Here is a 144,179-nt window from a genome sequence, read left to right as displayed (position 1 = left end):
AAGAACTAGAGCAGGATTGAATGATAAGGTTCATCTCCTACACAAGGCCAACTCTTCAAGACTGGGAGGGATGGCTGCTCCACCTAATGCATAGAAACCAACACAGAGGGTCATGCAAAATGAAGAAACAGAGGAAAATATTCCAAATGAAAGAACAAGATAAAACCTCAGAAAATAGACCTTAATGAAATGAAGATAAATAATTTGCCTGATAAAGAGTTTAAGTAATGATCCTAAAGAAGCTTGCTGAACTCATGAGAAGAATGGATGAACACAGTAAGAACTTCAACAGACAGATAGAAAATAAAATATCAAATAGAAGTCACAGAGCTAAAGAAACACAATAACTGAATTCAAAAAATTACTAGAGGCATTCAACAGCAGACTAGATGAAGTGAAGAAAGGGTTAGTGAACCCGAAGACAGGGCAGAGGACCTCACCCAGTTAGAGCAGGAGAAAGAAAAAAGAATGAAGCGAAGTGAAAATAGCTTAAGGACTTATGGGACAACAACAAGTGGACTAAAATTCACATTACAGGAGTCCCAGAAGGAAAAGAGAGAGAGAAGGGGGAGGAAAACATTACAAAGAAATAACAACTGAAAACTTCCTTAACCTGGAGAAGGAAGTAGACACCCGGATCCAGGAAGCCCAGAGAGTTCCAAATTGAACACATGATATATCCCCACAACTTAGTTCATCTATGATCGTGTTTTTTATTTTAGTAAATGTCACTAAAATCCATTCAACTGAGCAAGCCAGAGGCTTGGGAATTGTCCTTGTCACCCACCACTTAGTCATCCCCTTTATTCAAATTATCACAAAGCGTTGTTCATGTTACCTTCTGAATATATCCCTTTTTGTTGTTGTTGTCTGTGCAGCTTGCAAGATCTTAGTTCCCCAACCAAGAATCAAACTCGTGCCCCCTACAATGAAAGTGCAGAGTCCTAACCACTGGACTGCCAGGGAAATCCCCTGAATATCCCTTGAATCAAACAAATTCCTTTAATCTATCTTTCTACCATAGTCCAGTCTACCCCCAACCCTCACCTGGACCACTATAACAGCCTCTTAACTGGTCACCTCATATCCTCCATCCAATTTTCTATTCTGTTGGCAAACTGATTGTTTAATTTAACCTAAATATGATCATGTCATATTTAAAAGATTCCAGTTGCTCTAAAGATAAAGACCAAAATTCTCACATATATAATGTGACCCCTGCCCCTCACTTCCACTCTCATTTTTCATTATTCTCCCTCATAGGTATGACTGTCAGACCTCTGGTCACTTTGGCCTTCTTCCAGTTCCCAGAAAGTACCATCCTCAGTCCTGCCTCAAGGAATTTACATAGTGTTCTTTCTCCCCAACTTAACCTAGTTAATTCCTACTCCTCCTGCAGATTTCAATTCAAATACCACTTTCTCAGGGAAGCATGCTTAGAACTACCAGCCTAGGTCAGACCATCTTTTAGACATTATTATGGCCTCTTGTCTTTTTTCTTTCACACCACTAACCCTGGTTCAGTATTCAATTCAATATTTGATCAGTCTCTGTCTCCCCAACCAAACTGTAAACTCCATGAAATCAGAAACAGCATCAGTTTTTCCATCACCATTGTAGCCCCAGCACCTAGCACAGCAGTTGGCACAAAGTAGAGGCTGAATAACTAAGTCAGTAATGGTGTTTTACTGTGCAAGGCAGGCAATAAGAGGTAAAGAAAGATATTAATTCTATGCCTCATATAATAAATGTAAAAGGACTCAGAGGAGGACAAAAATCAATATGAATAAAATTTCCAGTGACATATTTATGAACCTTTTAGGAACCAGACCAAAAGGTAGTTGGGAAAGGATAGATAACTCCATGCCATGTCCTCTGCAGTGCTGTCAGCTTTAACCTGAAAAGATAAACCTCCCAATAATAGATTCTGTAAGAAAACTTTTAAAAATGGAATAAGAGAAGAATGCTGTAGTTTCAACTGAATTGCCATTAGAGTTCTCTGTAAAATAGATCTACCCCCCTCCTCTACTACCCAAATACCTAGAAAAAATATATTTAAAAAAATAATGAATCACAGAATAAAAAGCATGTATGATCAAATTGACAGAGTACAAGGTAGAAAAGCATGGTCCATATCATGCACAAGAGAAGATTATTCCAGATATACAAACAATTTTAGCAATACTCTAAGCCAGGGGAATAATTGCAGTTAAGGGCCACGTAGTAAATGTTTTAGGCAGGGTAGGGAATAGAGTGAGGCTGGAGAAGCGGTAAGTAAGCAAAATTTAAGACGCTCCTGCTCAGGGTCAAGCAAGTGCAAGGTCAGCCTTAAAAAGGAGCACCTCCTTAATAATGCACCCAAAGCACCTCTCTTTCCACACCTTAGTCCCAGCCCTGATTTTTAGGTTTTGTGAGTCATGCAGTCTCTGTAACAGCTTCTCAACTCTGCCATTACAGGGTGAAAGCAGCCATGGATATGTGAATAAGTGAACATGGCTGTGTTGCTATAAAACTTTATTGATAAGAACAGATGGCAGGGTGAGTTTGGCCTGAGGGCCATAGTTTGCTGACCCTTGCCCCAAGCTCAGAAGCCACAAATACAAGGAACGCAATTGGGCAAGAAAAAAAAAAGACAACAGTAAATAGAGCTGGACCAGAGGTGACCCTCCCTTTCAGGGTAGTTTTCCCTACTCCATACTGAGCAGTAGGCAGCAGTGGCATTTCCAAAGTCCTGCAGAATTTGTGACATGTTCCAAAATGTCTTTTTTGTTTTCTGTCACATTTGAATGTGGGCACATTTGGCAGACTATAGAGTTTTGGTGTCAAAATAATTTCCCCTCAGAACTAAAGACACTGTCTGTTGTCTTTCAGTATCTTGTATTGATGGAAAATTCATTGATCTTCTGCCTCATATTTTTTTGTCAGTAACCTCTCTTTTTTCCTCTGGGAACTTTTAGGATTTTCTCTTGATCTTCAGAGGGAAGAGAAAAATCCACAAGAAAGAATAGTGAGTGGGAAACATTAAAAAAAAAAAAGTCAGGATAGGATCCAATAATATGAATGAATTAACTTCCTTTCTCAACAAACAGAAAAAAACTATTTTTAAAAAAATCCAGTCATATGCTTTTCATAAAAGCCATATCTAAAATAAGATGACCCCAAACAATTGAAATAATGTTTTCAAAAAAAAGATATCCAGCATAAATGCTAGTAAGAAGGAAGCAAGTATGGTGATGTTAATTTCACATGCAGTAAATTTCAAGATGAAAAATTTTGAATTTGGAAAAAGAGGAATATTTTATATTGATGAAAAGAACAAGCTACAAAAACAGAACAGTCAAAACTTTTACCTGACATAACTTGGAAAGTATAAAATAGAAATATTAATACAAAAAGAATTTGATAAATGCCCAAACACACTGGGAAACTCATATATATCAGAAATTGATAGATCAAGTAAATAGAACTTAAGAAAGAACAAAAAGAATTTGAATAATATAATTAACAAACTTGATCAAAAATATATTTTAACTCCCCTCAAAAAAAAAGAAAGCATGCACATTGTTTTCAATCACCAATGAAATAGCTGCAAAAATTGAACATAAACCCAGTCAAAGAGAAATATCTCAAATTCCAAGAAATTCTTGAAAGCAGAAACCATAATCTTGATTCTCTGATATCAATGAAAAAAGTTAGAGGGCTTCCCTGGTGGCGCAGTGGTTGAGAGTCCGCCTGCCCATGCAGGGGACACGGGTTCGTGTCCTGGTCCGGGAAGATCCCACGTGCCGCGGAGCGCCTGGGCCCGTGAGCCATGGCCGCTGAGCCTGCGCATCCCGAGCCTGTGCTCCGCAACGGGAGAGGCCACAACAGTGAGAGGCCCGCGTACCAAAAAAAAAAAAAAAAAAAAAAAAGTTAGACATTAAAAAGATGACAAAAATGCTTACAATGTTTCTGAAAAACTCTTAAAGACGAAATTAAAACTAAAATTAGAAGGTGCTTCTGAATAAACTAAAAATGAGAAAAATATTATCTAAAACTTAAGTAATATACCCAAAGTAATACTCAGGGGATAATGTATCAACTTAAATAATATATTAAAAATCAAGAACAATTAAAAATAAATTAACTCAAGACACTAGAAAAAGAAAAACAGAATAACTCAAAGAAAATAAAAGCAATTAATAAATTGCTTTTATAATAACTAATATAAAACTTATTTAATAGACAGTACAACTTATTCAGTAAGATTACAAGTTATTTCCTTGAAAGAGCAATGAAATAGATCTTTGGCAAGTGTGATGATGACAAGAGAGAAACACCAAATAAACCACATAAGGAAGGGAGACAGCTGTAGAGATGGAGGAGATTTATTTTAACTTCGGGAGGTTATTGAAGACCAATATCTCTATGAAGTGAATAATCTTATTAGAAAATATACATAACAAAACTTTTAAGGGGAGACAGAGAAGCCACATAGATGAAAAAAACAAAGTTAGAAGGTATCTAAAAATTTTATGCAGAAAGAAATGCTCTGGGGAAAGATGACAGTGGCAGCATAGTTTTGTTTGTTTTCTGTGGGTTGTTTTTGCGATACGCGGGCCTCTCACTGTTGTGGCCTCTCCCGTTGCGGGGCACAGGCTCCGGAAGCGCAGGCTCAGCGGCCACGGCTCACGGGCCCAGCCACTCCGCGGCATGTGGGATCTTCCCGGACCAGGGCACGAACCTGTGTCCCCTGCGTCGGCAGGCGGAGTCTCAACCACTGCACCACCAGAGAAGCCCAGCAACGTAGCTTTAAATCTCCACAAATCCCTCTCAAGAAACAGAGCAACTAGGATAGAGTTGAAATCTGCAGGAGGAGTAAGAATTAACTAGGTAAACTTGGGAAGAAGAAAAAGGCATCTGGGGAAGAGGAATAATTTATGCAAATGCCCTGAGACAGGACAGATCGTGGCGAATTGAAAGAAAGCCAAAATGCCCTGTGTGATCCCCATCTCTTTTTTTTTTTTTTAACATCTTTATTGGAGTATAATTGCTTTATAATGGCGTGTTAGTTTCTGCTTTACAACAAAGTGAATCAGTTATATATATACATATGTTCCCATATCTCCTCCCTCTTGCGTCTCCCTCCCTCCCACCCTCCCTATCCCACCCCTCTAGGTGGTCACAAAGCACTGAGCTGATCTCCCTGTGCCATGCGGCTGCTTCCCAGTAGCTATCCACCTACGTTTGGTAGTGTATATATGCCCATCTCTTGAATATGGGTGGGAACTGGGCTTGCTTCCACCTAATAGAACATGGCAAAGGTAACAAAGATGGGCCTGATTACATGTGCCGGATTTCATTCCATAAAATTGAAACCCATCTTTTTTTTATTTATTTATTTTATCCTTATTTTGGGCTGTGTTGGGTCTTTGTTGCTTTGCACGGGCTTTCTCTAGCTGCAGCTTAAGGAGCTAATTCGGTTCTCAAAACAAATTGGTTTCCCCAAAAGAATTGTATGATTTGTATAACAAGTATACTTGTATACTTGTAATTGTAAAATAACTATAATTGTAATATAACTTGTTAAATTTCTGTTGTTTGACCTAATTTCACCAGTTGTTTACTTAACAACTGATTTTGCGGAATCCATGTGGAAAAAAGATGCTCATTGAATCACTCACATGCAAAAAATTTGTGTAAAGAATTTCTCTATGTAAATAAATAATTTTGATTTTAAAAATTGTCCTAACTGGGAAAAAAAAAAAAAAAGAACTGAAATCCTCAGTTCAACAGCCAGTCCAGGAAAATGGACAGCCGCCAACAGCCACATGAGCTTGAAAATGGATCCTTCCTCACTCGAGACTCCTGTGAGATTGAAACCCTGACCAGTTCCTTGATTAAAGTATCGTGAGACCACGAAGCTGAGGACCTGACTAAGCCATGTCCAGACTTCTAACCCACAGAAACTGTGAGCTAATAGACACGTGTTGTTTTCAGCTGCTCACTTGTGGTAATATCATTATGCAATACATAAATAAGTCATGACCGGAAGGCTAATCACTCTCACGGGGGAGAAGACTGTGGAAGTGAAGGTGTGTGACTGCCAAGGCTAGGTCTTAAAAGGCAATGCAGTTTTTCATCTCACTCACTAAAATACTCTCTCTGGAAACCTGCAGCCACCATGTAGGCAGTCTGGTTGCCTTAAGGTTGACACATTGAGAGTTTTCCAACCTAGTGCATGTAGAGGGACCACATGAAAAGGCCCTGAGATACAGAAAAGGGAGACAGCCCAGCCATCCTCAGCTGTGCCAGCCCTCCACTGATCCAGCTCCAGCCTCCATCTGAGACCCTAAGCCGAGAGCACACAGCTAAGTCCTTCCTGAATTCCTGACCCGCAGAAACTGAGAGAAAGAACATTTTTTTAAAGCTCGAGTGATTTTTTTTTTTTTTATGCAGCAATGGGATAACTAGAGGAGATAATAAAACGTATTGGTCTAAGTTGGAGAATACTAGAAAATCAACTCATTCTTTTGAAAACTAGTTAATAAAAAAGGCAGAATCAAGCATTTATTCTGCTTTTCTTGTATGAACTATATATCCAGGTACCCAAATAGTTTATGATGGGCAGTTTCCCTCTATAGACGTGTTTCTGCTAAGAGCTGAAAAAGAGTGATCAAATGAGTTAAAAGAATGAATGACCCTCAAATGAATTAATAGATGTAAACATTAAGCTTCCATGGCTGTCAACATCACAAAAGGAGTGAACACAAGACTTATGTGCCTCCTGATGGAAGAACGTACCACCTATGATATAGTCTTGCCAAGAGACTCAGTAAAACATTTAAGAATCAAGCCTCTAGATTTAAGGGAACTACCAATTGACAGGAAATACAGAGTCTAGAGGAAGACGGGAACCTACATCACAGGGATGCATTCAGCAAAAGCCAGACCTGTGGTGTCCAGTAAGAGTCACATGTGACACTTTGAGCAATTGAGTCCAAATTAAGAAGTGACATAAATGTAAAATACAACACTGGATTTGTGTCCCAAAAAAGAATGTAAAATATCTCAATAATTTTTATATTGATTACATGTTGAAATGATAATATTTTGGACATACTAGATTAAATAAAATATATTGTTTAAATATATTTTACCTGTCCCTTTTTACATTTCTTATTGTGGCTACTGGAAAATTTAAAGTTACACATGTGGCTCTCATTTCTATTGGATAAAACTAATTCAGACCACAGGAAACTGTATGGCAACCTAATTTCCTCAACAAGTAAGTTGAAAAGAATAAAAGCTATAAAAGCAAAACAAGATTAAAACAGACTTTAAAAATATATCAGACAGGGTTTCCCTGGTAGTGCAGTGGTTAAAAATCCACCTGCCAATGCAGGGGACACAGGTTCGAGCCCTGGTCCGGGAAGATCCCACATGCCGCGGAGCAACGAAACCCCTGTGCCACAACTACTGAGCCCGTGCACCTAGAGCCCATGCTCCACAACAAGAGAACCACCACAGAAGCCCGCATGCCTCAGCAAACAGTAGCCCCCACTCACCGCAACTAGAGAAAGCCCACATGCAACACTGAAAACACAACACAGCCACAAATAAAAATAAATAAAATAAATTTTTAAAAAAGTATCAGACAATTGTAATACATGGACCTTATTTGTTTTTTTAATATTTGTTTTTTAAATTTTATATTGGAGTATAGTTGATTAACAATGTTGTGTTAGTTTCAGGTATATAGCAAAGTGATTCCGTTATATATATACATGTATTCTTTTTCAAATTCTTTTCTCATTTAGGTTATTACAGAATATTGAGCAGAGTTCCCTGTGCTATACAGTAGGTCCTTGTTGGTTATCTATTTTAAATATAGCAGTGTGTATATGTCAATCCCAAACTCCCAATTTATCCCTCCCCACCTCCTTTCTCCTTTGGTAACCATAAATTTGTTTTCTAAGTCTGTGAGTCTGCTTCTGTTCCGTAAATATGTTCATTAGTACCATTTCTTTAGATTCCTCATATATGCGATATCATATGATACGTATCTTTCTCTGACTGACTGACTTAACATGATAATTTCCAGGTCCATCAATGTTGCTGCAATTTCATTCCTTTTAATGGCTGGGTAATATTCCATTGTATATATATACCACATCTTCTTTACCCATTCATCTGTCAGTGGACATTTAGGTTGCTTCCACGTCTTGACTATTGTAAACAGCGCTGCAGTGAACATAGGAGTACGTGTATCCTTTCAAACAATGGTTTTCTCTTGATATGTGCCTAGGAGTGGGATTGCTGGATCATATGGTAGCTCTATTTTTAGGTTTCTAAGGAACATTCATACTGTTCTCCATAGTGGCTGTACCAATTTACATTCCCACTAACAGTGTAGGAGGGTTCCCTGTTCTCCACACCCTCTCCCACATTTATTTTTTTATTTTTTTTGCATTATGCGGGCCTCTCACTGCTGTGGCCTCTCCCCCCGTCGAGCACAGGATCTGGACGCGCAGGCCCAGTGGCCATGGCTCACGGGCCCAGCCGCTCCGCGGCATGTGGGATCCTCCCGAACCGGGGCATGAACCCACGTCCCCTGCGTCGGCAGGCGGACCCTCAACCACTGCGCCACCAGGGAAGCCCACTCCCACATTTATTGTTTGTAGACTTTTTCTTGATGGCCATCTGACTGGTGTGAGGTAATATCTCATTGTAGTTTTGATTTGCATTTCTCTAATAATTAGCAATGTTGAGCATCTTTTCATGTGCCTTTTGGCCATCTTATGTCTTTTTTTGAGAAATGTCTATTTAGGTCTTCTGCCCATTTTTTGATTGGGTCGTTTGTTTTTTGATATTGAGCCGCATGAGCTGTTTATAGATTTTGGAGATTAATCCCTTGTCGGTCACCTCATTTGCATATATTTTCTCCCTTTCTGTGGGTTGTCTTCTCATTTTGTTTTTACTTTCCTTTGCTGTGCAAAAGCTTTTGAGTTTAATTACGTCCCATTTGCTTATTTTTGTTTTTATTTCCATTACTCTAGGAGACAGATCGAAAAAGATATTGCCGTGATTTATGTCAAAGGGTGTTCTTCCTATGTTTTCCTCTAAGGGTTTTATATTATCAGGCCTTACAGTTAGGTCTTTAATCCATTTTGAGTTTATTTTTGTGTATGGTGTTAGAGAATATTCTAATTTCATTCTTTTACAGGTCACTGTCCAGTTTTCCCAGCACCATTTATTGAAGAGACTGTCTTTCTTCCATTGTATAGTCTTACCTCCTTTGTTGTAGATTAATTGACCATAGGTGCATGGGTTTATTTCTGGGCTTTCTATCCTGCTCCATTGATCTATATTTCTGTTTTTGTGCCAGTACTATGCTGTTTTGATGACTGTAGTTTTTTAGTATAGATGTGGACCTTATTTGTGATTCAAACAGACAAATTGTATAATGTCATTTAGGAGACAACTGGAAATTTGAGTACTGATTTGATTATATTAAGAAATATATTCAAACAGTCAAGGAATTATTGTTATTCCAAGGAATAATATTCCTTGGAATATTCAGGGAATATATTCAAGGAATTGATATATTTTGTTTGATAAATGTACTGTGGTATGTTTTCATAAAGAGTTTTTAATCTCTTAGCAATCCATATTGGAATATTTACATGTGAAATCATGTAGCATCTAGAATTTGCTTTGAAATAATATTTAAAATTCAAGCATACCTCATTTTTTGCCCTTTGCTTTATTGCACTTCACAAAACCTTTTAAATATCAAAGGTTCAAGACAACCTTGTGTTGTCAAGTGATAATTAGCATTTTTTAGCAATTAAGTTTTTTTAAATTAAAGTACATACATTGTTTTTGTTAGATATAATGCTAATGCATACTTGAGAAACTACTGGGTAGTGTAAACATAACTTTTATATGTATTGAAAAACCAAAATATTCATGTGACTTGCTTTATTGCAGTTTTTGCTTTATTGCAGTGGTCTGGAATGGAACCTACAGTATCCCTGAGGTATGCCTGTACTAGATTTAACAATTGACTACTGCCGGGGTCCCGGGATCCAGGGACAGCTTCCCCAGGAGAACGCACGGCGCGCCTTGGGCCTGTGCAGCGTCACGTCGGCCTCTGACGTCGCGGACTCGCCCCGCCCCTGTGCCACTCCCTCCCCCCAGCCTGAGTGAGCTGGAGCCCCCGAATCAACTGCTCCTTTAACATCGTCCTGTCTGAGCGAAGGGCAGTCGCCCTCGGACAACCTACACGCAGAGGCGGGACCAAGTCCAAAGCTGAACCCCAGGAGCTGTGCGAACAGAGAGGAGAGGGGGAGATCTCTCCCAACAGCCTCAGAAGCGGCGGATTAAAGCTCCACAATCAACTTGAAGTGCCCTGCATCTGTTGAAAACCTGAATAGACAACGAATCATCCCAAGTTGAGGAGGTGGACTTTGGGACCGTGTGGATTAAAGGTTCTTGGCGCCCCAGCCAGGCACCAGGGCGGTGTCCCTGAGGTGGGAGAACCAACCTCAAGACACTAGTCCACAAGAGACCTCCGAGCTCCACGTAATATCAGACGGCGAAAATCTCCCAGAGACCTCCATCTCAACACCAAGACCCAGCTTCACTCAAGGACCAGCAAAGAACAGTGCTGGACACCCTATCCCCAACAAAGAGCAAGACGGGTCTACAGCCCCATCCATTAGCAGAGAGACTGCCTAAAATCATAATAAGGTTACCAACATCCCCAAACACACCACCAGACGAGGACCTGCCCACCAGAAGGACAAGATCCAGCCTCATCCACCAGAACAGAGGCACTAGTCCCCCCAACCAGGGAATCTACTCAACCCACTGAACCAACCTTAGCCACTGGGGACAGCCACCAAAAACAACAGGAACTACGAACCTGCAGCGTGCAAAAAGGAGACCTCAAACACAGTAAGATAAGCGAAATGAGAAGACAGAAAAACACACAACAGATGAAGGAGCAAGATAAAAACACACCAGACCTAACAGATGAAGAGGTAATAGCCAATCTACCTGAAAGAGAATTTAGAATAATGATGGTGAAGATGATGCAAAATCTTGGAAATAGAATAGACAATTTGCAAGAAACAGTTAACAGGGACCTAGAAGAAATAAAGAGGAAGCAAGCAACGATGAGCAACACAATAAATGAAATTAAAAATACTCTAGATGGGATCAATAGCAGAATAACTGAGGCAGAAGGACGGATAAGTGACCTGGAAGATAAAATAGTGGAAATAACTACTGCAGAGCAGAAGAAAGAAAAAAGAATGAAAAGAACTGAGGACAGTCTCAGAGACCTCTGGGACAACATTAAACGCACCAACATTCGAATTATAGGGGTCCCAGAAGAAGAAGAGAAAAAGAAAGGGACTGAGAAAATATTTGAAGAGATTATAGTTGAAAACTTCCCTAATATAGGAAAGGAAATAGTCAATCAAGTCCAGGAAGCACAGAGAGTCCCATACAGGATAAACCCAAAGAGAAACACGCCACGACACATAATAATCAAACTGTCAAAAATTAAATACAAAGAAAACATATTAAAAGCAGCAAGGGAAAAACAACAAATAACACACAAGGGAATCCCCATAAGATTAACATCTGATCTTTCAGCAGAAACTCTACAAGCCAGAAGGGAGTGGCAGGACATATTTAAAGTGATGAAGGAAAAAAACCTACAACCAAGATTACTCTACCCAGCAAGGATCTCATTCAGATTTGATGGAGAAATTAAAACCTTTACAGACAAGCAAAAACTGAGAGAGTTCAGCACCACCAAACCAGCTCTACAACAAATCCTAAAGGAACTTCTCTAGGCAAGAAACACAAGAGAAGGAAAAGACCTACAAGAACAACCCGAAACAAGTAAATGGTAATAGGAACATACATATCGATAATTACCTTAAATGTAAATGGATTAAATGCTCCCACCAAAAGACACAGACTGGCTGAATGGATACAAAAACAAGACCCATATATATGCTGTCTACAAGAGACCCACTTCAGACCTAGGGACACATACAGACTGAAAGTAAGGGGATGGAAAAAGATATTCCATGCAAATGGAAATCAGAAGAAAGCTGGAGTAGCAATTCTCATATCAGACAAAATAGACTGTAAAATAAAGACTATTACAAGAGACAAAGAAGGACACTACATAATGATCAAGGGATCGATCCATGAAGAAGATATAACAATTGTAAATATTTATGCACCCAACATAGGAGCACCTCAATACATAAGGCAAATACTAACAGCCTTAAAAGGGGAAATCGACAGCAACACAATTATAATGGGGGACTTTAACACCCCACTTTCACCAATGGACAGATCATCCAAAATGAAAATAAATAAGGAAACACAAGCTTTAAATGATACATTACACAAGATGGACTTAATTGATATTTATAGGACATTCCATCCAAAAACAACAGAATACACATTTTTCTCAAGTGCTCATGGAACATTCTCCAGGATTGATCATATATTGGGTCACAAATCTAGCCTTGGCAAGTTTAAGAAAATTGAAATCGTATCAAGTATCTTTTCCGACCACAACGCTATGAGACTAGATATCAATTATAGGAAAAGATCTGTAAAAAATACAAACACATGGAGGCTAAACAATACACTACTTAATAACGAAGTGATCACTGAAGAAATCAAAGAGGAAATCAAAAAATACTTAGAAACAAATGACAATGGAGACACAACGACCGAAAACCTATGGGATACAGCAAAAGCAGTTCTAAGAGGCAAGTTTATAGCAATACAATCATACCTTAAGAAACAGGAAACATCTCGAATAAACAACCTAACTTTGCACTTAAAGCAATTAGAGAAAGAAGAACAAAAAAACCCCAAATTTAGCAGAAGGAAAGAAATCATAAAGATCAGATCAGAAATAAATGAAAAAGAAGTGAAGGAAACAATAGCAAAGATCAATAAAACTAAAAGCTGGTTCTTTGAGAAGATAAATAAAATTGATAAACCATTAGCCAGACTCATCAAGAATAAAAGGGAGAAGACTCAAATCAATAGAATTAGAAATGAAAAAGGAGATATAACAACTGACACTGCAGAAATACAAAAGATTATTAGAGATTACTACAAGCAACTGTATGCCAATAAAATGGACAACCTGGAAGAAATGGACAAATTCTTAGAAATGCACAACCTGCCGAGACTGAACCAGGAAGAAATAGAAAATATGAACAGACCAATCACAAGCACTGAAATTGAAACTGTGATTAAAAATCTTGCAGCAAACAAAAGTCCAGGACCAGATGGCTTCACAGGCGAATTCTATCAAACATTTAGAGAAGAGCTAACACCTATCCTTCTCAAACTCTTCCAACAGATAGCAGAGGGAGGAACACTCCCAAACTCATTCTATGAGGCCAACATCACCCTGATACCAAAACCAGACAAAGACGTCACAAAGAAAGAAAACTACAGGCCAATATCACTGATGAACATAGATGCAAAAATCCTCAACAAAATATTAGCAAACAGAATCCAACAGCACATTAAAAGGATCATACACCATGATCAAGTGGGGTTTATCCCAGGAATGCAAGGATTCTTCAATATACGCAAATCAATCAATGTGATACACCATATCAACAAACTGAAGGAGAAAAACCATATGATCATCTCAATAGATGCAGAGAAAGCTTTTGACAAAATTCAACACTCATTTATGATAAAAACCTTGCAGAAAGTGGGCATAGAGGGAACTTTCCTCAACATAATAAAGGCCATATATGACAAACCCACAGCTAGCATCGTTCTCAATGGTGAAAAACTGAAACCATTTCCACTAAGATCAGGAACAAGACAAGGTTGCCCACTCTCACCACTCTTATTCAACATAGTTTTGGAAGTTCTAGCCACAGCAATCAGAGAAGAAAAAGAAATAAAAGGAATCCAAATAGGAAAAGAAGAAGTAAAGCTGTCACTGTTTGCAGATGACATGATACTATACATAGAGAATCCTAAGGATGCTACCAGAAAACTACTAGAGCTAATCAATGAATTTGGTAAAGTTGCAGGATACAAAATTAATGCACAGAAATCTCTGGCATTCTTATACACTAATGATGAAAAATCTGAGAGTGAAATTAAGAAAACGTTCCCATTTACCATTGCAACAAAAAGAATAAAATATCTAGGAATAAACCTACCTAAGGAGACAAAAGACTTGTATGCAGAAAACTATAAGACACTGATGAAAGAAATTAAAGATGATACAAATAGGTGGAGAAATATACCATGTTCTTGGATTGGAAGAATCAACATTGTGAAAATGACTATACTACCCAAAGCAATCTACCGATTCAATGCAATCCCTATCAAATTACCACTGGCATTTTTTACAGAACTAGAACAAAAAATTTCACAATTTGTATGGAAACACAAAAGACCCCGAATAGCCAAAGCAATCTTGAGAACGAGAAATGGAGCTGGAGGAATTAGGCTCCCTGACTTCAGACTCTACTACAAGGCTACAGTAATCAAGACAATATGGTACTGGCACAAAAACAGAAATATAGATCAATGGAACAGGATAGAGAGCCCAGAGATAAACCCACACACATATGGTCACCTTATCTTTGACAAAGGAGGGAAGGATATACAGTGGAGAAAAGACAGCCTCTTCAATAAGTGGTGCTGGGAAAACTGGACAGCTACATGTAAAAGTATGAAATTAGAACACTCCCTAACACCACACACAAAAATAAACTCAAAATGGGTTAAAGACCTAAATGTAAGGCCAGACACTATCAAACTCTTAGAGGAAAACATAGGCAGAACACTATACGACATAAATCACAGCAAGATCCTTTTTGACCCATCTCCTAGAGAAATGGAAATAAAAACACAAATAAACAAATGGGACCTAATGAAACTTAAAAGCTTTTGCACAGCAAAGGATACCATAAACAAGACCAAAAGACAACCCTCAGAATGGGAGAAAATATTTGCAAATGAAGCAACTGACAAAGGATTAATTTCCAAAATTTATAAGCAACTCATGCAGCTCAATAACAAAAAAACAAACAACCCAATCCAAAAATGGGCAGAAGAACTAAATAGACATTTCTCCAAAGAAGATATACAGATTGCTAACAAACACATGAAAGAATGCTCAACCTCATTAATCATTAGAGAAATGCAAATCAAAACTACAATGAGATATCATCTCACACCGGTCAGATTGGCCATCATCAAAAACTCTAGAAACAATAAATGCTGGAGAGGGTGTGGAGAAAAGGGAACCCTCTTGCACTGCTGGTGGGAATGTAAATTGATACAGCCGTTATGGAGAACAGTATGGAGGTTCCTTAAAAAACTACAAATAGAACTACCATACGACCCAGCAATCCCACTACTGGGAATATACCCTGAGAAAACTATAATTCAGAAAGACTCATGTACCAAAATGTTCATTGCAGCTCTATTTACAATAGCCAGGACATGGAAGCAACCTAAGTGTCCATCAACAGATGAATGGATAAAGAAAATGTGGCACATATATACAATGGAATATTACTCAGCCATAAAAAGAAATGAAACTGAGTTATTTATAATGAGGTGGATGGACCTGGAGTCTGTCATACAGAGTGAAGTAAGTCAGAAGGAGAAAAACAAATACCGTATGCTAACACATATATATGGACTCTAAGGGAAAAAAATGTCATGAAGAGGTTAGTGGTAGGACGGGAATAAAACACAGACTTACTCGAGCACGGACTTGAGGATATGGGGAGGGGGAGGGGTGGGCTGTGACGAAGTGGGGGAGTGGCAGGGACATATATACACTATCAAATGTAAATTAGATAGCTGGTGGGAAGCTGCTGCATAGCACAGGGAGATCACCTCTGTGCTTTGTGACCGCCTGGGGGGGTGGGATAGGGAGGGTGGGAGAGAGGGTGATGCAAGAGGGAGGAGATGTGGGAGCATGTGTGTATGTATAACTGATTTAGTTTGTTGTAGAGGGAAAACTAACACACTATTGTAAAACAATTATACTCCAATAAAGATGTTTAAAAAAAAAAAAAAAAAAAAAAAAAAAAAACAATTGACTGTCAGTTGACAATTGTTGAAGCTGGGTGATGGCAGCATCAATTTGCACTATGTCATCCTCTCAATTTTTGTATATGTTTGAATTTCTCAATAATATAAAAGTTATTATCAAAGAAAAAAACAAGGAAAATGCGCCAGGCCAAGTCCTTTCACAGAAGAATTCTAACCAGAAATTATTATGTTGTATGAATTTTCTAGAGCATTGGAAAAGATGCAAAGCTTCTGAACTCATTATTGGAGATTAGTATAACTATAATATTTAAAGCAGACAATATTAAAAGCAGGATATAGTATTAAAAAAGAAAAGAAAACTCTAGGCTGATATCATTCCTGAACATACCTGTGAAAGTCCCACATATAAGAATAACAAATTGAATATGGCAGTATATTAAAGAATAATACAACATGAGCAAGGTAAGGTTTATTCTAGGTAAACAAGGTCAGTCCACTATTGGGTAATCACTCTGTGTAATTTACGGCACTGAAAGATTAAAGGAGAAAATAGTATTTTAGAAAAGTCAATGCTCATTCATGTTTAAAAAACAGATTTATATCGATAGCAATCTAGAACATAAAAATCAACTTATACTTTTTACCCTAGTTACTTGTGAATTCTATAAATGTTCTAGATAACTTATTCAATACTTGTTCAATACTTGTTTAATTTTAAAAAGTTTAAATCATGGCTTCCCTGGTGGCGCAGTGGTTAAGAGTCCGCCTGCCGTTGCAGGGGACACGGGTTCGTGCCCAGGTCCGGGAAGATCCCACATGCCGCAGAGCGGCTGGGCCCGTGAGCCATGGCCACTGAGCCTGCACGTCCGGAGCCTGTGCTCCGCAACGGGAGAGGCTACAACAGTGAGAGGCCCACATACCGCAAAAAAAAAAAAAAAAAATAGTCATGTACAAAAGTTATATGATCAAATTTATGGCATAATTTTCCAGCTCTCCACTTTTATATTTCTAGCAGCACAGCCTTTGTTGCGAGATCAAAAATAATATAAACTTCTTCTAAGTGGGTAAAAACAAATAGGATAAGTAAGTGTGATCTGTATAAATTTATTTCCTCTTTGATTTTGAACACATATCCATATACTAATTGGAATTCAAGGCACCCATGGGGTATTTATTCCCTCCCAAATTATGTAAGTCATCACATTTCAGTAGATTCACACACATCATTAATTAGTTTGAATAATTTCATTGAGAAGAGCCTTGTGAATTCCTAGTAAATGTAATGATTCTGGCACACATCTTTAAAGTCATTCTTTTTTTTTAAAATTAATTAATTTTTGGCTACGTTGCATCTTCACTGCTTGCGCGCGGGTTTTTTCTAGTTGCAGCGAGCGGGGGTTATCCTTTGTTGTGGTGCACAGATTCTAGACACGTGGGCTTCAGTAGCTGTGGCATGCGGGCTCCGTAGTTGTGGCTCATGGGCTTTAGAGCACAGGCTCAATTGTTGTGGCTCATGGGCTTAGTTGCTCCGTGCATGTGGGATCTTCCCGGACCAGGGCTCGAACCCGTGTCCCCTGCATTGGCAGGCAGATTCTTAACTACTGCGCCACCAGGGAAGTCCCTAAAGTCATTCTTAGAACTTGAATGTTGTTGGCACATGAAGGACTACACTAGAATATCCAGAATGTGGGTATAGAATAAGGAAAAAGTCATCATCTGAAAGTGAAAACAGAATGTAATCATAATACCAGTAGCTGAAGAGACAACTTACAGATGTGTTGTTGGTAGAGTTGGAAAATGACCAATCCCTGTGTCAAGAAGACATGGCTCAAATGCCACTAATGTAAAATGAAACTGTTCCTTCTTTCCAACTGCACTGTAGCCTGCCTGGCACGTTGAAATGGTACCTGTGGAATTTGTCACTGTTTTTCAATACTCTCCAAGAGGAGGCTGCTTTGATTCTAGAAGACCAAGAGCTCTAATCTGGATAAAAGTATCCCCAGAATAAAGAAAGCTAATTTCCCAGACTTAGATGACTTAATGGAGATATCTTTTGAGAGCATCTAACACTGTATGTCCTATTCTGTATCTGTCAAGCAAATTATTAACAAGTAAACTGGTTTTAGAGGGAACCTGCTGTACAGATAACAGGATCCCATTGTTAAATCAGGTTTATTTCACATGGCAGTTTATTAAATTTTCTCTTGAGGAGACCAGTCTATTGTTTGTCGGTTTAGTTACTGTTTCACCATCCTCTGTAGGTTGATCAGCTTTCAGCAACCTAATGGAACTACTTTTGGACCAGCTCTAGTACCATGGAGATACCCTTAAGCTATTTTTTTTTTTTAACATGAAGAACATAGTAGCTTCTCTTTTGCCTTTCTCTTCATTTGCAATAGACATTTATTCTCAAAATAAGAAAATATCAGTAGTAAATATCCAACTTACTAATATTTATTTAGTGTTTGGACATTTTCTAAAAATCCATTTTATTTCTTTGTGTATCCCAATAAATGAACAATAGCAAAAGAAGAAAATTATAGACGATGAAATTTTGCAAGAATTGGAAAGAAATTGTTTCTTTTCAAAAAAATGATTTGTCTATTCCCAACAGCTTGATTTGTGTAGTCTTGGTCTCAAGTTACCCTGTGACTATAGAAACACAGGATCATAACTCACTCTGGGAACCGGAAACCAGCACCAGGCAGAATGAAGCTGGGGAAACTGAGATCTACAAAGACTGGTCTGAAACAAATGGCCAGGAAACCCCAGAAACAAAACTGAAGAATGGATAGCGACACAGTTTTTTCTGATTATGGAAGCATTGGGGGACCAGGTATCCATGTAGGCATCAGGACACAGGAAGGAGAAATCCGGATTGCAGTCAAAATTCAGTAGGCAAACAGGTCGTCTCATAATTGTCTAATAGAAATCTCAAGCTTTAACTGCCTAAATGGAACTCTTATTCATTTGATTCCCCTAAAATTTTTTCTGAAGTTGTCCACAACTCATTTAATGGATCCACCCAGCAGTTAAAGCCAAAGCCTGAGAATCATCATCAATTCCACTCTTCACACAGCCCTCAACAGTCTCCTCCTCTCTTGCACACACATCTTATGTCTCAACAAGGCCTGTTAACTCTACTTCCAAATATCTCAGATCTGTCCATTTCTTTCTCTTTCCACTCCTGCGATCTTAGTCCAAGCCACTTCCATTTCCCATGTAGACTACAGTGGTCATTTAGCTGGATTCCTCACTCTCTCTCTTACCCCTTACAGTCTGTTCTGCATACAGCAGCCATGCAATGCAAAGTTGATGAGCAGAGCTGAAATAGCCAATTCAGACCATGAGATCAAAGCCTCGTGTTGAGGATGACAAAACAAGACGACAGAGCGTGGATTCCTGGACCATTCTATCATGTCTGCACTGCTTATTCTCCGAGAAAGAAGTAAACTTAAATATTATTTAGGCCATTGTGGTTTTCTGTTTGTTTGTTTCTGTTACAGCCGACTAAGTCTAACTGCATCCTAATACAGATTTTATGTGGAATGATGTGCTCGACAAGGGACACGGATTTAAAAGAGGTAACGTCTGTCCAGTGTTTCTCTGCCTTCCTTGGAGGACCCTGTAGACAGGGTACCATCAGCCCACAGGGAGCTGCAGCCTGTGTATCCTGGGTCCTAAGAACAGCAGGTAAGCAGTGGTTCTGGGTGGGATGTCAGCAGAGCAAGGCTAAAGTATGATTTCTGAAGCGATGTGAAATGACCTTCGGAAGGAGGGAAAAGTAGTTCTTGGGTTTCCCCATAAGATTGTTTGCCCCTAGAAGGCAGAGATTCTATCATATCATTCTCTGTTAGCCCACGATGATCTTGAGTATAGTAAGTACTCAGGAAATTGAATAAAGGCCTTTCTAAGATGCAGCCATCCCTTTGAGCCCAGTCTGAGCCTGGTCTCACTCTTTATCAGTGAAAATTATGAATATTTATATTAACTAAATCAATTACAATTCCTATGTTTACTATTCAACCTCTAGGCAAAACGTATTGCCTTCTTTTGTTTATATACTAGCTAGAATAGTACCACATGGAATGAAATGCTTAATAAATGCTTTGGAATGATAGTGATAACAATTTAGTGAACAGAAGCTCTTCTTAATTTTTTAAAGTCTAAGCATTAATACATTTAAAAGCATCCAGATGGTACCTGAAAACTATTATGGACAATATAAGAGCCAATACTGTATTAGATTCAGTATAATGATACAATGAGCACATAATGTAAGATTATAAAGTAATGAGAGTAGTTGAATAATTATATATGAGAGTAGGTCATTGTTTAGTGATTACTCCTTAGAAATACTCATGATCACTCTGGAAAAAAGTATAAACATTTTTGCTAGCCAACACACATTTTTCTGAGCCTGCATAGGGAATAAATGTGGCTTTGCTTGCTTTAAAGTAGCAAAACTGGGGAGGGTGGGGGAAGAATGGGAGGATGGGTAGTAGAAACAGGACTTTAACCTACATATCCTGCTTGGGTTGCTTCTGAGTACCAGGAAGGCCACTAGGAGTTCCACTTACAGTAAGATTGCCTCAGGCTGTTGGAAGAAATTATGACGAGAACTTTAGGTATGATGGAACTACCTGGAATGGTGAGATTATTATCCTCTAATAAGGAAGGAGACAGAAGAGGCAGAGTCTAGGTACAGATTCCTTCATGTAGAGAGAGAATGAATTCACTCTGAGACAGGAGACCCCTGAGGCACCTGGACTTCTAGCAGTTAGTGATAAGGAGATTATTGTCATTACCCACAAAACAGTCATTTTAAAAAAAATTTTATAGGAGTATAGTTGATTTACAATATTGGGTTGGTTTCAGTTGTACAGCAGAGTGATTCAGTTATACATATAATACATATATCCACTCTTTTTGAGATTCTTTTCCCATATAGGTCATTACAGAGTATTGAGTAGAGTTCCCTGTGCTATACAGTAGGTCCTTGTTGGTTTTCTGTATTATATATAGTAGTGTGTGTATGTTAATCCCAAGCTCCTGATTTATCCCTCCCCACCTCTACGTTTCCCCTTTGGTAACCGTAAGTTTGTTTTCAATATCTATAAGTCTGTTTCTGTTTTGTAAATAAGGTCATTGTGACCTCACTGTTGTGGCCTCTCCCATTGTGGAGCACAGGCTCTGGACATGCAGGCTCAGTGGCCATGGCTCACGGGCCCAGCCGCTCCACTGCATGTGGGATCCTCCCGGACCGGGGCATGAACCCGAGTCCCCTGCATTGGCAGATGGACTCTCAACCACTGTGCCACCAGGGAAGCCCTATTTGTATCATTTTTTAAATTAGATTCCACATATGAATGATGTCATATTTGTCTTTCTCTGTCTGACTTACTTCACTTAGTATGATAATCTGTAAGTCCATCCATGTTGCTGGAAATGGCATTATTTTGTTCTTTTTTATGGCTGAGTAATATTCCGTTGTCTATATGTAATGCATCTTCTTTATCTACTCCTCTGTTGATGGACATTTAGGTTGTTTCCATGTCTTGGCTATTGTAAATAGTGCTGCTATGAACATTGGGGTGCATGTGTCTTTTCAAATTATGGTTTTCTCTGGATATATGCCCAGGAGTGTGATTGCTGGATCATATGGTACTGACAGTTCCATTTCTAACCCCCTTCTTCTTTAATGGTGGAGCTTTCCTCCTATTCGAGAAACTGAATATGCCAACATTCTCACCTTTGCATTCTCCCTTGCATCTAGGGCATGGGCATACATCCAACTCTGGGCAGTAGGGCCCAAGGGAAGTCTGCTGGGGGCTTCTGGGAAAGATTTTTCCGTCTAATAAAAAGAGAGACGTGCACATGAAACAAAACCCCACTTTCTTTTCTTGCTTCTGCATGTTTTTGTGTGAAGTCATGATACCTGGAGCTGTGGCAGCCATCTTGTGACTTGTGTGACAAAGACACTTCTTTTTTTTTTTTTTTTTTTTTTTTTTTTTGTGGTACACAGGCCTCTCACTGTTGTGGCCTCTCCCGTTGCGGAGCACAGGCTCCGGACGCGCAGGCTCAGCGGCCATGGCTCATGGGCCCAGCCACTCCGCAGCATGTGGGATCTTCCTGGACTGGGGCACGAACCCATGTTCCCTGCATCAGCAGGCGGACTCTCAACCACTGTGCCACCAGGGAAGCCCAAGACACTTCTTTAATAACATTGAGGATAACAGGGGGAAAAAAGAAAGAGCCAGGAATCTCGATATTTTTGAGTTACTGAGCCCACCCTCGAAAAACCTACCCCAAGACTTCCTGTTGTAGATGAAATTAAGCCCCTATTCCTTAAGCCACCTTTAATAGCAATAGTGTCACTCCTGCCACCGAAAGTATCCTATCTGAGAAAAGTGAGGGGAGGTCTGTTTATTGAAACATGGTGGTACCATCCCAGCACCCTCTAGGTAAGCCCTTGGAAAGTTGTCCCAAGTATCTGAGATGAGAGGACAGTGAAGGCCAGAATTCTTTTTAAAGGTGTATTACGAGCTCTAATCACTAGTGGGCCAAGAGCCTTACCCAGCACTACCATTTACAGAAGTACAAAGCCACTGCATGAGCACAGCTGCAGGGCATGTGGCTGCAGAAGGATGACAAGCAGGCTGGAAGAGGCCACCATGCATCAGAGCAAAGAGCAGAGAGACTGACCCCCAATCCAAGAGCGGTCAATGCATTGAAATGAGTGTCTTAGACACCTTGGGAAGGGAGGAGCTGTAATAATTTGGCAGGGGAAGAGAAGACTGTAAATACTAAACCATTTTGTTTGTTTCCCACGTTCTTGATTATACCACAAGGTTGGTGTGACTTGGAGAAACAAAGGGAAATCTAGAACAATGACTTCTTATATGAGTGTCTAATGTATCATAGGTGTGGCTCAGCAGAACAGAACATTTAAAAAGCCTTGGCAAGAGCCGTGGGCTTTAATTACATCGGATTATTTTAACGAAATACTATATAGAGACATGCTGCTCAGTGTTCAGGGTAGCGCCCCTGTTCATTCTTACTGAGTCTGGATGAATTTATAGGCAACTTAGAGTGTGAAATAGCTCTGGGGAATTCAGCCCATGTGCCCAACCCCAGAATTCTAAATTTTACAGCAGGCCACAATGAAAAATGGGGACAAGTTCTCTGGGACTGATAGGTGGCCCCAGGATTAACAGCCCTGGACAAAGATGGGATCCAAAGTGTTCCCTAGCCTCTGATTAACAGGTGCTATAGGTGAATGGTAAATTCACCATTGGGAAAGAAAGAGGTAACTAGCCTAGGCTCAGATAAATTTTAAAGTAGATAACAGGTGGTTTCTTCCTGTTCTATGGCAGATGGAACTGTGGAATAATAGGTTCAGACTTCCTTTGGAGAAAACACTCTCACTCTTATGTCACAGGCAGAAACAAGAGGGATAATGGTTAAATGAAGAAAAGAGATTACTTCTGTTTTTACTGGTGTTACTAGCCAACATCTGTGAAATAAAACCATTGGGTCTTCCAGCTTATCTGGCCCAAGTGTCAGTGCCACACAGACTGAGGCAACAAAGTAGAGATGGGAGGTGCAGACCTCTTTTTCTGGAAAAGGAGAGAGAAACTGTGATATCTGGAAAAGGAAATTGGTCTCTCGGTTTTGTTTTAAGATGGGAGAGACTGAATTACGTTTGTACACCAGGAAGAAGTCAGCAGAAAGGGGGCATTTGAAGGTTCAGAAGAGAGAAGGGGCGATGGCGGGGGGAGGAGGGGGCAGGAGGTAGATCCAGAGCATAGGTGAGGGAGATTAGCCTGGGGCAGAGAGAAGGGCACCTCTTTCCCTGAGCCTGGAGAAAGAAGAAAACGTGTGTAGAGGCTTATATCTGTCAGGATAAAGCTAGTTATGCTGTGGTAACAACCTCCAAAATCATCACGGTTTACAACGAGAAAGGTTGATTTCTCACTCACATTACACGTCCAGGCTAAAGCAGCAATTCCTGTGGTCATGCCTGAGTTTGATAGGACGAGATGTGGAAGAGGGACTTTGAATACGGGTGAACAATGCAAAAGAGAGGGGCTTTGAACATGGGCAAATGATATAATCTACCACAAGGTCCATCCTGCTTTTGTTAGTGATAGAAATAGCTCCATTCAGCCAGTAAATATTTACTAAGCCCCTGCTGTGTGCCTTGCACTACACTGTGGCTCCGAGAATAGACTTCTAAAAAAGACAGACCACTGCTCTCATAGCTATTATAGTTTGGGGAGTTCCTATTGATGACCTTGGTTTTTCTTACTTAGGGGACTCTATCGTCTGCTAAGAGGGAGAGAGTTGTTTGAGGGTAAAGAGTTTGAGGAGAGAGGTAAACATTTCAAAAAACTGCTGAGCAAAATGGGAAAGACTGCTGAATGGGGGGAATAAACGGACTGCCAGGCGGCACCGCATTGTCCTGCTGTGCATGACAGATTCATGGCTGTGTGATGTTTCCTACTGGTGCCCAGCAGCCTGGATACTCTAAGAGCAAAAAAGGTAAGGATCTGAGGGCCAGCTAGGAAATAAGGGGCCCACAGATGATGCTGACACTAGAAGGAACAGGGCTAGGTCTAGATAAGGAGGAAAATGAAGTCTTATGGGCAAATGCCGGGCAACACAGTTCCAGGAGGAGAGTGAGTGAGTGAACGAGAAAAGCAGGATATACTGACCAGAGAAAGCAAGGCTGCAATTTAAGGTTTCACAGGTGGAGCAGTTCTTGGTAGAGAAAAAGTCCAGGGTGTGGACGTTGGGTGGGAGGTGGTTGATCTTTGTCCAGGCCTTGATTGTTCCTTACAGGTTGTTCCTGTATTTAAGGGTCATATCTATATGCAGTTTTATCTTGATTTTACAGTCAATGCTGAATATACTGGTGATTATGAATTAGCTACCTGTATTGTTTTATTTCCCCCAACTCCAGATCCCAGTCACTTCATAGCTGCTTTGGAAAAGAACAGAGGACAAGTGTGACATTTCTTTTTGAAGTCTTCATGCTTCTTTGTACATTACTATGTATATACTAGGTGTTTCTCTATTCCTATTGAACTTAATTGTATTCCTTTTCCTGCTTCCTACTCAACAGCAAGAAACTCCTTTTGACATTGGGCTTCTATAAATGTTCAGCAACTTCAACAACTATCCTGTCTTGTTTTTTTTTTTAATTTTTCTTGGAGTATAGTTGATTTACAATGTTCTGTTAATTTCAGGTGTACAGCAAAGTGAATCAGTTATACATATACATATATCCACTTTTTCTTAGATTCTCTTCCCATATAGGTCATTACAGAGTAGAGTAGAGTTCCCTGTGCTATACAATAGGTTCTTATTAGTTATCTATTTTATATATAGTAGTGTGCATATGTCAGTCCCAATCTCCCAATTTATCCCTCCCCCCATTTGCCCCCTGGTCAGCATAAGTTTGTTTTCTACATCTGTGACTATTTCTGTTTTCTAAATAAGTTCATTTGTACCATTTTTTTTAGATTCCACATATAAGCAATATCATATGGTATTTGTCTGTCTGACTTCACTCAATATGATAATCTCTAGGTCCATCCATGCTGCTGCAAATGGCATTATTTCATTATTTTTTACAGCTGAGTAGTGTTCCATTGTATATATGAAACACATCTTCTTTATACACTCCTCTGTCCATGGACATTTAAGTTGCTTCCATGTCTTGGTTATTGTAAGTCATGCTGCAATGAACATTGGGGTGCCTGTATCTTTTCAAATAGTGATATATGCCCAGGAGTGGGATTGCTGGATCATATGGTAGTTCTATATTTCGTTTTTTGAGGAACCTTCATATTGTTCTCTATAGTGGTTGTACCAATTTACATTCCCATCAACAGTGTAGGAGGGTTCCCTTTTCTCCACACCCTCTCCAGCATTTATTGTTGATTTTTTTTTTTTGATGATGGCCATTCTGACCGGTGTAATGTGATACCTCATTGTAGTTTTGATTTGCATTTCTCTAGTAATTAGTGATATTGAGCATCTTTTCATGTGCTTTTTGGTCATCTGTATGTCTTCTTTGGAGAACTTTCTATTTAGATCTTTCACCCATTTTTTAATTAGGTTTTTTTTTTATATTGAGCTGCATGAGCTATTTGTATATTTTGGAGATTAATCCCTTGTCTATCACTTCATTTGCAAATATTTTCTCCCATTCTGTGGGTTGTCTTTTCATTTTGTTTATGGTTTCCTTTGCTGTGCAAAAGTTTTCAAGTTTAACTAGGTGCCATTTGTTTACTTTTTAAATTTTCATTACTCTAGCAGGTGGATCAAAAAAGATCTTGCTGCGATTTATGTCAGAGACTGTTCTGCCTATGTTTTTGTCTAAGAGTCTTACAGTATCAGGTCTTACATTTAGGTCTTTAATCCATTTTGAGTTTATTTTTGTGTATGGTGTTAGAGAATGTTCTAATTTCATTCTTTTACATGTAGCTGTCCAGTTTTCCCAGCACCACTTATTGAAGAGACTGTCTTTTCTCCATTGTATATTCTTGCCTCCTTTGTCATAGATTAGTTGACCATAGGTGCATGGGTTTATCTCTGGACTTTCTCTCTTCTTCCATTAATCTATATTTCTGTTTTTGTGCCAGTACCATACTGTTTTGATTACTACAGCTTTGTATCAGTAGTATAGTCTGAAGTCAGGGAGCCTGATTCCTCTAGCTCTGTTTTTCTTTCTGAAGATTGCTTTGGCTATTTGGGGTCTTTTGTGTTTCTATACAAATTGTAAGATTTTTTTGTTCTAACAACTATCCTTTCTCTAAGGAGATCAAAATGGTGCTCATCTCCAAATCCTGTAAAGTAAAATGGGAACATGGAAATGGAAACATAAGAAAACAGAATGGGAAAAGAGGGGGAAAATATTTTGAATGATTTCAAGAAAACCAGTCTTTAGTTTTCTTGAGATATAATTTATACACAATACAATTCACCAATTTTAAGTATAGACTTCAATTAATTCTGACATATGCGAACAGTTGTATAATCACTATCACACATATCATTTCCTTTACCCCAAAATGTTTCCTCATGCCCCCTTGCATTCAGTCAGCTTCCCTTAGCCTCAGCCTCTGACAATCACTTTCTTTCACACTAGTTTTGCCTTTCTAGAATTTTATATAAATCAGATCATACAGTATGTAGCCTTTTCTTTTCAGCTTCTTCAAGGAAACCAGTCTTCTGTTGATGATATGAAAGCAGCTGATAGGTTAGGAAAGGCAAGGAAAATAACAAAGTTCACCAGTCCAAGTGCCCATCAACTTTGGCTTCATCCTAAGTAATGATTCCTGAGAAAAAAATTGAGTTTTTTGTGCTAGTTACATTTTTCTAAAACTCATTAAAAATAAATACGTAATGATTGAAATAAAAATGCATATCTATGTACCACTGGTATGTACCACATACTACCATCAGTGATAAAAACTCTCTTAGGAAAACGCTGCATGAAAATACCTCGACAGTCTTTTATAGTCCTAACAGTCTCATTCTCTCAGTCATTGATTGTGGCCATTGAGTCTAAAAGTGGCCATCAGTAAAATTTATAAATAATTATGACATCCAAATCCCCACTCATAGCATCATAACATGTACACATTTTCCTTCCTTTGCCCAGGAAAATAGTTGGTTAGGAGATTGTAGCACAGTCAGACCACAAGACCATAGAAAGTGTACCAGAACATTTTGTAATGGAAGGTCTATGAACAATCCATGTATGTATGCTAATTCTTCCTGTATGTGGGTTACATTTACTCTATCACTTCTATACTTCTAGACTTAGACTCAGCAGTTTTCTGTGCGTCTCTATGTGATTGTAGAGGACCCAGCAAACTGAGTCAGGGGTGGGCAGCGCTGATAATCAGATTCACAAAGACCCATGTCTTTCTGTAGATGAGACCTTTTCCTTACAAAATTAGAACTCTGGGGTGTCCCCAAAGGTCCATGGAAGTTTGAATAAGAAAAAGTTTTAAGCTTAATTTAAAAATTCCTCTTTTACATTTGTCTTCGTGACAGCTTTTGCTCCTTGGTAAGGCTAGAGAAAGTTATGTAGGGTAATGGATAGGACCATTGTCAGGAGTTCCAGGTGGGTGAATCCCACACCTACTTCTCCAGTGTTATTACTGAGGTGAACTCAGGTTTGATTAGAATATCCGAGGCAACTTTGAAATACAAAAGTGTACTAAAGGCTGTCTGGAAGGGTGTGTGGAAACAGGATGGTGCAGGAAAACCCACTTTGATCAAATGTATGTCACAGGCCTTTCATAGCTCTCTGAGGAAGATAGACAAGGAGCTGGATGCCCAATTCACCAAGCTTGACTGGCTGTTTGGTAGGAATGGCAGATTAATCCAGGACTTTGAACAAAGTGAGGGGGCCCATTTGAGTCTTTGTTTTCGTCATTATTTGTCATGTTGCGGGGACCTATGAGAAACAGTTTTTCAGATCTTTTATATGCTACTAGATAAACATACTAAATGCTAGCTGTTAAATTGTCCTTCAGGGGAGGCCGTTTCAAAATGAAACCTTGACTTTGTATTTGCTGATAATTTCATAGTTGTAAATCCTGACTAAGAATTGTTCCTGCATAACCATGTAGTTACATATAGAGTGTGTCTAATTCTACCTTAGACAAATGGTGATTTTCTTTGGGTAACATGACTTCATTTTCCTCTCTGGAGACTGCTGTGAGGGTTTAAGTTGCTAATATGGGTGCAGGCTTTATAAGTTTCTGCGTTTAACAAGCAATGCCAGTGTAATATTAACATTTTCACTTGAACTGATATTAAGCCTTTTCACCTTAAAACTGTAAATTCAGCTCAAAGAATGCAGTTCAAATTTTATTTTGCTTTTTAAAAAAAATGCTACCATAAACAAAGCCCTCTTTGTAATCAGAATTCTTTTTTTTTTTCCTGCATAAGGTGCATAGAACAATGGTCAGTTATATACATACATGGATTCCAGGAAGCTAAGCAAAAAGCATTTGTCATTTAAGTAAAGTAGGTTATAGAAATTTTAAATGAATGAAGGAAACAAAGCTCCAAATTAAGAGGAGCAAAAAGGATCATTTTTCTTCTTTGAATGCCACTGCTTAAACTAATATAACAGAATCTCCCCTAACAAAATTTTTAATATTTTAATTATTTAAGTGGTTTTAAAAGTAATTTTCCCTAGTAAACACACGTAAGGTCAACCAAAAAAGCCTCGTTTGTCTTAAACCTTGTTGTTGAAAATAATTGTAAACGCATTAGCATTTTTCACTACCTTGGTGAGTGCCTAGGGATATCTCACTACTTCTGTGATCTTTGCTTGTACTGCATCTACCAATAGATGGAGGCATTTGTCACGAATCTGTACTGACTCCGTGACATTGTCTGGACTGAAGTTGCTTTTAATTGAAGCGGTGTCAGTTTTCGGGCAATGAAACTCTCAATTCACAGCCTCCACCCCGACCCCCCACCCCCATAAAATGAGACTTTCACTAATTTGAATGACAGTCTGTAAAGTGCCCGTACTGGTTTTCATTAAATCGCTTTTTCCCAGCTACTTGTATCTTGTAAAACCTAAATCTTAAAAAAAAAAAAGCAGCTATTGATCATGGGGACAAAGGGAATCTTAGTTTTACGCAAAAAATGCAACCACGTATGGGAACTGCGCAAATGGATGGTCCGCATTTGGCTGAAGTCATCCGACGTCGTCTCACTGGCTTTTTTATTTCCAGGTTGCCAACCCGTTTCCCAAGATTGAGCGATTACAACGATGACAAAAGTCAGTCTCGCACCCTGTCAAAGACTTGGCTCGTTGCCATTTACTTCTCGGCAATATTAGATTCAACTAGGTCTTGTCCTCTGATTATCTGTGAGGATTGAATTCAACCCCCGACCTTGGGCGCAGTCTATTTTCTCGGGGAAAGGCTAAACATCCTCAAAGGATCAAGAGCTCAGCCATAGAGCCGGAGGAAAGCGGAGTCGTTTCGTCAGATTAAAGGGGCCCTCCAGACCTAGTCCTCACCGCAGCTCTTCAGATTTTAAAGCGAGGGTTAGGAGGACCAGGAGGGACACGAGGGATGGAGGCAAAAGGCTCGATCCTTAATCCGAGCCAGAGACAAAGGTGAGTAACTGCGCGAGGGGGACGGGGAGACGGGCAGAGGGGGAGGCTCCTTGGCCCCTAGCCGGGTGGCGTGACTTCAAGAGGACTCAGAAAACGGGCCAGGACTGGGCAGGATAGGAAGGTGCCAGCGGGGCGGGCGAACCGGCTAATCGCAGAGGTGGCGAGGCTGGAAACGCCCCCTCCCGGCCCCGCCCCACTGCGCCGGGCAGTGAAAAAGAAAGCCAAGCCGGCGCCCAGGTCAAGGGCCGGGGCGGCCCCGCAGCCTCAGGCTTCCCGGGATGGGCGTCTCCGAGAAGGGAGCTTGCCTCACGTCCTACCCGCCCCGCCCCCCTGCGCGCTGCGCACGCGCGGCCTCGCCCCGCCCCTCGCGTCCCCGCCGGGGCGATGGGGCCGGGGCGATGGGGCGGGGGCGGGGAGCCGGAGTGAGGAGGCCGCCGGAGTCCCTAGACTGCGAGCGCGCGCGCCACCTCCCCCGCCGCGTCACGGCTCCCAGGCCCGCCCTCCTCTGGTCCCTCCTCCTGGCTCTGTTCCCCCCTCCTCTCACCCTCCCCCTCCGACAGAGCGGTGACTTAAGCAACGGAGCGCGGTGAAGCCCATTTTTCTCCTTCCTCGCAGCCGCGCCGGGCAGCCCGCGGCGCGCGGCCCCTACACTCTAGCCCGAGATGAATGCTGCGGCAGAAGCCGAGTTCAACATCCTCCTGGCCACCGACTCGTACAAGGTAGAAGCTTGGGGCGGGGGCAGGTGACGGAGGAAGAGAGGGCGCGACGGGGACCAGCGCGAGGCTGCGGGGCAGGGGCGGCCGGGCTGGGGTCGTGGCTCGAGGCGGCCCCTAGGGAAGGCGCGGCGGCGGCAGCGACTAGGGGCAGGTGAGGCTGGCGCCGCAGTGGGGAGGAGGCGGATGGAGGAGGGATGGAGGAGGGATGGAGGGATAGACGGCTAGGAGGCGGGGCCTGGGGGTGCGTGGTTGGGGGGGGGCGCGGCGAGGGGCTGAGGCGGGCCCGAGCTGGTGCCGCGCGCCCGCTGCCCGGGACTCGGGGCGGCTCAGCTCGGCTCGGCTCAGCGGGCCGGCGGCCGGGGTGGCTGGGGCGTCACCGGCTGAGTTCACGCCTTCCGCAGGAGCGCGGCCTTTTGGCCTCGGGCCGGGCTGGGTGAGGGCTCGCCCGAGGAGCGGGTCAGTTAGGTAACGGCCCCTGGGGTTCCACGGTGGAAAGAGTGAGCCGGGTTTGAGAAGTGGGGTTTCCCCCGCGGAGCTGAGTCGAGCGCGCTCACCCTTTAGCCGGCAGGTACGCCCCTTCCCGAGGAATGGGTGGGCGAAGTCCTAGTAGGGGTGCCAGAGCAGCCAGCCACGTTCTGCCTGTGGCCCGGGTGCGGAGGACACTTATCTGTCCCTGGTAGCCCTGCTGGATTCCCCCGTCCCACTCCACTGGGCTCCGTTTCAAACTCCTTTGCTCCTGGTGATCACTCACGCTCGTTATCTCTTGGAAAGGCCGATCTGCCCTTTATTCCTTTAGGACCACTACAAGATTTCTGTGAAAAGGAAAGTGAAACACGAGGTGTTAAAGGAACTGTAGTTAACCTTGGAGAACTTGTTGAGAGAGAAGCGACACAACATTCTCTTACTATGGCTATTGGACGCTTGCATGTATAGCTGACCCGTTAATTTTTTTTGAAACTCACACACATTAGTAAAGGGAAGAGTGATTAAAGAGAAATCCGGCAAATATCCTTTCCCCTAGTTTCCAAATTATAGGAAATAAACTGGATTATACTTTGCTAACAAGCTTTGTTAGCCAGGACACCTAAAAGATGACATGTCAGACTGGAAACTCCACTTTCGCAGAATAAATTTTCGTTTTTACTTGAGCAGCATGGTAGTTTGGAATATAGTGATTAAAGCATAATGTTTTCAAATTTTGGTTTTTGTTGCTTTTTGGTTTTTCTTAAATATTCCAATAAAGTATTTTGGAGTATCCCATTTTACTTAAGTCTCTGTTGAACTTTCCTTCCCAGCTGGTTTAAGATTCTACTTATGATAATTTAGGTAGGTTATTATTTAAAGTAGAACCAGGTTTCTTTAACAAGTGGTCTTTTAAATGGAATTTTAAAGTGGAAATCTACATAATTGCAAGGATATCATAGTGCTATCAAGGATATTTTTACTTGTGGTCTCTTAGTTCAATTACAGAATGGTCTCATGCATAGTTTTCTAGAGCTTGATCCTTAACTAAATCTTTAAAATTTCAAATTTTTTAATGTAGTAACTTATTTTATTGAAAATGGGAAATGTAAACGGAGGTTTATTGGTCCAACTTTAAAAAACACAAAACAGACGTTTAAAGTGTATGTTCAGGGCTTCCCTGGTAGCACAGTGGTTAAGAATCCGCCTGCCAATGCAGGGGACATGGGTTCGATCCCTGGTCCGGGAAGATCCCTCGTGCAGCGGAGCAACTAATCCCGGGGGCCACGACTACTGAGCCTGCGCTCTAGAGCCCCCGAGCCCCCGCTGCTGAAGTCCGTGCGCCTGGAGCCCGTGCTCTGCAGCAAGAGAAGCCACCGCAATAAGAAGCCCGCGCACGGCAACAAAGGCCCAACACAGCCAAAAATAAATAAATACAATAAATACAATAAATAAATTTAAATAAATAAATAGATTCATTTCTGTAATCTTATACTTTATTATACATAATGATGAACTAAGGAAATAGGTAAATGTGGTTGTTTCTTCCGTTTTTATCCTGGGTTCTTGTTATAAATGAAAAAGACACTTAAGTGTTAACCATTTATATTTTCAAAATGGTTTAAACATTACAAAACAGTGTGCAAGCCTCTTTAGTTTGTAGTTCCTCTGGCCATTATATATAAGGAATGTAAATTGCTTTAACATCAGTTTCCTGGGATGAAAGGTAAGAGTGGTTATCTTAAAGTTTTCTAATCTGCTAGCAAGGCATACTTAACTGCACTATCAGAATTTGCGTCTATTTAATAAAGTTTATTCCTGTACATTTTCAAATTAGACCGGTATATTTTATCCCCTTTCGAATATAAAACCTTTTAAGAAGATTATCATCTTCGTAAGATATTTCATTTCCCTCCCTCCCCCACAAAAAAACCCTCAAGAGGATTCAGTCAGGATGATATGTTTTATAACAGTGGTTTACAGCAGTACAGTAAAATAAGTAGTGTATTGCACACTCACAATTTAGTCTTTTAAGTTTCATTTTCCTTACACTTTTAGTGGTCCTTATAGCCTGTTTATCATTTTCAGCTTTTTATCTTCTTAGATGAAGAGGAGACAGAAATGGTAATCTTGAGTCTAGAAGTAGTGAAATTACACTTTAATTAGGAAATTACATGAGAATGTTACATGTATATCCTTATCAGTACTTGCATACTGTTGGCCAGTTAAAGTAGGGAGCTAACAGCTTTAGATGTAATGGTGGAAGAGAGCAGAATATTGTTGATGTATTTTTTCTAGAACTGAAGCAAGGATAATTGGCTGTCTAGGCACTAGAGAAAGGTGTTTTGCAAGTAGATGGGATAGTGTCCAAGCACATGACAACATGTGGGAATTTTGTTTTCACTTGTATCCTTTCCAGAGGGACCAGGACAATTTGGGCCAAAGGAGAGGCATTTAAGATATATATTCATTTCTGTAATCTCATACTTTTTTATACATATTGATGAACTAAGGAAATAGGTGAATGTGGTTGTTTCTTCTATTTTTATCCTGGGTTCTTGTTACTAATGAAAAGGACACTTAATCTTAAGTGTTAACCATTTGTGTTTTCAAAATGATTTAAAGGAAAATTATGTACTGTGTTATACTTACATTGTGCTAAGCCAGCTAGAGAAAGGTGTGTTTGGGCTGGCCTTAGCCATTGCAGTGCTTAAAAAGCATTTGGAACTTTTTTTGTAAAAGAGACAGGTCATTTTTTTCACTTATTTCTGGGATAGCCATTGATCAGTTTCTGAATGACCAGATCATTAAGAGATTTATTTCTGTTCCATTCTTCCTTCCCCTCCTATGCAGATAACGTTTGTAACAAACTACAGCAGGGAATCATTTTAACATTTCTGAACATTTTACCTGTTAGCAGATTAAAATGGATGATGTTGTCAATTGAGCCCTAGTTGGAAAAAATAATGTATGGCAAAAGAAAATAATCCCTAAGCAATTTACAGTTTACCATGTTACTTATGAAATGTGCTGTCCAGTGTGGGTTGCTTCTCAAAAGGTCATTTAAAAATGGTTATCTAGAACTCAGCACATTTTCATGCATTAATTTAATAAATATTGGAGGCCTACTAGATATTATAAAATACGAAAGATGTCCCTTACAATCTAAGATGGGTGAAAGTTGATTTTAGAAAAGTTATAAGAGGCTGTATAATTCATGTATGATGATTAAGCACCCAAGTTAGCTTTTTAAAAAAAGAGCTTGCTTCCTCATTAGTAGCGGACTAACAAATCTTAATTTGGGGCTTTTTGGAGGAAAAGATTTGGGGATAGATGAGAATCTTATGGGCAAGTTAGTCCTGCCTTGGACTTTTAGCTACGCAGTGTATTCCTCTGAGCTGTTCCTATTTTTCATAGTTGCTTCTCTTTCACCGCTTCTGAACAGGCACTTAAGTATGGTCACAGCAGCAGCCTAAGCCTTGTGAGACATGTGGTCCTGCTGCAGTTTGTATGTCAGAGAGTACCTGTTCATTCTTAGGATAGAGTTTTTCCAGTAAGTTTTATATTATAAATTATGGGAAAAACCCAGGCAACAGAAATAAAATCCTGTATGTAAATCATGAATATACCTCATAGGAAGATTGGATTAGGTCAGTAATAATTGTAGAGTATCTTGCAAAACAAAAATACTAGAAACTGGTATCCATTTTGTCAGTTTATGAAATCTCTCTTAAAGGTGTGGCAAAAAAAGGTACAAGTTGCCAGGAACTCTGCCCGATTTAAGGGAAGAGGCAGCATAGTGATAATGGCTGGTTTTACAATTTATCCCCTTCACCAAAATAATGTAATCCAAAAATCCTTAAGTTGTGTTTTGAAGTTATTATTGCTTCAAAAGCCAAATAGTGATGAATTATTTTCTGGGGCAACAGAAGTCCAGGGCTTGACAAATCTTGAAGAATATTGAAAAGAGGAAAGAATCAGTTATGATTTTTGCTGTTTCTGGCACATTATCTTTGAAGAGGCAGAGTCTTAGCTAATGTAAGTGCCTCTTATGAGTACCCTTAGATATTACATAGGTAACATAGCTTAGTTTGTGACTTTGGGTCTGTTATTCCATGTGCTCTTCCGTACACATGGTGCTGTTAAAATGTTGGCTTGTGATTATTTCTTAGTGATTAACTGTAAAAGGAGATTAGTAGTAGTTGCCTTTGGTCATGTGATCCCATTGTGGGAGGAAAGCTCTTGGAAATATATCACATCACCCTTATGGGAAATCTAGAGAAGCTCAGGAGAAGATCATACTTTGCTCTCACAGAAAGACTCTATGCCACTTAAATATTTCTCATACCTCTCTTGAACTGTTACACAGGGATATCTGGGATTGCAGTTGTTAGAAGCTTATTTTTTCATGAAGTAAATCAACCACATAACTAACTGTGAAACTGAGTTTTATTAGAAGAGCTACATTTTCCTGTGTGCCTCTGTTCTTTACCACGCATGTATTTATGTACTGGCAGTACTCTGTTAGTTGTGGAAGGCTATGCCACTTGAGGAGACATTTTTAGGGGTAATGTTTGCTGAGGATATTATGAGAAATTGGTTTTTTTCTCTTCATCTTATAAGTAATTTTAAATTTATTGTACACCTATTTTCTCTAGTGATGTAAGTCAAAGCAGTGCTGAAAAACAACATGATTTAAGGGCTCCCTTTTGGCAGGTCACTGTAATTTTGAATATTATGAAACTTTTTTGTTAGTGTTTACTTAACATATTTAAAACTAAGCTCTTGACTTCCCTACCCAGTCCTTCCATGGCTTTCCCCATCTCAGTAAATGGCACCATTATTCACTCAGTTGCTCAAGCCAAAAATCTAGGAGACATCCTTCATTCCTTCCCCTCTTTATTCCCAAATCTAATCTATCAGCCTGCTTCTCCAAAGATACTGAGCCAGTCTCTCACCTAACCTAGTCTTTGGCAGTAGCCTCTTAATGCTCTATGTGCACTCTGTTCACCCCGTAATCCATTCTGCATCTCTGCCAAGCTGATCCTTGTCAAATGTGAATCAGATCATACTCACTCCAGCTTAAAGCATGCTAATGGCTTCCCACTGCACTTCAGGTAGAATGCAAGCTCCTTGGTAGCCTGGGAGCCTTACATGATCTTGTCCCTGCATCTCTCTCTCTCCAACCTTACCTTGTGCCTCCTCCCCACTCTCTGAGCACCAGCCTCAGTGGTCTTCATTCTCTTCTGTCCCGGAAGTCAGGTTATTTCCTATTTCCTCATCATTTACATCTTGCTCACATGTTACTATCTCAGAGAAGCCTTCTTGGCCTCCTCTTTAGTCTCCTAGGCCCCTTCTAGTCAATGATTTTCTTTTAATTTTTCATAGCATCCATCTAGCTCAAATTATTTTGTTTATGATCTCTCAGCCCTCACTAGCCCTATGAGAGTAAGGACTAGTCAGTCTATTTTACTTCCCCATCCTCAGCATCTGAAACAGTGCCTGATACACAGTTGGTACAGAGTATATATTTGTGAATGCATGAACTATTTATAAAATAACAATTTATTGATTTGTATTTCTGCTATATCATCTCTTTTTCTGGTGAAAGTTCAAGGGGCTCAGGGTGATAAGTTTAGCAGAAAGTAAAATGAAGAGGACAGTAAACCTAGCAAAACTAGAATTATCTATTGGCTGTATTCTTAGAAAATATTTACTAAGAAGCTCTGTTTAAAATTTTTTCCCATTAAAACAATGTGTATATGCCAATATAAATAGATTTGAATAATACTATTTTATTCCTCTTTAAACATATTGGGTGTGAGTAGGTGGTTGATAGTAAATTATGTTTCATAGTTAATTGCCAGAGTTTGCCTTATGTGACTTAGATTCTTTTTATTTATTTATTTATTTTTGTGGTACGCGGGCCTCTCACTGCTGTGGCCTCTCCCGTTGTGGAGCACAGGCTCCGGACGCGCAGGCTCAGCGGCCACGGCTCACGGGCCCAGCCGCTCCGCAGCATGTGGGATCTTCCCGGACCGGGGCACGAACCCGTGTCCTCTGCATCGGCAGGCAGACTCTCAACCAGTGCGCCACCAGGGAAGCCCGTGACTTAGATTCTTTAGCTAAATTCTGAAACAGTTTTCTTAAGTTTCTCCAAAGATTTTAGAAGTCATACTTCATTTCTAATTAAGCCTAGACAATTTTGTATTTTTAATAACGTTTGTTTTCAGAGAGGCATTCTGAATATTTTTGCAAGGGTTTTAAGTACCATAATTAAAGAATACAACTGAAGTAAAGCTTTAAAATTATAAATATATTTAATTATTGTCCTGAACAGGAACTGTATTTGTATGATGGAAAATTTTTAATATACTTTTAGACCAAAATGGAGTTAAATAGCTTAGGGACGACTTCCATTCAGCTTTTGACTGCTTGGTCTACTCAGAAGATGAAAATAATTCATTTGCCTTCTAATATTTTTAAATCTGATACAGGAAAAGTAAATTTATAAAGATGCACCATTAAGTATCTGAACTGTAAAGAAGGTCAACGTAACTGTTGAGACACAGCTATGAATCTGATTTTATTCAAATTTTACTTCATCGTGGTTGACTTTTCTTCCACCTCACCGCTTATTCCCACTAAGGGAATTGGAGTTATTTAGATTATAAACTGGACATTTTCGTTTTTATATACATCTGGGGTACATTTTCAAGTGGTGATATATTTTTCTAATCAGTTTCTTAAGTAGTTAAAGTAGTAGTCATTTATTACTATGGTATTGTTCATATATATACATGTTTTTGCATTTTAGTGAATCGGCTAGTGGACTTAAGTGCTTTGGATTCTGTATTAGCTATTTCACTTAGCTACTTCTTAAATCTTAAACTTACACTGGTATCAGTCTCTGGGTTCTGACTTTTAAAAAACTGACATATACTTGTGGGTTTTGATGAGGCCTCCGTATACCTTGTAGTATATAGATACGTGTACCTGAGCAAAACAGAAAGTTCCAGCTCTCTTACCTGACTTAGGCAATCAAACCACATATTAACATAAAGATTCACCTCCAAGATTACCTATAAGCTGCATCAGGGTGCTATTTTTATAGAGTTGCAATTTGCTTCTATTAGAAAGGAAACATTTTAAACACTTGTGACTTTTTTTTCTCTCTGTACTCGTTTTAGAATTTTTGTGCAAAGCCACAAAGTTTCTTTAGGTTAAAACCAAGATTTACTAGGATTGAGATTGTGCAGCCAAACAAGGAACAACACATTCGTTTTCCTAAACTTGAGATCAGAGCTAAACAGAAAAAATGGTTTATGTTCACAGTGGTCATTCATGAAACTTGGTCTGCAAAGATTTATTCCACCATTACCCTGACTCACCACCCTATCCTTAAGCTTTAAGGCATTATTAATCCTCTTCTTTCAAATGGGAAAATACACACTATTCTTCCAGTTATTTTTTATTGGTAAAATGTTGTAACCATATTAAGATATAATAAAATTCAAATTATAACGAACACTTTTTTTTCCTTAAAACAAAAACAAAAATTTTCAACAGTGGCTCTTACCCAAATTCATGGAAAAGAAAGTTGTGATAATGCCTCTTCATATCTTTAAATTCATAAGGATTTGATGTTGCATTGGATAGGCATTTATTTCCCAATTCAGAGGTAATTTGAGAAAAAGAAAGATGACAAAACAGGATATTTTTTCCACTGCTGCTGCTATTGCTTTCATCCAGGTTTTCACAGTGTCATTATGAAGACTAGAAGGGGTCATTTTCATTACCTCATTATACAGATGAAGCAGAGTCGTGAGAAGTCATTGACTATTGACTTGTCAAGAGTTCCACACTTAAATAGTAACAGTACCAAATTCTGCTTTTAGTTCATTCTTTTATATCATGTGTTTGTCCCCCTGCAGCTGCTTCTCTTTCCCGAATGAAGGCTGTTCCCCAAGAGTAAATGAGATCTTGGTATTTTTTTTCCAGATGTCCAGGTTAGAGGGCTTGTACTTCCTTAAGTTCAGTCCATTTGTTTATAAAATTTAATACTCTTCTGTGGTTTTGAATTTAAGATACTGAACTATTAAAAGTATCTTAATAAGCATGATACTTACATTTTATTCCTTATAGCCAGGAGAAGAAGCTGATCAATAGCAAATAAATATAGTTTCTCTGGTTTTAAATAATTTCAAGCTCTTTTTATCGTAATTTACATTCTATTCTTCTGGTATTTTCTAATTCAGGTATTTTCTCTTTCATATAGGTTACTCACTATAAACAATACCCACCCAACACAAGCAAAGTTTATTCCTACTTTGAATGCCGTGAAAAGAAGACAGAAAACTCCAAAATAAGGAAGGTGAAATATGAGGAAACAGTATTTTATGGGTTGCAGTACATTCTTAATAAGTACTTAAAAGGTATTGTTTTTCCTGATATGTTTAAAACACTGATTTTATATACCTCATCATAGTTTTCCTCCTATATTGTTGTATTATTATTTTAAGTACCTTTTTGAATAGCCTAATTTTGATTTTTTTTTTTTTTTAATTTATTTTTGGCTGCATCAGGTCTTCATTGCTGCACCCGGGCTTTCTCTAGTTGCGGTGAGCAGGGGCTACTCTTCATTGCCATGTGCGGGCTTCTCATTGTGGTGGCTTCTCTTGTTGTGGAGCACGGGCTCTAGGCACGCGGTTCAGTACTTGTAGCTTGCGGGCTCTATAGCACAGGCTCAGTAGTTGTGGCGCACGGGCTTAGTTGCTCCGCGGCATGTGGGATCTTCCTGATCCAGGGCTTGAACCCGTGTCCCCTGCTTTGGCAGGCGGGTTCTTAACCACTGCGCCACCAGGGAAGCCCTAGTTTGATATTTATTTAATTACCCTAACTATTTTAGGGGTTCTTTTGGAATTTTTAGAAATCTGTTAATTTGAAAGCATTAAATTTTATAATTTGATGTATGTGCTTGGTGTTCTAAATATGACAAAGATTTCCCGAAACTTATAAGATTGGGAATAAATTTAGAAAAGTGAATAATTTTCTGAGGCTAATCTGGTTTGTTAATAGACTTTAGTCATTAATTCAAAATAAAGGATTTGTTACTGACCTGGGAACTCATTTTGAATTGTAGTAGCAATTAGAATATGTTTTGCTAGTCAGTTTACCTTAAAGGCCTATTTTTCAAAACTACCTGTAACGGTGGACTTAGTCTCAAATGCATTTTTTTTAAGCTTTTGGCTGCACCCCACGGCATGTGGGATCTTAGTTCCCAGACCAGGGATCGAACCCTTGCGTCCTGCATTGGAAGGCAGAGTCTTAACCACTGGACCATGGGGAAGTCCCTCAAATGCATTTTAAAGAAGAAAAAAATCCCTGAAATAATTTCTGTGCTTTCTTATTTGAAAGTCTATTTCTAGTCTTATTTTGTAATGGTATTTGGAGGGGTGGGGGGGAAACAGTTCCCAAGGTTTTTATACATTTTGGAAAATTTCATTTCTAACCTTTTCAAATAAAAGTAATCTCAGAATTGAATACGGAATAACTTGAATTTTATGCAGATAATGACTTTTTTCTATAACCTTAGCAATTTTAAGATCAGATAGTTCAGATATGTTATACTATTGAAAATCTACTTTGATATTCAAAGTACTTCATTGCAACAAGATTACCCAAGATATTTTAAATGAGTTTACTAGCGATCTTATTTAGAGAAAGTTACCAAAGACTAATGTCACACTTCAATTTTCTACAGCTTAAAAACTTTTTAAAATGTTACTTGTTATTAATCACAACTAAAATATATTGTCTGTTATAGGCCAGCATTATTCTAAGTGCTTTGATTCAGATGTCTTAACTCATTTCGTCCTCATAACCACTCTAAAAGTAGATACTCTACTATTATCTTCATTTTACAGATAAAGTTAGCTAAAAGTGTATTTGGAGGGCTAAAACTTAGGCATTGTAAAAATTATTGGATTATCAGCCCCAAAGACATCCTTTATGAATAAAGTGAGCAGATTCACCTGGAAAGCCACCTATCAAACAAAAGCTTACTCTCAAATCTGAAGACTGTATAAATTAATAGAGATTTTTTTTAAATCTCCCCAAAGTTAATTTATTACTGTGATTTTTTAAAAATACTATACATGTAATAATCTCTTCTATTGCAAATTTGCTTTTCAAATAAGAAATTAACATTTATGCTTAGAGCGAGTGGTTAGAAGTGCAAATTCCTTTTCTGACTCTGCTGTTGACTCTGGGTGAATCATTTAACCTCAGTTCGTGTTTTTTTAATCCACAGAATGGGCAAAATAGCTAGAGACATTAATCCTATGACAACTCAGCAACTCACAGCATGCCTTTAGAAATGTAAACAGATGTTTATTTTTTTAGGTAAAGTAGTGACCAAAGAGAAGATCCAGGAAGCCAAAGAGGTGTACAAAGAGCATTTCCAAGACGATGTCTTTAATGAAAAGGGATGGAACTACATTCTTGAGGTAAAAAATGGTTTCATGTTTTGACCTATGTATTTTGGTTTTGCTTTTAGTTCAGAATTTCTTGCCATGGAATTTGAATAGAAGATTAGACTATACACAACACAGGTATTCAAACCTTGAACAACACAGGTTTGAATTGCATGGGTCCACATACATGTGGAGCTTTGTCAGTAGTAGACACTGCAGTACTACACAACCTGTAGCTGGTTGAATCCGCAGATGCAGAACCACAGATACAGAGGAACCACAGTTACTGAGGGCTGACCGTAAGTTATACATGGATTTTTGACTGTGCAGAGGAGGGTGGGTGCCTCTAACACACACATACTAGGGTCAACTGTAATTATAACTCTTTTCTGTCTGTGACCCTATAAATATAATGGCTATTTAGACATTCTTGTGAAAAGTTAATGGTAATGTTTAATTCTTTTTTTTTCTGGTAACACGTCATTAGTATCTAAAATCTATAGCATAGCTAAGTAATTTGTTATAATATGTATTACAATTTAAGTAACATTTTTCAGAAAGGTAATTTAATCCTTTCTTTGAAAATACATTATAATTAAGAAAGAGCATGGTTATTTGGCAATTTGCAAATTTAAGCCTATTTTCTGGACTGTATATTATCTAAGAAAATAGATAACTGTGAGTCTGTCACTATGCAATACTTCTAGGACATTTCCCTTACTGAATAGTTAGAAGAATGGTTTGGTGCAAATCTATGAAGTTAGTTTTCATTCTTTATTGTATTGTAATATTCCTACCTAACATGTTTGGATTCCTTGCTTAAACTTTTGGGCATCCAAAGACATGGGAATTGAGTCATAAGTGTTGAATGTCCCCTGATGGTTTTCTCTGTTACAAAGATAGGTTGGGAATGGGATCTATTTGACACCTTGCTATGTTAAGTGTTCATTATCTTTAAAATGAATGTCTTGGGCTTCCCTGGTGGCGCAGTGGTTGAGGGTCCGCCTACCGATGCAGGGGACGTGGGTTCGTGCTCCAGTCCGGGAGGATCCCACATGCCGCGGAGAGGCTGTGCCCGTGAGCCATGGCCGCTGGGCCTGCGCGTCCGGAGCCTGTGCTCCGCAATTGGAGAGGCCACGGCAGTGAGAGGCCCGCGTACCGCAAAAAAAAAAAAAAAAAAAAAAAAGAATGTCTTTTTCATTGTAAAGTATCAAACACAAAGTAATTAGAAATACTTTAATTTTCCTGCCTGTATCGTAATATTGAATTTTACTGTTTGGTAATTATTGGTCTTTGAAGAAGTTGAGTAAGCACGCTGCTAGTTTTCCCATATCTTGAGTAAGATCAGTAAAATATGTTGGCTAACATATTTTGGTCATGTTGGCTAACTCATTTGGTTGGCACTTAACCCATTTGGTTTGGTGTGAGGATTATAGTTATAGGCAAGTTAAGTGCTATGCTTAGTAATAGAATTCTCAGTGGTCAGGGTGGTAAATCTTTTTATTTTATATTCAGAGAATCTTAGGGATTCATAGATTCCCTAGAGATAATCTTGTGTAACCCCTTTTACAAGCATGGAGTCTGAGACCTTGAGATTCTAAATGACTTGCCCACAGTTTCCTACCTGCTTTTGCATCCAAGCTAGGATTTTAAGGCATTATTCTTTCTGCTCTAACATGATTTTTTTTTTATCTCGTTACCTTGTCCCAAATCACATAAATAAACCTTACTAGCCAAAAGTTAGCCACAGCTTTTAACTTTAAAAAGGAGGAGGTGTAATTAAATATCTAGTAACATACCATGTAGCCACTATATCCTCAGCCTAATTTGGGAGAGAATTGTTGCACTTGGATATTGACTGCCAAAGCTCTAGAAAGTATAGTTATGATTGGTCTGTCTACTACCAAAATGGTATCAGGTCTACTACCAGTATAGAGAAAAACTATTTAAGATTCTTCTACTGGCAAGGAGTGCTCTCTTTTTCTTTTTTGTTTTTTCATTTTGTTGTGCTCTCTAATAGCAGTCCATTATTTTATCTTTCAGTCTTTAGCCTTTCTTTTATGAAAGTGACCTACTTAGAAGAAAGATAGTGCTCTTAGAATATGTTGGAATAAACTCTTGTCTTTTTTTTGGAAAGAATAGGAAAACAACTTTTTTGTTTTGAAATCAGTTTGAAATTCTCTGAAAGTGATAGATTTTCTTAGCAGAAGTACTTTTACAGCATAAAATTTAAAAATTAATGCTAGTACTAAACTGTTAATCATTTTAGCTAATTTTATTTCAGGAGGATAAGGATATTCTGACCAGATTACTAGCAATATAATAAGATCTACAATTGCAATTTCTATGACAGTAAGTTTAGCTTCTGTAAAATATAAAGTACCTTATTTAAACAGGTAATGGCATACCACCTGTTGAATTAATAATTTCATTATTGTCTCTTACCAGAAATATGATGGGCATCTTCCAATAGAAGTAAAAGCTGTTCCTGAGGGCTATGTCATTCCCAGAGGAAATGTTCTCTTCACAGTGGAAAACACAGATCCAGAGTGTTACTGGCTTACAAATTGGATTGAGGTGAATTGTTTTGTTTTATTTTGCTTTTCACTTTTACTTAACATTAATTGTAGATGTAAAAACCATTCAACTGGGATTCTAGTTTAAAAAATGCTACCAATAAAGTTATGTAACCTCCTACAATTTACTAAACCTTTCCAGGCCTCAATTTCCTCACCTATAAAATGACAGTTGGACTAAATAATCTTTAAGTCTCCTTCCAGTAAAATCTAGTCTTCTGAGATTTTAAAATCAAATTGTGAAGAATTATTACTGTTAAAGCTCAGTTGGCCTCCATCTTATTTGTTGCAATCCTAAATATATACCATCATAGAGAAAGATTACAAAAACAGCACAGGTGTATTTTTAGTAACTTAAGACATTTTATGGCTGTTTTGTTCCAGTTAGACTAAAAGAATTTTATTCCACTTCTTAGTAACTGTTTTCTTTATTCTTATCTAATCATTTTAGGGCCTAGACTCTACCACCTGGTATTTCTCATTTAAATATATTCAAGATTCACTGCTGGTTTTAATTTCTAATCTCAAAAGGAGAGTACATTATAGACTGAGTTTATATTACAAGGCTTTTGTTTGTTTTCCTGATATCTACACTTAAGCAATCATGTTTCCACAGCCTCATTACTTTGATATTAATAATCTAAGTAGATTATCAATAGCTTAGATTTTTGTCTATAAGCGGAAATATCCTAGGAAGTGACCATAGAATAATGTCACCCCACTATCTGAAAGGTGTTTACTTAGTGCTTGGTACTCTTTGTCTTATTAATGTATTGGTTAAACTAATTTGTTGTTCAATTATAAAATAATACATTTGAGGTTTATTTATAAAGACTGGAAAAAGTTTAGAAAAAGTAAGAGGTCAGGAATATTTTTGAAATACATTTTTGCTAAGTCGACAGGAAATTTAAAACTTTCTTTTTAGACTGTGGGTGGGCCATCAATTAATAATAGCCTAACAGGCTCTGAAACAGTGAACAATTAACTAAAGTAAAGGTTTAAAATAGTTTACTGCTATGTCTTAAAACTTTGAATTAACTCATGAACTCAGAGTAAAAGGAAACATATTACTAACAGTTCTCATACTATTTTACTGGCAGATATTTTATTTTGAGGGGAAGGCATTATAAAAATAGTAGAAGAGTTCTGAACCACGTCATCTAGTGTATCCTTTACGTTCAGTGCCAAAAGATCCCAAACAGATAAACCTTATTTTGAAGATCATCATCTGTGAATCACCTTTCTTCACGTTTTTTTCTTTCTAGTTTTCTGATTGAGGATTTAGTCAATAAGTACTCTTCCCCTGTGTTGAATTGGAGTTTCATAAAGCAGATGTTCAGCAGAGAACTAGTTCCAAGTCTGCCTTGCTTTTCATGTATGTTTTTCTTTATCCTCTTAAGAAAGTGAAAAACACTAGCCTTAAAAAAAATTTCTTTTTAACTACCTGTTTTAATAATTGTTATTTTGGTGTATTTCACTAAAAAAAACATAAAGTAAAAAAGTTTATATATGGCCATCTTAGCAGTAGTTTGTTAGCAAATACAAAAATATTTTTAGTTTAAAAATTATTAAACATAAAATCCAATATGAGACTGTTAGACTTTGAAGAAAAAAAATTCCCTGTTTTCAGTTGCTTATTGAGTCTACCTCCTATTCTAATGTATATTATTTAAATAATTTCATTCCTTGGTAGGTATTTTTATCTAAGGCACAAAAATATGTGTTCTGAAACAATCCCTTTGTGATAGATCCTGTGTTTTATTAAAAAAACTGTGTGTAATCTAAATACCAAGTCTCCAGAAGCTGCTTTCTCAGTCACTTTGCCTCTTTCGTGGGTTTCTGTGTGGGGTTAGAGGAGGTTGATCTTCCTCTTATCCATCTCCAGCCCAAGTTTACCACCTTATAAATGGAATCTTACCAAATCCAGCAAACTTGTTATTTAAAAACGAGATTTTCTTCAGGAAATCCTTGATTTAAAACATTTTAAATAACAGTACTAAGTAGTATTCCTTCCAATTCCCTTTGCCAGTATGTGTAAAGTGTGTCTGGGGGGGGGGGTGTTTTGGGGGGGGTTTTTTTGGCCACACTGCACAGCTTGCTGCATCTTATTTCCTTGACCAGGGATTGAGCCCGGGCAGTGAAAGCGCTGAGTCCTAATCACTGGACCGCCAGAGAATTCCCGGTGCAAAGTTATTAATAACATTCTTTGATTCACCATACACTGAATTTTAAAACCCACTAAAATTATTGAATTGCTTTATCAATTTCAGTATCGGTGCTAGAAGAAACGTTAGTCCTCAAATCAGATTTCAAAACATGTTTAAGAGAGCCTAAGTGTTCTTCAGAGGTGTCTCAGACTTGTGAGGGGCTGAAGAATGAGCATATTGGGCTAAACTTCACCGTTTCTCCCAACCAAAAAAACAAAACAATACCTTTTTGCTGTTAAAAAGAAAAGATGACTTTAAAACTATTACATTGATCAAATGCCCTCATTTCACAGAGGAGGAAATTGAGCCCTGAGAGGTGAATGGGCTAGTTAACAGTGTAGGTCCAGTCCCCTTTCTACTATACCACACCATTTCTTATTCTTTAAAATTCCTTATCCTGGACAGTAACGTTATAATGAACACTTCTTAAATAAAACTTGCAGGTTCATTTACTTTAGTCTTAGTTTTCAGTTAAAAATTTTATCTTGATTTTTGTGGGCAAATTGCTGTTTTGCAGAAGTTTCCAACAAGGCCACTTTGTTAGACCTTGGATTAACCCAAACTAACTTGCCTTTTTTTCCCTTGCTTACACCTACAGTGATCTTTTTTAAAGGGGAGTGATTTTATTAAGAGTATAATTTAAGCTGATTTTGTTGGACTATGAAAAGGAAATGGTGATGTGAAGGATCACTGTGTCTCATAGTTATTTCTCTCCTTCCCTGGCATTTTTCGAGGGGTAAGGTCAATCTTCTACCTTTATAACTCAACTAGAGTTTTTCACGTTATGTTTTCTATCTTTCTCATACTCCTAGATAACATCAGTCTAAGTTAAATTAAAAATGTGAGAGTTGATTGAATTAAATTCAGCAAATGAGTATTGATTACAGTTATATACCCAAAAAATGCTGGGCACAGAAATTAGAGTAAGATATGTCTTACTTAAGGGCCTTTGGAGGAGGAGCAGTTTATTCTTAACTAACCACTAATATAAGAATGCTGAATTGGTAGCAAAAATAGGGAATCCTGTCCAAGATATCATAAAGTGGAAAATAAGCTTTTAATAAGGGACAGGAAAAGGTGAGGTATTCTTAGAATGGCAAGTAGCCCAAGGGCTACTTTTATAGCATAAAAGTAGAAAATATCATAAGGGATAAATCTTTAGATGGTAAACAAGGCAAGTTTGTAAAAGCCCTCAAATTTCAACACGAATTGGCCTTCTTCCTCTGTGGACAATAGATAGCCATTAAAGGATTTTAAGGGACGACAAAACCTGAATAAAACTCTTAACTTTAGAAGGATAACCAGTGCAGTATAAAGAGTAAGTCAGAGAAGCTAAAGATTAGAAGTAGGATAATCATGGGCCCTGGCAGTGGAATCACTGAAATTACGAAAGAATAATTTCAGGAGCAGAATGCTTAGATAGAGGTGATTTATCATAGAGTTCAAGTTAGGAGTTGTGTCGGTTTTCTACTGTTATATAACAAACTACCCCAAAATAAAACAACTGCTATTTCTCATGATTCTGTGGTTGACTGGATGGTTCTCTGCTGGTCTTGCTTGGACTTATATGAGTCTGTGTTCATCTGAGGGTTCAGCTCAGATAAGACAGTCTGAAATGACCTCACTCCCATGTCTGGGCCTCAGCTCAGGTAACTGGGACTGCTGGGCCTCTTTTCATGACTTAGGCTTCTTTATAACACAGCAGTCTTGAGGTTCTAAGAAAATGAGAGTAGAAGCTATAAAACCTCTTGAAACAGAAGCTTGGAAGTCATAAATATATGACCTCTGCTACATTCTGTTGGTCAAAAGCAAATCAAAAGGACAGCTCGGGGGCTTCCCTGGTGGCGCAGTGGTTGAGAGTCCGCCTGCCGATGCAGGGGACAAGGGTTCGTGCCCCGATCCAGGAAGACCCCATATGCCATGGAGCGGCTGGGCCTGTGAGCCATGGCCACTGAGCCTGCGTGTCCGGAGCCTGTGCTCCGCAACGGGAGAGGCCACAACAGTGAGAGGCCCGCGTACCAAAAAAAAAAAAAAGACAGCTCCTCGGATCAAAGAATGAAGAGATAGATTCCATCTCTTGATGGGAGGAGCTGCAAAAAATTTGGAGCCATAGTTAATCAGTCATAGGAATCCAATGCTGCAGTTTTTCTTAGGTGACTGAGTTGGGAAGTCCAAGGTTAAGTAATCTTTTTGTTTGTTTTTATTTATTTTATTTATTGGTCACTTAGCTGGTATTCAGTAAAAGATTGTTTTGTAAAATTTAATTAAGGAAGTAAATAGCTTTTTGAGTGAGCATAGACGTTGTTGTCATCTTAGCTCTTTCTAAAACAAATTTGAAGCTGCTTGTAAAAGCAGACTATCTGGTTTACAAAATAAAAGATAGAAAATTATGATCCTAGAATGGAGGAGTGAATTCCTAAGCCATAATAATTAGTATAGTTGTTGTGATTAAGCATCAGACATTCTTTGGAGTTTCCTGGCAGCCAAGGAAAAAAGGGAAACCAAGGGACAGTTCTTAGCAGAAAGTAGGAACCCAGCAAGTCTTTCATTTCCTCATTTGGGAAACTGTGTAATAGGAACTGAGTTATAAAATAGACAGCGACCTCACAAGTTTATAGCATATGCAGAAATGTTTCATGTGGCTCTCTTATAATGACTTTTGATAAAAGCCAAGGACATAAAGCATAGCTCAATGGATAGAATTGTCTAGTGCTATGCAAAAATACCTCAAGTACATAACCTACCAATAGTCATGTTAGATTCAAGGAAAAATTAGATCCAATACTACCTAGAGGAGTAAATAAATAACTTCTTTAGATGTAGACTATTTAAGGTATAGTCCAACGACCAGTGCTGGTCCATGAACTCTTTGATGCAGGTCCACATTAAATACAGAAATCAAGGATAAGCATTTAGAAACTTTTTATGGCAATTGCCTCAACATCCAAGTGTGAGTATATTTTATAAAACTATTGGTCCGCAATAGATTGAAAATAAAAAAAATACATTGGTCCTTTATCACAGATAGTTTTTCTAAATATTATTTGCTTCTTTGGAGCTTTGGATGGAAAATAGGTAATTTGACATTCTCTACTGTTAAGGACCGAGTTTGCTTATCCTTTATGTTGCGGATTTGAGAGCTGAGCTCGGCACTGTATCTGAAATGCATGTGGAAGGCATCCTGCTATACAGTTGAAATGTCCAATTGGTATTTCTAGTAGTATGGAAGTCCAGGACATACCTCCAGAGAAAGCTAGGATTTTCCTCAGAAAGAACCCAATTTTTTATGTATTAATGTTTGTGGTTGATTTTATTACTACAGACTATTCTTGTTCAGTCCTGGTATCCAATCACAGTGGCCACAAATTCTAGAGAGCAGAAGAAAATACTGGCCAAATATTTGTTAGAAACGTCTGGTAACTTAGATGGTCTGGAGTACAAGTTACATGATTTTGGCTACAGAGGAGTCTCTTCCCAAGAGGTAAGAAACTTAAGTGAACCTCAATTAATAAAATGTGGATTGTCAGTTAGGTTACGGTTACCACTGTAAAGTTTTTGGGAAGTTACTGGGATTGATTTTGCTTCTAAGTAGGCCACATTTTGAAATTCCAGAGATTCAGTCAGAGATACACATTAAATACCTAAGGTGTGTTAGCCTCTTTTAGAAATACCTGAAATACAGCCTTCAGTAAACATCCTTGTCCTTTATGTATTGGATGGATGGAGGGACAGATGGATAAATAGTTAAAATAAATATTAGCAGATGTCAGATAATGCTACAGGGAAGCCAAGGCAGAGTAAGGGAAAAGGAGGTGATGGGAAGTGGGGGTGGACCACTATTAAATAGGTCTCTTTGAGGAGGTAACAGTTGAATCCTTAAATATTTAGGAAAAACTGGATCTTTGTCATAAGAAACTATTATCTCTGATAATAGTTAAATGTCTCTTTAAGAATAACTGAAGACAATTGCTTTGGGGGCGATGCTCTGTACCTCAAGTATGGGTCTTTTCTTTATCTCTTTTTGGATTTTGGTTTATGGTTTATTTTCCAGACTGCTGGCATAGGAGCATCTGCTCATTTGGTTAACTTCAAAGGAACAGATACAGTAGCAGGAATTGCTTTAATTAAAAAATACTATGGAACGAAAGATCCTGTTCCAGGCTATTCTGTTCCAGCGGCAGAACACAGGTAAAATTCTGTTTTCATCCTCCTCTTATCTAACCTTGGTTTTCTATGACTAAATTTTTTCATTCTTATAACTCAGTGATGTTTTGTTTAACTACAGAGCCAGGTAGTACAGTAAATCTCCATGAATTTAAGCAATGCTAATTCAGTATTCATACTCTGTATAAAGACGGGTCTCAGGGAGGTAGAGAACTTGTAACTGTCCTAATAGAAACAATTTAGGAGCTTTTTTCCAACTCTTATATATATTGCTCTATAGGTTTTATTTTAAGGATTTTTTTTAGCTTCTCTATTGCCATATGCAGATAGGTTGTATTCATTAAGTCTAGAAGCACTCACTGTGAAACCTGGTCACTGTTTTCCCTTTCCCTGCTTTCTACATGACTTCACTTATCTTCGATCTGGAAGTTATCTTCTGAACCCAGTACCCTCAATTGTAGATGAGCAAGTTAGCCCTTTTGATGAAAGGAAGAGTGTTCAGAGTCTTCTTACGCTTCCTTATCTGATTCTACTAAAGCATCTCAAGTTAAACTAGAAGACAATTATAATCTAGGCTACAGCTGCTCTGGTCCTAGAGTTAATTTTATTGAAAGTTAGTGGAGTTTTTAAAATGTATGCCAAACCTTGTTTCTGGTTCTTATAACAAAAATTATTTAATGTAATTAGTTCGGGGCAGTTTATTAAATTCTACTCATACTTGAATATTGCAGTGTGCTAAAAGCAGCCGTGAGTACAGCTGAGCTTTGATCCCAGGCAGTCTGTGCTACAAGGGATAGAAAGATATAAAGAATTAATCCCGTCTTTTGGATGAAAAATAGTACACTAGCAGCCTTCTGCTCTGTTAAGTGCTTTTAAAGAGGTACAATTAAAGTGCTCTAGCAGTGCAAAGGAAGGGAAAGTAGGGTCATGTTCCCCTGGTAGGGTTGGATCAGGAAAGGTTTTACAGAGATGGTATGCAAATCTTGACTTCTTGAATGATTGGTAAAATTTAATGGCAGACATTAGGAGATTTTTCATTCTCTTAAGTGTTTATTACATGCCTACCATGTGTTAAGCATTGTCCTGAAAGAGCAAAAATGAAAGAGGCAAATATGGATGTGTTTAGGGAATAAGGGCTGAAATGTATTTTGTCGGGATTGTAGGGTAGAGTGGAAAGACAGGTTAGTAAACACCCTCAAATTTATTTTGATACTGAATGTTAACTATTTGCTCATCATGCTAGATTATTCTAATTCCGTTTTCAAATAGGAGGGGGCATTGAAGTTTTTGAGCAAAGAAGTGATGTCATCAGAGAAATATTGTAGAAAGATTAATAGTGGGCTATCTTATGAATTGAAAAATAGAAATGAAAAGTTAGGAGGATTTAGAGGAAGCTGTTGCAATAATTTTGAGAGATGATGAGGTTCAGAACCAAGTGGCTAAATAAATGGAAAGAAGGGGATAAACATGAGCATTGGCTTGGAAGATGAAATTGCTGGAACGTGATGATTTGAATTGGGGTTTCAGTAGAGGGTAGATTCAGCTAACATTTATTAGCACTGCTTTATTAGTAGGGACTTGAATACTTTCACATATAAGTTTCAAGACTGGTGAAACTGGGAAAATAAGAGTGACATTAACAGACCAGGATTTTAGGGTTGCAGTATTTTTATTTTTGGTCTTAGATATATGTACACCTTTTAAAAAACCTCTTGTAGTACCCATATATTAGACTCTTCATTGATGCTTTTGTTTCAAAGTAATAACATCACAAGTATGATACTATACGCCTGAGAATAAAGATGATATCTTCTTTAGGGCTTTCATGTTAAAACAGGTTGAAAATCTATTGTATTTTTATAGTCTCGTAATATTTACTACATCTGCAAATTGGACTCCTTAATGTGTCAGATGTTCTTAAATAGACAAGTCATTTAAACAACAGCAAAGTATAGTGAAAAGAGCTCTAGACTGAAAGTTGGGAAATCTGAGTGACCTTACAGCTGACATACTGGGTGGCCTTGGGCAAGTCATTTATCTCTCTGTTCTTCAGTTCCTCCATCCAACCCAACAAAAGGAGGAGCTAAAATTTTACATCTCCTACATCAGAAGGTCATTGAGGGAAAATGAACTAACATCCAAGATAACTTTAAAATAAGAAAACACTAAAATTTAGAACATTGCCATTATTGTTATCAATATTTTCTTATAGAATGTGTCAATCTGGACTTGAAAATATTCAATTACATAACTCTTCCTCAAACTTTGGAAAGGTATCAAATTAAATTTGATGCTGGAAATTGGAACAGTAGCATAAGTAGAATTCATTGAACAAATATTTATGATCTCCATATACCAAATATTATACTAGATGTTATTATGATTAGATTATGTGGAGGGTGCTATGGGAAATGTCTATGGAACGATGAGATGAAGAAACTCATTTTCCTCCCTAACAAAATGGATCTGTAGTCCAGAAAAAAAAAAAAAAAAACCTGGGCTAAGGTACAGATTTTGGAAACTCTCACTGCAAAGGTATTTTTTAAAAGCTTTGAGTGTTTTTCACATAGGGAGGTGTAGAGAGAGACTAGTGCCCCAGGTCATATTGAGAAAGGAGAGCATCTAGGGGAAACTGAAGAGGACCCATAGAAGTATGGGGAAAAAAGTCGAAACATGGGATATGTCATTGAAGTCATTGGGAAAGAAAGCTTCAGGAAGGTTCACATGCCAAAGAGAAAGCAAGTAAGATAAAGACTAAAAATGAACCGTTAAGTTTGTTAGACATGATACACACAAATAGCAGTTAGTTGACTGTATTGATACAATGCTAGTAAAAAAATAAGTGCATAAACAGTGACCTCTTAACTCTAAGAGTTTGTTCTTACATCACAAAGCTCTCTAGTGTTGGTACTCTTTGAACTTAATTCTCTCCCTTATAAAGGGGACCATAGCAGTTCTTGATATGAAGAAGGGGCTTCTCTTTATCCATGTCTTAATTTTCCCTTTAGCCTGCAGATACTTGCATTAAGTGGAGAGTTGGCATCATAGCTACTTTGTTCACTGTAAAATGAGTTTTATATAAATATGCTATCTCTCCATTTCAGACGAGAGTAGTTCTGGGTAGCTAAGTCTTTATACTCCTGAAATGTGCATGCTCTGCCATCCCCAGCATAAGAAAAGTTGTTTACTTCAGTCCTTTAGAAAAAAAATAAGAATAAAACAACAATTTCAAAAATAAATTAGTATGACTTTTCAAACAGTTTTGAGATAATCATATCTGCATGGGGTTAAATGAATGGGGTGTTTTACTTTCCATCATTTTACTTCGGAAAATGGGGTAGAGGCAAAGACTAGCAAATTATGGAGAAAGAAAAATTACTTGGCCTGAGAAAATGGTAACAATTCTAAAATTCATTATGAAGTTTTCTTTAAGAATTTTTAAAATTATTTATATTATATATTGGTTAACCAGCAAGTACTTAGGTTACATGTCATTAATCTGTTCAAAAAGAACCACCATTATTGAGGACAGTGTAAAAATCACTATAATCATTCTTGCCTAATAGAAACCCACACGCTTTATTTCCCATCTTAATTACGTTTTGCTGAAACTAAGTATTATAATTCTTATTCCCGGAGCATATATTAAGTACTAGTGGATAATCTGTAAGTGAAATAAATGACTACCTGTTACCGGCCAATTGAAGATACAACAGGTAAAGAGTTAGTTGACTATATCTATGCGTGGTATAGTATAAATAATTGCCTAAGTAATTGCTTTTAAGTGTAAGATTTTGAAATCTAAGAAAGATAAAATGTGTCCCTACTATTCTTGGTATATGGTTTTGAAAATGCACAGAAGGGAGCCAAGTGCTTGCATGGCCTAGCAGAATAATGGGAGTATGTGTTCATTCCTTCTAACATCTCAGTGTAACGTAGAAAGTGTCTGCAGCAGGTACTTTTTAGCTCACTCATTTTAAATGGGTAGGTTCAGGAATACTAAAAAAGAAAATAACGTAGTTTATAGTTGGTTGAACATGACTTACGAGTTTAAATAACTATTGGAGAGGAATGAGATTACTTATAGTCTTAAAAATTGGCCAAGGAGTGGTTTGGCTCAGATATTCAGTTAACCTTTTGATGTGCATTTATTAAACTAAATCACTCACCTTCTCTGCAGTGTTGAAGGTGTGGTATAGTAAACATGAGATATGATTCAGGAACATATAATGTATCTGCCTAAGTAAATCTGTATTTTCATTTTGTTTTCTAGTACCATAACAGCTTGGGGGAAGGACCATGAAAAAGATGCTTTTGAACATATAGTAACACAATTTTCATCAGTGCCTGTATCTGTGGTCAGCGATAGCTATGACATTTATAATGCGTGTGAGAAAATCTGGGGTGAAGATCTAAGACATTTAATAGTATCAAGAAGTACAGAGGCACCACTAATAATCAGACCTGATTCTGGAAATCCTCTTGACACTGTATTAAAGGTAAATTTTAATACGTAAGTTGACTATTAAAAGTGCCTGTAGACCAGCTGCATCAACACTTTTAATTTCATTTATACACACACCATTTCAGAACTCTCTGGACTAGTCCCCTTATTTTAGAGTTGCAACCCAGAGAGTAATAGATTTGCCCAAGGTCACGCATTAATAACAGAGAAAGGATATCCAGAGTTATGGATTATTTATATACTGTCAAAGAAACAGTTAAGTACTGTTGAACAGATACTTTCTTTTCTTTTTACCTTCAAAATTAATTGTGTTACCATTTTAACCAGTCCTGTGATTTGGTTACCAAGTGTGTGGTTTCTTTCGTTTTCCTTTATCATTGCTGTGCCTTTGAAGGTTTTAGTGTGAAAGAAATATGTGCAATGTAATGTGGAATAAAAATAATTTGAAAATAGTTTTCAAGTAGAGATTTAGAGATACTGTTGATTCTCAATGTAGCCTTGTTGCATTTTTTTTAGTGTTTAGAACTTGGTTTACCTTCTTTGAAAAGCACTAATAAGGGTAGGTTATTGATGCTTACTACTAGAAAAATATAGTGCTCTGTGTGCTTTGCTTTAGCTGTGTCATTATTTAATCTCTATGAAAACCCTATGATCAATATTACAATCTCTTTTTTATAGACAAAGAAACCAGCTTAGAGAGGTTAAAATAAACTTGCTCAAGGTCACACGACATGTAAAATAAGCCAAGTATCCAACGTAGGTCTTTGTGGCTATCACCTTCCCTCTTTACCACACTGTTTCCCAGCTGATGATTAGGTGATGAATTACCCCTTAAGAAAGGGGGGTGTAGAATCAAGGAGGTCTTTTCCTATCCTGTTAAGTAAATAGGCCAGTCTGAAGGTCTGATCTTAGCCTGAAATATGAACAGGTTTGGTTTTAGCAAACTGAACAGGTTGCATGTTTTTCCTGTTACCTAATAAAAATATACAAACCTAGTTTCAAGAATCAACGAAGTTATCAGTATGGAATGTTTTCATTGATAGAATTTTAAACCAATTTATTTAGGAAAAGGGAGTGATTGTTGGGTAGATCTTGGAATCTCTGACCAAGCTTTCTGAGAAATTTTCAGTCAGTGTTGGGGTATTTCAGCTGCTCCCAAACTTGCAGTAGTTAATGAATGAGTGGGACAACTTGGCATGTTAAGCAATTTGCTTTAAAAAATGGGTGTCATCGTTAAGTGAGAAGCACCTCAGAAAAACTATGGGTTATATATGCTTCATTTCCAGCTTTATCTGCATATCATGATCTCTTTGAACTTTGTAATTCAGGTGGATTCGTGTTTCAGTTATGTCAGACAAATTAAATTATTGGGCACAAGCAGAAAAAAATCCAAATCAAAAGTATAATCATGTTTTTTAAATGATGTTTTATATACCTTTGAAAAATATTATATTTACCATTGTAAGCTCCTAATGTTAAAGGGTTGTTTTTCCCAAATCTAATTTGAAAAATGTGAGGGAAAACTACTTATGTTCTGAGCCACTTTACAGTATAAGTTCACTTGATAGGAAATTGCATGCCTGTTTCTAACATAATCAGAAGGAATTGAGACAAAATTTTAGAAGGCTTATACATAGTATTGTATAATTTAATTTGATTAATTTTTATATTCTCGACCTTGCTTTGCTAACAATCTTGGTTTTCTTTTAAACTTTGGAAAGCTTTAACACTTTTTTTTTCAGTATTAGTTATTTTGTGTTTGGGTGTGTATTTTTCCATACAGGTTTTGGATATTTTAGGTAAGAAGTTCCCTGTTACTGAGAACTCAAAGGGCTACAAGTTGCTGCCACCTTATCTTAGAGTTATTCAAGGGGATGGAGTAGATATTAATACCTTACAAGAGGTATGTATTTTATATTAAAAGTTTCAATAAAGCAATCCTTATAATTAACTCCTTTTTATTAGTTTGATAAAGAACACATTAATAATTTAAGTACAGTTGTGATTCTTTTAATAAGTGTTTAAGATGGTTTATGTCTTTTCTGTTAATTGCTTAACATTTAAAATATAGAAGTATATTTAAAATATATTAACTTAAAATACAGAGGTACCGGCCAAACCATACTGCCTGTCCTCATTGGCCACCCTGGATGATGAGCCCAAAGAAGTGTCACTAGGAAACAGTAAAATGCCAGTCAAGGAGTATTTTTTGTATATAAAACAAAAAGTCTTGACACTGTACAAATAGGTCTCAGTTTTAATAGAATGGAGCTTCATATACTCTTAACAGTGTGAAACTTGAATGATATTCATTTGTGCTTTTTCAAAAATTATTGAATGGTTTGTCACCTCTTCTAAATTTAGCATTGACTATTACCACTATTACTGTTAGATTTATTAGCCAAATAGCATAAGTTTTATGCTATCTTAAAACTTTTTCCTCTTTCGTTTCTCCAATAAGCTTCTAAGGAACTCAATTTTTATGGAGTATTTTAGGTATTAAAGACTATCAGCGATACCACGTTGTAGACTGTTAGCTACTTTAAAGCACTGAAATTTTAACGTATATAGTTTCAGATGGAATCTTCTGTTTGAAAGAGTTCAGTGTGGCTAGAGTAAGGTCAGTACCCAAATTAGAAATAGTCTGTTTTCCAAAGATTCATTTAGAAGTAAGAACTTTTGGGACCTCTCCAGCAGTCCAGTGCTTACGACTCCATGCTTCCACTGCAGGGGCCAAGGGTTCCACCCCTGGTCGGGGACATTCCACATGCTGCACAGGGTGGCCAAAAACAAAAAAAAAATTAAACTAAATAAAAGTAAGAACTGTTGCATATAACTATCAGTACTTCTGTGGCGATATGCATTTAGGGTCTGGAATAGATGTCTTGCAATAACAGAAATGAGGTTTCTTCTACCAACTCTCCCAAACTGCCTTGCCTAAGAAAAGTGGAAACTTCCCCGGTTCTTCTAAGGCTTTGATGTGAAAAGGAAGGAAGAAATAGAAGAAAAATCTGCAGCAAGGAGGAGGACCTGAGCATAGAAATCTCAGCTGGCATGTTTAATTGCTGTTGTCCTGTCGCTCAGCTGAATTGAAGGTTTCTGACCTTGGTATCAGTTAAGAACTAGTACCCATACCTCCATTTTAGCAGGTACCCTCACACATACTTATCCCCCTTTCAGATGAAGAAATGTGGGCAGGGTACTGTATATCAGAATACGCATTAGCCCAGTGCACTTCCCGTTGCTTATACCTACCGTTCCTTGTTCTTAGGGGCAGCTCTTTAAGTTCGGTTGTTCCATCAGGTATTTGAACTTCCCTTTAAAAAGTGAAGCTCTTTGGCTTTCCTTTTTTTCTTTCTTTTTGTTTTTCTAAATAAACTTTGAAAATGTGTGTGCATTTTTAAAGTTGAGAATCAGTTCAGAACTTGAACTTTTTTTTTTTTTTTTAAACTCCATGAGCAAGAAGTTAAATATTGAGACAGATATTCTCTGGCATTGGTGAAACCTTAAACAGAATGGTCAGAGAATGAATAGTTGTTGTTAATGCTGATGCGCTCATTACCTAAAGGGTAATACCTGCTTTCTTCATACTGGAGGTGGGTCAAAGTAAGTCTTTAGAAGCAAGAAAAGGAATTTATATAGCATTTTTGCTATGTCTAGTCAGATTTCCTTCTGATTTGTATGTGCAGATATTTTTAAAAACTAATTTTTACTCTAATTCCATAATTTCCTGTAACATTAATAGAAAAATTCACTTAAACTTTAAATTGTCTAAATTTCACAACTTTTGGCAAAGCTATCTGGGAAGAATATCTTAAAGAAATTGGTCCTAAAATACAGAGATATGACATTAGGTGATGCTGTTCTTTGTGACTTACTCCTTCATGTGCTTCTGAGGCTTAACTAAAATCAGGTGACAGTTCTGAAACTATTTTCTCTTTATATTTTACCCAAATCTCCTTACCCTCCATCTTTGTTTCCATTTCTTCTCCTCCATTTTTTTGTTCTACTTGTATTTCTTCCGTATTGAAATTCACTTTTTAGAACATGCCTTAATTTTGTGTTGTTTTATAAGGTTTTTATTATTATTTTAGTTATACTTAGTTTACAGTTCAGTGAAAAATAAATCTGAATTCAGGGCCCTTGAGTACTTTTGGGTTCAGGTATAATAATAAAAGACATGAGACTGGGTTTATGTATAGCCTAAGGAATCACTTTAAAATAAATTGTATGTTTCCATCTCAATTCCTGACATATACCAGGAGAATTAGATGGCTGAGATTTTTTTTTTTTTTAATGTGGGCTTGTTAAAAGATGAAGGTCCTTGGAGTTTATCTATTTGGGTCTTGCAAGGTTGAAAATAAGGCATAGATAAAAGGTCAGTTTGAGACTTTTGGTATTGGGAGGAATATGGCAAATTTATATTAATGATTCACTTAAAGCTATTAAACTTGCTAATGATTTTCTGATCACTTCTGAAAGTTCTGTTTAAATAAAATGAAACAGGACTTTCCAATTACTTCCTTTCGACTATTCTTATGAAATTAAAAATGGTTATTAAATTTTATTTACCACCTTCTACCATAAAAGTGATGGAATATGTTAAATAAGAAGATGGATGCTAGATAAATAAGTCCTGCTTAGGAAAAAGAAATACAAATGATATTGGTAATAATGTAGATTAATAAATTAATGTAACTTTTAAATTATGTGTCCCTTGAAAGAACTATTCTAGTTGCTGGAACTCTGTGTTCATATAGGTATCTCTTTCTGGCTTTTAGATGATCATTCTCCCAGAAAATGATCCAATCATAAATCTTAACACCGAGTCAGTTCATAATTTTGCTTACGGCACTGGAGTACCATCCAGAATAAGATGACTACCAATGTCTCAACTGTTACGCAGGAGAGGGTGTTTCATACTGTTTTACCACCAATATCCGCTGACTTTTAAATGCCCCATTACATATGACATACACTATGACATGTGATAACATGTATTGAGATTTATTAGTGATGAGGAGTGTCATTTCTAGAATCTAGTAATTTGGGGCAAACGTCCAGGCCCCATTACTTGTGCTACTGGCATCTGGGCAGTAACTGCAAGAGGTAGATGAGAGTTTACTCAAGTAACCTTAGGTATTTATAGCTATTTTTTTCTCTCCCTCTCATTTCCTCCATTCCCCCAACCTAAACCACAATCACTGTGACTACAACACAAACTCAGGAACTTTGAATGAAATCCCCTCCTTCTACACTTATTCCTTGGGCTGCCCTTTTTGGGGTTGGTGAGTCTTTTAAAAGAAAAGAGGGGAATTTAACTTTGTGTAGACCTTTTTCTTATCTCATTATTTACTGTGTTATAAAACAGCTTTGGATGGTTTATTCATCAATATGGTTCATGGAAAATTAGCTCCTTCCTCTTCCACATTACTTGGCTTACATTTATTTATTTATATCTTATTTTTCATCTAGATTGTGGAAGGCATGAAGCAAAAAAAATGGAGTATAGAAAATGTTGCCTTCGGTTCTGGTGGAGCTTTGCTACAGAAGTTAACAAGAGATCTCCTGAATTGTTCCTTTAAATGTAGTTATGTTGTAACCAATGGCCTTGGGGTATGTCATTGAACTTTTACTCTTGTGTTGTTAATATCTTATTTATGTTTGTATGTTGAATGTACTTATTGAATGCAATAGTCCAAGGATAATATGGTCCTGAACTGTTACTGTATTGTCAGGTACCCCTGACCTTGAGGCAGAAACAAAGAAGGAAAAGAGACAGGGGGTGATAACTTGACTTCAGAAAAAAATGGAGATTTGGGAAAATGAGAGATTATTTAAGAGAGATGATGCAGGTCAATTCATTTCCACTACTTCAGTATATACCTTTGAATCAAAAAGTTGACCATATTTGAACAAGAATGTCAGCTCACCTAGCCATCACGTATGTAAACACCGCAAATATGTAAACACTGTCAAAGAATGTTTTAGGAAGGTGAACTATGACGTTTGAGTTGTGTTACTAGAATCATGTTCTGGTAGCCTTAAAACAAGGGAACCCAAGCTGCAAGCAGCTGAACAACAGTCTCCCTAGTTCTTCATAAGCTCTTGAGAGTCTCTGTATTAAAGGGTGTGTAGGGGATCCTAAGAACACATGGGTTGGTTCCCTACCTTAGTTCACCACCATCTTTCTTTGGCGAGTCCTGGGATTGCCTCTTCTGCTTCTCCTTTTATAGCCATCTCCAGTTGCTTCTTCCTTTCTGATCCTGAAACATTGTGCTCTGGGTCTCTAGGTCTTCTTTGCTTCTGACAGTAACAAGGTAATAGAATAAAAAGTAACAAAAGGGAAAAGGTTATGAAATAGGAAAGCCTTTATTGTAGTAAACTCCTCGTTCCCTTGCCACAGATTATATAATTGAGTTGACAGATTGATTTTTCAGTAACACACGTGTGCTATACTGAGATCAGTTTAAGGGCAAGGCATAATACAAAAGGAGATACCTTACGGGTCACATTGTTAACCTCAAAGACTTACTACAGATGGAGTATTAGTATTCTACACTGGTAAGAAAGGATATCCAAGATTTGGATATTGTTCATACCTTTTTCATCACAGAGGACGCTGTCCTCCAAAACAGGCTAGATCTTATCTCTAAAAGCCAGGTGTGGATCGGTGTAATTATACATACAAAGTGCCTTAATATTTATATAAATTATGTACACACTTTTTTTTTTAATGGGAGTTGAGTGAACATTTCTGATGTTTAGTCTTCTGTTTCTCCAACTTTCTTAATTTGGATTCCAGATTAATGTCTTCAAGGACCCGGTTGCTGATCCCAACAAAAGGTCCAAAAAAGGCCGATTATCTTTACATAGGACACCAGCAGGGAATTTTGTTACACTTGAGGAAGGAAAAGGAGACCTTGAAGAATATGGTCATGTATGTATCTATGCTGATTTGGGTTTTTGTTTGTTTGTTTGTTTGGTTTGTGTTTTAAACAGTAGTAGGTTGACTCTTCAAATTAAGAAAGGAAGCTTTTATGTTCTATTTTATTTAAAGTGTTTACAGTTGCTGACCTAGCCTTCCAAAATACGATGAAAAACAAGAAATGGCTAAATAGTAAATATGAGACTTTTCCATACCTTGGGTGAAATATTTTGTAACATTCCAAAAAAAATTATGGTTTTCTACATAGTGACCAGCAGGGAGTGATTGATGAGCTTCAGTAAGTTTGCATATATTTGATCTTAATCTTATTGCCAATTAGCAGTGAATTGTTTCTGAACAGGAATAGTTAAGAATACTTAAAGGATGCGGTTCTTAGACTACTCATAGTTATTTATGTTATAGTAAAACTTTGGTAATTTTATTAGATAAAAGAAGGGCTATCCAAATTCTAAAATGTTGTTAAAGATAATTCCCTTTTTCAAAACAATAGAATCCAGTTCAGATGGTTTTCTTTAGTCTCATTTGATTCTCCCAGCAGCTCTAATGACTAAAAAAGGCAAATTACGTTATCTTACTCGTGTAAGATGTGAAAACAATGAGACTTGATTCAGATTATATAACTAATAAATGGTGAAACCTAGACTTCACCAAGTTTTCTGATTTTAGTCAACCAAACTAGAAACATGAATAGTATGCTAAAGTAGTCTCTATGCTCGTTAACATACAAAAGTACACTTAAATTCCTCAACTCAATAGTTATAAAATCTCTGTTAGATTGAAAAAGAAAATACTCTTTTTTAGAGGAGAATTACTCATGAATATTCACATTCTCAGAGGAGGGTTTACACTAAACATAAACACACTAACTTATTTAGATGCTTTTAACTTTTGATCTTTTATACCACATCACATATTTTGCTTATGTTACTTTTATTATATTCTTTTAAGATTTTGAGCCAGAATTAATACAATATGATTTTTCTGTTTAATGAAAAATATGTATAAGTCCCTAAAACTTTTAGAATTAGATTCCTTTATATAGCCTGTTATGCAGTTCTTTGCATAGCCTTCACTTAACTCTTGTACTACCAAGACTTTGCTGAATTGGTTTATCACACATGGACAAAAGTCACTTTCGACATGGTCATAACTATGAGTAAAACAAGGCATTGATTTTAAGAGTATGTGAATAATACTCGAGAACATTTGAGTCACTAATCAATTTATGATCATCTAGACCTTTTGATTTAATAGGAACCATCTTTCCTCAATAGATTAAAATTAAATTCATAAAGAAAATGTCACAGCAAGAGCAGTGTGATTTGAAGCAACACGAGGACAGATAAGATTGTGTCAAGAAGGTAGAGTGGGAAGACCCTGAGCTCAACTTCTCTCGTGGGCACACCAAAATTACAGCTGTTGACAGAGCAAATACCAATGAGGAAGACCAGAATCTACCAGAAAAGATCTACAACTAAAGCTATAGGGAAGGAACTATGACGAGGCAGGTGAGAGAGGCAGAGTCACAGTATAGTCAAGACCCACACCTGCAAGTGGGCAACCCATCAACAGGAGAAGAATATAATTTCAGAGGTTCTTCCAAAGAAGTGAGGGGTCTGAGCTCCACCTCAGCCTCTCCAGCCTGGGGCAGGTCCTGCACCAGGAAAGTAAGCCAGCAGGGCTTATTTCAGGACACCCAGGGGGGCTGTGGGAAATAGAGACTCTACTCTGAAAGGGCACACACAAGCTTACACATGCTCTGAGACCCAGGGCAGAAGCAGTAGTCTGAAAGAAGCCTGAGTCAGACCCAGTAGCTGACCTTGGAGACACCTTGGGCCCCTCAGCTAGCTGCTCTTGGATCCAGCCCCACTCACTAGCAAGCCAACACAAGCTTCAGGACACCCTGGACCCCACAGCCAGCTGGCCCTAATTACCAGCAGTCTGACACCAGCCCTCAGGACTTGGCTCTGCCCAGCAGTGGGCTGACACTAGCCCTGGGATCCCCCAGGGTTCCACAGCTAGCAGCCTTATAACTCAGCCCCACCAACCAGCCACGAGCAGTCTACACACAAGGCCTGGCAACCAACGAGACTGGGGGCCAGCCACATCTACCAGACTGCCTGCTGTCGTCAGTCTGCCACAACAGGAGGAGCCCTAGAGCAGCATATAGCTCTGGTGGCCAGAAGGGATTCACTGCTGGGACACAGGACTTCTACAAAAGGCAATTTCTCAAAGGTCAGAAAACATAACCAGCCTACCACGTACAAGAGTTCAAGATAATGATCTTAAAAATGATCAAAGAACTCATGAAAAGACTGGCTAACCAGAGTGAGAGGTTAGAAGTTTGTAACAAAAAGTCAGAAAATATAAAGAACCAGATTAAGAATACAATAACTGAAATTAAAAATACACTAGAAGGAATCAACACATAAAATGATACAGAGGAATGGATCAGTGAACTGGAAGACAGAGTAACGGAAATCACTGAAGCTAAAGAGAATAAAGAATTTTAAAAAATGAGAACAGTTTAAGACACCTCTGGGGCTTCCCTGGTGGCGCAGTGGTTGAGAATCCGCCTGCCGATGCAGGGGACGCGGGTTCGTGCCCCGGTCCGGGAGGATCCCGCATGCCGCGGAGCGGCTGGGCCCGTGAGCCATGGCCGCTGGGCCTGCGCGTCCGGAGCCTGTGCTCCGCAACGGGAGAGGCCACGGCAGTGAGAGGCCCGCGTACCACAAAAAAAAAAAAAAAAAAAGACACCTCTGGTACAACATCAAGCAACTAACGTTTGCAAGGAAGAGAGAGAAAGGGGCAGAGAACATATCTGAAGACACAATAGCCAAAAACTTCCCTAACCTGGGAAAGGGAAACACAGAGAGCCCCAAAAGGATCAAATCCAAAGAGGACCACACCAAGAAACAATGTAATTAGATTGGCAAAAATTAAAGAGAGACTATTAAAAGCAGCAAGGGAAAAGCAACAACTTACAAGGGAACTCTAATAAGGCTATATATAATCTGACTTTTCAGCAGAAAGTCTGCTGGCCAGAGAGATGGCACAGTGTATTTATGACAGGGTGAAACCTACAACCAAGAATACTCTCTACCTGGCAAGGTTTTCATTCAGATTTGAACATATCAAAAGTTTTACAGACAACCAAAAGCTAAACGTTCAACATCACCAAGCCAGCTTTACAAGAAATGTTAATAGGAGTAATCTAAACAGGGGAGAAAAGTGCTGTAACTAGAAACATGATAATTACAAAAGGAAATACCTTATCAGTAAAGGCAGATATATAGTAAAGGTAGCAAATCAAGCATATACTAAGGAAGTTTAAAAAACAGTAAAATCACCTATATCTGCAATAAGCAGTTCAGGGATACACAAAACAAAAGAAGATATAAAATGTGTCAAAAGCAGTAATGAGCCTAAATGTAAGACATGGAACATAGGCAAAGCACTCTTTGACATAAATCATAGTGGTATTTTCTTAGATCAGTCTCCCAAGGCAAAAGAAATAAAAGCAAAAATAAACAAATGGGACCTAATTAAAAGTTTTTGCACAGCAAAGGAAACCATCAATGAAACAAAAAGACAGCCTACATGATGGGAAAGGTATTTACAAATTATATGACCAGCAAGGGGTTAATATCCAAAATATCCAAAAAGCTAATATAATGTAATATCAAAAAAACCAGTCCAATCTAAAAATGGGCAGAAGACCTAAATAGACATTCCTCCAAGGAAGACATACAGAGGGCCAAGAAGTACATGAAAAGCTGCTCAACATCACTAATTATTAGAGAAATGCAAATCAAAACTACAATGAGGTATCACCTCACACCAGTTAGAATGGGCATCATCAGAAAATCTACAAAAAGCAAATGCTAGAGAGGGTGTGGAAGAAAGGGAACCCTCTTACACTGTTGGTGGGAGTGTAAATTGGTACAGCCACTATGGAGAACAGTATGGAGATTCCTCAGAAAACTAAAAATAGAGTTGCCATACGACCCAGCAATGCCACTCCTGGGTATATATCCAAAGAAAACGAAAACATTAATTTGAAACATATACACACCCCAATGTTCACAGCAGCATTATTTACAATAGCCAAGATATGGAAGCAAGCTAAGTGTCCATCAACAGATGAATGGATAAAGAAAATGTGGTACATATATACAATGGAATATTACTCAGCCATTTAAAAAAGAAATGAAATTTTGCCATTTGCAACAACATGGATGGACTGGGAGGGTATTATGCTATGTGAAATAAGTCAGAGAAAGACAAATACTGTATGTTACTACTTGTGTGAGGAATCTAAAAAAATAAAACAAATGAATATAACAAAACAAACAGTTTTACGGATACAGATAACAAATTAGTGTTTACCAGTGGGGAGAGGGAAGCGAGGAGCGGCAGGGTAGGGGGGAGTAAGAGGTACAAACTACTGTGTATAAAATAAATAAGCTACAAAGACGTACTGTACATCACATGGAATATAGCCAATATTTTATAATAACTTTAAATGGAGTATAATCTAAAAATATTAAATTGTTATGTTGTACACCTGAAACTAATGTTGTAAATCAACTATACCTCAATAAAAAAATTCTTTAATAAAAAATAAAACGTAGGATAAAAAGGAAACAACATGACAAAAATGTTAGATAACGTTGAATGCTCCTCACCTTCAGATGAGATGGAAAACTTCGGCACCGTAGATTACTTCTATGGGTTTTTCAAGAGAAACTAGAGGCAGATAATTCCTTAGTGAGACAGGAATGGCGTTACCAGACTCAAAAGGGAATGTAGTCCTAATTCTCTTAATTTGTCTTTGTTTTATCCTTGTGTGGATCAAATGGATTACACGTATCAGTGACTTTGGGAATATACACAGAGTTTTTAAAATCAGTGGCTGTGCATTAGTCAAGAAATCAATATTTATGTTTCTGTTTTGGGTTTGGTGGTTTGTTTTTAGTGTTGGCTTTGTTTGTTTGCTTGCTTGTTTCTTTAAGGCCAAAACCCGTGATTAGAAAGTTTAGTAAATTCCAAATTGAGAAGTTTAATCAGTGCTGAGTCTTGTCTAGGAACAAGGGAAGGTCTGGCAGGCTTTCCTTGCTGATCTGTCAGTCATGATTATCAGTGACGGCCATAGTTCTTCTGGGCAACCAAAGCAGTAAGCATCTTCTACCTGAAAAAAAAAGAGATGGGTCAACTAGGTTTTTTCATTTTTCCTTTAAGGAAAAGTGTTTTAAGAATGTACCAGTCAGATCATTCCTTTCCATAAAAGTTAAATATCTCTACATCCCATTTTAGATCATGCCTGCTCCACCAGCATTCTTTGTGAATAAAATCGTTTCATAATTTGAACACTGTCGACATCTCTGTGTATTTGACTAACCTAATTCATCAAAGCATTACTTAAGAATTTTGTTTGATAGTCTAATATTATTAAATTTTAACATTGTTATATTTGTGCAGGATCTTCTCCATACTGTCTTCAAGAATGGGAAGGTGACAAAAAGCTATTCATTTGATGAAGTAAGAAAAAATGCACAGCTGAATATCGAACTGGAAGCAACACCTCATTAGGCTTTGTTTTATGACTGGGTATGTGTGCGCGTGCCTGCGTGTGCGTGTGTGTGTGTTTACGTGCATGCACACACGTATACACCCGTGTGAGTATGTAGTACATAATGTTTACTGTACAGATGTGTGGGGTTTCTTTGTGTTTTATGATACATCACAGCCACATTATTTGTTGGTTTATGGACATACTGCCCTTTTCATTTTTTTTTTTTTCCAGTGTTTAGGTGATCTCAAATTAGGAAATGCTCTTAACCATGTAAAAGATAATTGCTAAAGTAAGCTTTTTAGGGCCCTTTGCCAATAGATAGTAATTCAATCTGGTATTGATCTTTTCACAAACAGAACCAAGAAACTTTTATATATAACTGAAGATCACATAAAACAGATTTGCATAAAATTATCATGATTGCTTTATGTTTATATTTAACTTGTATTTTTGTACAAACAAGATTGTGTAAGATATATTTAAAGTTTCAGTGATTTAACAGTCTTTCCAACTTTTCATGATTTTTATGAGCACAGACTTTCAAGAAAATACTTGAAAATAAATTACATTGCCTTTTGTCCATTAATCAGCAAATAAAACATGGCCTTAACAAAGCTGTTTGTGTTATTGTACAATTTGAAAATTATGTCAGGACATACCCAATAGAATTACTAAACCTCACTGCCCCTTGTAGAATATGTATTAATCATTCTACAGTAAAGAAAATAATGGTTCTTACTGGAATGTCTAGGCACTGTACAGTGATTAAACACGTTGGTCATTGTATTGTACCAGTGAAATGCCAAATTTGAAAGGCCTGTACTGCGATTTTATATGTCAGATATTGCCTGTGGCTCTAATATGCACCTCAAGATTTTAAGGAGATTTTTAGAGAGAATTTCTGCTTACAGTCTAGAATATATACATAAATGTAAAATATTGACAGAAATGGAAGTAGTGTATTTTAAAGTAATTACACTTCTGAATTTATTTTTCCTATTCTATAGTTGATATGACTTAAATGAATTACTGGAATGGGTAGTGAGTGTACTTATTTTTAATGTTTTGATTCTGTTATATTTTTCATTTTTTTCAAAAATTAAATTGGATATTCAATTTTATGGACATCATTTATTAATTTTAAACTGAATCCCTCAATAAATAATGCTCAGGCAAGTTCTTAAATGAAGATAAATTATCCCAAATGAAAAAAAGCATGATGACATGAGTTTGAATAATCTGAACCAGAAGCGGAAAGCTGGCTAAATTCGGTGTTCAACATCAACGTATTCTAGAGTGATTAAACTGCTAGATTCTGAGTCAGTCATCACCTTTGACTAGAGACCAGGATTTTTAAGATGTCCTTTCTCTTCTAAGGCAGAGATTGGCCAGCTGTGGCCAAATTCGGACTACTCTTTCTATAAATACATGTTGTCTCTGGCTGCTTTCTCACAAGAACAGCAGAAACCCTGTGACCCACAAAGCCTGAAATGTTTATTATCTGGCCCTTTACAGAAAAGTGTGTCGACCCTGTTGTAAGAAAAGGAGTGTGCCTTGAGACGGAGTTTTTCGCTCTTTGTCTTTTCTCATTTAAGAATCTGATATTAGAAGAGTATTTAGAAAAGCTTTAACAACATGACATTAAAAGTGAAATTTTAAAAATGGAAAAGCCATAAATCATTTGGCCTAAACAGTTACATGAGAAAATATTTTATCACTAGAGTAATCTAATTAGAGGTGAGTTATCTTTATTAAACATCTTTTATAAGCATTATTATTAAGAAGAATATGGGTTTTTGCAGATGATTCTAAACACCTGTCTAATGAGAACAGTAGGCCTCATTCATACTTCTAGTAAGAGTTTTCATCCTGTAATCCCTGGGGGAAAATAATTTTAAGCCGATTTATTATTTTTTAAGTAAAGAGTAGGAGTATTAAGAACACACCTTTCTTCACAAAATATGCTAAGGGGGCTTATAGAGAAGGCAAAGAAACTATTACCAATAACAACTTTAAGAACCACCCATAATTTTGATTTTGCTTAAACACTGCAATTATGCTACAGATAACAGTCTTTATACACTGTGAATTTCAGCCGTTTCAGTGTATCTGGAGGAGTTTTATTTTAAAACTTTCAGTGAATGCTAAAATCTGTACATTTGTACATGGCCATAGATTGGGGGATGGAATGATTATCTCTGTTACCTCTTAGCCACTTGGAATTGATTAATCCTGAATCTCCATCACGTAAGCACTTAGTATTTGGCCACCCCCATTCTGAGTAGCAACTGGGTGACATAGATATCAAATAGAACTCTGTTGTGTCACCCTTAAATCAGCCTGACTCTTACAGACAAAAGCAAATGGCATGTGTGGGTTCGCTCAAGTCATTAGATTTGCAGTTTACAACAGTCAGTCCCCCTCAGTTCATAATATCCTGAAGTATTATTTCTATTTTAAATAGGAGATAGGAGTTCTGCGTTAAGACTCTTTATTTGTACTCTATACTTAAAATGATTTTAATGATTATCCCTTATTTCCTTTCTTGAAATAAATTGTTATGAAAAACATTTTATAATGAAATCCATCTTGGAAAACTAGAAAGAGAAAAATGGCAAGGTAATTATTGTTCTGTTTGCCATAATTTAGAATTCAAACTTAAACAAGTATTTTGTAGTTTTACATTCCTTTTTAACCCATCTAGTGGAGAATGTCAGCTTTTCTCCCAAGTTGTATGTTAAATCAATCTAATATGTATTCAGCATCAAAGGTAAACATGTAATAATCATGGAAATAAAGTTTAGCTCTATTAGTGAAATGTTAAATTTGACTGTGTGCTTCAAATAATGGCATTTACAGAGTTACCTTTTTTAGGTATTCTTCCAGTTCAAAGAATTAGAGCATGAAAGAGGGAGAAACATCTAGGATGCCTCTTACTTTCTGCCTTGTGCACTCTATGGCAGTGCCTTTTACTAAGGACACTGGAGGAAGATCAGATTTGGGGGCAAAGAGCACAATTCCTCAGGTAAGATTTGAGATGCCTTTGAGACATTTAAATGTGGATTTTAGGTAGCTGGAGATACCGATTTGATATGAATGTGATGTATAGATGGTCACTGGAGACACGAGAGAGGATGCTTCTCTAGGCAGAGTATAGAGTATGGCACGGCACACCACAGGCTATAGGCCAAATCCAACCCACCATCTGTTTTTGTAAATAAAGTTTTATTGGAACACAGCCATGTCGATTAGTTAAACTACTGTTCATGGCTGCTTTCATGTCACGGTGGCAGAGTTGGGTAGTTGTGACAGACCTTATGGCCTGCAAAGCCTAGAATAATTTACTATATGGCCCTTTAAAGAAAAAAAAAATGTGCGGATCTCTGCTATAAAGAAAAGAGGGCCCACGGCAACACCATAGGCACTCTCAAAAGTTTTAAGTGACAGCTGAGCAGGCAAAGGAGACTGACAAGCAGTAGCTAAAGAAATGAAAGGAAAACCAGGAGGAGGAAAGTCATGGAATCCCAGGGAAGGGCTTTTTTTTTGCACAGGTGTTGAATGCTGCTGAGAAATCAAGTAGAGCGAGGGATTCGAAAGCATCTATTGGATTTGACCTCCTGGAAATAAATGGCAGCTTAGAGACATGCCCTTCCAGGTAGTAGAGGAGGTAGACGTCAGAAAGAAGCTACCTTGCACAGCTCCCAAATGTTGGAAGTGTGAAGGAGGAGAGAATGAGGCAACAGTGTGTCTCCCTTTCCCTTTTTAGGTACTGCTTTATCTCTGAGAAGGACCCAGGAAAAAGGGAGAAGTGGAAGACCAGAGAGTCAAAGGAATCCGCATGGTATTGGGTTCCAAAGAAGGTGGAGGAGGATGGGGTCCAAAGGATTGGCTTCCGATGGACAGAGTGCTTTTAATCTAGAAGAAAGGAGAAGCTAGTGCGTATGCAGGCTTTGGTTTTCTCTGTGAAATTTGAGACCAGGGCAGAGCAGACGGTTGAAAATGCAAGTTTTAAAACAGTTATTGTGGAGAGTAAAGTGCCCAGAGGTGCTGGGTCCTCCACACCATTCTATAGTTCCCCAACTAGTTGGTGATTGAGAGCTTATACTGAAAATTTGCCTCTTGTGGTTTTTTGTTGCCCTCCCTAGTAACACCCTGATGCCTAGGTACAGACGCACAGAAAATAGAGATAACTTGGAGTTTTGCCAGATAAGTCTGAAAAGAACAAAGGACAATAACTGAATAATTATTAAAATTGACGTGTTGAAAAAGGGTCCTACGGTACTTAAACTGAATAGGTAAGGACGTGAGCACAACACACTGTGTTGGGAAGACAGTAGAGAGCCCAATGGACAGTCTGACGACAGCTCTGATCTACTGGGAGTTGTTGAACAAGCAGCTTGGGAAGGACAGAAAATGCTAGCCTGAGACCAGGATGCTTGGATTAGTGATCTGAGAGGAGCAAGTTCATGGTGTAGTACGATCCAAGGCATGACCTGGCAGTGGCTACATGAAGTTTAAGGAAGATCTCTGGAGACAAAACAAGATCACGAAACCCAAAAAGACAGGTGGGTTGGACGGGTGGACATTAAGATCATGCAGAGTCGTAGTGGAGAGGAAAACTAAGTCAGGTGGCAGTGTGTTCAGTGAACGAAAGGAAGGGAGCAGGAGGCAGCAACAAGGAGGGGTGTGAGCCTCAAAGGGATCAGGCCGTGGAGACCGCTGACGCAGGCAAGCCTGCAAGAGGAGGAGCTCCGCCTCCTGGAACGGTCCAAACATGCGTGGACAAGTAACAAACTGATTAAAAGGTGCTTTGTGTATTGCCAAAGGCTTGATGTCCTTTACCAGATGCTTAAGCAATATTTGTTGAGTTAAATGAATAGACGGAAGGAAGGAATAATCTCGGTTTAAAATTTCTTGGTTTTGCTAGCTTGCTGCAGCATCCCCTTTCAACTGACATAGGCCCAAGTGTTACAGCCTTTAAATACATTGTTGAATTTTTGTCTTTAATGTTTTAAGAGTCACATTTTCTTTTTTAAAGAAACCAGCCAAAGCATTCTGCACCAGTTAAAATCAGTCACCTCTGATTCAGGTTATTTCCACCTCAGATTATTTTATTTTATTCAAAAGCTTCTCTATTATTTATTCCCCCCAGAGACAACTCTATCTTAATTGGTTCACAGTTCTTCATTCCATTAAAACTTATTTGTTATTCCAGCAAAAAGAAATATATTCTTGAATGGAATTTTAGACTCACTCAAATTACCGACTTCACCAAAATTTTTTTAACTAACATGAAAATGGGTCCTTGGTAATCAAGAATTTTGCCTGCATGCTCTCTCACATGGGCTGACTGACCCCTCACCTTATTGGTATATAGGACTCTTGGTGACTCAGTTGGTATATTCACAAGGGATCTTTCTACCACTTTTCAGGGCTCATACTGTTCTCTTGGCGAGTAGAATAAGCTGTCAATTGACTTTTCTACCAGTTTATAGCATAATCTCTGCAGAAAAATACAATTTTGGTTTACATTGATTTACGTTCATCCCAGAGAAAAGAAGCATCTTTCTTTGGTTGGCAGCAAAATACTATTAAAAATATAGTTATCCTGACTTACTTTATTTTCTTATCTAATTTTGTAATTGCCTACTGAGTTGTTACTTCTTTGAGGTCAACTAGGGAAGATGTTCTGTAGTTTTTATTAAGATGGATGGATCAGCTGTTGGGCTGAGGAGCACTCCTGATGGATTGACTACAAATTTTATTCTTTTTAGGTCTCCCTAAGTAGCCTGAACTCTGAGCCTGGGAAAAAAACAACTCTTATCTTCAACCTCTCCCATTCTAGTCCTTCCTCCTCAGCCAACAAACATGTTTCTGTTTCTCCAGTCCTTAAAAAAAAAAAAAGTCACTCCCTTGATAGCACCAGCTTAAGTCGCCCTTCTCCCTTTCATATCCGAACTCTGTGTACACTTCCTCTCCATTTACTGCCTCACTTGCTGTTCATCTCCCATCTGGTTCTCATCTCTCATTAAACAAAACAGAGGCCTCTTGATTGTCAAACGAATATGTTTAGTTCTTATCTTACCGGAGGACCTCCCCTGTATTTGCCACTGTTAGTAATTCAGTCCTTGAAACTGCTTCATCTTGTGCTGGAACAGCTCGCGTGCCTTCTCTCTCTGGGGCTCTTCTTCACACACTTACCTTTTCAATTTTGGTATGTCCTACTTAGCGCCATACTTATCTCAGCTGATCTCAGCCATTCGCATGCTCTCAGCAACCACCTGTTTACTCAAGCCTCCACGCATTTCTCTCTCTAGCCCAGACTCTTCTACCTGTGATGCATTTCCACCCAGATACCTACTCACATACGACAAGGCCAAACTTATCATATTCCTCCTGATTCTCTACCTCATTTGGGAGTTCAGCCAACCGCCCAAGCCAGAGTTCCCTCTTCATTACCCTACACATGTCCTCAATTACACATTCCTATTGATTTACCTACTAAATAATGTTAATCTATCTTCTCTCCCACTCCCACTTTAGGCGCACAAATCTCTTCCTGAAACAATACAAAAAATATCTAACCAGACTTTCCATCCTTAGCCCCCTCCCCATCCTGCTGTGTACTACCAAAATCGAATCATTTCAGTCCCCTGCTTAAAGCATTTGGTGTTGTCTTTAGCCCACAAAAATGCTCAGAATCCAAACTAACCCACAAAACCCTCCCTAATCTGGCCCCTGCCACACACGCAGCCTCATGTCTTGCCCTCTGTTTTCTGTGCCAGCATCACCTACTTGCTCTGCCTACACACACTCCTGCAATGTGCACACACATCGCACCATTTCCCTGCTCCTCTCCTTACTTATGCTGCCTTTGGCTAAGTCATTTTAGGTGTTAGGTGGTAACACCCCAAGAATCATGCAACAACTCGCTCATCTGCCATCCCCACCCCACATGCCCGTCCTCTGGCCTCCATAGGTACTGAGTATATTTCTAAAACAGCTCTTACAATCCATGGTTCTGGGTCCTGCATGAGGCAATATAGAATGGTGTTTTATTCATCTGTATCTCCTGCATTCAGTACATTTAAATGTTTGTTGAATAAATGTCATTAAGATGAACACTTTTCCACAGTGTTTTGGTACCCTTTGTAGTACCCTGAACACTTTAATAAGTGTTAAAAAACAAAAAACAAACCAGTAGAACGTTTTACTAAACGTTTTTGTTTTTTTAAACACGGATAACTTTTTCAAAGCATGTTCACATATTACTGTCTTTTTGGAAAACCCTTAGAGTAAATTCATGAAGTGTTTGTTTCATCAAAATATAGGTTAGAAAACTAACATATAAAGAGGATAAATTATTTGCCTAAGATTTCCTTGTATTTACTTAAGTAGTTCATAACTTTCCTGAGACCTCTGAGACTGTGCTTACAGCTGTGGACGTTCTTCAGAGAAAAACTCCCATTTGCAAATAAAACAACTTGCCTATAACTTAAGGGGGTTGCTACACAGACTCCACCATGAGAACTCCTAGTTACGGGCAGACGTCGGAGATATGGCGGGTTCTCTTCTAGACCACCTCAAAAGAGCAAACGTCACAATAAAGCGAGTCACATGAACTTTTGGCTTCCCCAGCGCCTATAAAAGTTATGTTTACCCTATACTGCAGTCAATTAAGTGCGCAGTATCATGTCTAAAAAGACAATGTACATACCTTAATTTAAAAATATGTTATTGCTAAATTCTAACCATCATCTGACCATGCAGGGTTGCCACAAACCTTCAATTTGTAAAAAAAAAAAAAAAAAAAAACCAAGTGCAGTAAAACAAAGTGCAGTAAAATAATGACGTATGCCTGTAATTGCAGAGCAGAGATTAAGGGTGCTCTCTACCAAATGCCCTTCCCTCTTTATTGGAACGTCTAGTGGTGCTCTTAGAAATTTTAAGGTTTTAATCACCTTAAATTGTTTTTGGAACAAGGCAAAGTAAGTAAATATGATTTTAATTCAACTCATAAGGGGTTCTACAGACTTCATTGATGCAGAGTCCAAAATTGGTGGCTATTTTAAATGTCTCTTTTACAGATGGAGAAACAGAATCTTCTCTGTAAACTAAGCAACACCAAACTTTTGACAAAAGCTTTCTCTGTATTTTTATAACTAGACGATTCTGTTTCCAGAAATGTAAACAGACTAGGTAATTCTGACCACCTTCCACTAAAAACCAAAACTAATGGGTAACTTTTTTTTTTTTTTGTATTGAACTAACAAACAGATCAGTAAGAAATTACTAGGTCAAAATCCAAGTGAAAATGGGATGTGGAATAGAGAACCAAGTACTGAAGGTACTTTTGTCCTGGGTGTCTACCAAACCTGAGGGATATGAGCTTCAGTTTCTAGGGCTTGACAGGACACGCGAACAGGAACCAAAGACCCTTTATAAAGCAGGTCCTGCAAAGGGCTGCTTCAGGATGACGGTGAATCAGTAGTAAACCTTTACCCCAGCACCACTAGGGCACTGCAAGAAAAGTTGCTTTAGCTCTGGGAAGACCGAGTTAAGAAAAACCTCTGACCAGTTGTCACTCCAAGCTAGCCCTTGCACCTAGTTGCAACCCAAATTCACACCCCGTACATGTTACAAAAACCTCAAGCTGTAAATTTAGATTAAACTGGACTGGGAGAATTCCCTAAATGCTTGACAGAATGCAAATCCTCTCTGAAAGGATACTGTTTCATCCTGAGCCTCAAAGAATTCCCAAAATAATATTCTAAGGAAAATGAGCAACTCAGAAAGCAATCACACAAGGAAACGGGACACCATGAATGAGAGTAACAAAAAAAATCCAAAAGTTTCAGATATGGAAATTATGAGACACTATAAAATATGCATAATATTTTTGTTAGTGAAATAGCTTGAAGCTACACAGAATAGGAAATCTTTAATAGCAGATTTGAAAAGGGGATTAACGGAATTTGTATAAATAAAAAATACAGAAACTGAGATTAACAATCAGATTAGATAGCCGTAGAGGGAACCAAAGGGAAGACACACCAGAAGGAATTATTCCGAACGCAACACAAAACAAACGGACAAAATCAAAAAGAAGGTAAGCAGCATGCGAGAGGGAAGGGCCTAACATATGTCTAATCAGAGCTCTAGAAGAAGAAGAAAGAAAATGGGGTAGAAGCTATATTTCAAGATCTGAGGGTTCAGGATTTACCTGGACTGATAAAAAGCAACAAGTGAAAGATTAAAGAAGCTCAGTGAATCCCAAGCAAGATAAATTTTAAAAAGCCACACCCAGACATGTTATAGTGAAACTGCAAATCAACAATAGTACAGCAAGTGTCTTAAGAGCAGCCAGAGAAAAAGAGATTGTGGGAATTCTCTGGCAGTCCAGTGGTCAGGACTCTGTGCTCTCATTGCTGAGGGCCCGGGTTCGATCCCTGGTCAGGGAGCTAAGATCCCACAGGCTGCAGTGGAAGCCGGGAGACAATGTGATAACCTAAGAGGAAATAATTACCAATGTAGAACCCTATTCCCATGAAAAATAATTTTCAAGAATGAAAATAAAGACGTTTTCAGATCACCAAACTCAAAGGTTGTCACTAGCATACCTTCACTAAAGAAAATTCTAAGAGATAGATGAAGAGCAATAGAAGTAGTAAGTATATACGGGGCAACTAAACAAAATTAACTATATGAAAAAACGATGATGTCTTATGGATTTAAACTATTTAAAATCTACAGGTATAGCATAACTCGGGAGCAAGGTAAATGGAATTCAGAGTGTTCTACGGCACTTGAATCGTCAGAAGGAGGTTAAACTTACTGATCAATTTTAGACTTTGGTTAAGTATGTATGTTGAATTAATAGGAAGAGGAACAAAGTATGTTACTTTCAAACTAACAGGAAAAGATCAGAATTTTTCAAAAGGCAGCCAAAAGTGAGAGAACAGGAAACAAAAACAAATGGGACAAAAACAGCAAAATAATAATAATAGGATGCATGCTACATACATTCAATATATATATGTCAGTAGTACATACACATATCCTACACAAACACACAGTTAAAAGAACGTTTTTTTAATCCAACTATTTGCTGCTTACAAGAGACATGTCTAAAGTATAAGATGCCAAAAGGATGAAAATATTTTTGAAATCAAACAATTTACTGAAAATAATTGCTGCTATTTTCCTTTAAATCAGAGGACTTGTTTGCTTGGTATTTCTGAACAAGGCAGGCTGAAACTACACATTACCTCACTGGGCTCCCAAGCCGTGCCAACAAAGTGTGGCACTCACAAGGAAGAGAGCCTCCCTGCTCTGGCTCAGAGCTGTATTTACCAAGCTTTGGGGATAATGTGTACCTCTGGCAAAGAGCTCTCTTCCCTCAGGTTATGCTGATGCCCGGGAAGCCACATTTTGGGATGTCAGTGGACGCTTTACTGCAGGAAAAGATGCATCTGAGAAAAAGTGCCTCCTGTTCATTTTTGTCCTGAACCCTTTAGCTTCCAATGTTTATATTTTTCAACTCAGTACTGTCTGTAGCTTTGAGCAGGGTTTACGTGCATTCCCCTTTGTATCAGTAGGTGGAGTAGGAGAGGGATAGGGTAAGAATTAGCTGTGGGGCTTTTCTGAAACATACACTTACTCCTGAACATCTGATAGTTCCTGAATATGACAGTTAAAAGTGTCTGTGTAGTTTGTTTCTTGTTTTGTTTTTTTCTAATTTTTTTTATTGGAGTATAATTGCTTTATAATATTGTGTTCGTTTCTGCTGTACATGAAGTGAATCAGCTATAAGTGTACCTATATCCCTTCCCCTCCCTCCCACCCCACCCCCATCCCATCCATCTAGATCACCACAGAGCACCGAGCTGAGCTCCCTGTGCTAGACAGCTGGTCTGTGTAGTTTGGATAAACCACCAGAGAATTCGTAAACACCCATCATCTCTGGTTGAGACTCACTGCTCTATATAAACCACTACCCAAATATTGATGCAGGACCATAAGCACTTTACAGACCTTATTACCTCCACCCTAAAACTTCACCAGCAGTGTCCTCCTTTCTGCTTAGAGAACAAGGCACTGTGAAAGATGGCCAAGAATGGTTCTGTGAGGTTTATACAACTTGTCACCACCCTAGCCTGTCTGAGGAAACAAAGGTCACAGCATTTTTCCTACAGGGAGGAAAGAGGAGAATGACTTCAAACCATTTCCATCTAGTAACGTCAAAACATGTCCTTTCGCAATTGAAATAAAAGCAAAAATAAACAAATGGGACCTAATCAAACTTAGAAGCCTTTGCACAGCAATGGAGACCATAAATGAAACAACAAGACAACCTACAGAATGGGAGAAAATATTTGCAAATGATGCGACTGAAAAGGCCTTAATTTCCAAAATATACAAACAGCTCATACAGCTCGATAGCAAAAAAACAAACCAATTAAAAAATAGGCAGAAGACTGAAATTGACATTTCTCCAAAGAAGACATACAGGTGGCCAGTAGGCACATGAAAAGATGGTCAACTGCTAATTATTAGAGGAATGCAAATCATATCCACAATGAGGTATCACCTCACATCAGTCAGAATGGTCTACAAATCATCTGTCAATACAGTGGTCATCAGAAAGTCTACAAATAATAAGTGCTGGAGAGGGTGTAGAGAAAAGGGAACCCTCCTGCAGTGTTGGTGGGAATGTAAATTGGTGCAGCCACTGTGGAGAACAATATGGAGGTTCCTTAAAAACCTAAAACTAGAGCTACCATATGATCCAGCAATCCCACTCCTGGGTGTATATTCGGACGAAACTCTAATTTGAAAAGATACATGCACCCCAATGTTCATAACAGTACTATTTAAAATAGCCAAGACACGGAAGCAACCTAAATGTCTGTCAACAGATGAATGGACAAAAATGTAATGCACACACACCCATATACACACACAGACACAACGGAATATTACTCAGCCATAAAAAAGACTGAAAATGCCATTGGCAGCAACATGGATGGACCTAGAGATGATCATACTAAATGAAGTAAGTCAGAGAAAGACAAATATATGATAGCACTTATATGTGGAATCTAAAACATGATACAAATGAACTTATTTACAAAAGAGAAATAGACTCAGAGACAGAAAACTTGTTACGAAAGGGGAAAGGGGGTGGGGAGGGATGAATTAGGAGTTTGGGATTAGCAGATACAAACTACTATATATAAAATAGATAAACAACAAGATCCTGCTGTACAACACAGGGAACTATATTCAGTACCTTGTAATAAACTATAATGGAAAAGAATCTGAAAAAGAGTAGATGACATACATAAAACAATCACTGCTGTACACCTGAAACTAACACAACATTGTAAATCAACTATGCTTCATTTTTTAAAATGTTCTTTTCACATATGATAACCTGGAAAAAACCTACCTCTAAAGAAGTTTCTAACAATAATTTCATGTACAAAAGAGTTATAGGTCTATACTTTGCTATCTATGTTCTCCACAAGGGGCAAGTATTGCTGTTGTTACCAAGAAATGACAAAAAGCATTTTTGATAAACAGAATTACAAGTGCTGGCCTCATCAGCCAGGACAGCGAGGTGCCCAGGACTCCTCTGGAAATGAGTTTTTCCAACTGCTGGAGGTAGGTGAGGAGAGCTTTCTGCCATTGGGAGTCACTAGCCCATTGAAAAAACAGGATCCCAAAACTCACAAGCAACTTAATTTAGCATTGTGTACATATGTGTACGTGTGTGTGTGCACGTGTGTATGTATATACACAGAGAGGGAGAAATACCTCATTCCGTGCCAGCTAGTTTTGAAACAAGGAACAGAGAACAAAGTAATATATGTGCCACAAACACTTAAAAAGCTATTTCAGTCCCACGTTATATCCAGGGACACATCAAGTCTTAACAGGCAAAAAATATAACTCATTGGAATAAATAAATAACTACTTTGGTAGGCCCTCATCTGTTTCCCCACTAGATGCTGTGCTCTGTGAGGGCAGGCACTATGCCTGACCTTTTAGCCGTGCGTGCATGTCTCAGGCCTAAGCTGGGTGGGGCCTGACCCCCGGAAGACATTCACCAGGTACCTGCTGAGCGAATGGCACTTCATAATCCTAGAAACACTCACTTCTTCCTCCCTCAATCCCTCACGGTCCAGCCACATCTCACCCTCCACCTGCCTCTCCTACTCCATGCTCCCAGGTCCTCGTTACCTGGAGCCAAATACTCATGCTTTTTAAGGCAAAGAGATCATTGGGAACGGGTCAACCATTCAAGTAGCCCTCATTCATCTGCATCTCGTGGGGAATTCCAGACTAGAATTTCCAGCTGCTTTATGCAAAAAACGGTCAAATGAGATCGTTCCCTAGCAGACCCCCAGATTACTACAAATGGTACAAAGATCTCCTCAGGAATTCACTGGTCAGAAGGCCTGAACTCCCAGGGTAGTCAGAATTCCCTAAATAAAATCTCTGATCCTCCACACCGTAATTTTTGCCTGTTTGTTTGTTTTTTCTTTTTGACAACCACCTTCACTAAGAAACACATTTCATACTGCAGCTCCGTCACGCACGTATACATATGTTACTGAAACCCTTACTTGGTTCAGTGCCCTCTGATACAGACAAATCTGTTTGGCTATCTCCTACTCTACTGGGTTTTTTTTTTTTTTTTTTTTTTTTTTTTTTTTTTTTTTTTTTGCGGTATGCGGGCCTCTCACTGTTGTGGCCTCTCCCATTGCGGAGCACAGGCTCCGGACGCGCAGGCCCAGCGGCCATGGCTCACGGGTTTAGTTGCTCCGCGGCATGTGGGATCTTCCCGGACCAGGGCACGAACCCGTGTCTCCTGCATCGGCAGGCGGATTCTCAACCACTGCGCCACCAGGGAAGCCCTCTACTGGGGTTTTTTAAACGCTGGTTCTATCCCACAGAATTGGGATCTTGAACCACTAATGGTCATGACCTGCAGTTGAAAACCACTGGCCTAAATGGACCCAGTACAGCATCACCCACCCTGGTCTTACACACACAAGATCATAGCTCTCCAGGAAGCCCCACATCATGTGGGCTCCTAAGCCAAACTTAGGGGCTCCAACTATAACCAGATGAGCTTCAGGAATGTGGTGAGTAAACAAACTTTCTCATTGTGCCATTTCCTAGGTGAAGAAAGAAATGAAAAAGTTCGCTCGCTAACTCTGTGTCGTGCTCGGTACTTGGCGTGAATGGCCTTCCTTAACCCCCTCAGCAGCTCTCTGTGGTCGTCATCTTCCCCACTTTGGAGGTGAAACAACTGACGAAAACAGAGAGAAAGTAACCAGCTAGTAAGGAACAGAGTGAGACTTCCAGCCAGGGCTGTGCGACTCCACAAGCCACCATGCTCATCTTCCGGACTGCACTACATCAGCCACAACGAAGAGGCCTTCCTTCTCTCCCTCACCCCTGTGCCTGTCCACATGCAGCATCTCACTCCATATCTGGCCTTCTATCATTCCTCCAGGAAGACCCCTCCAAAAGCCACCCTCTGCCAAACTCTAGACGTACAACTCGCACTTTATCTTTCCATGAGGTTCTGCAGTGCGTGGTCAGTGTGCGTGCCATATGGGTGTGCGTGAATGTGTGCGTTGTCTATTGCTCTTCTGCTGCCAGAATCACACACCGGCTCTCCATCAATCAGCGCCTGCAGGTCTCAGGGCTGTACGTCAGTCTCTATGACTCTTTTCTTCGGGTGCCTCATCTGACCCAGCTACTTGAGAATGACTAGCTAGGGCATGTCCAGCTGTTTTGAGTTCCTTCTGACTCTGACCTAGGCTGTTCACTGAGGAGCCGGTCGGAGCTGGGAAGGGCTGTATCAACCTCATCAAAACAACTTCTCAGGCAGCTGACTGCCTGCAGGTTTGGGGCAAGGGGTGAAAAATAAGAAATCATACGTGCAGAGCTTTCCAAGTGGGGAAAGAAAGAGCAGGCAGTCCAGAAGGTCCACAGCAATCCAGACTGCTGCCTCAGCCAGCTCGGGCTGTGGGTGAAAAGAGAGCAAAGAACATAAAGAGGGAGGTGAGAGCACCCTAACAAATCTGCAGCCAACCAACCCCTAAGAGCAAAACCATCAAAAGAACCAGAGGTGGGCTCTCCACCCTGACCTCTTCCTTAAGCTCTCAAAGGTTTTCCAGTGGACATGGTACCGTGGGAAACTGGGAGCAACTTGTGTAGACTATGTACTTGGAGATCCTGCCCTCACACCCTGGTAAAGGGGCTGAGCCTATTAAACACAGGACAGATTCCTATCATCGGAATATGTCCTTCTTCGGGCTGGAATACTCAAAGCAATCTAACTCGCCAGGTGCCAATTCAGCACATATCCTGATCCAATCCCATTTTTGAAAACTTTTCTAAATCCACTGGTTTAAGAATATGCAGAGAGAGTATAGATATACAGAGATATATGGAATAGATAGAATATTCAAAGAGATTATACTTAACACTTTCACTCTAAGAGACCCACATTAGGAGTGATAATTAGTACTTTGCAGAAAAACTGTCTTTCAGTTCTTCTATTTGTATGAATTTACACATTTGCTTAAAGAAGCTCTAGCCTGAAAGAACAAATCGGGTCTTTTCAAATAATTTGAACCAATATTTCTATTTCGATTTAAGTAGACTAAAAAGAACTGGTTTCTCAGCCTATCTCTGTTTTTCAGAGTAATGTGAGAAAGATAGCATTCTATAGCATAGTTGATGACTTCTTGTTTTCACAGCTTATCACATATATCTGAAGATTTATATGTCTGTGTTCAGAGCTAGCTCCTTTTCAAAAGTTTTTGACACTTAAATAACCCATATATCTATAAGCACATTGCTTAATGAGGAATAGTAGCATATATTCCAAACAAATTTTTAGCATTATCAATGAGCTGATTCCTATGATAGAATATCAGAAGTGAGAAGGAATTCATTTTCACCCCATTCTAAATGAAACCCAAATTTCATTGTTTGTAATATATTTCATTACACCTAAAAATAACAATGTTTAATATCATCAAATATCTATCTAGTCAGTGTGCAAATTGTCTTGTAATTCTTAAAAGTCTGTTGGAGGGAATTCCTAGGTGGTCCAGTGGTTAGGACTCTGCGCATCCACTGCAGGGGGCCCGGGTTCAATTCCTGGTCAGGGAACTAAGATCTCACAAGCCACATAGCACAGGGGAGAAAAAAAAAAACAAAAACAGTCTATTGGAAGCATATATGGAACATTCTTCAGGATAAATCCCATGCTAGGCCACAAAACAAGTCTTGATAAATTTAAGAATATTGAAATAATGTCAAGCATCTTTTCTGACCACAATGGTATGAAACTAGAAATCAATTACAAGAAGAGAAAAGTAGAAAATTCACAAATATCTGGAGATTAAACAACATGCCACTGAACAACCAGTGGGTCAAAGAAGAAATCAAAAGAGAAAGCAAAAAATATTGTGAGACAAATGAAATACAACATATCAAAACTTATAGGATGCAGCAAAAGCAGTTCTAAGAAGGAAGTTCATAGTGATAAATGCCTACATTAAAAAATGAGAAAAATTTCAAATAAAAAGAGAAAGACAATCGAAAAGGAAACTAGGAGTTGGTTTTTAGAAAAGATAAACAAAATAGACACACCTGTAGTCAAACTCACCAAGAAAAGAGAGAGGACTCATAAATGTCAGAAATAAAAGAGGAGACATTACAACTGATAACCACAGAAATACAAAGGATCATAAGAGACTACTATAAATAATTATACGCCAACAAATTGGACAACTTAGAAAAAATGGATAAATTCCTAAAAACATACAACCTACCAAAACTGAATCAGGAAGAAATAGAAATTCTGAACCAACTAATTACTAGTAAGAAGATTGAATTGGTGATCAAAAACCTCCCAACAGAAGAAGTCCAGGACCAGATGGCTTCACTGGTGAATTCTGTAAACATTTAAAGAAAAATTAATACAAAACCTTCTCAAACTCTACCAAAAAATAGAGGGGGAAGGAACAATTCCAAACTCATTTTCTGAGACCAGTATTACCTTGATACCAAAACCAGACAAGGATACTACAAAAAAGAAAAGTATAGGCCAATATCCCTGATGAACACGGATGTAAAAATCCTCAACAAAGTATTAGCAAACGAAACTCAACAATACATTAAAAAGATCATACACCATGATCAAGTGGGATTTATTCCAGGGATGCAAGGATGGTTCAACATCTCCAAATTAATCAATGTGATACACTGCATTAACAAAATGAAAGATAAAAATCATATGATCATCTCAACAGATGCAGAAAAAGCATTCAACAACATCCTTTCATGATAAAAAGTCTCATCAAAGTTGGTATAGAAGGAACATATCTCAACATAATAAAGGCCATATATGACAAACCCATAGCTAATATTATACACAATGGGAAAAAATGTAAAAGCTCTTCTGCTGTGATCAGGAACAAAATAAGGATGCCCATTCACCACTTTTACTCAGCATGGTACTGGAAATCCTAGCCATAGCAATTAGGCAAGAAGTAAAAGGCATCCAAATCAGAAAGGAAGCAGTAAAACTGTCACTATTTGCAGATGACATGATATTTTATATAGAAAACCCTAAAGACTCCATAAAAAAAAAGCTGTTAGAAATAATAAATTCATTAGAGTTGCAAGATACAAAAGTCAATATACAAAAATCAGTGTGTTTCTTTTTTTTTTTTTTTTTTTTTGCGGTATGCGGGCCTCTCACTGTTGTGGCCTCTCCCGTTGCGGAGCACAGGCTCCGGACGCACAGGCCTAGCAGCCATGGCTCACGGGCTCAGTCGCTCCACGGCACGTGGGATCCTCCCAGACCAGGGCACGAACCCGTGTCTCCTGCATCAGCAGGCGGACTCTCAACCACTGCGCCACAAGGGAAGCCCTCAGTGTGTTTCTTTACACTAATAATGAACTATCAGAAAGGGAAAATAAGAAAACAATCCATTTCCAATTGCATCAGAAAGAATAAAATACCTAGCAATAAATTCAGCCAAGGAGGTGAAAAATCTATACTCTGAAAACTGTAAGACATTGATGAAAGAAATTGAGGAAGACACAAATGGAAAGAACATCTGTGCTCATGGACTGGAAGAATTAGTATTATTAAAATAGTCATACTACCCAGAGTGATCTATAGATTCAACACAATTCCTATCAAAATTCCAACGGCATTTTTTCATAGAAATAGAACAAATAATCCTAAAATTTGGATGGAACCATGAAAGACTCTGAGTAGCCAAAGCAACATTGAGAAAGAATAACAAAGCTAGAGGCATCACACTGCTTGGCTTAAAACTATATTATAAAGCTATAGTAATCAAAACAGGATGGTATTGGCATAAAAAGAGACACATATATCAGTGGAACAGAATAGAGAGCATGAATATAAGCCCATGCATATATAGTCAATTAATTTATTAAAAAGGAGCCAAGAACACTCACTGAGGAAAGGATATTCTCTTCAGTAAGTGGTACTGAGAACATTGGACAGCCATGTGCAAAAGAATGAAACTGGGCTACTATCTTCCACCATACGCTAAATCAACTAAAATTGATTAAAGACTTGAACATAAAGCCTGAAACCATAAAGCTCCTGGAAGAAAACATAAGCTCCCTGACGATGATCTTAGAAATAATTTTTTGGATTTGACACCAAAAGCAAAGGCAACAAAAAGGCTACAAAAGCAAAAATAAACAAGTGGGACTACATCAAACTAAAAAGTTGCCGCACAGCAAAGGAAACTATCAACAAAATAAAAAGACAATCTAAAGAATAGGAGAAAATATTTTCAAATCACATATCCGATAAGGGTTAATACCCCAACTATATAAAGAACTCATATAACTCAATAGTAAACAAATAAAACAAACCCCAAACAATCTGATTTTTCAAATGACAGATGATCTGAATAGACATTTTCCCAAAGACATATAGATGCTCAACATGTGCATGAAAAGGTGCTCAACATCACTAATCAAGAAAATGCAAATTAAAACCACAATGAGATAACACCTCATACCTGTTAGAATGGCTATTTTCAAAAAGATTAGAAATAATAAGTGTTGGTTAGGATGTGGAGAAAAGGGAACCCTGGTGCACTGTTGGTGGAAATGTAAGTTGGTACAGCCACTATGGAAAACAATATGGAGGCTCCTCAAAAAACTAAAAATAGAACTACCATATGATCCAGCAATTGCACTCCTGGGTATATATCCAAAGAAAACAAAAACATTAATTTGAAAAGATATATGCACCCCACTGTTCACAGCATTATTTACAATTGCCAAGATATGGAAGCAACCTAAGTATACATCAACAGATGAATGGATAAAGAAGATATAAAGAAGATATGCTCCTATTTAACTGAAATGAATTTTCCTTTTACTCTCACAAAGGGTGGATGCCAATAATCACTTTTCTAGCCTCACAGCTCTAGAGCTCATTGTGTTCTTTTGTAATAGGGAATATGGCCTTAATACTTTCTAAATTATGCTCCAATTTACCCTCACCCATTTTTTCTGCATTCCCTCTTTCCTTTGTCACTATTTTCCTTTTCCTGCTCAATTTTGATCCTATTCCCAGTACTTTTTCCTCAGTGTGAAAGAAAGCTTAGTAGGAAAAGAAAAGGAATATGCAGCAGTGATTTATGTAGCCCATAAAGCCTACTATACTTACTCTATGGCCCTTGAGAAGCAATTTGCTAACCTCTACTCTAGAGTAACTTTTTCTCTGGAGGGTTCCTCCACATTCCATATAGTCTAGGTGGTACTGTCAATCACAGTGCACCATCACAGCAATGAGATGGGACCCAAGCAGGGGTAATAAATGGAGTCTTCCATAGAATTAATAAGCAGACATTAGAAGAGAGGTCTTTCTATTAGGGTACTTGGCTATGGGTTTGTGAACCTCAGGCTGCTTGTGGACACTGCTTTTAGCCACATGGAGGAAGCTTATGTCCAAGAAGAGAAAAGAAGGCTCAGATTATGAAGGAAGCTGGGGTGATTCGAATCCTCTGAATCAAGCTGACACAGCTGCATGCCTGGACTTTCCAGTTCCATGAGCCGATAAATTCACTTTTCTGCTTGAGCTCATTTGAGGTAGACTCTGATATTGCAACCCCAAAAGCCCTAGGCTAACACAGTTGCATGCATGAAAACACATGTACATGGCCACTTAAAGGATTTTTCTCAAATTATTCACTGCTCTTGTTTTTCCTGGGGTTTTGTTTTGTTTTGTTTTTAGCTAGAAGAAGATTAAAGACAAAAGAAAAACTTAACAGGGATGAAAGAAATTATTTTGTGAGCAATAGAATTCCTTAGCTAAGATTTTGTAAATTAGTCTAAATGTTTTAAAAGTATGCAATAGGGACTTCCCTGGTGGCACAGGGGTTAAGAATCCACCTGCCAATGCAGTGGACACAGGTTCGATCCCTGGTCCAGGAAGATCCCACGTGCCACGGAGCAACTAAACCCGTGCGCCACAGCTACTGAGCCTGAGCTCTAGAGCCCACGAGCCACAGCCACTGAGCCCACGTGCCACAACTACTGAAGCCCATGCATCTAGAGCCCATGCTCTGCAACAAGAGAAGCCACCACAATGAGAAGCCTGCACACCTCAATGAGCAGCCCCGGCTCACTGAAACTAGAGAAAGCCCACACGTAGCAACAAAGACCCAACACAGCCAAAAATAAATAAATATATTTTTTTAAGTATGCAATAAATAAGTTCAGCTTATGGTTTATAGCTAAAGTGAAGGGAATTAGTTGGGTTAGTGAGAACAACTAACAGCACAAGAGCCACTGCTGACAGAGTTTGAATTTTAAAATATAAAAGACTATTTTGTAGAATGGAGCCTATCACAATCATCAGGGGAGTTTTTAAAAAACAGATTTTGAAAGGCTATGCCAAGGACCTACTGCAGTAACCCTGATAGATAGAAAAGTTTGAGAATGACTGCTCTAATATGGGCACCTTAATGTTTTAAAAATTATGTATATTTTATAGTTTGCTTACTTTAGGGTTTGTTTTTTAATGATAAAGTTTCAGATTCCTTAGTTCTGTCATCTCTAAATATACATTCATACCAGTACCAGGTGGTTTCACCAATGCTACATAACAGGTTTTCTGCTGATTACACATAGAGGTAATCAAGATTTGGGTAAATTTTGTAGATGTTTTATACCAAGGTCAGGTCCCAAACAAAAATTAACAATCACTAGAGTATCAGAAAGGCACAGAGCAAACATGGAAGATTCGTTAAGAGGTTTTATGATACTATCAGAGCAACAGTCCCTTTATCTTGAATAAGAGAGTGAACAAAACTCTGACCCAGATAAATAATTTAGGAATGGCTTTAACTAGCTCCTGGTGTGATTCTCTGGATACTAAAATCATTCATGTGTAAGCATGACAGATGCGAAGCCCTTGGGCTCTTCAAAGCAACCTCTCTTCTCTCTTCATTAGAGTGGCTGAAAAGACCACCAGATGCTCTCTTAGACACTAGAGCGACAAGAAGCCCAGGATGGCTGCAAACTCATCCCGCAAACCCCAAGGATGAAATAACGCTCAGTGGTTCCGTGGAAAGGACCCAACTGGCCATCAGAGCTACCGAGTGGGAGTATCTGAGCCACATCCACAAGGGAGGGCCCATTCAGTTCTGTTGGTAAGTGCACTGTAACCTGTCCACACAGAGCTCTGTTGTTCTACGTCATGCCACAAGAGAGATGTGTGAGAAAGAGGACCAGCCAGGGAGATGCAAACCCCTATTATTTTCTTTTGTGATTTTTTTTTTTTAACAAAAGAACTCATTTCTGTACCTTTTTCCTTAAAGTCTCTGAAATCAAAGGGAGCTAGTTCTTGATATAGATGAGGGAGGGGAGAAAAAGGATGCCAGTCACCCTGCATTTTGCTTAATTTGTTCCAAAACAGTGAATGCACTTCTCCCAGGTTGATCTTCTAAGAACTGAACTTGGCCATTTCCCAGACAGCTCTAGAAGTTGGCTAACAATCAGAACTTGGGTCACAGGTCGGAAATCATTCTTTTTTTTTTTTTGCGGTACGCGGGCCTCTCACCGCTGTGGCCTCTCCAGTTGTGGAGCACAGGCTCCGGACGCGCAGGCTCAGCAGCCACGGCTCACGGGCCCAGCCGCTCCGCGGCACGTGGGATCTTCCCGGACCGGGGCACGACCCCGTGTCTCCTGCATCGGCAGGCGGACTCTCAACCACTGTGCCACCAGGGGAGTCCTGGAAATAATTCTTTGAATAACCCTCCTGGCTTTGCCACACATCCTGTCCCCAACCACTTCCTATAAGCTCAGGGTGCCTTGCAGCAAAAGTTTTTCATTTACTTCTGCTGTTGACCCAGCCTAGAAAGAGGAACTCCTGCCAGGCCCTTTATAGTAGCAGCAGCAGCAGTAGTTACTAGCAACAACAACAACAAAAATTGACAAATACTATCACCTTTGATTTCACAGCAGTCCCATGAGGGAAGGGAAGTACTGTGGTCTTTTTTTAAAATAAATTTATTTTATTTATTTATTTTTGGCCACACTGGGTCTTCATTGCTGTCCGGGGGCTTTCTCTAGTTGCCCCAAGCAGGGGCTACTCTTCTCTTGCAGAGCACAGGCTCTAGGCACTCGGGCTTCAGTAGTTGTAGCACACAGGCTCAGTAGTTGTGGCTCGTGGGCTCTAGAGCGCAGGCTCAGTAGTTGTGGCTTGCAGGCTTAGTTGCTCCGTGGCGTATGGGATCTTCCCAGACCAGGGCTCAAACCTGTGTCCCCTGCATTGGCAGGTGGATTCTTAACCACTGTGCCACCAGGAAAGCTGCCGGTACTATGATCTTCGGAGATTCAGAAAAGTGAAGCTAGACAGGAAGAAAGCAGGCCCTTTAAATTCAAGTCTTTTAGCTGTAACTCAGTTCAAGGATGTGGACTCTGATGTTCAAAGAGTATAACCTCTTTGAACCTACCCAAGTATAACCTACCCAAGCTACCTCAACTAATTAGTCACAGACCCTGAAGTTGACTGGTTAAGTAACTAGTAGAACCAGAGAAAACTACCTCTCAAATGTTACGAGGAGTCTGAACCTGCATAGCTGGTGTTGCTTCCAAGGGCTTCCGATGGGAGATGCAATGGCTTCGCTCTGTCACACTCTAAAGAGCTCACTGGTGACAGAATGGGGAAATGGATTTTAAATTGACATTAGAAAGAGATATCTAATATACTTGAAAAGTGGAGAGACGGTCATGCCCAGCCTAAAAATATAGGCCATTCAAGGAGACCCAAGCCACCTCTGGGCTCAGAAAGCAACTCAGGTCCCTTCCAGGCCCAAGGTTTCTGAGTCCCTGGAAAAGTGGGGAGGAAGAAAAGAGGCTTTGAAAGCAGAAGTCATGATTCAGTGAGAATGATGGCTACATTTTTACTCTGGATAGTGAATAAAGAACAGATATTCCCTTATTTTCTGAGATCCAGGTAGGGTGATGAAGGAGAATGGAGTAAGAATTAATACAATGAGAGTTGGAGACACAAAAGAATGAGGGGAACAAGCAAGTAGGAGGAGAAAAAAAAGGAACGTGTAAAATTTCCTTAGAGGGAACCAGTTGAGAGGACACTGCATCTCAAACCCGATAATACCTGACAAACTCAACTTCAGGTATTCCAGAGAAATTTTTAAAAAGGTATCACCTAACTGAAAAAATTCAAAAACCTATTTTTCATCCACTTCTTCATTCCTTCCATACAGAAACATTTAACCACATATTATGATTGCTGTTATGGGCTGGCGGAATTGTGTCCTCCAAAAAAGATATGTTGAAATCCTAACTCCTGGTTACCTCGGCGTGAGACCTTACTTGGAAATAAGGTCTTTACAAGGGTAAACAAGTTAAAATGAGGTCATTAGGGTGGGCCTAATCCAATATGACCAGTGTCTTTATAAAAATGTGGGCATAGAGACAGAGAGACACACAGGGAGAATGCCACGTGAAGATGAAGGCAGAGAAGACAGGAACGCCAAGGACTGCTGGTAAGCCACCAGCAGCTAGGAGAGGGGTATGAGACAGGTTTCCCCTTCAAAGCCCTCACAGGAGCCAACCCTGAAGACACCTTGATCTTGGACTTCTAGCCTCCAGAACTATGAAACTGTAAATTTTCATTGTTCAAGCCACCCAGTTCCTGGTACTTTTGTTACGGTCTCCCTAGCAATCTAACAGAACTGACTCTTCTGAGTTTCACCTTTCCTGGACACACAATTTCCAGTAAAGGTCCGGAGTGCTCTGAAATTGTGAAACTCAAAAGCAAGTTAGAGCAGGACCTAATCATAGAGGTCACTGAGTACAACTCTTGTTTCACAGCAAGAAAATCAAAATCCAGGAAGAGTGAGTGACTTGCCCATGTTTTCACAGTGGCAGAACAATGACTAAAGTCCAGGCATCCTGAATTTTTTTTTAATAGATTTTATTTATTTATTTATTTTTTGGCTGCGTTGGGTCTTTGTTGCTGTGCGCGGGCTTTCTCTAGTTGTGGCGAGCGGGGGCTGCTCTTCATTGCAGTGCGAGGGCTTCTCACTGCTGTGGCTTCTCTTGTTGCGGAGCACAGGCTCTAGGCACACACGCTTCAGTAGTTGTGGCACGTGGGCTTCAGCAGTTGTGGCTCGCGGGCTCTAGAGCGTAGGCTCAGTTGTTGTGGTGCACAGGCTTAGCTGCTCTGCAGCATGTGGAATTTTCCTGGACCAGGGCTCGAACCCATGTCCCCTGTGTTGGCAGGCGGATTCTTAACCGCTGCGCCACCAGGGATTCCCCAATGTCAACATATTGATTTTATAAATAAGAAACAGGCTCAGAGAAGTTAGGTGTCTTGTCCAAGGTCACACAGCTAGGAAGTGGCAGAGTTAGGCTTTGAACCCAGCTGATATCCAGGTTGGCTCTTTCCGCTACTTTGTATTTATACCGGGGTGTGCATGTCGCTGCCTGCATTGTGGGTTTTGAGATTTGCTGTTTTTTGGCTGTAATTGATTTCATCAGTGTAATTGCATGAATTTTACTTTATGACATCTTTATCCAACCCTCCATCCCTTACGGCCACGTCTGTTTTTTTTTTTTTTATAAATTGTGGCAAAATATTCATAACCTAAAACTTACCATTTAGCCATTATAAGTGCACAGTACTCTGGCATTAAGTGTATTCTCATTATTGTACAACCATTCGCTGCTATCCATCTCCAGAACGTTTTCATCACCCCTGAAAAAATACAGATGTTTCCCGTGTTGCTGTGTCATCCTGGCACAGGGGCCACACTAATTGTCTCTGTATTATTCCAGGTGCTGCCCAAGTGGGCACAGCAGGCGTGTGACTCAGCCATCGGTTTTCTAATTCTCGGCTCCTCTCCAATTTTTCTTCCTTCTTTTTCTTTCTGTGACCTGCTGCCTGCTGCTCAGCGATGAAACGGCCTGTCCTATTCATACATGTGCCTGTTCAGAGTCCCGAGCCAGACGAAGGAGAAATCAATGTGATTCTCTGTAAAATGGCCTGGCTTGGATCCTGCCTTCATCTCTGCCTCACCAATCCCCGAGAGTGAGCAAGGAATGAGGAGAAGATTCACAAACGGCCTAATTCAAATCTGAATCAGTTAGTGACTCTGATTTGCTCTACTTTGGCATCAATGGGGTGAGACCCAGAGCACTGCCCAGTGCTAGGGCTGGAGGAGGAGGAGACGGGGTTCATAGGGTCTGTGCCCCCCCTTGATTCACAGGTAAGACCAGTGAGGATCCAACAGGCAGGACTCAGGACCCTACCCAGAGCTCTCTCCACCTTGACATCTGCTGGCTAGTCTCACCCAATACCCTCCCTTTTCCTCTTAAGTCTACTTGAAAGCCTTTCTCTCCCTAAAAGCCAAAAGTCTATGTAAAAGCCTCAAGCCCCATCAGCTTCTCACACAGGCCATTGACCCCTGTCCCCCAGGCCCAGTGCTAGGGCGCTACGAGAAGACCTTAAAAGAAATGGCACTGGGCTTCCCTGGTGGCGCAGTGGTTGAGAGTCCGCCTGCCGATGCAGGAGACGCGGGTTCGTGCCCTGGTCCGGGAGGATCCCACGTGCCGTGGAGCGGCTGAGGCCGTGAGCCATGGCCGCTGAGCCTGCGCGTCCGGAGCCTGTGCTCCGCAACGGGAGAGGCCGCAACAGTGAGAGGCCCGCATACCGCAAAAAAAAAAAAAAAAAAAAAGAAAAGAAATGGCACTGTCGTGGATGCTGTGTTTTGCTAACTAGATCCCCACGTCAGGACAACGGGTGTTTCCTCAGCTGCTGGGAACATCGTTGGCTAAAGCCCTCAGCTGCTGGCTCTCTCGACAGTCTCCTCCCAGGGGCGGATGGCAGCCTGTATCCAGCGACCGGGGCCCCAAACCAGACAGCATGAAGACCATCCTTGCTCCAAGCTCTCTATGAGGCTGCTGAGGCGGGTTGTGACAATCCTACAGCCCAGCCTCTGTCCAGTGTGGCTCCTTCCCCTCCCCCACGGGTGCTAGCCCAGCATCTCCTCTAATAAACCTCCCACACACTAATCACTCATCAGAGCCTGCCACCAGGAGCCAACCGGCCACAGCCCCGAAATAAAAACAACGAGGAGGTTTTCAGCTCATAAATGTTTAAAGGACAGTTTACAGATGCCACTTAAGTCAACTCCATTAATTATTCCCTTTCGTATTTATGAGCATCTAAAGTGTCATTACCTCGAATAATCATCTGTAGGTTACGAGTTCTCAGTTTACATAAATTCCCAGCCTCTATGTAGTAGTTGCAGAGAAATCTTAGCGAATGGTAAATTATGATTTATTGATTTATTGATTTATTTTGGTCCTAGTTCCCCAACCAGGACCACTGCAGTGAAAGCACCAAGTGCTAACCACTGGACCACCAGGTAATTCCAAATAATGGTAAATTAAAGGCACAACTTACAGCCAAATACTTTCAAAGACAGAATTATTAGATTGAACAATATGAAATTGCTAATGTGTGACTGTTCTGAGGGTCTGTAAAAATGGCAGTTTCCTATGGTTCAATGTAATATCCTGTCAAAAATGTTTACCAAAAAATTATATTTAATTTGGGATGTAGATGTATTCTAACGAGTTTGCCTTCCGACAGGAAGCATGTAGGAGCTATGAAGATGTTAAAAATGGCCTTGCCCTTTGCAATATAGATGCTACAAGCAGAACATAGAGATGAAAGTCAAGATAATGCCAAGATCTGGGGGCAAAGAAAGGAAAGTGACCCACAGACCTATGCGTCGCTCTATGACTCATGGTCCTGTTTGAAGTACTCACTGCCTCTCAGGGTTTCATCCTCACTACCAGCTCAAATGTCCTCTCTCCATTTTCTCCTTTCCCCTTTTTATTCTCACTCTCTCTGCTAGAGGCCTTCCTTGTCTGCAGGAAAGCACGGCAAGGAGAAGAATCTATGGTTTAAGGGGAGGAAACACATTTTGTGCTAGTCTCTCTCCTTTCCATGAAAGCCTTTTTCAAGATGATCCCAACATTGAGAGTTTCCCATGTTCATTACCCTTTCAAGCCCTTGTGACAATTCCCCAAATCTCTACAAATAAATGAGTTGATTCACTTCAAAACTCCTTTGTCCCCATAAATACTTATTCATGGGAAGAGGCTCTGAGTTTAGTCTGTTCCTCCCAGACAATTTTGTTTATTGATTACTTTATTGTGCTGACTCGACATTAGTAAGCATTTGGGCCTCTGATTTATATTTTATGCAACTTTGAAAGTCTAATGATTGGTACAGAGAACTCGAGGCTCTTGCATTGTGGGTTCCCATCACCATGCTTACCCGAACCTGGACCAGCTGCCTCCCCTTCTCCCTCACCCCATGTGGGGTGCCCATGAGAGTGCAGGGATCAAGGGGCACAGGGCCAAGAGGCTCTCATCTGCCCAGGAAACCCTCCAGGACCTGGTGGGGGCAGCCTGAGGCTGAGCAAGCCAGGCCAGAAGAAGAGGAACAGGGTAGAGGCCTAGGCCTGGTCCTTGAGAAACTAAAATCTTGTAGGCAGGAGCGTTCAACAAGAAAACCTACACCTGCTGTAAGTAGGTGAGCTCCTTTAAAAAAAATATGAGTCTGCAAGTGTGAAGGCAATGATTAGTGGAAAGTGGGGCATCAAGAAGGAAACTATACACACACACGCACACACACACACACACACAGACACACACACCATTCCAATCCCACAACCCAAAGATAACTGCTGTAAATATTTCTTTAATGTTGAATCATTATGTTGTATACCTGAAACTAATAGAATGTTGTATGTCAAGTATACTTCAATAAAAAAATAAAATTTCTAAAAAATTCTCTCATTTCATTTTACTTGGATTTAGCAGAAAAAAAGTGAAGTGAAACTAGAGGAGTGGCTGAATTTTATACATATATATATATATATATTTCTTCAAAACAAGAACTATTAGTTACTAAAGAACAGTTCAAAAAGATTACAAAATATGAGTCTGACATTAAGGTTAATGGGTATTTTTTTAAGCTTATGCTTCTTAATGTCCATAAGTTTAAGTTTCCAGATGCTGAGCTTAAATGACTGTCCAATCAAAATCCAAAGTCCTCAGGCTCCCTGGCTTCAGACTATATGACAAAGCTACAGTCATCAAAACAGTATGGTACTGGCACAAAAATAGAAATATAGATCAGTGGAACAGGATAGAAAGTCCACAGATAAACCCACACATCTATGGTCACCTAACCTATGACAAAGGAGGCAAGAAAAGTCACATCCTCTCTCCGTGTTCTCTTTCCATCTTCTGAGACTCCTATTAGAGGAACTGGAAGGTAAACTGCTTCGATCTTTTCCCAACCTTCTTTTATCTCTTGACATCATGTCTCTAATTTTCAGAAGATTTCTTTTTTCAACTTTATCTTCCAGATTTCGAATTCAGTCCTTGGCTGCATCTATTTTATTTTTCAGACTTTTGTGGAATTTTGAAATTTTTTTTTTTGTGGCCACATCACACAGCATGTGGGGTCTTAGTTCCCTGACCAGGGATCAAACCCACACCGCCTGCAGTGGAAGCATGGAGTCCTAACCACTGGACTGCCAAGGAAGTCCCTGAAATTAATTTTGATAATCATATTGTCAAGATTTCAATTTCAAGAATTCTAGTTTTCTGACTATCCCTTTCAATGGCAACTTGCTTTCAATTTATGGATATAATGTCCTGTTGAATCTCTCCCATCTCTACTGAGACCACCTCAAAAGTTCTCTTCCTCCCCAGCATTATCTCCTTTTCCCCTAGCGGAAGTTTGTTCTGCTTGTTCATGGTTCAACTCCTCCTTTGCACTGATGGTTCTCTTTAATTACCTGGTTATCTTTAGCCTTACACATTGACAAATGGAGAGCAAGTTTGTCCTGGGCTTCCCCTGAGCTGTGTTTTGAGTAGTATTTTGCAAGAGGGGAGGACTAGGGATTGGGAAAGTCTGGGTGAAGCATCCCAGGTTGATTTATGTGTGTTTTGTGTTTATCCTCCTTCAACTGTGCGTTCTGTTAATAATAGGTACTGTGCGGGGCTCCAGGTAAGTGTCACTGGGGTAGGGCCTCTATTTTAATACTGTTCCTAACACTTCATTGCAGATTTGCAGAAGTAAGCAAATCACAGTCAAGACCAAGAAGTTACCATGACTAGGAAAAGAATGTCATGCTGGGGATAAAAGAGAGAGAGATGAAAATGGAAGATTTAGAGTGCGTGTAAGATGACTGACAAAGGATTTTTAATGGAGGGAGAGAGAGGCCAGTCTGATGGCAGATGAGAACACTACCACTCCCACCATTTACTGCTATCTTCCCAAATAGAGATTTGAAGACTGACTTCCATTTTATACTTGCCTCTCCAAGGAACAGAAATATCTGCTCCTGCCTCTTCACGGGGTCCTGCAGAACTGAGAGAGAAGCTGTGAAGCAAGTGGAAAGAGAGGAGGCCCTACTGTTCAGGGTCCAAGGACCCAGCACAGCCCTGGCAGGCTGCTCGTGCCCTGGCTCAGCACCCACATGGGCGGCTGCACTATTGCTCAACACCACCACGAGGAGGCCACGTCCCTTCCTAGCTGACCTTCCAAGTCGATTTAACATCTCTGCTGCTTAGCCAACTCTGATTAGGACAGCAACTTGGATAAGCTTCACATGCTATCAGAACTTCTTCTTTTAAGATTACTGCTTATGGAAATTTTCAAACATATTCAAAAGTAAGGAGAACAGATAATGAATTCTCAAGTGCCTGTCACCCACTGTCTTAGCACTGTCTTAGTTCATTTGGGCTGCTGTAACAGAAGAGCATAGACTGGGTGGCTTACAAACAACAGAAAGGTATTTCTCACAGTTATGGAAGCTGGAGGTCAAGATCAGGGTGCAAGAATGGTTGAGTTCTGGGGCTTCCCTGGTGGCGCAGTGGTTAAGAATCCGCCTGCCAATGCAGGGGACATGGGTTCAATCCTTGGTCTGGGAAGATCCCACATGCCGCGGAGCAACTAAGCCTGTGTGTCACAACTACTGAGCCTGTGCTCTAGAGCCCGGGAGCCACAACTACTGAGCCCGTGTGCCACAACTACTGAAGCCCACATGACTAGAGCCCGTGCTCTGCAACGAGAAGCCACCACAATGAGAAGCCCACACACAACAATGAAGAGTAGCCCCCACTTGCTACAACTAGAGAGAGCACACACACAGCAACAAAGATCCAAGGCAGCCAATAATTAATTAATTAATTAATTAATTAATTATTTTTTTTTTTTAAAGAATGGTTGAGTTCTGGTGAAAGCCCTCTTCCTGGTTCACAGACAGTCCTCTTCTCGCTGTAACCTCACATAGGGGAGGGGAAGGGGCTAAGGAGCTCTGTGTGGTCTCTTTTATAAGGGCACTAATCCCATTTAGGAGGGATCCACCCTCATAACCTAATTACCTTCCAAAGGCCAATCTCCTAAAACCATCACACTAGGGGTTAAGATTTCAGCATATGAATTTCAGGTGGATACAAACATTCCACCTATAGTGTTGGGAGGAGGAAATTCCCCCTCTACACCTCTTGAGTTCTTGTGGCTGGACTAATAAAATTGGCACAAGACAGATTAAGAGAAAAGAAACTAATTTTAATTGTGTGCACAGAGGTCTCATAGAAATGGAACCTAAGAAGTAGCCAAAGTAGGCAGCTTTTATACTTTTTAGACAAAGAAGCAACAAATTTGCGAGGAATTGACACAACAAAGAAACTTGCGTTTGGGGTGCTCAATTAGTGAAAAATCTAAACTGAGTTTGGGCTTGGGGTAGTAAATTAAAGAAGTAACAAGATTTACTTATACAGGCTTCTGGGCCCCAATTCCCTACCTCTGGCAATAAGGGTGCCCTTCTACCTGCAGGTGTAAAGAGTACACCTTTCATATGAGAGATTGATTTCCTGCTTTGGAGGAGACAGCAGAGGGTCACAGTGTCCCTCTTGCATTGGCCATTTCTTAAATAACTTTCATTCAAAATTATCAGTATGCCGTTGAGGCACATCTTGGGGCCACCTACTGGGCCCCAATAACAGCATCCAACTTCAAAATCTATAGCAACATTTTGCCAATTTAAGAATCTACTTTTTGGGGTGGGGATAGGGGAAACAAAGAACCTACTTTTAAGAGGGACTCATTTTTCAAAATGAGACTCTCCTTTTTCATAAGCATGCATCTAAGCTCCACTCCTGGAAATTCTATGATCAAGCCCAAGAAAACACAGTTTTAAAGTGCTTCATAAGTGATTCTGATGCTCACAGAAAATTGAGAGCCATTGCTGTAGTGAAATGAGAACAAGAGTACGATTCTAGGATATACATGGCACTCAAACATCTTTGATAAATAAGAGAAGACCCAGGAGACATAAAAGAAAAATGGTTACATCGCTCTATATAAAAAAAATGTAAATGGCAGTATAACAAAAGATCACAAAAGAAAAGGAAGACAAATAATAGGATGAGAGATATATTTTCAACATAGATAATATCCTTAATTCATGGAGATTTCTTATAAATTAGTAATATTTGTTTATTCAAAATAGCAGTATTGGTAAAAATCCCATAGACAAAGCTGTGAACAGACATAGACTGTTCACATGTAGGAGAGAGTCCGAAAATGGCCAATAAATCTATGTATAGATGCACTGTCTCTTTAGAGATCAGGAAAATGCAAATTAAAATAATAAGAAACCGTTTCTACCCATCAAATTAGCCAAAATTGAGATGATTCCTTATCTCCCAATGTTGGTAAGGTTTGGAGAAGAAGGTTACTCTGTTTGCTAATTAACAGGACTATAAATTGCTGCAAACTTTTTAGATAGTAATCAGACACTGTGATTTAAAATGTGTAATGCCGCAGAACTAAGCCCGTGTGCCACAAGTACTGAGCCTGCCCTCTAGAGCCCGTGAGCCACAACTACCGAAGCCCGCACACCTACAGCCTGTGCTCCGCAACAAGAGAAGCCACTGCAATGAGAAGCCCATGCACCGCAAAGAAGAGTAGCCCCTGCTCGCTGCAACTAGAGAAAGCCCGTGAGCAGCAAAAAAGACCCAATGCGGCCAAAAATAAAATAAATAAATTTTTAAAATAAATAAAATAAATGTGTAATGCACACACTCTTGAACCCAAAAGTCCTACTTGGGGGCATCCAGCCAGGAGAGATAAAAGTACAAGTATATTAAGACCTATGTTTCATAATAGCATCTACAGCTAACATTTACTGAGGACCTACTATGTGCTGCGAGCTGTGCTAAGTGAATTACAAAGGATGCTTTAATTTATCTTCATGCCAACTTTATGAGGTAGTTCTCAGGAAAAGACTAAAATTTAGCAAACTTAAATATGTTGCCAAAGGTTTAAAAAAAAATGTGCTAGTAAACGCTGGAGTTGGAACTTGAAACCGGTAAACATGACTGCAGAGTTCATGCTCTTGGCCATTGCAATGTGCTGCCAAACTAGAAACAAATAACCAAAAAAAACTAACCCCAATGCCCTGGATAGAGGAATAGTCTTTCCAATGAGCTCAACCATTAGAAACGCAAAATGCCCCACTTTGGTATCACAATTAAAACCCACTTTGGGGGCAGGGAAGTTAGAAAAAAATATCTTTTCCATAGACACAGAAAGAAGTTGCGATGAGGAAGAAAGAGACAAGTATGAAAGTCTTCCTGGATGGGAAGAAATTTCTCTGCAAGGCAACCTCAACTTTTCCCTGTAAAAGCCTGGTTAGACTTCTAACCAGGCCACGGGCAAGGTGCATTTTCCCCAATTTCCCTTCAGAAGCAGCTGCGCTGGCCTCACCCCAGCTGGCCCTCCCAAGGAAAAGGGTTGAGGGTATGAGCAACTTTTTAAATTGGCAGATGAATGCTGAGTATGAGGATTCTCAGGGCACTGGAAGCATGGCCTCAATTTTCCTGGAAAATGACCACTTGTTTGTTTCATCTCCTTGGAATCTGCAGAGGACGTCATGAACACTCTGTCTTTACCAAGCCCCTGGCTGACCCCGCCCTGAGACCTTAACCCCTGGTGGAAAGGAGAGAAGCTTCTTACCAATGGCAGGGTCACTGCCCCCACCCTCTGGGTTTCAGGGCTGATTCTCCAAAGCCACTTCCTTCCAGGTTTTATGTCCAGAATATGGGAAAAGATTCCACAGATAAACCATGCTCCAGAGCTGTAGCTCTGGGTCCAGAGTACCTAGAAGCACTAAACTATGCTTTAAAATAGAATTATTTAAAACAATGATCAGGGGCTTCCCTGGTGGCGCAGTGGTTGAGAGTCCGCCTGCCGATGCAGGGGACACGGGTTCGTGCCCCGGTCCGGGAAGATCCCACGTGCTGCGGAGCGGCTGGGCCCGTGAGCCATGGCCGCTGAGCGTGCGCGTCCGGAGCCTGTGCTCCGCAATGGGAGAGGCCACAACAGTGAGAGGCCCGCAAAAAAAAAAAAAAAAAAAAACAATGATCAGTATAAACAAGTCGCAAGGACCAGTGTAGTGTGTTACAAAGCAGGATTATATTAATCCAATTCTGTGCACCTGAAACCAATAACAAATAATATAAAATAAACAAGTAGTAAGTATTAGCCTCATAATCTATTTAAGAGACTGTGACAACGACAGTCCCAGAGTTGGTTTTTTGCTTATCGTCAACGGTTATTGATAGCTACTTAACCTAACCTTGTTCTCTCTTCAGATTCATGGGAGTAAACACACTTCCAACTGGTCCAAACCCCTGCCTTACAGTGAAAATCGAAGCATATTTACTGCTCAAGCCCCAATAATGTGGTATTTCCAGACAGACTCTCCCCACATCAAAGTCCTTGTAAAAGTTCCTATTCAGTTCTTCCTTTTCTTGTAGGAAAAGGTGGCTCATTACCAGCCTGTCCGACAAGGTATGACGCTGCTCCCGTGACATGCCCAAGAGCCCTGAGTACCCTGAATGACACACATCTTCCCAACCTCTGACCCAAACAGAATGAGAAGAGACTGGCCTGCAGCCTTAGCTAGGTGGGAAGTGCCCAGATTCTGGGCAAAATACTATTTGGGTTCAGATCCCAGCTCTGCCACTTAACTAGCTATGTGAACCTAGACAATATACTTCACTTCCCTGTGCCTTGGTTGTACCACCTGTAAAATGGGTTTCTCCTTCACAGATTTAAGGAACAACTGAGAAATTGTATGTAAAACATATAGCACTATGACTACACAGAGGAAACCCTCAGTAAACATTATTTCTAGTTGTTTTTCTCTCAACTCTTTCTTCATCTAGCAAATCAGAAGCGACTCTATTTCTCCACTTCTTAGGGTTGTAAGGAGAATTAAATGAGATGATGCATGTACTTTTCAATGCCTAGCACATGGTAAGTCATCAAGAAATGAGAGTGGCTCATTTCAAATTTTATACTTTTTTTTGTTTGCGGTACGCGGGCCTCTCACTACGGTGACCTCTCCCATTGCGGGGCACAGGCTCCGGATGCACAGGCCCAGCGGCCATGGCTCACGGGCCCAGCCGCTCTGCGGCATGTGGGATCTTCCCGGACCAGGGCACGAACCCGTATCCCCTGCATCGGCAGGCGGATTCTCAACCACTGCGCCACCAGGGAAGCCTCTAAATTTTATTTCAATTTCTGCTTGAATCAAGTACTTAGAAATTAGAACACAACTGATTTCCCTATTAAGATTCACAGGTTTACTGCAGTGTTATGTCAGTCCTTTTTTTCTTTTGCTTCCTTCTTTTTTTTTTTTTTTTTTGAGCAAACGTTGATATAGGAGTCAGACTATGAAGGTATTGGACATGACTCTGTGAAATGCTAGCCAAGTGATCTCAAGAAATAGCAGAATCTCAGGTTTCCTAACTGTGTAATCAAATAAAAATGTCTTCCCTTTAAAGTATTAAGATTTCCATAGGGTAATGAATGAAACATGCTGTGTAAGCAATAAAACAATTCAAAAATGTAAGACTTCATCATTTTCCCAGGATCAATGAGGACTTAATAGAATAAATATAAATAGAGCATAACACAGACCTATAAAGTGGTTTCTCCATTGACTAGAGCGGGTTTTTGTTTCTGAATACGTTTTAAATGGTTAAGAATCTAGCCGTTGAAGCTAAATAGGACAGAATTCCATCACAACCATCAGTTAATGAGTGTGTGTGCTTTGGGAAAATGGTGCCAAAAGAATAGGAAATAGATGTGCCTTCTTCATATGCAGAAAGGAGCTATACTTTACCTCTAAGTGCCAGGCCAAGTCTTTTGGCCACAGATTAAGCTTTGGCGTTTTGTGGATAATATTTGCTTCTTGCTAATTTTTATTCTAATTCTCAATAAACTCTCTACTGTAGACAAGGAGCTAAATGTCTGACGGTCTCTGAGTCTATCTTCCTCTCTGTTTCTCCCTCTCTCTAAAAATAAATCCACAAACATCAACAGAATGTGGTAGGCATGTGTTCACACTTCTACTAAAAATGAGTATTAATTAAGTCAAGAACAATAATCCATAATATTTCCATTCTTCCAAACTGTAGTTGGTAGGGATTTTTCTCGTTTTCCCATTTTTCTTTAAAGAATATACTTTTTGGGTCTATTTGAATTTATGAATTGATTTATGTCTGAGAAAATTAAAAGAAATCCGGGATGCAAGAAAATGAATCTGTTTTACCTTTTCCCCTTTACCTGTATTCAGGCAGTAGCATTGGTAACCCAAATAGCTAGCCATTAGGATCTCCGTGTTAATCCACCCCTAATATATTCTACTATTAGTTCCATACATTTGTGCTGATGAGGAAGACGCTCGGAGCAGTCAAAATTTTGATAAAACCCATAAAAAAGGAAGAGGAGGAACTGCTTTCATCTCACGATGAGTGCATCAATGTGCAAAGAAACTGAAGCCTATGGCCCCCTGCAGTCAGTGTGAGATCACAGAACTTCTTCCTGGTGTCTGAATCTATTCCTAATTGCCCTACTTGAAAGAAAAAAGAAAGAGAGAAATATAAATTGGGGCGTGTGTGTGTGTGTGTGTGCAAACATTTTTTTCACTGTGTATTTACTGACTGTCTGCTCTAAGCAGAGCGCTGCCAAGCACACAAGGATAAGTGAGAAATGGTCTGCTTTGTTGCAGAGGTTTCCTTCCAGAAAAGCAGATTAGACACATTAGTGGGCCCTTATTCCCACCCACCAACCCCTGCCACCCCCAACCTAAGGACTGTAATCTGAAGCAGGTGGATCCCCTCCTTCAAAACCTTCCATAAGGGTTAGAGTCACCCCTGGCTCTTCACAGTTGGAATCCAATCACTTCAGCACACCCCGCCCACACTGAGTTCTCTAGCATCCCCCAAATAAACCACATGTGACTGTACCCAGCCCTATCTCGAGCTCTCTTCTTTGCTGCTAAAATTGCTGCTGCTTTTCCCTTCCCACCTGCACCCTGCACTTCACCTTCCCCAGGGACCTTTCCCTATGCCGGGCAGACTTGTCCCGCCAGCCTCTGCTGCAGCAGTGCTCAGCTCCTGCCTGCCAGCACAGGAGACGCTGTCTCTGCTGCTGTGTCATTTTCCATCATTCTCCCTTGCTCTACCATGAGCCCGAGGAGGCAAGGACCGTGTTTTCATCCTCTGTGCCCTCAGAGCCGAGGGCAGAAATACTCAAGAACTCCGTGGTCTTGAATTAAGTAGAATACTATAAGGCAGCCCGGGCTTTCCCGGTGGCGCGGTGGTTAAGAATCCTCCCGCCAATGCAGGGGACACGGGTTCGAGTCCTGGTCTGGGAAGATCTCACATGCCGCGGAGCAACTAAGCCCGTGCGCCACAACTACTGAGCCTGTGCTCTAGAGCCCGCCAGCCAGAACTATACTGAGCCCGTGCGCCTAGAGCCTGTGCTCCGCAACAAGAAAAGCCACCACGATGGGAAGCCTGTGCACCGCAACGAAGAGCAGGCCCCACTCACCGCAACTAGAAAAAGCCCATGCACACAGTAACGAAGACCCAATGCAGCCAAAAATAAATAAATAAAATAAATAAATAAAATTTAAAAAGTGAGCCCTGCTGACTGACTTCAGAGGGACCACTAAAGAGTCATAGAAGTCCGATGGAAGGACAGAGGAAACAGTCTTTCAAGTTACAGGAAGAATTCTTTCCACCAGCCTTAAGAACTGGTGGTGCCAACAGATCAGCAGATTCTCAAATCTCATAAATGCACAAGGAAAAGGGACACACGTTCCCGTAATTGCCAACAGAAACCCTTAGCTAAATAGTGAAGTAATAGTAGTAAAATCAAAATAAACCTTTTTAAAAACAAATAGTGTGTGAGCCACAGCTTTAAGCTTGTAAACTGATTTTTTTTTTTTTTTTTTTTTTTTTTTTTTGCGGTATGCGGGCCTCTCACTGTTGTGGCCTCTCCCGTTGCGGAGCACAGGCTCCGGACACGCAGGCCTAGCGGCCATGGCTCACGGGCTTAGTTGCTCCGCGGCACGTGGGATCTTCCCGGACCAGGGCACGAACCCGTGTCTCCTGCATCGGCAGGCGGATTCTCAACCACTGCGCCACCAGGGAAGCCCTAAACTGATTTTTAAAGAGGCATAGCACAGAGGTTAAGAATCATTAGGAATGTCTACACTATGAAGCAACAATGTACTGGCTAAACACAAGACCTTTGAAACTACACAGCTTTAGTTCAGATTCTGGTTCTGCCATTTGGTAGCTGTTAGAATGCCTACCATCAAAAAGACAAAAGATAAACGCAGGTGAGAATGTGGAGAAAGGAAACACTTGTGCACTGTTGGCGGGAATGTAAACTGGTGCAGCCATTATGGAAAACAGTGTGGAGGTTCCTCAAAAAAATTAAAAATAGAACTGCCATATGATCCAGCAATCCCACTTCTGGGACTATTTCCAAAGGAAACAAAAACACTAACCCGAAAAGATATCTGCACCCCCATGCCCATAGCAGCAATACTGACAAAAGCTAAGGCATGGAAACATCTATCAAGAGACAAATGGACAGGGCTTCCCTGGTGGCGCAGTGGTTGAGAGTCTGCCTACCAATGCAGGGGACGCGGGTTCGTGCCCCGGTCCGGGAAGATCCCACATGCCGCGGAGCGGCTGGGCCCGTGAGCCATGGCCGCTGAGCCTGCGCGTCCGGAGCCTGTGCTCCGCAAAGGGAGAGGCCACAGCAGCGAGAGGCCCCTAGTACCACAAAAAAAAAAAAAAAAGAGACAAATGGATAAAGAAAATATTATATATCCATATATATATATCCAATAATATTCCATTGTGTGTATGTATATATATGTATGTATATACATGTATACATATGTATGTATATGTATACATGTATATTTATGTATATATACACACAATGGAATATTATTCAGCGATTAAAAATGAGGAAATCCTGTCATTTGCTACAACATGGATGGACCTTGAGGGCATTATGCTAAATGAAATAAGTCAGGCAGAGAAAGACAAATACCATATGATCTCACATATATGTGGAACCTAAAAAATACAAAAAAATAAAAACTCAGACTCATAGAAAAAGAGAACAAATTTGTGGTTACCCAAGCCTGGGGGGTGGAGGAAGGGGGACTAGGAGGAAGGCTGTCAAAAGGTACAAACTTCCAGTCTACAAGATAAATAAGTACTAGGGGTGTGAAGTACGTGATGACTGTAGTTAACGCTGCTGTATGATACAGAGGAAAGGCATCGAGAGTACATCCTAAGAGTTCTCATCATAAGAAAAAAATATTTTTCTTTTTTTTTGCTTTCTCTTTTCATCTTTTCTCGTTTTTGCTGTATCAGATGGTGGATGCTAACTAAACTTCCTGTGGTAATCATTTCACAATATATGTAAGTCAAACCATTATGCTGTACATCTTAAAGCTATACAGTGGTATATGCCAATTATATCTCAATAAAAGTGGGTGGGAATAGGTAAAGGGGATCCAGAATGTGAAAGTTTGCAACTTTAAATAGAGTGGTCATGGTAGGCGTCCCTGAGAAGGTAACTTTTAAGGAAAGAAGGCAAGGGAGGGAGCTCTTCAGATATCTGAGGGAAGAGTGGTCCAGGCAGGAAGAACAGCCAGTGCAAATGTCCTGGGGCAGGGACATGCTTAATGCCTTCCAGCAGAGTAGAGAGTCAAGTGTGGCTGGAGCAGTGCAAATGAGGAGAGTTGTAGAAGAAAAGGTCCGGGGTAGGCCACTATAAAGACTTTGGTTCCTACTTGAAAGATGGGGATCCATGATGTGGATTTGAGTACAGGGTCACTTTGACTGCTGAGAATAGCCTAGAGGTGAGAGGAAGGGACAACTCGTAAAGATAGAAGCAGGAAGAGCCTTAGGGGGCTATTATATAAACCCAGAGGAGTGATTATGGCAACCAGAACAGGGCTGTAGCAGCGGAGGTGAAAAGAAGTATAACGATTCTGGCTACACAGTTGACCTTTGAACAACCCGTGTTTGAACTGCCTGGGTCCATTATATGACAAGTTTTTTCAATGGTAAACACTACAGTGCTACAGGATCCACGGTTGGTTGGAGGCCAGGATGCGGAACCATGGAATACAGAGAGCTGACTACAAAGTTATAATGCAGGTATTTGACCACACAGAGGGCCTGCACCCCTAACCCCGTGCTGTTCAAGGGTCAACTGTATTTTGAAGCTGAATTAGTCGGATGGATATAAAAAGTGCAAGAAAGGGAGAAGACAGGAAACATCTGGTCTGAGCAAACTGAAAGGATGGAGTTGCCATTAACTGTGGTGCCATTAAGGCTGGTGGAGAAGCCTCCTGGGAGGGCCAGGTAAGCAACTGGGCATTTGGCTATGGACATGTTGAGTCTGAGAAGCCCAGTACACATCCCAGAAAGAATGTCAATGACACAGTTGGAAGTCAGAGGCAGCTGGTGTCTGGAATTCAGGGGAGAAGATATGGATGGGTCAGCTGTGATTATGTGTTAGAAGCTACAGTCCCCTTGAACCTGTGGTTCTCAAATTTTAGTGTTCACAAAAATCACCAGAAATGCTTATAAATACTGATTCTTGGGCCCCATCCCCAGAGAGTCTAATTCAATTAGTTTGAGGTTGGGGGACATGGGTGGGGAGGGAAAGCAAGAAATGTACACTACTGAGCTCTAGGTATTCTGATGGAGTTGACCCATGGATCAACTTTTGAAAAATCTCAGAGTCTCTTCCCTCCTTCCCAACTCAAATATTCCAACCACCTGGACAACATTCACTTACTTCCTCCAACGATCCAGAAAAATATACCCTCCTTCAAAATATTAAGGAGGTAGGGGACAGTGGTGCTGGATAAAGAGTGGTGACACTTGTTGAAAGCACGTTTCTCTTGTTATTTCACTATGGAGAGTCTGAATGTTGGTTTTGTTCCATTCCCAGCAGGAATTGGAAAGTGGACCCAGTGAGGTCCCCTATCCCTCCCATTTGTGTCCCTTAAGTGCTATTCACCCCAAAAATTAAACAAGGGGATCCCTTTTTTATGTAGGAGTTTCAGACAGTATGGCAGACAAAGGAGGAAGGATAGATCTTAGTATCTCAGGGTGAGTGACCTCTGGTTCCCCCAAGTACAAGACTTGTTGCAACTACCTGTGCTGTCCATGCACAAAACTAATGGTGGCTGCCAGGAGAATATAACTGAGACCTGACTGAGGGAGCATAATTTCCTGATGGCTAAGCTAAGGTGAACCCGAGGCCATGCTGCACACGGGCTGGACACCAGGACAGGCATCCTGGGAAGCCCAGGATGTTTTTGATGGGAGATTTTGGCTTGAACCATTCTTAATCCTGCCCCACAATCTAAGACTCTTTCCACCCAGCCTTTCTTCCTTCCCTTCTCCTCCCCAGAGCTCAGACTTGCATTACTGTCTGATAGCTGTCCTAGTCTCTTCCCCTCTCATCTTCCTCAATGCATATTTCCCATTAAATTCCTTGCACATCTAATCTTCTCTTGACATCTGCTTCTTGGGGGAGCTGAACTAACACACCCACTTAATCCCCAGGTCCTGCTAGCCTGATGTAGCAAATGCCTCTGGGGTCCACATCACACCCCTCAGCCCACCTGTGAGCTCACACTCACCTTGAGCTGACAGCATCCCACCTCCAGCAAGAGCTGAGGTTTCCATTTTATCTCAGAGCCTTCCCCAACACTGTAGGGGCCTCTTAGCCTGACCACAGGTACAGATCTGACATGCAGGGAAGTTCACCTCCCAGGGGAAACCCTCAGTCAGTGGGAGTTGGAAGCTAGTGTAGGCCCCCTTCAGGAGGATAATGCTGGGAGGAATTCTGCACCCTACTCAGCAGGTCCCAGAGGAATCAAGTCCACATTCACCATAGCAAGCAACCTCCATAACACACCCTTATACTGGCTTTCCCTTCTTCCCTGACTCACATCCCCACTCCCTCCCTCCGGCTTCCTGGAATCACCTCCCAGATAAATTTCTGGTACCCAAGTCCTTGTCTCAGGCTCTACTTTGAGGGGAACGCAAACCAAAACCCCTGATAATGTGGGTTATAGCAATGGAGTCATGTTAACAAAACTCTCCTTTGAGAAAACAATGCTGAGTATCTATATGGACTACATGATGTTCACATTTTCTGTATTTAAGGGCTTCCCTGGTGGTGCAGTGGTTAAGAATCTGCCTACCAATGCAGGAGACACGGGTTCAAGCCCTGGTCCGGGAAGATCCCACATGCCGCGGAGCAACGAAGCCCGTGCGCCATAACTACCGAGCCCGAGCGCCACAACTACTGAAGCCTGCATGCCTAGAGCCTGTACTCTGCAACAAGAGAAGCCACTGCAATGAGAAGTCTGCGCACCGCAATGAAAGAGTAACCCCCAGCTCTCCACAACTAGAGAAAGCTTGTGCACAGCAACAAAGACCCAAAGCAGCCAAAAATAATTAACTTGTTAAAAGATTTCTGTATTTAAGTATCCTATACCTAATATCAGTCACACAGCAGAACACAGTACTTCCTTGAAGGGTGTGGCAGCCAGCCTTCAAGATGGTCCCCACCAATGGTCACCTCCTAGTAATCATGCCATTGTGTAGTCCCCTCCCCATTGAACAAGAGTAGAATAAAAGTGACAGTGTGTGACTTCCAAAGTTAGGTCATAAAAGGCACTGCAGGGACTTCCCTGGTGGTCCAGTGGGTAAGCCTCCACGTTTCCAATGCAGGGGCCCCAGGTTCGATCCCTGGTCAGGGAACTAGATCCCACATGCATGCTGCAACTAAGAGTCTGCATGCTGCAAGAAAGACCCGGTACAGCCTAAATAAATAAATAAATAAAATATTTTTTTAAAGACATTGCAGTTCCACATGGGTCTCCTAGAGCTCTTACTCTAGGGGAAGCTTCCAGCCATGTTGTAAGGACATTCAAGTGACCCTGCAGAGAGGCCCACCTGAAGGTAGATGGAGACCTCCCACCAACAGCCAGCACCAACTTGCCAGCCACGTGAGTTAAAGTAGATCCTCAAGCTCCAATTAGGCCTTCAGATGACCTTGGCCCCAGAAGACATCTGCTGCAACTGAATGAGAAATCTCAAGCCTGAATCACCCGCCTAAGCTTCTCCTGAATTCCAGATCCACAGAAACTATGAAAGAAAGTACATGATGATTCTGGTTTTTAAGCTAAGTGTTGGGGTGATGTATTTTATAGCAATAAGTAAATAAAAAGGGATATCCTAAGTATTCTCAGTTTTCCACATAGAACCTCATTAACACTCATAGCAATACTGTGAGGTAAGCACTTTTTAGTAGCCCCATATGGAAGGAAGGAAGGAAAGAAGGGAGGGAGGAAGGAAGGGAGGGAGGGAGGGAGGGAGGGAGGGAGGGAGGAAGGAAGGAAGGAAGGAAGGAAGGAAGGAAGGAAGGAAGGAAGGAAGGAAGGAAGGAAGGAAGGAAGGAAGGAAGAAAACAAGGCATTGATAAATTAAGTACATAGCCAGGGTCACTCTCTTAAGAAGTGGAAGACAGGAGTGGAAACCAGGCGGTCTGGCTCCAAAGCCTGTGCTCTCAGCCACCACACTGCTCTGCCTTGGGGGTGGGAGTTGCCTTGAGAAGAAAATATTTGTTTTTCTTAGCTTATTCTGAGTAATACTTTGTACTCTAAAAAAAACTTCTTTGTTTTGGCATTTACGCATAGTTCTTTTTTTAGAAATTCACTCCAGTTTCAGGACATGATTTTTGACTTGGAGTAAACATTATTTTCTTCCAGAAAACACATTTCTAATACTATAGAACATCACCGGGAAAAAAAATATTCAGCGATCAAAGCTTCACTTCACCACCAAGCTATAGACTCTTCAAAGCAAAGCATGTCTCTTTCAGCCCATCAGCAATGTTTACTCTCCCTCACTGGATATATGGGATATTGTGGAGAAAATACAAAAACAGCCAACAGTGAATCTTCCTCAAATCCTTACCACCCTACTTAATCTGCATAATTGATGCTATCTTGTATTTTTGGCCTTTTCTGTTTAACCATCTCCCTAGTTCAACAATCAGCTTTTTGCATGCAAAACAAAGGGCTTACATCTCTTCTACCCTCCATAGTGCCTTGCACATAATAGGCTTTCAAACCTGTGCTTATTTAAGACATTTCAAACCTTCAAAAATAAAAATCATCTAGTTTTTCCTTGAACAGCTCCAAATTCCACAAGCTTCTCTTGCCCTGGCATCCATCATTTCTGTGCTGACAGTCACTTAACCCTCACCGCCCCCCAAGTCAGGTCGAAAATAAAACGGCAGAATGACAGTGTTTGAGGGTTCTAATTGCGTCCAGTGGAACCAACCCAAAGACTATCACAGGGCTATTAGATTCAGTTGTGAACCGCACACTTTAGGGGGAACATTGGCAAACTGGAGAAGGGTGACCAGAGGGAGAAAGGTCTGAAAACCTAACTATGAAGGAAGCTGAAAGTTGCAGAGATGTTTAGTTTGGAGAAGACTATATTTGGAGCACAAGCACAAGCATTTGAAAAGCTGGCCTGGGAAAGGAGGATCATGCTAATTCTAACTGAGAGACATCAGAGCCTTACTTCCCCAGCTGTTTCCAAAGGGATGTGAATACGGGCCTATCAAGAAAAGAGAAGTATTCTAACACATATATATGGAATCTAAGAAAAAAAAAAAAAGGTCATGAAGTACCTACGGGTAAGACGGGAATAAAGACACAGACCTACTAGAGCATGGACTTGAGGATATGGGAGGGGGAAGGGTAAGCTGTGACGAAGTGAGAGAGTGGCATGGACATATATAAACTACCAAATGTAAAGTAGATAGCTAGTGGGAAGCAGCCGCATAGCACAGGGAGATCAGCTCAGTGCTTTGTGACCACCTAGAGGGGTGGGATAGGGAGGGTGGGAGGGAGGGAGATGCAAGAGGGAAGAGATATGGGGACATATGTATATGTATAACTGATTCACTTTGTTGTAAAGCAGAAACTAACACACTATTGTAAAGCAATTATACTCCAATAGAGAGGTTAAAAAAATAAATAGAGAGTCATGTACCACAATGTTCACTGCAGCTCTATTTACAATAGCCAGGACATGGAAGCAACCTAAGTGTCCATCATCGAATGAATGGATAAAGAAGATGTGGCACATATATACAATGGAATACTACTCAGCCATAAAAAGAAATGAAACTGAGTTATTTGTAATGAGGTGGATAGACCTGGAGTCTGTCATACAGAGTGAAGTAAGTCAGAGGGAGAAAAACAAATACCGTATGCTAACACATATATATGGACTCTAAGGAAAAAAAGAATGTGTCATGAAGAGATTAGTGGTAGGACGGGAATAAAACACAGACTTACTAGAGCATGGACTCGAGGATATGGGGAGGGGGAAGGGTAAGCTGTGACAAAGTGAGAGAGTGGCAGGGACATATATACACTACCAAATGTAAATTAGATAGCTAGTGGGAAGCTGCCACATAGCACAGGGAGATCACCTCTGTGCTTTGTGACCACCTAGAGGGGTGGGATAGGGAGGGTGGGAGAGAGGGTGACGCAAGAGGGAAGAGATATGGGAACATATGTATATGTATAACTGATTCACTTTGTTGTAAAGGAAAAACTAACACACTATTGTAAAACAGTTATACTCCAATAAAGATGTTTAAAAAATAAATTAATTAATTTTTTAAAAATGGGTGGAATACCTAAATAGACGTTTCTCCAAAGAACACATACAGATGGCCAACAAACACATGAAAAGATGCTCAACATCACTAATTATTAGAGAAATGCAAATCAAAACTACAGTGAGGTATCACCTCACACCGGTCAGAATGGCCATCATCAAAAAATCTACAAACAATACATGCTGGAGAGGGTGTGGAGAAAAAGGAACCCTCTTGCACTGTTGGTGGGAATGTAAATTGATATAGCCACTATGGAGAACAGTATGGAGGTTCCTTAAAAAAGTAAAAATAGAACTACCATATGACCCAGCAATCCCACTACTGGGAATATACCCAGAGAAAACCATAATTCAAAAACACACAGGCACCTCAATGTTCATAGCAGCACCATTTACAATACCCAGGACATGGAAGCAACCTACATGTCCATCAACAGAAGAATGGATAAAGAAGATATGGTATATATATACAGTGGAATATTACTCAGCCATTAAAAGGAATAAAATTGGGTCATTTGTAGAGAGGTGGATGACTTAGACTGTGTCATACAGAGTGAAGTAAGTCAGAAAGAGAAAAGTAAATATCATATAATCACACATATATGTGAAATCTAGAAAAATAGTATAGATAATCTTATTTGCAAAGCAGAAATAGAGACACAGACATAGAGAAAAAAGGTATGGATACCAAGGGGGAAAGGGGTGGGGTGAGAAGGATTGGGAGACTGGGATTGACACTTACAGATTATTGATACTATGCATAAAATAGACAACTGATGGGAACATACTGTATAGCACAGGGAACTCTACCTAATGCATTACGATAACCTAAATTGGAGGAAGTCCAAAAGGGAGAGGATATCTTTATGTGTATGGCTGATTCATTTTATTGTGCAGTGGAGGCTAAAACAACATTGTAAAGCAACCACACTCAAATAAAAATTAATTTTTAAAAATCTACCAATGTTTTATAAATATAATTGACCATATTAACAAACTAAAATGAAAAACCACATGATCACCTCAATAGATAACAGAAAAAATGTTTGACATCTTTCTGATAAAAACTCTCAGCAAACTCAAAATAGAAAGAACTTTTCTTAATTAGATAAAGGGCTTCTATGGAAAACCTATCACTAACATCACACACAATGGGGAAAGACGGTATTCACAGAGAAATGCAAAGGACATGGAATAGACAAACAACTTTGGAAAAGAAAGTTGAAGGAGTAGCACCACCTGGCTTCAATGTTATTATAAAGCTGCAGATATCAAGACAGTGTGGTATTAGTGTAAAGATAGACAAACAGATCAATGGAACAGCACAGAGCCCAAAAGTAGATCCACACTAGGGACAAATGATTTTCAACAAAGGTGCAAAAGCAATTCAGAAGAGAAAGGACCATTTTCTCAATAAATGATGCTGAAACAACTGTACACATATCCCCCCCAAAATGGACTTTAATCCACACATTACACCACATTCAAGAATTAAAACTGATCAAAACTGATCATACACCTAAATGTAAACCTAAAACTATAAAACTTCTAGAAGGAAACCTAGGAGAAAATCTTTTGTTAGGCAAAGATTTCTTAGCTATAATACTAAGTACACAATTCCAATAAATGGGAAAAAATTGCTAAATCATACATCATTAGAAATAAAAATAAACTTTTGCTCTATGAAAGACACTCTTAAGAATGAAAAGACAAGCCACAGATTGGGAGAAAATATTTAAAAATCATATATCCAATAAAGGACTTATTTCCAGAATATATAATGAACTCTCAAAACTCAGTAACAAGAAAACAACCAACATAAAAATGGGCAATGAATTTGAACAAACACTTTAGCAAAGAAGATATAAAGATGGCAAATAAACACAATTTTTAAAAGATGCTTAATATCATTAGGCATTACGGAAATGCAACATCAAGTAACAAAGAGATAACATTACACACTTGTTCAAAAGTCTAAAAATTTAAAAACTAAACATAGCAAGGTTGTTGAGGTGTGAAAGAACTAGAATACTCATATATTGATAGTGGGAAAGTAAAATGGAGCAACTATTTTAGAAAACAGTACAAAAGTCTTTAGAAATGTTAAACATACTCAGACCATATTCTACTCCTAGGTATTTAGCCTACAAATGAGGGCATTCATCCACACAAACACCTGCACATGAGAGTTCATAGCAGCTTGATGTGTAACAGCCAAAAACTAGGAACAACTCAAATGTTCATGAAGAGGTAAATGGATAAACCAACTGTGGGATAGCCATACAATGGAATACTACACAGCAATAAAAAGGAAAGGGCTACTGATACACTCAGCAATGTTGATGACTCTCAAAACAATAATGCTGGCTAAAAAAGTCAAACAAAAACACATACAAGCTGTATGATTCCATTTCTATAAAATTCTTTAAAGTGCAAACTAATCTATAGTGACAGAAAGTTGAGCAGTGGTTGCCTGGAGATTAAAGTGGGTGCGGGGGGACCTTCAAGATGGCAGAGGAGTAAGATGTGGAGATCACCTTCCTCCCCACAAATACATCAAAAATACATCTACGTGTGGAACAACTCCTATAGAACACCTACTGAACGGTGGCAGAAGACCTCAGACTTCCCAAAAGGCAAGAAATTCCCCATGTACCTGGGTAGGGCAAAAGAAAAAAGATAAAACAGAGACAAAAGAATAGGAATGGGACCTGCACCTCTGGGATGGAGCTGTGAAGGAAGAAAAGTTCCCACACACTAGGGAGCCCCTTCACTGGTGAAGACGGGGGGTGAGCGGGGGTGGGGGGGAAGCTTCAGAGCCAAAGAGGAGAGCGCAGCAACAGGGGTGCAGAGGGCAAAGAGGAGAGATTCCTGCACAGAGGATCAGTGCCGACCAGCACTCACCAGCCTGAGAGGCTTGTCTGCTCACCCGCCGGGACAGACGGGGGCTGGGAGCTGAGGCTCGTGCTTTGGAGGTCAGATCCCAGGGAGAGGACTCGGGTTGGCTGCATGAACGCAGCCTGAAGGGGGCTAGTGCGCCATGGCTAGCCGGGAGGGAGTCCAGGAAAATGTCTGGGCCTGCTTAAGAGGCAAGAGACCTCTTGTTTCAGGGTGCCCGAGGAGAGGGGATGCCTTCCCTGTCTGCCCAAAGAAGGCAGAGCACCACTTAAATGAGCTCCAGAGACAGGCACAAGCTGCAGTTATCAGCGCGGACACCAGAGACGGGCATAAAATGCTAGTCCTATTGCTGCAGCCACCAAGAACCCTGTGCTCAAGCACAGGTCACTATCCACACCTCCCCTCCCAGGAGCCTGTGCACCACACCACTGCCAGAGTCCCATGATCCAGGGATAAGTTCCCCAGGAGAACACACAGTGCACATCAGGCTGTTGCAACATCATGCTGGCTTCTGCCGCCGCAGGCTTGCCCCACATTCCAATTATAACTACCATACCCCTCCCTCCACATGGCCTGAGTGAGCCAGAGCCCCCTAATCAGCCGCTGCTTTAACCCCATCCTGTCTGTGAGGGAACAGATGCCTGAGGGTGACCTACACGCAGAGCCAGGGCCAAAACCAAAGCTGAACCCCGGGAGCTGTGCCAACAAAGAAGAGAAAGGGAAATTTCTGTGTGTAGTCTCAGGAGCAGTGGATTAAATTCCCACAATCAACCTGATGTACCTGCATCTATGGAATACCTGAATAGAAAACGAATCATCCCAAAATTGAGGTGGTGGGCTTTGGGAGCAACTGTAGCTTGGGGTTTGCTGTCTGAGACTGGTTTGTTTCTGGTTTTCATCTTAGTTTAGTTTTTAGCACTTGTTTATCTTAGTTTACTTTTTTAGCACTTCTTATCATTGGTGGATTTGTTTATTGGTTTTGTTGCTCTCTCCTTTTTTTATTATTACTGTTTTTATTTTAATATTTTTTATTTATTATTATATTTTCTTTCTTTTTTTCTCCTTTTCTTCTGAGCCATGTGGCTGACAGGGTCTTGGTGGTCTGGTCTGGTGTCAGGCCTAAGCCTCTGAGGTGGGAGAGCCGAGTTCAGGACACTGGACCACCAAAGACCTCCCAGCCCCACGTAGTATCAATCGGCAAGAGCTCTCCCAGAGATCTCCATCTCAATGCTAAGACCCAGTTCCACTCAATGGCCAGCAAATTACAGTGCTGGACACCCTATGCCAAACAGCTAGCAAGACAGGAAGACAACCCCACCCGCTAGCAGAGAGGCTGACTAAAATCACCCTAAGTTCACAGACACCCCAAGACACACCACTGGATGATGCCCTGCCCACCAGAAAGACAAGATCCAGAAGACAGGCACCAGTCCCCTCCACCAGGAAGCCTACACAAGCCACTGAACCAACCTCACCCACTGGGGGTAGACACCAAAAACAACAGGAACTGTGAGCCTGCAGCCTGCGAAAAGGAGACCCCAAACACAGTAAGTTAAAAAAATGAGAAGACAGAAATATGCAGCAGATGAAGGAGCAAGGTAAAAACACACCAGACCAAACAAATGAAGAGGAAATAGGCAGTCTACCTGAAAAAGAATTCAGAGTAATGATAGTAAAAAGGACCCAAAATCTTGGAAATAGAATGGAGAAAATACAAAAAATGTTTAACAAGGAACTAGAAGAACTAAAGAGCAAACACACTGTGATGAACAACACAATAAATGAAATTTAAAATTCTCTAGTAAGAATCAATAGCAGAATAACTGAGGCAGAAGAATGGATAAGTGACCTGGAAGATAAAATAGTGGAAATAACTACTGTAGAGCAGCATAAAGAAAAAAGAATGAAAATAATTGAGGAAAGTCTCAGAGACCTCTGGGACAACATTAAACACACCAGCATTCGAATTATAGGGGTTCCAGAAGAAGAAGAAAAAAAGAAAGGGACTGAGAAAATATTTAAAGAGATTAGAGTTGAAAACTTCCCTAATATGGGAAAGGAAATAGTTAATCAACTCCAGGAAGCACAGAGAGTCCCATACAGGATAAATCCAAGGAGAAACATGCCAAGACACCTATTAATCAAACTATCAAAAATTAAACACAAAGGAAAAATATTGAAAGCAGCAAGGGAAAAACAACAAATAACATAAAAGGGAATCCGCATACGGTGAACAGCTGATCTTTCAGCAGAAACTCTGCAAGCCAGAAGGGAGTGGCAAGACATATTTAAAGTGATGAGAGGGAAAAAACCTTAGACGAAGATTACTCTACCCAGCAAGGACCTCATTCAGATTCAACGGAGAAATTAAAACCTTTACAGACATGCAAAAGCTAAGAGAATTCAACACCACCAAACCAGCTTTACATCAAATTCTAAAGGAACTTCTCTAGGCAAGAAACACAAGAGAAGGAAAAGACCTACAATAACAAACCCAAAACAATGAAGAAAATGGTAATAGGAACATACATATCAATAACTACCTTAAATAAACCCACACACATATGGTCACCTTATCTTTGATAAAGGAGGCAAGAATATACAATGGAGAAAAGACAGCCTCTTCAATAAGTGGTGCTGGGAAAACTGGACAGCTACATGTAAAAGAATGAAATCAGAACACTCCCTAACACCAAACACAAAAATCAACTCAAAATGGATTAAAGACCTAAATGTAAGGCCAGACACTATCAAACTTTTAGAGGAAAACAGAGGCAGAACACTCTATGACATAAATCACAGCAAGACCCTTTTTGACCCACCTCCGAGAGAAATGGAAATAAAAACAAAAATAAATAAATGGGACCTAATGAAACTTAAAAGTTTTTGCACAGCAAAGGAAACTGTAAACAAGACAAAAATACAACCCTCAGAATGGGAGAAAATACTTGCAAACAAAGCAACTGACAAAGGATTAATCTCCAAACATACAAGCAGCTCATGCAGCTCAATATCAAAAAAACAAAGAACCCAGTCCAAAGATGGGCAGAAGACCTAAACAGACATTTCTCCAAAAAAGATATACAGATAGCCAACAAACACATGAAAGGATGATCAACTTCACTAATCATTAGAGAAATGCAAATCAAACCTACAATGAGGTATCACCTCACACTGGTCAGAATGGCCATCATCAAAAAATCTACAAACAATAAATGCTGGAGAGTGTGGAGAAAAAGGAACCCTCTTGCACTGTTGATGGGAATGTAAATTGATATAGCCACTATGGAGAACAATATGGAGGGTTCCTTAAAAACCTAAAAACAGAACTACCATACGACCCAGCAATAACACTACTGGGAATATACCCTGAGAAAACCATAATTCAAAAAGAGTCATGTACCAAAATGTTTATTGCAGCTCTATTTACGATAGCCAGGACATGGAAGCAACCTAAGTGTCCATCAACAGATGAATGGATAAGGAAGATGTGGCACATATATACAATGGAATATTACTCAGCCATAAAAAGAAATGAAACTGAGTTATTTGTAATGAGGTGGATAGACCTGGAATCTGTCATACAGAGTGAAGTAAGTCAGAAGGACAAAAACAAATACCGTATGCTAACACATATATATGGAATCTAAAAAAAAATGTCATGAAGAGATTAGTGGTAGGAGGGAATAAAACACAGACCTACTAGAGCATGGACTTGAGGATATGGGGAGGGGGAAGGGTAAGCTGTGACGATGTGAGAGAGTGGCAGGGACATATACACACTACCAAATGTAAACTAGATAGCTAGTGGGAAGCTACAGCATAGCACAGGGAGTTCACCTCTGTACTTAGTGACCACCTAGAGGGGTGGGATAGGGAGGGTGGGAGGGAGGGTGACAAAAGAGGGAAGAGTTATGGGAACATATGTATATGTATAACTGATTCACTTTGTTGTAAAGGAGAAACTAACCCACTATTGTAAAACAGTTAAACTCAAATAAAGATGTTAAAAAAAAAAAAAAAAAAAAAAAAAAAGAAAATGTGGTACATATATATAATGGAATATTACTCAGTCATAAAAAGAAACAAAATTGAGTTATTTATAGTGAGGTGGACGGACCTAGAGTCTGTCAGAGTGAAGTAAATCAGAAAGATAAAAACAAATATCGTATGCTAACACATATATATGGAATTTTTTTAAAAAATGGTTCTGGTGAACCTAGGGGCAGGACAGGAATAAAGACACAGACGTAGAGAATGGACTTGAGGACATGGGGAGGGGAAAGGGTAAACAGGGATGAAGTGAGAGAGTATCACCGACATACATACAATACCAAATGTAAAATAGATAGCTAGTTGGAAGCAGCTACATAGCACAGGGAGATCAGCTCGGTACTTTGTGACCAACTAGAGGGTGGGATACAGAGGGTGGGAGGGAGATGCAAGACGGAGCCGATAAAGGGTTATATGTATACATGTATCTGATTCACTTTGTTATACAGCAGAAACTAACACAACATTGTAAAGCAATTATACACTAATAAAGATGTTAAAAAATAAATAAATAAAGTGGGTAACAGAAGAGAGGAACAAGGAAACTTGTAGGGGTGATGGTTACGTTCCTTATCTTGTTTCTGGTGATAGTTTCATGAACATAAATATATGTATGTGAAAACTTATCAAATTGTATACTTTAAAAAGTGGCCCTGGGCTTCCCTGGTGGCGCAGTGGTTGGGAGTCCACCTGCCGATGCAGGGGACACGGGTTCGTGCCCCGGTCTGGGGGGATCCCGCATGTCACGGAGCGGCTGGGCCCGTGGGCCATGGTCACTGGGCCTGTGCATCTGGAGCCTGTGCTCTGCAGCGGGAGAGGCCACAACGGTGAGAGGCCCACGTAATGCAAAAAAAAAAAAAGTGGCCCTTATTATATGTCATTTATACCTCAACATAACTGGTAAAACTTAACAAATAATAAAAATAAATGTTAACTTGAGATAGCCTCATTCACCAGAGGGCAGACAGCAGAAGCAAGAAGAACTACAATCCTGCAGCCTGTGGAACAAAAACCACATTCACAGAAAGATAGACAAGATGAAAAGGCAGAGGGCTATATACCATATGAAAAAACCCCAGAAAAACAACTAAACAACAAGATAAAACCCCAGAAAAACAACTAAATGAAGTGGAGATAGGCAACCTTCCAGAAAAAGAATTCAGAATAATGATAGTGAAGATGATCCAGGACCTCAGAAAAAGAATGGAGGCAAAGATCAAGAAGATGCAAGAAATGTTTAACAAAGACCTAGAAGAATTAAAGAACAAACAAACAGATGAACAATACAAAAACTGAAATGAAAACTACGCTAGAAGGAATCAATAGCAGAATAACTCAGGCAGAAGAATGGATAAGTGACCTGGAATACAGAATGGTGGAATTCACTGCTGTGGAACAGACTAAAGAAAAAAGAATGAAAAGAAATGAAGACATCCTACGAGACCTCTGGTACAACATTAAACGCAACAACATTCGCATTATAGGGGTCCCAGAAGGAGAAGAGAGAAAGGACCAGAAAAAATATTTGAAGAGATTATAGTCAAAAACTTCCCTAACATGGGAGAGGAAATAGCCACCTAAGTCCAGGAAGCACAGAGTCCCATACAGGATAAACCCAAGGAGAAACACGCCGAGACACACAGTAATAAACCAGGCAAAAATTAAAGACAAAGAAATTTACTTAAAGCAGAAAGGGAAAAATGACAAATAACATACAAGGGAACTCCCATAAGGTTAACAGCTGATTTCTCAGCAGAAACTCTACAAGCCAGAAGGGAATGGCATGTTATACTTAAAGTGATGAATGGGAAGAATCTACAACCAAGATTACTCTACCTGGCAAGGATCTCATTCAGATTCGATGGAGAAATCAAAAGCTTTACAGACAAGCAAAAGCTAAGAGAATTCAGCACCACCAAACCAGCTCTACAACAAATGCTAAAGGAACTTCTCTAAGTGGGAAACACAAGAGAAGAAAGGACCTACAAAAACAAACCCAAAACAATTAAGAAAATGGCCATAGGAACATACATATCGATAATTACCTTAAACATGAATGGATTAAATGCTCCAACCAAAAGACACAGGCTCGCTGAATGGCTACAAAAACAAGACTCATATATATGCTGTCTACAAGAGACCCGGGGCGTCCCTGGTGGCCCAGTGGTTGAGAGTCCTCCTGCCGATGCAGGGGATGTGGGTTCATGCCCCGGTCCGGGAAGATCCCATATGCCGCGGAGTGGCTAGGCCCGTGAGCCATGGCCACTGAGCCTGAGCTCCACAACAGGAGAGGCCACAACAGTGAGAGGCCCGTGTACCGCAAAAAGAAAAAAAATACAAGACCCATCTATATGCTGTCTACAAGAGACCCACTTCAGACCTAGGGACACATACAGACTGAAAGTGAGGGGATGGAAAAAGATATTCCATGCAAATGGAAATCAAGAGAAAGCTGGAGTAGCTATACTCATAAAATAGACTTTAAAATAAAGAATGTTACAACAGACAAGGAAGGACACTAAATAATGATCAAGAAATAAATCCAAGAAGAAGATATAACAATTATAAATATATATGCACCCAACATAGGAGCACCTCAATACATAAGGCAACTGCTAACAACTATAATAGATGAAATCAACAGTAACACAATAATACTGGGGGACTTTAACACCTCACCTACACCAATGGACAGATCATCCAAAATGAAAATAAATAAGGAAACAGAAGCTTTAAATGACACAATAGACCAGATAGATTTAATTGATATTTATAGGACACTCCATCCAAAAACAGCAGATTACACTTTCTTCTCAAGTGCACAGGGAACATTCTCCAGGATAGATCACATGTTGGGTCACATATCAAGCCTCAGTAAATTTAAGAAAACTGAAATCACATCAAGCATCTTTTCTCACCACAACGCTATGAATCAGAAATCAATTACAGGGAAAAAACTCAAAACACACAAACACATGGAGGCTAAACAATACATAACTAAATAACCAAGAGATCACTGAAGAAATCAGAGGAAATAAAAAATACCTAGAGACAAATGACAATGAAAACAACACGGTCCAAAACCTATGGGATGCAGCAAAAGCAGTTCTAAGAGGGAAGTTTATAGCTATACAAACCTACCTCAAGAAACAAGAAAAATTTCAAGTAAACAATCTAACCTTACACCTAAAGGAACTAGAGAAAGAGGAACAAACAAAACCCAAAGTTAGCAGAAGGAAAGAAATCATAAAGATCAGAGCAGAATTAAATGAAATAGAAACAAAGAAAATAATAGCAAAGATCAATAAAACTAAAAGCTGGCTCTTTGAGGAGACAAACAAAATTGATAAACCATTAGCCAGACTCATCCAGAAAAAGAGGGAGAGGACTCAAATCAATAAAATTAGAAATGAAAAAGGAGAAGTTACAACAGACATGCAGAAATACAAAGCATCCTAAGAGACTATTACAAGCAACTCTATGCCAATAAAACGGACAACCTGAAAGAAATGGACAAATTCTTAGAAAGGTATAACCTTCCAAGACTGAACCAGGAAGAAATAGAAAATATGAACAGACCAATCACAAGCACTGAAATTGAAACTGTGATTAAAAATCTTCCAACAAACAAAAGTCCAGGACCAGATGGCTTCACAGGTGAATACTATCAAACATTTAGAGAAGAGCTAACACCCATCCATATCAAACTCTTCCAAAAACACTGCAGAGGAAGGGACACTCCCAAACTCATTCTATGAGGCCACTATCACCCTGAGACCAAAACCAGACAAAGATACTAAAAAAAAAAGGAAATTACAGACCAATATCACTGATGAATATAGATGCAAAAATCCTCAACAAAATTCTAGCAAACAGAATCCAACAACACATTAAAAGGATCATACAGCATGATCAAGTGGATTTATCCCGGGGATGCAAAGATTCTTCAATATATGCAAATCAATCAATGTGATACACCATATTAAAAAATTGAAGAATAAAAACCATATGATCATCTCATTAGATGCAGAAAAAGCTGTTGACAAAATTCAACACCCATTTATGATAAAAACTCTCCAGAGAGTGGGCAGAGAGGGAACCTACCTCAACATAATAAAGGCCATATACAATAAACCCACAGCAAACATCATTCTCAATGGTGAAAAACTGAAAGCATTTCCTCTAAGATCAGGAACAAGACAAGGATGTCCACTCTCACCACTATTATTCAACATAGTTTTGGAAGTCCTAGCCACGCCAATCAAAGAAGAAAAAGAAATAAAAGGAATACAAATTGGAAAAGAAGAAGTAAAACTGTCACTGTTTGCAGATGACATGATACTATACACGGAGAATCCTAAAAATGCCACCAGAAAACTACTAGAGCTAATCAATGAATTTGGTAAAGTTGCAGGATACAAAATTAATGCACAGAAATCTCTTGCATTCCTATACACTAATGATGAAAAATATGAAAGAGAAAGGAAACACTCCCATTTACCACTGCAACAAAAAGAACAAAATACCTAGGAATAAACCTACCTAGGGAGACAAAAGACCTGTATGAAAAAAACTATAAGACACTGATGAAAGAAATTAAAGATGATACCAACAGATGGAGAGATATACCATGTTCTTGGATTGGAAGAATCAATATTGTGAAAATGACTATACTACCCAAAGCAATCTACAGATTCAGTGTAATCCCTATCAAATTACCAATGGCAGTTTTTACAGAACTAGAACAAATCATCTTAAAATTTGTATGGAGGCACAAAAGATCCCGAATAGCCAAAGCAGTCTTGAGAGAAAAAAAACGGAGCTGGAGCAATCAGACGTCCTGACTTCAGACTATACTACAAAGCTACAGTAATCAAGCCAATATGGTACTGACACAAAAACAGAAACATAGATCAATGGAACAGGATAGAAACCCCAGAGATAAACCCACGTCTTCACTGCCTTCCTGGCTTCTGGCTGGTCACCAATACAGACCATATCCTGCTCTCAGCTGCCAATCGGGGGTGGCCCCGGCCACATGGATCACCCTTGCTGGACAGGGCTGGAGAGCACAGTCTCCAGCTCCTGATCTTCCAGCACTCACGTGCCATGAGGGCGACTGATTACGGAGAAGAGAGAAATGACCGAGCAAACACAGAGGGTCCCCGGGGTCTACGTTGTGTTGTCTTATTCTCTACCACTTCTTGCTTTCTCCCTTCTCCCAATCTCCAATTAAGAAAAAACAGGGGTGGGGGGTTGGGGGGAGGTACCAAGCGCTTGGAACAACCTGGATGCTAATTTCAATCTAAAACATCAGGTCTGAGCCCTGGCCAGCAGCCCTCAGCAACTTCCAGCTTAGCCACCCTATACCTCTATGGCTGAAAATACCCAAGCATCTGATGAAGCAGCTGCAATTAAATTTAGCCCTGGCAAACCTAGGGCTAGTCTGGGTGCTAGAAGCAGCAGAGTGGACCCACGGATGCAGCCAACGCAGGTGGGAGAGCCTCCAGCTACAGACAACAGCCAGAGTGATGACAATGACAACACCTAGAGGCAAGAAGAGCCAGGGAAGGGAGACGGAGTGGGGTGAAGTTCAAGGCCCAAAAGATCTGTTACTGCCATCAGGAGATACCCGGCAGGTAGCACAGATGAGTAAAGCATAAAGATGGAAAGAAAAGGGAATGGTAGGGACTATGATGAACTGAAATTTAGACTTTTTTTTTTTTTTTTTTTTTTTGCGATACGCGAGCCTCTCACTGTTGTGGCCTCTCCCGTTGCGGAGCACAGACTCCGGACGCGCAGGCTCAGCAGCCATGGCTCACGGGCCCAGCTGCTCCACGGCATGTGGGATCTTCCCGGACCGGAGCACGAACCCATGTCCTCTGCATCGGCAGGCGGACTCTCAACCACTGTGCCACCAGGGAAGCCCTAGACTTTTTAAAATAACACCATGTCAGCCAAATAAAGTCCTGCCTTAGGTCTGCAGGCGTTCACTGTGACACCCGGGCCCAGCTATGTAGAGGAGGAAACCCCAAGGGGATATTCCACCATCAGCCATTCATTCTTTGCTTCTTCAGTCTCCTATTAAAATGCAGACTGTGGGCTTTAAGATTTTTTAGCTAACACAGTTATTCTTACTGATCCCTTTGTTTAAGAAAGAAAGAAAGAAGAAAAGAAATCATCAGCATGCACGAATACATTATTTGGTAAATTTGCATTTATTAATACATTCAGAATCAAATGTTACCTGTAAAAGCAGTTGTTGAATGAAAAGAATATTTGGCTTGCAGTCAGACAGGCTTGAGTCTACCTCCTGGCTCTCCCACCTGCTAGGAAATTAATTAACTTCCCTAAGCTGCAGCTTCCTCTTTGGTAAAGAAGAAATAATATGCCTACCTTGGATTGCTATGAAGATTAAATAAAACAATAGAGGACAGTGTTTGACACGAGATCATTCACACTCAATAAAGGTTGCATGAATTTTAATCATCTGAGGGCCAGGTTCTGCAGGACAGGGGCTAAGAGTGGAAAGCGGACAGCCCTTCACCCTGCCAGAGCTCTCCCAGAGCCTGGATCAGGCCTCAATTTGCGTTGGCTTCTGAGCCACATGGAGCCACACTGCCCCCATGTGTCCATTTGCCCCCACTGCAGCTGCCCTTGAGTTCTACCTCACACCTTTCTCTCTTCCGCCATTGCAGAAGGAGTATCAGGCCTATAGACCTACTTCACCCTTGTTTCTACTCCCTGTGAGCCCCTCATGCTGTCTTATGCTGAGCTGGTAGGTTGAAGGTCATTAACTGAGTCTAGAACAGCCTAGCTTGTCCGATCTCCCAAGCAAGCTGGCCAAACTGGGGGAGCATTTGTTTAGCCTCCCTGATCTAGTGCTTTAGCAGATTTCCAGCCCTGATGCTGTACTGGGATCCCCTGGGGAGATATTAAAATAGACATCCATTTGTACATTACACCTCTCTCCAGACCTATGGAATCAGAATCACAGAGGGTGAAATAGAGAACCCATACAAAAAGAAAAAACTCAAGGGATCTCAAATTCAGCCAATTTTGAAAATGCATTGTTTTAACCCCATATTGTGCTGCCCTCAGTCACCTCTCGCTTCTGTCTTGGCTCTGTAAGTAACACAAGCAAGAAAATACACCGCCCTCTGCACAGAAAATTAGTATTCTTATGGAGCGGGAAAAGGGAGGGGTGAGCAACCAGTGAGAGGGGGTAGAGAGAGAACAAGAGGCACGAAGAAAGACACAGAAAGGCAGAATGAGTGGAAGGAAAACAGGTGTGCATGCAAACAAATGCACACACACACCCCACACACCCCACACAGACAAAGAGAGAGAGAAAGATGGGGAAGAAAGGAAGAGAAAGGGAGAAATAAGAAAGGAGGGAGGCTTCCCTGGTGGCGCAGTGGTTGAGAGTCCGCCTGCCGATGCAGGGGACACGGGTTCGTGCCCCGGTCCGGGAAGATCCCACATGCCGCGGAGCGGCTGGGCCCGTGAGCCATGGCCGCTGAGCCTGCGCGTCCGGAGCCTGTGCTCCGCAACAGGAGAGGCCACAACAGTGAGAGGCCTGCGTACCACAAAAAAAAAAAAAAAAAAAAGAAAGGAGATAAAGGAAAGCACATTTTCATGACTGTGACAACATTTTGTAAGGCAAGAGATAACTTAAACCCAATCAATGAACAAATCCTAGATTAAGAAAAAATTGTTTAATCTAGGCATAGCGTTAACATCTGCAACATGCAAATGCTCTTACATATTGGCAAGGATACAAACAACACAACAGAGAAATGAGCGGAGATAGAAAGAGAAAATCCAGATAGCCAAGTCAGGAAAAGGTGTGTGAGTTCACGATTGGTTTGGGAAATGCAGATTGTTACTTTGTACCCATGAGGTTGGCAAAAATTAAAAAGCCACTTACTGATAGCTGTGCAGATGGAGGAGAAATGATTTCTTTAAATCTTCATGATAAAAATGTAAATTGTCCAAGAACTTTGAAAAGTTCTCAGATACCATCTAACAAAATTTACCTCTCATCATTCAGTCCACCAGTTCCATTCCTGGGACTGGATGCCCTAGAGATAAAATCACCAGTACACAATGATGTATGTTCAGGAATGTTCACGGCAGCATTGCTCATGGTAACAAAAACACTGGAAACAAAGGGGAAGTCTATTAATAGGGTACTGCTGATGTTAATACACTCAGCCCACTTAATATGTCTTATACAGCAATTAAGAAGAATGAATAAAACCATATCACAGTTGGAATTTAAGGGATTGTATAAAAAAACAATAATAAGGCAAAATGTTTATAATATGGTTCCATTTTTGTAGAACATAAACAGTGATAGAAATTCTTATCGTGTGTGTGTGTGTGTGTGTGTGTGTGTGTGTGTGTGTGTGTGTGTGTAGGGTTGGTATTTAGCCAGCATAAACTGATGTTTATGCCACTGGATGTTTCAGCTAGTGTTTATTCTCACTGGTTGATACTGTGCATATTGGTTGCTACATATTTTGAATGTCACTGGTACATATATGTGGTCATATCATTGCATATGAGTACATAAGTATGGAGAAAATACAGATAGGTACATACTAAGTTGTTAACATGGATTACTTGGGAAGGAAAATGGGGCATCAGTGGGATGGGGAGGAGGGGTAACCAACCTAATACGGAAAAGAAACATAAATTTTTAAAAATGTGTAACATGATCATAATTATGTTATGCACTTATGTAAAATTATATCTATATTTTTTCATGTACACAGAATTTCTTAAAATATAATCATTAAGAGTTTATATTAGTCAACTATTGTTGCAGTAACGCTGTATAATAAACCAAACCCCAGGGCTTCCCTGGTGGCACAGTGGTTGAGAGTCTGCCTGCCGATGCGGGGGATACGGGTTCCTGCCCCAGTCCGGGAAGATCCCACATGCCGCAGAGCGGCTGGGCCAGTGAGCCATGGCCACTGAGCCCGCGCGTCCAGAGCCTGTGCTCCGCAACGGGAGAGGCCACAGCAGTGAGAGGCCCGCATACCACACACACACACACACACACACACACACACACACACACACACACACAAAAAAAAAACCAAACCCCAGAGAAGCTATACAAGCTTAAGAATTCTGCCACAAGAGGGAGCAAGACGTGTGGAGCAGGTCTATCCACACAAGCTAGGAGAAAACCTCAGCTATAAGGGGACCAACAAACTGTATATCCCACCTGAAGGCAAGTAAAGATTTAAAGAGGTGTCTGCTGCTTCAAATGCAAAAGCAGCAACACAAAAACTACAAGTAACGTGAAGAATCAAGGAAATATATCATCACCAAAGACTCCAGTAATCACCCAATAAAAGTGAACTGAAAGGCATAAAATTCTGCAATCTAACTGACAAAGAATTCAAAATAGCTTTTTTGAGGAAACTCAATGAGCTAAAAGTAAACAGAAAGACAATTCCAATGGAATCAGGTAAACTATACACGAACAAAATGAGAAATTTATCAAAGAGGTAAAACTCATAAAAAACAATTCGGGAGCTAATGAATTCAATAAATGAAATGAAAAATGCAACAGAGAGCATTTACAGCACAACAGACAAAACAGAAAACAGAATAAGTGAGCTCGAGGGTAGGAACTTTGAAATAATATGATCAGAGGAAAACAAAGGAAAAAAGAACAAAAAATAGCCAAGAAAGCCTACATGACTTATGGGACTCCACCAAACATACAAATATCAGAGCCACTGAGGTTCCAGGAGGAGAAAAAGAGGGAATAGCAGGCAGAAAGTTTATTTAAAAAAATAAGAGCTGAGAACTTCCCAAACCTGGAGAGAGACTTGGACATCCATGTTCATGAAACTAAGAGATCACACTATTATCTCAGGGCAAAAAGACCTCCAAGGCACATTATAATGAAACTGTCAAAAATAAAAGATAAAGAGAATCCTAAAGGTAGCCAGAGGAAAAAATATCGTAACCTACAAAAGAACACCCATTAGGCTACTAGCAGATATCTCAGCAGAAACTCTACAGGAAAATGACAGACAGGACGTCTTGAAAGAAAAACAACTGCCAACCAAGAATATTCTATCCAGCAAAGTTATCCTTCAGTTATGAAGGAGAAATAAACTTTCCCAGGCAAAGAAAAGTTGAAGTAGTTCATCAGCACGAGATCTGCCTTGCAAAACACAGAAAGGAGTTCTTTAAGCTGAAATGAAAAGAGGCCGAATAATGACATGAAAACATGTGAAAGTATACAACACACTGGTAAAGATAAATATACAGTCATATTTACAAACCCTAATTCTGTAATAGGATTCTGTGTTAATGAATTAACTATACTATAAAGGCTAAAGGAAAAGAGTATTAAAAATAACTACAGCTGCTATAATTTGATTAAAAATATACAATATAAAAGAGGTAAATGATGTCATCAAAAATATAAAAGAGGGGAGGAAAAGGGAGGAATTTTTATACGCCATAGAAGTTAAGCTGCTATCACTGTAAAATGAACTATTTTATTTCGAAGATGTTTTGTGTAAGATGCATGGTAAACACAAATCAAACATCTAAAGTAGGTTCACAAAAGATAAGCAAAGGGGGAAAAGAGCATACCATCGCACAAAATCACCAGTTTACAAAGATGGGAAAAAAAATCAAAAGAGAACAATAGGGCTACAAAAGCAATTAATAAGGTGGCATTAATAAGTATGTATATATATCAGAACTTACTGTAAATGGCAACAAACAAACCCAATAGAAAATAAGTAGAAGACCTAAATAGACATTTCTGCAAAGAAAAAATACGCATGGCCAAAAGGCACATGAAAAGATACTCAACATCCCTAATTATTAGAGAAATGCACATCAAAGCTACAACGAGGTATCACCTCTCTCCAGTGAGAATGGCTGTCATCAAAACCTCTAGAAACAGTAAATACTGGAGAGGGGGCTTAGAGAAAAGAAAACACTCCTATGGTGTTGGGGGGGATGTAAATTGGTAACAGCCACTAAAAAGAACAGTATGGAAGTTCCTTAAATAGCTAAAAACAGAGCTACCATATGATCCAGCAATCCCACTCCTGGGAGGATATTTCGACAAAAAAATAACTCGAAAAGACACATGTATTCCAAACTTCACTGCAGCTTTATTTACAATGGTGGGGACATGGAAGCAACCTAAATGTCCATCAACAGAAAATGGATAAAGACAATGAGGTCCGTATATACAACAGGATATTACTCAACTATAAAAAAAAGAATGAAATAATGCCATTTACCACAACAAAGAAGGACCTAGAGATGATCATACTACGTGAAGTTAGTCACAGAGAGAAAAATGAGTATCATATCACTTACAGGCAGAATCTAAAAACTGATACAAATGAATGCATTTACAAAACAGAAAAGGCTAACAGACTTAGAAAACAATCTGAGGCTACCAAAGGGGAAACCTGGGAGGGGAGAGATAAATAAAAGGTTGGAATTAACATATACACACTAATATATATAACATAGGTCATTAACAAGGACCTACTATATAGCCCAGGGAAACCCACTCACCACTCAATGATAACGTATATGAAAAGACTCCAAAAAAGACTAGATATATATCTGTATGTGCCTGAATCAAGTTGCTGTACACCAAAAACAAACAAAACAATGTAAATCAACTACTCTGCAATATAAATCAAACACTGAATTAAAAAAATAAAACAAAATGAAATGACTACTATAGTCCGTTCATACCTCAGTGACACTGGCTGGTGTCACATCCCTGGAGCCTGAGCAGCCATTGGTCCCAAGACTGCACTGTCTGAGGGCTGAAGGAGCTGGGAAGTATGTGCCAGGACATGAGCCCACATTGGACCCACAGTGACTGAAACTCTCTGGATGAAACCACAATCTCCAGTCTCAGGCAAGCCCTCCACAGCTACACCAAGCCTAGCGCACCCAAGCGATGGTGGACACTTTGGTCTGGAAGAGCACTGAAAAGTCACCTGGTCCCCACGTCTCCCGATGCTAGGGTTCTCACCTCCAGCCTCCTTCCTCAGATTGGCCCCAGCTATGGACGCCAGCACCCTCAGCATAGCAGTTTTGCATGGGTTGGGATTTGGGGAGAGGTGGGAGAGGGTGAAGGGAAAGGGGGACAAAGTAATGAGACGCAAGCCCTTGGGTGTTTCTTGTGGCACATTGCACTCTCATTTACAACTCAGGAACGTGACTTTCATTAAGGCTCTGGTGCCCCAGTAACCAGAACGGGGCATGAAGAAATCCTGCCGCCTTGTGTTCTCATAACAACAACTTTAGAAGTGATGCTTATTGGCATTTAATACTCTCAAGGTCTACGGGGCTGTAAATGACGCCTGCCCTCAGAAATGGCCTATGGTAGGTAATCGACTACAAATACAAAACAGGGCAAGTTTTCAGGAAAACTCTCTCAAGAGGTAAATTTTACTCACACTGTTTAAAAAGAATAAAAAGCACATGAAAACCTCCTCAACATCGCTGATTATTAGAGAATTACAACGAGCTGTCGCCTCCCAACACTCAGAACAACCATCATCAAAAAGTCTACCAAAGGTAAATGCTGCAGAGGGTGTGGAGAAAAGGGACCCCTCCTAAACTGCATGTGGGAATATAAATTAGTACCAGCCACTGGGGGAACAGGATGGAGGTTCCCGAATAACCTAAAAACAGAGGTAGCCTTTAATCGGGCAATCCTACTCCTGGGCGTATATCCAGAGAAAACTGTAATGGAAAAGACACATGCACCCCAGCGTTCATGGCAGTGCTACTTGCAGTAGCCAAGACATGGAAGCCACCATAAAGTCCAATGACAGGAAAATGAATAAAGAAGATGGGGGTACATATGCACAAGGGAATATTACTCAGCCATAAAAAAGAATGAAATGATACTACTTGCAGCAACATAGATGGACCTAGAGATGATCATACTAAGTGACAGAAGTCAGAGATAGAAACACAGCTACCATAGGGTATCACTTAAGGGTGTAATCTAAAAACGGATACAAAGGAACTCAATTACAAAGCAGAAACAGGCTCACAGAATTAGAAAGCCAACATAGGGTTACGGAAGGAGAAACATGGCGTGGGGGAGGGATAATCAGGAGTTTGGGATTAACATATACCCACTAATATAAATAAAATAGATCATCCACAAGGACCTACTGTATAGCACAGGCAACTCCACTCAACACCTTGTAATAACCTATAGGGGCAAAGAATCCAAAAATGAGTAGCTATACATCTATGTATACCTGAATCAAAGTGCTGTACACCTAAAACCAACACAGCATTGTAAATTAATTATGCTCTAATATAAAATGAACATTACTTTAAAAAAGTACAAGGAGGGGACTTCCTGGGGGTCCAGTGGTAAAGAATCTTCTTACCAATGCAGGGTACACAGGCTCGATCCCTGGTCAGGGAACTAAGATCGCACGTGCTGCAGGGCAACTAAGCCCGCAAGCCCCAACTAGAGAGAGAAAAACCCGCACATCACAACTAGAGAGAAGCCTGCGCGCCGCAACGAAAGATCCCACGTGCCGCAGCTAACACCATACGCAGCCAAATAAATAAATATTTTTAAAAATACAATGAAATGCTTATAATATTCCCCTGAGGCCAGATGACCCGGGCTGCTCTCACATCCCTGGAGCCTTGAGCAGGCTTGGGTCCCAAGGCTGAACTGTCCTGGAGCTGAGGGAGCTGGAGAGGATGTGCCAGCTAATGAGTCCCCACTGGGCCCGTCGTGTCTGTCCCCTCTGGCTGAAACCACAGTCTCCAGACAAGCCAAGTGCACCCAAGCGATGGTGGACCCTTTGGTCTGGAAGAGCACTGAGAAGTCACCTCGTCCCCACGTCTCCTGATGCTGGGGTTCCCACCTCCAGTCTCTTTCCTTAGGGTCGCCCCACCTACGGATGACAGCGCCCTCAGCATAGCAGTTTCGCACGGGTTGGGATTTTGGGGGAGGCGGGAGAGGGTGAAGGGAAACGGGGACAAAGTAATGAGACACAAGCCCATGGGTGTTTGTTCTGGCACATTCCACTCAAATCTACAAGCCCCAAACAGGATTCCCCCTAAGGCCCCAGTTGCCAGGGTAACCAGAGCTGGGCCTGAGGAAATCCTGCCGCCTTGTGGCCGTTTCCTGCAACAGCAACCTCAAAAAGATTTCTTATGGGCCCTTAAGATTCACAAGGACGGCTGGCCTCCAAATGATACTTGCCCTCAAAAAATGTCCAACGGTTAAGTGTTTGAAAAGAATTGAAAACTGGGCAGACTTTCAAGAAGACAATTTGAACAGGTAAATGCTACTCAAACTGTTTATAAAAAAAAAAAAAACAGTCCATGAAAACATACTCAACATAGCAATTATCAGAGATATGCAAATCAAAACTACAACGAGGGGTCACCTTGCACCGGTCTGAAAAGCCATCATCAAAAATCTACAATGAATAAACGGTGGAAAGGGCATGGAGAAAAGGAAACCCTTTTATGGTGCTGGTGGGATGTAAATGGTAACAGCTATTATAGAGAACATTATGGAAGTGCCTTTAAAAGTTAAAATAGGGCTACCACATGAAGCAGTAGTCCACCCCTAAGAGTTTATGTGGAGAAAACCAGAATTCGAAAGACCATGCACCCAAGCGTCCACTACAGCACCAGTTACAATAGCCAAGACATGAGGGCAAACAAAATATCCGTGGACAGATGAATGGATAGAGAAGAAGTGATAGATGTATGCAATGGAATATGACTCAGTCATGTAAAAGAAGGAAATAATGTCATTTGCAGGAACATAGGCAAACCTAGAGAAATCATACTAAGTAAAGTAAGTCAGAATCAGAAAGACAAATATCATATGATATCACTTATAGATGTAATCTAAAAATACACACTATTGAACTGAGAAAACATAAACAGACTCAGAGACTTAAAAAACAAATATATGGTTACCGAAGGAAACAGAAGGAGTCAAGGGATGAATTAGGAGGTTGGGATTAACAAACACAAACTATTACATATAAAATAGATAATCAACAAGGACCTATGTATACCAAGGTATGTCTATCAACACTCTGTAATAACCTATATGCGAAAAGAAGCAGAGGATGCACAGATATATGCATATGTATAACTGAAAGATTCTGTATACCTACAACATACAGAACATTGTATATCAATGTTACTCCAATAAAAAATAAAAAGTAATCTAATTTTTTTTAAAGTGGTAATGAGACACAAGATTTGCGTGTTTGTTCTAGCACATCCCACTCTAATTTACATGCCCCAAACAGGATTTCCCCTAAGGCTCTGTTGCCAAGGTAACCAGAGTTGGGCCAAAGGTAAGCCTGCCCCCTTGTGGCCATTTCCCACAAACCAACCTTAAAGGGATTGCTTATAGGCACTTAATATACCTGCCCTCAAAAAATGTACAGGGGTAAGTGTTGGAAAATAATTGAATACAGGACAGAGTTTCAAGAAGACAATTTAAACAGGTAAATTCTACCCACAGTGTTTATTTTTTTTAAAAAAGCCCATGAAAACAGGCTCAACGTAGCAATAATCAGAGACATGCAAATCAAAACTACAGCGAGGGATTAACTTGCAACGGTATGAAAGGCCAGCATCAAAAATCTACAATGAATGAATGGTGGAGAAGGCATGGAGAAAAGGGAACCCTTTTATGGTGCTGGTAGGCTGTAAACTGTAAAAACCACTACAGAGAACATTATGGAAATGCCTTTAAAAGATAAAAATAGCACTGCCACATGATCCGACAGTCCCACCCCTGAGAGTATATGTGGAGAAAATCAAATAAGGCATTTTGCGGGATTGATTTTTTTTTAAACAACCTTGCCGTTTGCAAACCTTACTCCATAGCCGTATCTGGAGTGATCCCTTGCTTTGCTAAGAGCAAGCTGTACTTCACGTTTCTTCCCACCTCCCGGCAATGGCAACAGTGCCAACGGTCAAGACGCACCGCAGTGAGAGTCACAGGGAAGGAACGCAAGATGCCATCACGTGGCAGTTGTGCCCTCCCCTCCCCCGCGCTCACTCCTGAGTGCGCAGGCGCTGCAGCAAGGCTGCACGGGCAGGGGTCACGGCTGCGGCCGGAAGGCTGCCTCTCGGCACAGAGGGTGCCCGCTGGGCAGAGCTGTGCTTCTTCCCTCAGTGCACGTGGACTGGGTCAGAGCATGTGAGGTGGGGACTCCGGGAAGAGGGGACCCGGGGCCACAGGCTGCAGAACCCGTCTCCCTGTAGCTAGTCCGTCTGCTTTGTGATGGACTGAGTAGGAATGAAACCTACCTGCCCTTCTGTTCACGTCTCTTATGAGTAAGTTTGCACCGACAGCCGTATTAGCTACTTAGTTTTAAAACAAATAGCTGGTTGGGAAAAGTGAAAGTGTAATTGCTGTTAAGCCAAGGCAATCTTTATTTTGTGGGACAGATATCACTCCTCTGACAGAAGCAGCAGGCAGGAAGCCTGGGATAGGGGCTGGTGTCTCACCTTGCAAGTCCGATTATGACGTTTTCATCCACAATCTTTGTAAGACAATTATGTTTCAACCTGATATGACATTAAAGTATGTTTACAAAATTTCCAGTTAGATACCCTAAATGTGTAAGATGATTAAATAGAAAAAGACATTCACGGACATTTTCTTCCCTGTTATTTGAATGTGTTGTTTCTGGTGGACACGTCAAAAGTTTCACTCTTTCTTTAGATCAAAAATAAATGACAAATAGTGCAAGATCTCTTGCAAACAAACATGGTGGTCATGGCCAGCTCCATTACTGTTGCCTGAAATGTGCTTCCAAAACATACAGTTTATTTTATTATCAAGGGTGTCTGGAAACCATGACCATGACCTCAGAGCAGTGGGTAAGGCACAGAGTCACAGACACTGAAACTGTGGGGATAAGAGCAACAACTACATGCCAAAACTTCTCCTGCACAGGGATACATCTATCAGCAAATTCCAGCCCATGTCAATGGAGAGCCAAAGCAACACTGTTTGTATTTTCTAGTAGACATGTATTTTATTTTATTGGCTGTAAGCTCATTCACAAGCAACTTTTGATATTTTCACTCTGTGAAAATAAAGAAAACAAGGATCCCTAAAAAAAAAAAAAAAAAAAAAGGAAAAGAGTATAGGCATTAAAAGCCAGAATTCGAAAAGACACATGCACCTAAGCATGCACTGCAGCACTATTTACAATAGCCAAGACATGGAAGCAAACAAGACGGCCGTCGACAGATGAATGGAAAAAGAAGTGATACATGAACACAATGGAATATGACTCAGCCATGTAAAAGAATGAAATAATGCCATTTGGAGTAACCTATGAACCTAGAGATAATCACAGTAAGTTAAGTAAGTCAAAAAGAGAATGAGGGCTTCCCTGGTGGCGCAGTGGTTGAGAATCCGCCTGCCGATGCAGGGGATACGGGTTCGTGCCCCGGTCCGGGAAGATCCCACATGCCGCGGAGCGGCTGGGTCCGTGAGCCATGGCCGCTGAGCCTGCGCGTCCGGAGCCTGTGCTCCGCAACGGGAGAGGCCACAACAGTGAGAGGCCCGCATACCACAAAAAAAAAAAAAAAAAAAAAAAAAAAAGAGAATGACACATATCCTACGATGTCACATACAGGTGGAAACTATAAATTCATATGAATGAACTAATTTAAAAAACAGACTCACAGATTTCGAAAAGCAACTTAAAATTATCAAAATGGAAAGGTAAGGGGAGGGATAAATGAGGAGGTTGGGATTAACATATACACTCTAATGTATATCAAACAGATAATCAAAAAGGACCTACTGAATAACACAGGGAACTCTACACGGTAACCTCTATGGGAAAGGAGCCCCAAAGAATACATATAGGTCTATGTGTAACTGAATCAAGGTCCTGTACACCTACAACAAACACAACATCGGAAATCAACTCTGCTCCAATATAAAATAAAAATGAAATTATAGAAACAAAGAACAGTTGGGCCTGAAGAAATGATGCCCCCTTGTGGCCGTCTCCTGAACAAGAACTTTAAAACCTGGGCTGAGGGGCGCATAATATCCACAAGGCCTGGCGTGCTGTCAGTAAAATACACAGGCCCTCGAGAAACGTCCTCAAGAAGGTCATCCAAAAAGAATTCAAAACAGGGCAGATGTTCAAGAAGTCAATTTCAAGACGTAACTGTTACTCACACTGTTTAAAAAAAACATCACGTGAAAATCTTTCAACATCGCTAAATATTACAGAAACGCAAATCAAAACTACAATGACAAATCACGTCACAGTGGTCAGAATGGCTGTTGTCAAAAAGTCTAGAATCTATAAATGCTGGAGAACTCCTGGACAAAATGGAACACTCCTATGCTGGGAATGTAAATTGTAACTACCACTACGCATGACCGACCGTGTGGAGGTTCCTTAAACACTTAAAAAGAGAATGAAATTACAATACTCCCTAACACCATAAAAAATAAAAACAACTCCAAATAGATTAAAGATCTAAAGGAGAGGGTGGATACTATGAAAATGTTGAGGAGGGCTTCCCTGGTGGCACAGTGGTTAAGAATCCCCTGCCAATGCAAGGGACACAGGTTCGAGCCCTGGTCCAGAAAGATCCCACATACCGCGGAGCAACTAACCCCATACGCCATAACTACTGAGCCTGCAATCCAGAGCCCGCGAGCCAACACTCCTGAAGCCCTGGCGCCAAGAGCCCGTGCTCTGCAATGAGAAGCCACCGCGATGAGAAGCCCACGCACCGCAACGAAGAGTAACCCACGTTCAACAAAAACTAGAGAAAGCCCGGGCACAGCAACAAAGACCCAACGCAGCCAAAACTAAATAAATTTAATAAATTTTTTTTAAAAACCTTTAAAAAAAAAGTCTTGAGGAAAATATAGGCAGAACATGCTTTGACATGAATCACAGCAAGTTCTTTTACGATACACCTTTTAGAATAAGGAAAAATAAAACGAAAATAAACCAATGGGACCAAATTCCACTTGAAAGCATTTGCACAGCAAAGGAAACCATAAGGGAAAGAAAAAAACAACCCTCAGAATGGGAACAAAGATTTGCAAACGAAGATACCCCCAAGGAACTCTATCTCCAAATCGTACGAACAGCTCATACAGCTCAATATCCAACAAAACAAACGACCCAATAAACGTATGGGCCAAAGATCAAACTGGACATTTCTCCAAAGAAGGCATACAGATGGCCAGAAAGCACATGAAAACATGCTCAGCATCCCGAATCATTCGAGAAATGCAAATCAAAAGTCCAATGAGGTATCACATCACGCAGGTTAGAATGGCCATCATGAAAATATGTACAACAATAAATGCTGGAGAGGGTGTGGAGAGAAGGGAACCCTCCTACACTGTTGGTGGGAATGTACATCGGTACATCTACTAGGGAGAAGAGTATGGAGGTTCATTACAACAATAAACATACAAGTCCCAAGTGACCCAGCAATCCCGCTCCTGGGCGTAGATCCGGAGAAAACCAACATTTCAAGAGACACCTGCAGCAGCCTCACAGACAGAAACAAGAAACTTAAGGTTACCAAAAGGGAAAGGAGGGGGGCTGGGAGAAATTAGTAGTTTTGGGTTAACATATACACAGCTCTATTTCTCAAATAATCAACAAAAGCCCACGGTATACCACAAGGACAACTGCTCAACACTCTGTAATAACTGATAATGAAAAGAACCCGAAAAAGAACATACATACGTCTTTATACAAGTGAATCAAGTTGGTGTACACCTGAACAACAAAAATAAAAGCCACACAACGTTGTAAATCAAACCACACATTAAAAAATATATAGAAAGTTAAAAGAAAGGCTGACTATTGCCCTCTATACTCCAATTCAAACTACACGTTAAAAAAAATACAGAAAGAAAAAAGAAAGGCTGACTCTTCCCCTGAGGCCTCGGTAGTAAGGGCTGCTCTCACATCCCTGGAGCCTGAGCAGGCTTGGGTCCCAAGGCTGGACTCTCCTGGAGCTGAGGAAGCTGGAGAGGATGTGCCAGCCAATGAGCCCTCCCCCGTGGGCCTCGAGTTCCTGTTCCCCTCCCCACGAGCCCACAATGTCTAGATCCAGACGGGCCCTCCTCCAGGGAAAGCAAGCCTGGTGCACCCAAATGATGGTGGAGACTCTAGGCTAGAAGAGCTTTGAAAAGCTCCCTGGGTTCCCTGTCTCCTGGTGGTGGGGTTCCCACCTGCAGCCTCCTTCCATAGGATCGCCCCACCTACAGATGACAGTACCCACAGCAGAGTGGTGTGGCAGGAGTTGGGATTTGTCCTTCAGGTAAACAATTAGAGGGAAGAAGTAATGAGACGCAAGGCTTGGGTGTTTCTTCAGGCATAATCCACTCTCTCTGACAACCGAGGAAGAGGATTTACCCTCAAGCTCTGGTTGCCCGAGTAACGAGTTGGGCATGGAGAAATGCTGCCACCTTGTGGCCAGTCCCATAACAACAACTTTAAATCTGGTGCTGACAGCCACTTAACCTTGTTTTTTTAAAAAAATTAATTAATTTATTCCTTTATTGCTGTGTTGGGTCTTCGTTGCTGCACACGGGCTTTCTCTAGTTGCGGTGAGCGGGGGCTACTCTTCATTGTGGTGCGCGGGCCTCTCATTGTCGTGGCTTCTCTTGTGGAGCACGGGCTCTAGGTGCGCAGGCTTCAGTAGTTGTGGTGCAAGGGCTCAGTAGTTGTGGCTTGAGAGCTCCAGAGCTCGGGCTTAGTTGCTCTGTGGCATGTGGGGTCTTCCCGGGCCAGGGCTCGAACCCGTGTCCCTTGCATTAGCAGGCAGATTCTTAACTACTGTGCCACCAGGGAAGCCCTGGTCACTTAATCTTCACATGGCCAGCAGGGCTCTAAATGATACCTGCCCTCAAGAAATGTCCTGGGTAAATCATCAGAAAAAAATTCAAAACAGGGCCGACTTCCAAGAAGCCAACTGCAAGAGGTGAATTTTACTCACACTCTATAAAAAATAAGCACACGGAGAGATACCCAGTATCTCTAATTATTAAAGAAATGTAAATCAAAACTATAATGAGGTTATCACCTCACATTGGTCAGAATGGCCATCGCCAACAAGAATTTACAAAGAATAAATGCTGGACAGGGAATGGGGCAAAGGGAATCCTCCTACACTGTTGGTCAAAATGCAAAGTATGCAGCCACTGTGGAGAGCAGTATGGAGGTTCCTTAAAAACCAAAACATAGAGCTCCCATTGGATCTGCAATCCCACTCCTGGGCTTAGATCCAGAGAAAATCATAATTGGAAAGGACATGTGCAGCCCTATTTTCAGAGCAGCACTATTTACAATAGCCAAGACAGAGAAACCACCAAATTGTCCACTGACAGAAAAAAGAAGATGTACAGATATGCAGTGGAATACTACTCAGTCCCTGGTGGCGGGGGGTGGGGGGGTGGAGCCAGGATGTGGGTGCCTGGGCCTCTGACCAGCAGGAGAGAGCGAGGAGGAAGACCGGTCCTGAGGGCAGAGGTTCACTGAGTCTGTGACCCCCGGAGCCCTGACTAGATTCATTCCCAGTGGGGACGTGAGCGGGGCCTGCAGCGGTTCCAGTGCCTTTTGATGAAGCCATAGCAACGCTGGGCCCAGCAGTCTCCTGGCAGCATTTCAAACTGTCATAGCAGTTTTACAAATGAACGAGAGAACGAAGCTCAGCCCCCGACGGCCACTCCTTTATGGCTCTGAGTTGCTTCTATCAGGACCACGGTCACGTGCACATAGTCTGCTGTTACCCACCTGCCTCCGCCTGGCCTTTCCTCTTCCTCCCTGCAATGATTTCCGCGACATTTCCAGCCTGGACCCTTCTCCTACGCCAGATGCGTTTGTCCAGCCTCTGCATCCCCATGTCACCCTGGGGGCTAACGGGCCCCTCAGAGGACTGTGATCCTGCAGCTCCCCACACCCAGGAGGCACCCACCTCCCCTGGCTGCTGAGCCCAGACACCTGCTGTAACAGAGCAGGACCCTCTGGGGCCTTCCCGGGACAGACCCCTCCACCATATCCTCTGTTTTAAGTCCTCTCTGAAGTACCCAGATAATAGTATCTGATGCACACTTCCTGAGTTGTTTTACAGATACTAAAACCACCACCATATGGAAGAAGTTAACTACTTGATGATCATGAACACGTAGCCCCAGAGCTATTGGTGCCTAAGAATTCATAACGTTAACGGCCCTGTAACCTCACCATCAGCCAGAGAACTGTGCACCAGATGATCACATACCCTGAGACCCCCTTCCCTCACCTGACTTTTAAAATTGTTTGGCTGAAACCCTTCAGGGAGTTCAGGGTTTTTAGAGCACAAGCCACCCATCCTCCCTGTATTGGCGCTTTTACAATTAACGCTTCACTTCCCTTCACTACAGCCTGGTGTCAGTAGACTGGCTTCACCACGCATGGGTGCATGGAATGAAGTTTGGCTCGGTAACACTGGGGCCTCCCAGACTCCCACTCTCCTTGTGGCCCAGTGACGGTCAGCTCGTCCTCCAGAGTCTATGGCCCGTCCCCAGGCTGATTCCCCTCTATACCCACAGCCCTGGCCCAAGCCCGATCTTGGGCCTGGTTCCTCCACCAGGCCCTGGCAAAGCTCCCCACCCCACGGTGCATCTCACATCGCACCCCAATGTGGTCTTTCTGAAGCATAAACGAGACTGTGACTCTCTCCCTCCTGTGATCCCCGAAAGGTTTTCCCTCATTTGCTGGGGTGTCTGGTGAGAGAGACATCTGCCAAGGCCCTGAGAGTCCCTGGCATCCCTACTAGGCTGTTGGCTCCTGGATTCCCTGACACTGAGCACCTCAGCAGGCCAGGCGACACAGCACAACACCCCAGAACTGCTCACCTCAAGGCAGGGCTGGCACTGCTGCTGCGTGATCAAAGAGAGCAGAGAAGTGTTCCCCAGCTGGGACACAAACGCTGCAGGAGTGGCCTCTCCCTGTGCCATCGCATGATCCCCGTGTGACTTGAGGGAAGGAGGGACGAAGGCACATGTTGGTTCCTAAGAAGGATGGTGTGGGTTCAGTCACATCCCCCAACACTCACATGCTGAATCCCTAACCCCCAGGACCCCAGGATGTGGCTGTTTTGGAGATGGAGTTTTTAAAGAGGTGATCAAGGAAAAATGAGGTCACAATGTGGATCCTAATCCAACAGGACTGATGTCCTACAAGAAGAGATTAGGACACTTTTAGGCACATGGGGAGACCATGTGAGGACCTGGGAGAAGATGGCGGTCTACACGCCAAGGAGAGAAGCCTCAGGAGAAGCCAGCCTGCACACACCTTGATCTCGCAGAGCATCCAGGACTAGGAGATTGGCCTGTTGTTCAAGCTGCCCTGTCTGTGGTATTTGTTACGGCAGCCCCGAGCAGAGTCACCCACAGGGTAACGCGGGGCTCAGACCAGACAGAGCCCACTCTCCATCGCCCTGTACCTGAGTTACAGGAGCCTCAGGAACTGAGGAGGGGGTCCCTGAGGAGAGGCCCAAGAGAGAAGACTGCAGGCATTACACAA

At 40.3% G+C, this 144,179-nt stretch overlaps 1 protein-coding gene and 1 pseudogene across 4 annotated transcripts; one reads left to right on the top strand and one right to left on the bottom strand.

Annotated features, from left to right (window-relative positions):
* Positions 1-30,577: 30,577 nt before the first annotated feature.
* NAMPT (nicotinamide phosphoribosyltransferase) lies at positions 30,578-74,949 on the top strand. 4 transcript variants are annotated; one of them, XR_010842288.1, is made up of 14 exons: positions 30,578-30,957; positions 39,695-39,851; positions 41,821-41,924; positions 44,340-44,468; positions 49,997-50,155; positions 50,726-50,862; positions 55,112-55,337; positions 57,087-57,206; positions 60,779-60,919; positions 62,109-62,243; positions 67,734-67,862; positions 70,702-70,852; positions 71,594-71,668; positions 73,602-74,949. XR_010842288.1 is itself a non-coding variant. In XM_059074539.2 (11 exons), the coding sequence occupies exons 1-11, from the start codon at positions 30,901-30,903 to the stop codon at positions 67,842-67,844; spliced, it is 1,476 nt and encodes a 491-aa protein (XP_058930522.1). In that variant the 5' UTR covers positions 30,578-30,900; the 3' UTR covers positions 67,845-68,948. The 4 variants fall into 4 exon arrangements, 1 of the variants encoding a protein (XP_058930522.1); XR_010842287.1 differs by having other exon boundaries at positions 71,594-72,392; XR_009337401.2 differs by having other exon boundaries at positions 71,594-74,949.
* An 18,205-nt stretch (positions 74,950-93,154) lies between these two features.
* On the bottom strand, positions 93,155-93,248 carry LOC131763150 (U6 spliceosomal RNA; annotated as a pseudogene).
* Between the last annotated feature and the right edge of the window lie 50,931 nt (positions 93,249-144,179).

Source organism: Kogia breviceps, chromosome 9 (genome assembly GCF_026419965.1).
Source record: "Kogia breviceps isolate mKogBre1 chromosome 9, mKogBre1 haplotype 1, whole genome shotgun sequence".
NCBI classification, from domain to species: domain Eukaryota; kingdom Metazoa; phylum Chordata; class Mammalia; order Artiodactyla; family Physeteridae; genus Kogia; species Kogia breviceps.
Note: the sequence above shows the minus strand (reverse complement) of the source record. Positions and strands in the feature narration are given on the sequence as shown.

Coding starts and splice junctions, on each gene's coding strand:
- NAMPT (XM_059074539.2), top strand. CDS start 30,901: ATGAATGCTGCGGCAGAAGCCGAGTTCAACATCCTCCTGGCCACCGAC. Junction 41,925..44,339: donor GATGGAACTACATTCTTGAG/GTAAAAAATGGT, acceptor GTCTCTTACCAG/AAATATGATGGGCATCTTCC. Junction 55,338..57,086: donor CTCTTGACACTGTATTAAAG/GTAAATTTTAAT, acceptor TTTTCCATACAG/GTTTTGGATATTTTAGGTAA.